General features: G+C 43.1%; 3 protein-coding genes and 1 non-coding gene across 23 annotated transcripts; 2 read left to right on the top strand and 2 right to left on the bottom strand.

Annotated features, from left to right (window-relative positions):
- Window positions 1-6,890: 6,890 nt before the first annotated feature.
- RNF44 (ring finger protein 44) lies at window positions 6,891-22,529 on the top strand. 13 transcript variants are annotated; one of them, XM_047731528.1, is made up of 12 exons: window positions 6,891-7,059; window positions 15,558-15,645; window positions 17,496-17,647; window positions 17,817-18,036; window positions 18,449-18,616; window positions 19,024-19,197; window positions 19,313-19,474; window positions 19,558-19,682; window positions 20,005-20,092; window positions 20,181-20,302; window positions 20,437-20,536; window positions 20,727-22,529. In XM_047731528.1, the coding sequence occupies exons 3-12, from the start codon at window positions 17,541-17,543 to the stop codon at window positions 20,787-20,789; spliced, it is 1,329 nt and encodes a 442-aa protein (XP_047587484.1). In that variant the 5' UTR covers window positions 6,891-7,059; window positions 15,558-15,645; window positions 17,496-17,540; the 3' UTR covers window positions 20,790-22,529. The 13 variants fall into 13 exon arrangements, with proteins under 13 accessions (XP_047587484.1, XP_047587483.1, XP_047587485.1 ...); XM_047731529.1 differs by lacking the exon at window positions 6,891-7,059 and adding an exon at window positions 12,018-12,614 and having other exon boundaries at window positions 15,561-15,645; XM_047731524.1 differs by lacking the exon at window positions 6,891-7,059 and adding an exon at window positions 12,018-12,614.
- Window positions 22,530-23,493: 964 nt separating this feature from the next.
- Window positions 23,494-39,260, bottom strand: LOC125100960 (mitochondrial import receptor subunit TOM7 homolog). Of its 6 annotated transcripts, XM_047731544.1 has the most exons (5): window positions 38,886-39,260; window positions 32,155-32,235; window positions 31,273-31,563; window positions 24,918-26,878; window positions 23,494-24,351 (listed from the first exon to the last, which is right to left on the bottom strand). In XM_047731544.1, exon 4 carries the CDS (start codon window positions 26,854-26,856, stop codon window positions 26,689-26,691), a length of 168 nt encoding a protein of 55 aa, XP_047587500.1. In that variant the 5' UTR covers window positions 26,857-26,878; window positions 31,273-31,563; window positions 32,155-32,235; window positions 38,886-39,260; the 3' UTR covers window positions 23,494-24,351; window positions 24,918-26,688. The 6 variants fall into 6 exon arrangements, with proteins under 6 accessions (XP_047587500.1, XP_047587498.1, XP_047587497.1 ...); XM_047731542.1 differs by lacking the exons at window positions 31,273-31,563; window positions 32,155-32,235; window positions 38,886-39,260 and having other exon boundaries at window positions 23,494-24,197; window positions 24,284-24,351; window positions 24,918-27,151; XM_047731541.1 differs by lacking the exons at window positions 31,273-31,563; window positions 32,155-32,235; window positions 38,886-39,260 and having other exon boundaries at window positions 24,918-24,984; window positions 26,632-27,151.
- On the top strand, window positions 30,077-30,149 carry TRNAQ-UUG (transfer RNA glutamine (anticodon UUG)). The gene has a single exon. It is a non-coding gene; the product is annotated as a tRNA-Gln (tRNA).
- A 3,183-nt stretch (window positions 39,261-42,443) lies between the features above and the next one.
- FAF2 (Fas associated factor family member 2) lies at window positions 42,444-106,217 on the bottom strand. 3 transcript variants are annotated; one of them, XM_047731522.1, is made up of 12 exons: window positions 106,102-106,165; window positions 101,959-102,070; window positions 71,218-71,286; window positions 58,121-58,255; window positions 55,952-56,028; window positions 53,273-53,411; window positions 51,613-51,698; window positions 51,420-51,511; window positions 49,651-49,828; window positions 48,490-48,661; window positions 47,663-47,806; window positions 42,444-42,678 (listed from the first exon to the last, which is right to left on the bottom strand). In XM_047731522.1, the coding sequence occupies exons 2-12, from the start codon at window positions 101,983-101,985 to the stop codon at window positions 42,496-42,498; spliced, it is 1,302 nt and encodes a 433-aa protein (XP_047587478.1). In that variant the 5' UTR covers window positions 101,986-102,070; window positions 106,102-106,165; the 3' UTR covers window positions 42,444-42,495. The 3 variants fall into 3 exon arrangements, with proteins under 3 accessions (XP_047587478.1, XP_047587477.1, XP_047587479.1); XM_047731521.1 differs by lacking the exon at window positions 101,959-102,070 and having other exon boundaries at window positions 106,102-106,217; XM_047731523.1 differs by lacking the exon at window positions 106,102-106,165 and having other exon boundaries at window positions 101,961-102,032.
- Between the last annotated feature and the right edge of the window lie 7,468 nt (window positions 106,218-113,685).

Below are 113,685 nucleotides of genomic sequence, written 5' to 3'. Positions count from 1 at the left end.
TGGATAATGCACTCTCCTGCCTATTGCTAACATTCCCCCTCCCTGAGGCCCTCAGAAGTTATCTCCCTTCTGCCAGGGGTTCATCCACACCCAGGCTGGCTTTATTTTATTTTTTTTAAAGATTTCATTTGTATATTTGACAGAGAGAGAGAGAGACAGCAAGAGAGGGAACACAAGCAGAGGGAGTGGGTGAGGGAGAAGCAGACTTCCCGCTGAGCAGGGAGCCTAATGCGGGGCTCAGTCCCAGGACCCAGGGATTGTGGCCTGAGCAGAAGGCAGAAGCCCAATGACTGAACCACCCAAGCGCCCCCGGGGTTGGCTTTAAATACCATCCAGGTGCTCAGCAGGGTCTGAGCCCCCACATCCCCCTCCAGCCACAGAGGCCCAACATCCCTGCATTGCCACAGGAGAAAGGGGACCCCCGGTACAAGATCACCTGCCTCTTCTATGGTGGCCTCTCTTTATGGGTGGGGACCACTCCAGACTCAATAGAAACGGACCCGATGTTACTATGGGTCAGGTGCTTTCAGGGGGATGTTTGCTCGCCATCCCCACCCCCACGCCCCCAAAATTTAAAGTAGATTATCAAAGTACACATGCTTTGTGTATACTCATGTTCCCAGCCTCCTTATTCTCATCAGCTAAAACGTGGAAACAACCCAGTGACCACTGACAGATGAACGGATAAACAATATGTGGTGTATATACACAACGGAGTTTATTCAGCCTTAAAAAGGAAGGACATTATCACACACGCTCGAACACAGATGAGCTTTGAGAACATTATGCTGAGTGGAATAAACCAGTCACAGAAGGACAAGTGCTATAGGATTGCACTTACATGTGGTATCTAGTCAGATTCATAGGGACAGAAGGTAGAATGGTGGTCACAAGGGGCTGGGGGAGAGGGAAGAAGTTATTTAATGGGGACAGAGTTGCAGTTTTGCAAGATGAAATGAGTTCTGTGATGAGTGCACGGCACCTCTGAACTCTACACTTGAAAATAGGGAATTTTGTGTTATGTGTATTTTAGCCCAACTGAAAAAGTGGAAAGAAAATATATGCTTCCACAAGCTTTAAAAAGGTGAAGAAACCAGGATGAAGGGAAAAGGTATACAAAAAACAAGGAGAATATAGGCCTGAAGGAAGTCCATAAAATATTTAAATATTTGCCTTGGAGTTCTGGTCGCTTGTCAGAGATGGGTCCTGAGTTGCACTCCGAGCTTCTTGGCAGGCAAAGGGAAGAGAAGAATATGATCCATTGATCCATTAAGTCCAGCATCCATCCACTAAATCTCACACACACACACACATACACACACACACACACACACACACACACACACACACACACACGGAGGGGTGCAGGGAGGGGGACAGGGGATGACGGAGAACCTGCAAATGTCAGGATCTGGGAGCCAAGGCGATCTGAGTTCTAATAACTGAGAGGTGCTTCCTTCTGTGTGACTCCTAGGATCGGATGCTGCCAAAGGTGGGTGGCACTTGACACGACTATCACAAGATGGCTGTTGAGGGGGCACAGGGCAGGCCCAGTGCGTAGAGCATGTGACTCTTAATCTTGGGGTTGTGAGTTCAAGCCTCCTGTTGGGTGTGTGGATTACTTAAAAATAATAAAATCTTAACAAGGGGGCACCTGGGTGGCTCGGTCAGTTGGGCATCCGACTTGATTTCGGATCAGATCGTGATCTTGGGATCATGAGACCGAAGCCTGCATGGGGCTCTGAGCTCAGTGCCAAGTCTGCTGGAAATTCTCTCCCTCCACCCCTCCCCACGCCCTCGGGCTCACTCTCTCTCTCTCTCTTTCAAATAAATAAATAAAATCTTTAAAAAACAAAACAAAACAAGGTGGTCATCTAGAGATTTGGCTCAGTGGCCAGAAAGCCAGGTTCAATTGTGGTGGAGCAAGTTCCATCACCTCCATAAGCCTCAGCTCCCCTGCCTGTAAATCATGGATAACGTAGGAGACCCATCTCAGAAGAGGGTGGGGAGGGTGAAATGAAGTCCTACATTTAAAGTCCCGAGCACGGTCGTGGGATTGAGCCTCATGTCAGTCTCTGTGCTCAGTGCAGAATCTGCTGGAGATTCTCTCCCTCTCCCTCTGTCTGCTCCTCCCCACACTCATGCTCTATATAGATAGATAGATTGATAGATAAAATCTTTTAAAAAATAAAGTATCCAACACAGGGTAAAATGTCAATGTTTCTGTTGTGATGTGGTGGGCTTTCTGGTAACCTAACTATTAAGAAGGCCAGGCAGCTCCCTGCAGGGCTCCAGACTCCAGACCTGCCCCAGACCAAGGGAATCAAGGCTCCAGGTAGGGAAGGCCCCAAACCCAAGCCCCTGGTCTCTCTTCCTGCTGTGACACCAGGGGCCAACAGCTCTGAGTCATTGCTCCTGCCCCAAGAGGGCATGTCCTAGGCTGCCAGACCTTTGGACAGCATCTAGATGGGCCAGGTGAGGCCTATTGGTGCCCTGCCCATCTCAAGCAGCATCTGTCTGCCTGCCACAGTGTGGACTGAGAAGTTCACTGAGCTCCGGTCTGTGAAAATCCTGTCTGTGAAAATCTGAGTCCCAGGCCCAGGGTCAGTTTTAGGGAAAGGCAGGCTGCCAGTCAAAGTGGGGCTAAGAGGCCAGGATGTGGATTCAGATGACTTGGGTCCCAACCCCGCCGCCCACTTACCAGCTGGGGACCTTGACTATCTCCCTGAACCTCAACGTCCTCATCTGTAAAATGGGTGTATTGGCAGAACCCAACACAAAGGTTTATTATAAAGGTTAATCAGGTAGGTGCAGCTCTCTTGAGCTTACCCACTCTCATATCTGGAGAGTGTACTTTTTGGTTTCATAGACTTTCCCACTTGTGTTACTCGTCCCCTTTTTGAAAAACAAAACAAAACAAAACAAAAAAAACCCAAAACCCTCAGGGAATACAAGGAAGCCCTTAGCACAATAGCAAGAGATAGAGATGTGCACATGGTATAGTGATTCAGACACACACCAGGGCTCTGTCCTAGCCACTGTTCTAGGTGTGTGGTTTTTTTAAAAAAACTTTTTAAGTTTTTTTAAAAAAAAAACTTTTTTCAGAAAAGCTTCCCATTGCCTGTCTTTGTTGGCAACCTACTGTGTGCACCCACTATGTGCCTGGAAATTGATTGAGTCTAAATCAAGCCCTCACTTGCCTCCAGCTAGCTGGATGACATTGGGCAAGTCACTCCTCTCAGAGCTTCCCCTTGTTCATCTGCATCATGGAGACACCATACGCCTCCCCTTCCCACCCCCCACCCCTGCCACATGGTACAACCTCAGGAGTTGAGCTGGAGAGCCTGAATTGGGAGTGTCCATTTGCTGTGGCTGTGTCCAATCCCTCCTCAACTTCCCAGTCATCCCTCTACGCTGCACATAGCTTTGCAGAGTACAAGATTTCTTCCTTCCTCCGTTCTACAGCCCAAGAACACCCCCTCGGTGTCAGAAACTCACAGCCTCCAACCCTAGAGAGAATTTAGGACCCAAGAAACCAGCTCCTCCCCAACCCCAGACCCCTGAGCCCCTTTCCCAGACACACATTCCCTCTAAAATATCTTTTCCAAGTGGCTGCTCTGTCATGCTTGCATGCCTCCAATGATGGGGAGCTCACCTGCTTACATGGCCTCCACTCCATGACTCCAACCATACATATCTCACTGAGTTGAGAGCTTCCCTGACCACTTCCATCGGGTTCACCTTCTGAGGGTACCAGATCCTGCTTCCTGTCTCTGCTGTGAGGCAGCCCTTCCAGAGCTTTCCCTCAGGCCTCTCCAGCCTCTCCCCACTACCACCATAAGCAGGCGTAGTAGCCATGCAGACCTAGGTTCACGTTCCAGCTCTGTCCCTTTTCTGGCTCTGTGTCCTAAGGAAAGCCACTCTCCTTCTCTGAGCTTTATTTAGCTTCTGCATCAGGAAAATAAGGGAAACGAATCATGTGGCTGTTTCCTTTCAGAAGTTTCCCTAACCTCAGTTAGTGGAGTTCTGAGATGGAACATAATGCCTCTGAGCCCTCTAGAAATGTGACTTGATGCCTCATGGCCCTCCCGGGCCTCCTTGCCACTTCGGTGTTCATTCAACAGACAGGGATTGAACACTCGCTTTATGCCAGACACTGTGCTTAGTGCTGGGCCCTGGCAGGGTTGAAGGGGACCAGGTATTCCTGCCCCACCGAGGGATAATCTGAATGAGAGCAGAGTAGGCCAGGCCAAGAGGAAAAAAGGGAAGCCCAGGCACACAGAATAGGGTGTACAAAATCCCATTCCAGAAAGAGCCTCACCCTTAAGGGGAGAAGAAAGACCAAGGCTGGAGCACAGAGGCCATTTGTTCAGAAGACTGGGTTTCAAAAACAATTGTACATTTATACAGAAGGATACTATTCAGTGACTTAGAAACATCTCTGTGTCCATGGCAGTACTATTCACAGTAGCCAAGACCTGGGAAAAACCTAAGTGTCCATCAACAGATGAATGGATAAAGAAGATGTGGGATATATACACAGTGGAATAGTATTCAGCCATTAAGGGGCGCCTGGGTGGCTCAGTGGGTTAAAGCCTCTGCCTTAAGCTCAGGTCATGATCCCAAGGTCCTGGGATTGAGCCCCGCATCAAGCTCTCTGCTCAACGGGGAGCCTGCTTCCTCCTCTCTCTCTGCCTGTCTCTCTGCCTACCTCTCTGCCTACTTGTGCTCTGTCTGCCAAACAAATAAATAAATAAAATCTTAAAAAAAAAAAAAAGGAAGGAAATCCTGCCATTTGTGACAGCATTGATGGACCTAGATGGCATCATGCTAAGTCAAATAAGCCAGACAGACAAATACTGCATCATGTCATTAATACGTGGAATCATTTTTTTTAACTTTTAATTTTTTTTAAAGCTTTTATTTACTTTAGAGAGAGAGAGAGAGCACAAGCAGGAGATGCAGACAGAGAGGGACGGAGAGAGAGACTCTCAAGCCAACTATGCACCTAGCAGAGCCTGATGCAGAACTCGATCCCAGGACCCCAAGTTCATAAACTAAGCCGAAACCAAGAATCGGATCTTAACCGACTATGCCACCCTGGTGCCCCTATACGTGGAATCTTAAAACAAAACAAAACAAAACTGAATATGTAGAAACAGATTGTAGAATGTGGTTGCCAGGTGCCAGGGGCTGGGGCATCAGGGAAATTGGGTGATGTTGGTCAAAGTGTATAAACTTTCAGTTATAAGATGAGTAAATTCCAGGGATTTAATGTACAACATGGTGACTACAATTAACAACACTGTATCTTATTTTTGAAAGCTGCTTAAGAGAGTAGAGCTTTAATGTTCTCATCTTAACAACAACAAAATGGTAATTATATGAGGTGAAGGATGCATCAACCAATGTTATCGTGGTAACATTTTGCAGTATATACATGTATCAAATCATCAAATTGTACACCTTGAACTTACACAATGTCCTATGTCAGATATATTTCAATAAAGCTGGAGGAGTGATGGGAAGTAACAGACTACTCATACACACAATAGATAGGATCTCAAAAATATGAGGACCACTGAAAGGAGGCAGTATCTACAGAGCCAGCCATTCCATTGATCTAAAGTTCTAAACACATGTAACTAATCTATAGCGACAGGAACCAGAGGAATAGTTATGTCTGGAGGGAAATGACTTGAAGTAGGTAAGAGGGAACTTTCTGGGGTGATGAAAATGTTCTCAATCTTGATTGGAGTTTTAGTTTTACGGAGGTATACATTTATGAAAAATTCACTAAGCTATACACATAAGGACTTGTGCATTTTAGTGTTTATCTGTAAAATATATTCTAAATTACGCCTTACTGTAGATGTAGTTCTGATGAAGGGAAGGGGAAGGAAGAAACAGGTTTGTTGAAGGATGAACCGGAGTAAGGCAGAAAGCAGGCTCCAGGTGTCAGGAGTGAGTAGAAATCTTGGAGCCTGCCACTTCCTAGCAAAATTTCTTCACCTCACTAATGCTTAGGTTTTCAAATCTATAGAACAGGGATAATAATAATTTTCTCTCACTGAGTTGTTAGACTTTAAGGAATAACGAAGTTAATTCGTGTTAAGCACTTAGAACATTGCTTTACACGTGGTAGAAACTCAACAAATGGAAGCTTTAAAAAATAAGACGGCCTCCAAGCAGCTGGCAGTGGAGCCCATTCCCGGAGCGTGGGGCAGCCTCTGCGAGGCGAGGACTGCAGGGACTACAACGGGCTCGAACCGGTGGGCGCGGGGCAGGCTGGGAGTTGTAGTTCTCGCCGGTCTAAACCGCCCACGGACGCGGGGCCACCAGAATCAAGGATCCGCTCTGGGAGTAGGGAATGTGCTGGCCGAGCAGGGGGCGGTCGCTCTGCTCCAGGGTGTCTCTAGCCATGGACATATGCGTCCTATTGTCACTGGAGTCTCCTAACCTCTCGAAAAGGGTATCAACGCTCGCAGTTCGAAGACGAGGAAACAGGCTTAGAGAAGGGACCAAAGCGGGGAACATCTGCGGACGGCAGTCTTTACTCTGTATTACCGACCCTACCCCCCCATTCCGAAGCCTGGTAGGGGGACAAACTCTCCGGGCAGCAAAGGTTCTTTGAATGGGCATGGAGTCGCGTTATGTTCTGCATTTCACAGACGAGACAGAGTCACTCGCTCGCCCAAGATCACGCGCGTAGTAAGTGAGCCGCTGGGACGCCAGGCCCTAGGTGCTTCGCCCTTGCACGCCCTTTGCCGCCTCACTCTGAGGGGCGTGCCTAGAGGCGCCCCGCCTCCTCCACCCTCCGCTCTTGTGCACTTGGTGCAGTCCAGGTAGTTCCACACGCGCACAGGATTGGGGGTGAAGCTGCGCAGCCGCTGTAGGCCGCGCGCCCGGGTGGTGAGGTCTGCGGACGGTTCCACGCACGGGGCCAGAGGGGGGGCCGCGGCAGGCGGCGCTCAGGCCGCAGCGGGACCCGGACCCCGGGCTGCAGCGGGAGCGACTCGCCGGCCGCCCGGTTGGGGTGGAGCCCAGCCGCGGTCCCAGGTAACGCCTGGCCCGGACCCTGCGCCTTGCGCCTCAGGCTCGAGGCCAGCGAGACGGAGCGATAGGGGGCGGCCGCGGGCTGACAGAGTAGCTCAGGGACTTCCAGCGAGGCCTCTGCCTGCGTCTGCAGTGCTGAGCTCGCTGTCCCTGGACCGGGATCCCGAGGTGCTCCGCTCACCAGTGCGTCCGCCCGCCCGCTAGGTCCAAGTGCCCCAGTTTGGGGACAGCCCCCCACGAACTACGAGTCCCAGAGTGCCCTGCGCCCCGCACGTGACCCGACCGACACCCACCCCACCCCCACCCCGCGTGGGTTCCGGCTCCCGCAGGGGCCCTGTTGTCAGGGAACGGGAGCTAAAGTGGCGCCGCAGTCCTCCGGCTTCATAACGTCCTTCCAAACATTTTACCAGCGCTCCTTGTGCCAGCCGCTGGGGAGCCAGAGCTTCCCGAGCCTTGCCCTGGAGCGTCTGCCGGGTGCGAGGAACAGGCCACCACACCCCAGCGCCGTCGATACAGCTTTCAGAATGGCAGAACGCGGGGGCGGGGGGGGGGGGCGGCGGTCCAGAGAGGGTCTGTGTCTTACGCAAGGTCACACAGCTTCCGTTGCCTAAGGATCTCTAGACTCGAACTGAGGGGCTGTCGGGGGTCAGGGCGGTGGTGTGAACAGGACGGGGTAGGAAGCCGGCCCTCAGAAGAGAAATTTACATGGAAAGAAAGTGGGGAATTGAGTTGAACTCATCTCCTTGGGTCTGCCAGACACCGCACTCCTGCAGGCCCCCGGTTTTCATCTCTGGATGATGTGATAGTACCTGCTCCCACCTCTGCAGACCCCGGGAGTTACAGCGGCCAGAGCTGCAGGGGGAAGGGAATCAGAAAAGGGAACCCCTTCCAACACCATGCCCACAGAGCTCACACACTCAGGTGCAGACCCAGACCCAGAAAGTTGGGCAGGTCAGGTCAAAGATGCACACATAGTGGGAGAAACTGTTGACAACACTGAGGTAGGTACTGTCCCCTCCGTTTTACCCCTGGCCAAACTGAGCTGTAAAAAGGTAGTGACTTCCTCAAGATGACATAGCTAATAAGAGGCAGAAAGCCAGGCTCCAAGCCCAGACAGGCTGACCAGAGGCTGTGTATTTAACCGTCAGTGTGTGCCTGTCCTCAGTAGCCTATAGGAGATGAATAATAGTGGTGCACAGTAAGTGCTCAGTGAATACCATGTGTCACTAGTGTTGTCTTGATTTTACAGATAAGACTAAGGTAGAGAGAAGCCAAATAACTGACCCAACTTAGAACTAAAAGTACCCCCGACCTGAGCCCCAGGCCTGTGAACACGTTAATGGACGCCCTGCCCTACCCCCATGTGCACAAACAGCCACTTCTTTTTAGGGGAGCCAAAGCTTGGAGCTCAGATGTGGAGGTGGTGTGATCAGGCATATCCTGAGCACAGAGGACTTGGCAGGGAGCCCATCAACCCCCAATCTGGGGTGTGTGAGGCTCTGGGCTCAGGTCCGCAATGTTCTGTGGTAGCTAGGAGGTCTTTGTCCCAGGCTGGCTCTACCAGGCTGTGCTGTGTGACCCTGGGTGATCCCTCAATCTCTGCTCTACAGGCTACTGGGCCCTGCATCTGTAGAAGTTGAGGAGTCTTAGAAGAAAGGAGTGGGGTGCTTTCTGACCCTGAGGGAAAAATGGAGGCAACCAGCTGTCCAAGTTCTTAGGGAGGGCAGGGCCCCAGCAGGAATTCATGACCACCCCCCTTTCTGCCAAAGTGGAATCCCTCCCATCTGAAGACGAGGCTTGTGGGTGGAAGCTGGACTGTAACATCCAGGGCTTTTCCTTGGAGGGACTGGGATTTGAATCCTCTGCTGCTCATGCACAAGTCCTTGAGCCTCCATGGTCTACTTTTGCCTTGGTGTATCTGTGCTTTTTATTATTGAGCAATACTTGGGGACTCTGTTTTGACATTTGTATTGCATGAACCAAACTTAATGTGAGATTAGAATGTGATCCCAGGTTTGCCCCTTGATGGCTAAGTCATCCCCCTCCTCACCCATTTCTTCATCTGCAAAATCCTGGCACCTAGCTCTTTGGTCATCGGGAGGACCAGTGAGATGATCAGGATGGGAATTCTTTAGACTGTGCAGGAGACCCTAGAATTTCTCCACAGAACCTTATTGCACGTGCTTGATTAAGAATGAGCCGCCCCCACCTGTAGCCACTGGAACCCACTGGGCCACACTTCCGGGATCTGAGGCAAGGAGAGGCACTTCCTGAACCACTTTCCTCATATGTGAGATGAAAACAGAACCTGTCTTCAAGTGGCAGGGGTGGAGTAGGGTGGAGTAGGGTGGATGCGAGTGGGGCATACAGTACGTGTGCAGGCCATATCACCACGTTGGGGTTCCCAAGCAGACCTGTAGGTGAACCTGAGGGGATTTCACAGGAAAGCCCAGACTTTGGCTTCTCTGGAAAATCTGGTAAAATTGAGCCTTCTGCCCACTTGCTCCAGGGTGATTCTGCATGTGTCCAGGAAGGTTTTTCAGATCAGGAGGAGAAGTGTTACTGGCCTCTGGCCCTGGGGGCACCCTGGTGGTCTGTGGGTGCTTGCTTAGGGCCTCCCAGGGGAGTAAGCCAGAAGGTCATGCGTGAGAAAGGACAGAGCAGGGTTTTCCCAGCCCTGTAGCATCAGAGGTGAGAGTCAAACTCAGAGCCCCTTCCTTAAGCATCTGCTGCCCAGTGTGAGCCAGTGCCTGCTGGGGGGTGGGGGAGAGCAGCCCCATGGAGATGGTTTTTCTGCCATCCTGGTGCAGTGTGGTAACAGCTGTGCTGTGCATTAAGGAAGCCAGGGCAGCTGACTGCAGAAGACAGGTCAGGGAGGCCTCGCAAAGGCAGTCTTGGAGCTGAACCCCAAAGGCTGAGCAGGGTTCTGCTGGAGTTACAGGGTGGTGGGAAGGTTTTAATTAGAGTTGTACAGTCAGAGGTTTGGTGGCTTCAAAGTACCTGGCTTGATTGTGGCTGAAGAATTGCATTCTGAGGGTGCAGGAGTGGTAAGGTAGTCTCTCTCCAGCAAGTCACTCTTGGGCAAGTCTCTTCTTTCCTTAGGCCTCATATCCTCACTCATAAACTGAGCCCTTCCGGTGAAGGCTAGATGATAGTGCACTTAAAGATGATGAATTCCCTTAGGCCAGCTGCGGGTTATGGAGTGAGACATGAAGTGAAGTGACCGTGACAGGGCTATGTGCAAATCAGTTGATAAGAAGAGAAGACTGGGGTATGTCTAGCCCTGAGTTCAGAGATGGGGGAGGTTCAGTACATGATGGAGACCCCAGAGCTTCCTATAAGAGGTGAGATGGGAACAGAGCCCTGAAGGACAGAGAAGAGAAATAGATTGGTAGCAAGAAAGAGAGAGGGCATCTGAGGGAGGCAATCCAGCTAAGCACAGGCAGGAAGATAGCAGGCAGGGAAGGCCAGTAGGTGCTCCATCGTGGCTGTGGGAGAACTGGGGAGAGGTGAGCCTGAAAGGCTAGGGGAAGCTGGTTAAGGACAGCACCAGGGGCAGGCAGTAGGGAGCCATTGCAGATTCTGTCCCTACACAGGCAAGCAGGGGGTGGTCTTAACGTGGCACCTTCCAATGAGGGGAGGATTTTCTAGTTGCTTTTACATAATGGGGAGAAAGAAAAGGTCAGAAGGGATATAGTAGAAGGGAGAGTTGATGAAAAGGAGTTGCTTAGAGAAAGGCATCCCCTCTACACCCCCATTCATTCTCATGCATACATAATTAAAAGCATGGTTAGAGTTGGGCAGGTAACATCGACAGTACTGCATCATGAACTTGCTCTCCTGTGCTTAGATATCTGCAAAGTGTCCCTGGGAACCATCTTCGGTCATTGCATTGCTGGCTGCACATCCACCGTGCAATAATAGATTGTTGCTGGTCTAAACAAAACTTGAATAAGTATCTCTGTTCCCCAAACTTCTGGGTTGTTTCCATTGGATAATTTTCCTGAAGGGGGATTTCTGGATTTCTTACTTTAAGGGAACAAAAGTTTTTATGGCTTAGAAGATTTAAAAAAATACTCTTTCACAATAGTTTTTAAGAATTTCTTTAATTTTTTAAAAAAGATTTTATTTATTTGAGAGAGAGAAGGAACAAGCAAGGGACATGGCACTCAATCCCAGAACTCTGGGATCATGACCTGAGCCAGGAGAGAGTCTTAAACTCCATGCTGAGCATGGAGCCCAACACAGGGCTCCGTCTCACCACCCTGAGATCACTACCTGAGCTGAAACCAAGAATTGGAGGTTTAACCGACTGTGCCACCCAGGCATCCCTGTATAGGTTTTTTGTTGTTGTTGTTGTTTTTTAAGAGCAAATGTACATAAGCATATACAATAAAAAAGTCTTATCCTCCGGATCCCATACTCTCTTCCAGTTCTCCCTGAGGACAGTTGCTTCCTGTATCTTCCAGAAGTATTATGTGCAGATATATATCCAGTTTTCAGCAAAATGGATACATAGTAACACCCTGTTCAAGCAAATTGCTTTCCATTTTTATTTTTAAATTTGGGGTTATGAAGTACACCAAAGCAGCATAGAAAATGACACCACCCCACCCTCAGTAGCCCTACACACAGGCTTTAATAAATGTTAACATTTTGCATTGGCTTCTTGTTTAGCGGGTAGCCCTATGTCAGCGCATTCCCACGCGGAGCAGTCCGGTTATTGATCATATGCACATGATTCTTTTCAGCCTATGCCCAGCTCTTAGATATTTAGAGCATTACTGATTTTTTTTCTTAAATAATCGATGTGGAGGTAATACCCCACTTCGTATAATGTTGCCCCTGTATTAAGCAGAGGAGAACGAGCTTGGCTGTGGTTTCGGTTCAAATACCTATTCGGCCACCCTTCATAGCTGTGTGACTTGGGGTGAGTGGGTAACGCCCCCCTTGACCCTCCTGACCCATCTGTAAAATCCTGTAGCAATCCTTCCTTCTCATCGCTGCTGGGAGGAGTACAGTAGGAAACTGAAGACTTTTTTGGGCTTAGTTTTCCAAAACCCTTAAGCAGGGAGCCCTCCATGGAAGAGACCAAGCTCTCCCGGCCACGCGCGGACTGCTACCAGAGCGCCGGACAACTGCAGCTCATGCTTCAAACTGTTCCCCGCCCCTTTCCCGGGCCACGCCGGGGGCGGGGCGGTTAAGAGTCTCTGTGGCGTCGGCGCACGCAGGACCAATCCCCTTGCCCCGCAGGCGTTAGCTCGTTTGTATGGGTCACCCGCTATTGGTCCGTTGGGCAACCCAGGTGTCCCAGCTTTTTAAAGCTGCCGCGTAGTATAAACAAGGAGATGCAGGGCGGCCAGGCCATGATGTCATCGCGGCGCGGTAGCTCTTGGGGCTGACGTCATCTCCGGGGAGGTTGCCGACCCAAGGCTGTTAGAGCCTTCCTAACCCAGTTGGGCTGGCTTAAGAGGCCGCCCCTGCCTCGTCGAAGGTCAGTCCCATTGCACTTCAGTATCCCAGGAGGCGCCCCGTCCCGAAGAGAAGACCATGACACAGTAAGTCTGGGCTGCGGCTCTTCTAGGGGAACCCATTTCTCCGGCAGGGAAACTGAGCCTCAGAGGCGCGAGTGGTTCACGAGTTTGCACAGCAAGTTCGAGTTGCAGCTGGTTGGCGTTGCCCACGCCGGGGTCTCCCATCTTTAGCTCAGGCCATGTGGCCCCGCCCCCTGCTTGTGATGAGGGCGGTCACTTTAAGTGCGAAGGTGGGGGCAAGGAGGAGGTTTTAAGAAAATCTGCCTTTCAAGATGGCGTCCCATTAATCACGTGCCGAGTCGCGGTGAGCGATTGGCTCTCATAGCCCCCGCGGGGCGGAGCTCTTGGCAGGGCTGCCGCGGGCAGCAGCCGGCTACTGTTTGCCGGAACCTCCCGGCGCGCCCCCGCGAGCCCCCCTCCCGCCCGGCGCGCGACCCCGCCGCTTCGAATGTTGTGAATCAAATGTGGGGTTTGTTACATTCCTCTGCCGCCGCGGACAGTTCTTAAAGGGCCAGCCGCCTGCAGCTGCGCAAACCCGGCTGCGTCCTGCGCCGTCTCCCGCTCCCGGAGGGCCTGGGCTGAGAGAGGCAGACCGCGCGTGGGCCTCGCGAGGCAGACGCCGGCGGACCGACAACAAAGAGAGAGCCCCGGAAGGAGCTGGACTGCCCCCGGACCGGGGGGGTGGGGAGGGGAGCACATTGTTCCGCAGGGCGGGGGCTCTCTTAAAGGGTCCAGGCAGCCCCCCCCCTCTGTCCAGCTTGGCCGTCCTAGATCGGGAACAAAGGAGCCAACGTGTGGCCTGGCGGCCCAAGGTGAGTAGGGGCCAGAGCCTCAACTCCCTATTTCCGCATCCCTGGAACTCCTGTCCCTCTCCCCTGGGATTGGGGGCTGTGATCTAGGTGGCTCCGCAGGGGTTAATCACGGGCGGTCCAGAGGGGATAAGGAGAGACCTCTAGAATCAAGGAGGATCCCCAGCCCCCAAGGCCGGGTCGAGCCTCCCTTCTCTGGAGGCTGAGTGCTGCGGAGGCTGAGTGCTGCGGTTGGAAAGGAAGGAGCCGCCCCCTCCCCCTGCCGCCGCCACTTCCTTTGTTGTTGCTTTTGTCTCACGCCGAGCACATGGTCCGGGAACCTCGGCTCTTAAAGTCACAGTGCTCTGGCCCCAACGCCGCAGTCCGGCCTCCCGCCCCCCATGTCCTTCCTAGCGCGGCACAAATGAGTGAGGGGGGACGTTGGGGGTCTCCTCGCCGGGCGGGTGTCTGTACCTTGGCCCCCCATCCCCGGGGAAGGGTGGCTGAGGAAGCTCCCCGGAGCCCCGAAACCTGCGCCTGGCCCGCGTTGAGGAGGGGCAGGTTCTTCAGGAACACTGGTTTCCTCCCCCGCTAATGTGACCACCTGGTTTCTTGCGTCTTGTTTCTTCTGGCTTTATTTGGGCGTTCTAGGAAGGAGAGATTTCCACCCCCATTTCACAGCTGTGACAACTGAGGCTTACAGAAGCAGAGAGATTTCCTTGACCAAGGTCACCTAGGGAACCTGGGCTAGCCAAGGACTCCTAGCTCTGAGGCTGATGGTCCTACTCTCAGCTACCTCCAGGCAGCACACGTTCGGAGAGCTCTGCTTGCCTACCAGCCTGCCCCTTGCGGGGGAGGGGGCTTCTCATCCTGCTTAAATCTACTCCGGCTCTCAGGCAGACATCCCCAGGGCAAATGACTTGGCAGGGGTTCCCTAGACTTGGACTGGATTAGCTGCATGGGGCACTGGAAGTAGGGAGTTGGCTACCTCCTGGGGAAAGAGGTGGCTGCAAAGTGTGGTGCCTGCTTCCAGGCAAGATTGGGTTTAGGGATGGGACCCTGCAGACCCATTTATCCACACCTCATTGAAAGTGCAGCACCAAGGACTATGGAATTACAGAAATTGGGGGTGGTCACCTGGCCACCCTTGCAGTTTGACCTTGAGCAAATTGCTTCCTCCAACTCTGGGTCTCAACTTGCTTCATTCACCACAATAGTCATGAGTGCCTAAAACAGAAAACTCTTGATCCCCTTTAGGGACTGAAATTAGTTGGGATTAGGTGGGTTTGGGGGCTACTGATGCTAATGAGAGTGTCAGGGGTTGGGGGGATCTGGGCCTTGGTGGCCAGCAAGGCAGAACTAGTTCTGTCTCTCTCTGGCTTTGCGGGCTAGAGCAAGTTACTTCCTTTCTCTGGGTCTCAGTTTCCTCAACTGTGAAGTGGGTGTGTCCCTTCCGCACAACCTCTGTTCTTAGTAGGACTTCCAAGAACCAGAGGTCCTTCCCTTGCCAGCTGGGGTTTCCCCTAGGGAGGCATATTTCCCAGTATCTCTTGGAGAGCTTGAAGTGGCACCTGATTTCTGTTTGTGAGTTTGAGAGTGGAGATTAGCCTCTCTTAATTTCTAATAGTGATCACTCACACATGCGCTTTAGAAATCACCTTTCCTTTGTGCAGTCCTTGCCAGTCCACTTGCAGGTGGTTATCTGGCTGTTCCATCTTACAGGTGAAGAAGCGGAGGCTGAGAGGGGAAGTGATGCGCCCAATCCTCAGCCAGAACTGTGGCCAGAGTTGGGGTATCGTGTAGAAGAATGCAAGGGTTGACACTTAAAACTTTGTCACAGTCATCTACAGCGGGAGGCCCTTTGGTCTGCTGGTTTGGTTTCTCAGCTCCTTGCCACTTCCCTTTCCTGAGGAATGGGTGTTTTTGAAGGGGCTGACCAGAGCAGATTCCCATGTGCCTGAGCCCCTATGCCATCCACATCCTACAGACTTCAGCAAGGCAGCCTGGAGCCATTGAAGATGCTGCCTGGGCCATGTCCTAGTGCACTCACAGCTCTGGCTGACAGGCTCTGGACCTCACCTCACTGAGCCTCAGTGTCCTTACATCTGAGGGTTGCTATGAGGACTCAGGATGGCATGTGAGAAGTGCCATAGTCATTACTGTTAATATTCTTTATCAGCAGGACTGTCGGCTCCCAGGATCTCCGAGGTCAGTTAGAGCAGAGGTGCCCAAACCTGGCTGTGCCATAGAAACTGCTGGGGAATTTGGTAAAATATCTTCATGTCTTTGTTCCCCAACCCTCCAAAGATTCTGATCCAGAAGGTCTGGAGTGGCCTAGGAGTCTGTCTTGGCCTTTTTGCTAGGCTGGATTGTCAGCAAGAATCAGGAAGGCTGTGGGTGTACACATGTGTGAAGGATGTACACTCGGCTCACCCCAGGGGTTACAAACCTAGTCACCTATGGTGGGCAGGTAGAGAATGGGCTTTCGGTGGCCTGGAGAGAAAGCTCCCGCTCCAGTGAGAGGAACCAAGCAGAAATGAGGGCCTAGTGGGACCAGATTTTCTGCTTTTTTTTCCTCTCAGGAAGGAACAGATTTTTATGTAATCTCCCAATTTTTAATCATGGGCACCAATTTCCCTCCTGCCAGACTGTGTGATGGGCTCTCGAGTGTACATTTACCACATCATTGCTGGACACAGGCTGGTCACTGGGCTCTGCCCGCCCTTCTGCCAAGTGCCAGAACCCAGGTTAGGCAGGAGAAATGTGAATTCCAGCTCTTAAACGCCTGGCTGTGGCCATGGCCAGGTGCTATCCCTCCCAGCAAGTGAAGAGCTTCCCCTGGACGCTGGCTATGAGAGTTAGGGCCCCGGCTTGTAAAGCTGAGCACAGAGGAGGTGTTCGTGCCGCTGCTGGCAGGAAGGAACCAGGTATTGAGGGTATGATACACTGGCTCCCCAGCTGTGTCAGCAGGGAGGGAACACTGAAAGCTGGGTATCAGAGATGCATAGGAGTTCTGTCAGATGGAGAAGGGGCGGATGGAGGAGGCCTCCCTGTGGCAGGAACAGCAAAGGGCTGGTCCTATTTGATGCACCCTTCAGCTTTGCAGGGCCTGACAGGTTCCAGAGTTTTCTCCGCCAGGGCCTCATCCCAGCCTCTGGAGTTAATAAATGGTCCCCCCAGCTTATCCCACCTGGGATCCCCAACTCCTACCCGAGGGAGACCTGCCCCACCCCATTCCCACTCAACTTCCTCCTCTAGGTTCTTGCTTCCCCTTTTTTCTCAGCAAGCCCCACCACCACTTGGGGGCTGTGTTAGGCCCCCAGAGCAAGGGCTTGGCTGTATGCCAGACGCACCCACCCACCAGTGGCCACTTCCTTCATCACCTCCTGCAGAGCGCTTGGGCTGGACCCCTCTTGCTAGCAGCAGGGTGCCGTGAGAGGCTTGTGGCCAGCTCACTCCCAGCTTTGACACTTGGGCAAGTCTCTTTCAATCCCATTGACCCTCAGTTTTCTATTCTGTGAAATGGACCTTGAAGAGTAGATGAAGTCACTGTGGGTAGGCCTGTGGCTACTGATTATGGAAAGAAAGAAAGCTGACTTGAATTGAGAACCCCTGAGGGCAGGAACTGGGTCAGAACCTTTTACCTGGCAATAGTGGAAAGAGAAAGCCTGATTGGAGTCCCCCTAGAGCCAACACAATGGAATGGAGGAAGCTGGAGTGCCCTCCCAGGGACCCCCTGCTTCCTGAAGGTTGAAGTTATTGATCACCACACCAGAACAGGGATCCCTGGGGACCCCAGCTTGGGGGAACCTTAGTGGAGCCACCTGGCCTGGAAGCATGCTGGCCAGCCCTCTTAACTCACCACAACCCTGAAAGGGAACTTGATTCCATTTCATAGAGCAGGAAACTGAAACCTGGGCTCCCTGTCCCTGATCTGTCATCCTGGATCCCCAGTGCCCAAGAAGAAGGCCAGTCCCAGAGTGCACACTGCGCATTGAGTACAGGGGTGTGGTGGACATCAGTAGCCCTTAGAATCAGACTGCTGAGGTTTGATTCTGTCTCAATTTCTAATGGGACAAGTGACTGGACTTCTGTGTGCCTTCTGTTTGCTTCCTAGGGTTGTGAGCCCTGGCCCAGCCCCTCCACCCCTCTGCCACCCCTGATGCGACCATGGGCTCTGGCAGTGTCTAGGTGGCCACCCTCTGCCCCTGTGGGTCAGCGGCGATTCTCTGTAGGACCTGGCACTACCCCGGGCCAGCTCCGGGGAAGGTAGGAAGGAACCTCCTAGTCCTACAGAGCTTAGAACCCCTGGTACCAGCGCTGTCAGCTTGGGTTGGGGCATAGGGGCCAGGGGTGGCAGGGCACAGGGCCCTGAGCGGTCTTCCTTCCCTAGTGGGTAGTGATCTTGGCTTCTCTCTGAATGAGTGGCTCCCCTCAGTCCTACTGGGGCCTCCTCTCTGTGGTGCAGCCCCAGCCGCGAGGGCCCCCTGGCCAGCCTGCCTGCCCAGGATGAGCGCTTACCCTCCCAGCAGCCACCACCCCGACCACCACACCTCCCTGTAGAGGAGCACCGAGCCTCGGCTCCTGCCGGCAGGAGCCCCCGAATGCTGCACCCAGCCTCCCAACAGAGCCCGTTCATGGTTGATCTCCACGAGCAGGTAGGCAGAATACCCATCACCTCCATTTCCCCACCCTGCTGGCCCCTCCCCACCAGCCTCTGGAGCCTGAGGACCAGAGGTAGCAGAACCCTGATTTCCCCTGCTTTACTCATTGCATGTTCAGTGAGGCGTTACTAGCCCTGTTTTACAGGTTGGTAAATTAAGGCCCAGAGAAGGGAAGGGCCTTCCTTAGGACTACACAGTGGGTGAGTGGTAGAGTTGGAAGTCTCTCCCAGGTTCCCAGAGGGTTCTCTCTACCCTCTAGGGCTTGGGACAAGGAGTATCCGCAAGTGGGTACCTAGGTAGGCCCCAGCTAGAGAAGAGAAGGGAGGTGGCCCAGCAGGGCTCTCATTTGAGGGCAGCAGCATGGCTATTTCCTCCGTACACTTCCCAGGTTTCTCTCTGCCCACAGGTGCACCAGGGACCTGTCCCTCTGTCCTACACAGTCACGACAGTGACGACCCAAGGCTTTCCCTTGCCTACAAGCCAACACATCCCTGGCTGCAGTGCCCAGCAGCTCCCAGCATGCTCCGTGATGTTCAGCGGGCAGCACTACCCCCTCTGCTGCCTCCCACCCCCGGTGAGTGAGTGCCTCCACCTCCTGCCCCATCCCCACTTGAAAGCCCCAGACAAGGCCAGCAGCAAAAGCAAACTGAGCTTATGACACCCATCCACACTATCAGAGCGCCTACCCAGCTCCAGGCTTCCACCCTGCCCAGAAAGGCACGTGTACATTCGCGGATAGTGAGAGCACCTCAGGGTTCAGGGACCTTCCCACCCCAGTGCCTACCTTATGGTTTGGAATTATAACTGTGGACCTTAAAAGAGTGTAGTGTCCTGCCTGGGTGGCCTCTGGCAGGGGTAGGAGGGGTCAGAAGGCTTCAGTGAGGTCACCTCTCAATGGGTGGGATGGCCCTGGCCCAGGCATAGGCGCAACCCAGAGCCTAGAACATTCTGCAGCCCCCTACCCCCTCCCTCTCTTGGCAGCTGATCCAGGCGTGTACCATGCAGCAGCTCCCCGTGCCCTATCAAGCCTACCCTCACCTCATCTCCAGTGACCACTACATCCTGCATCCCCCACCGCCAGCCCCACACCCCCAGCCTGCCCACATGGCACCTCTTGGGCAGTTTGTATCGCTGCAGGCCCAGCACCCGCGGATGGTGAGTCTGGGCAATGGGTTTGATGCTCTAGGGGATGGCATGGGGGCCATGGCTTCCCTTGTTAGTGAGTCTGGCTGCCCACCGCCCCCCCCCCCCCCCCCCCCGCTTCTTCCAGCCTCTGCAGCGGCTTGACAACGATGTGGACCTGCGGGGGGACCAGCACCCCTTGGGGAGCTTCACCTACTCCACCTCTGCCCCAGGCCCAGCCCTGTCCCCATCTGTGCCCCTGCACTACCTGCCACACGATCCACTGCACCAGGAGCTGTCCTTCGGTGTGGTAAGTACCGTCCCCAGCCAGACTCTAGAGTGATCGGGAGACAGGTCCACTGGGCTGACCTGCACCTGGCACCCCTCTCGTAGCCATATTCCCACGTGATGCCACGGAGACTGAGCACTCAGAGATACCGCCTGCAACAGCCGCTGCCCCCGCCACCCCCACCGCCACCCCCGCCACCGTATTACCCCAGCTTCCTGCCCTACTTCCTGTAAGTACCAGCACATCTGCCCCAGAGCCATGGTGCTGTGGTCTCCTGGGGCCTCCAGTGGTTGGACCCAAACAAAGCCCCATGGGGTGCCTGGGGCCTCTAAAGCCATCTTGCATCCTCACCAAACCATATACATTCTCAACACTCACCAACTGGGTTCCTGGCCCTCCTACAATGTCCTGGGACAAACGCTGGAGTCCCTGGTGTGAACGGTGCAGAGCTCTGGGCTTTATTTCACAGAGGGAGTCGGGAGCAGCTCTGCACTCCCTACACCTACTGACCTTGACCCTGGGCCCCCCACACCTGTCTCCCCCTCCCCTAGCTCGATGCTGCCAATGTCACCAACAGCAATGGGGCCCACCATCAGCCTGGATCTCGATGTGGATGACGTGGAGATGGAGAACTATGAGGTCCCGTGGAACACTGTCCTGGGAGGTGGGAGCCTGGGGGACCTCCAGCCCTGAGCATTAATGACCTTCCCTTCCTGCCTGGATACAGGCCCTCCTGAACCTGGCAGAGCGGCTAGGAGATGCCAAGCCCCGAGGCCTCACCAAAGCGGACATCGAGCAGCTCCCATCGTACCGCTTTAACCCAGACAGCCATCAGTCAGAGCAGACACTGTGAGTGCCGTGCCCCTATCTCCTGCCCCTCTGTGAGCACAGGGAGACTACAAGGGGACCCCTTTCTCCAGGGGGTTTTGTACTATGTGATGAGCCTCCCCCTGCCATCAGTGACGCTCTGTGCCCCCTCCCAGGTGTGTTGTCTGCTTCAGTGACTTCGAGGCACGGCAGCTGCTGCGAGTCCTGCCCTGCAACCATGAGTTCCACACCAAGTGTGTTGACAAGTGGTTAAAGGTAATGCGACCCAGGCCAGATTCCAGATGTTCATTATGTGGTAAGGGAGGGGGGTGGACGTTGGAGGGTTTCCCTTGTCATCATCTAGAAGTTCAGGCTCTGTTCAGGGATCAGGTCTCAGAGGCAGAATAGACCCAGCTGGGGTGGGGGACAGGCAAGAGTGGAGCCTGATGTGTGGCTGCTCCCCCAGGCTAACCGGACGTGTCCCATTTGCCGGGCCGATGCCTCCGAGGTGCCCAGGGAGGCTGAGTGAGGCTCACAGCCGTCCAGGATAACCCTGCCCGAAGCTCTGGAAGCTCGGGTTGGGGGGACCTGGGGAGGACGGGGAGGGAGTGGCCCAGGCCTGCCCCGTCACTCCCGCCTGCATCTCCGGAGCTGGTGCCAGGTCAGCCCCGAGAGAAGTCCCTGCAATAAGCCCCTGCATTTGCCAAGCTCCAAAGACTCCCGCCCCATCTGCCTGCCAGTCTGCCCACCACGGAGCGGCCTGAGTTCCCTTCACTCAGTCTCCCTCCTGTTTGCCCTCAAGTCTGTCTCCTTTTCCTGCCAGCCCTGGGAGCCGGGGGTCCATCCCCCCACCCCCCATCCCGAGTGCAGCTGGGGGAGATCCTCAGTCCCAGAATGGGCAAAGGGGGCTCCATCCTGGGTTGCCTGGTCTCTTGCACTGAAATGGTGTGCTGTCTGACTGGGTGACACTGACAGGCGTGCAGACAGAAGGTAGCATGAGGCCATTTCCTGAGCCCCAGGCCTGGGTCCTCCTGCCTTCACCCCAGACAGACTCAGGCAGCCAGCCCTACCCAGGCTGCTGTGAGGGTTGGCTCACCCCAGTCACAACATTCCAGCCCACCCCCAGGCTGGAGGGTATCAGAGCCAGCCTCCTGAGCAGATGGGAGACAAGCCCTGAGCTGGGGTGGCCTGTGACCTGAGGGCGCCTGGGCCATGCAGGGGAGATGTGACCTCCTGTGTTCCTGGCGGCCACCCCTTCCTGGCAGTGATGGCAGCCAGACACACGCCCAATCTCCCCTTTCTGTTGTTTTGCATGAACGTGAGGAGCAGCAGTTTTTGTTTATTCATTTGGCCCAAAATCGCCTGTAGGATTTGGGGGTGTGGATTTTTAAATAATTTGTTTCCTTTTGGTTTAATGGGGGATATAGGGACCAACCAGGACCAAGCGCCCAGGGGGCCGGGAATGGTCTGGTGGTGCCACCTGGTCTGCATGCATGTGTGCAGCTGGGGCTGGGCTGGGCGGCTGGCAGTCAGGGCTGCGGTTGGGGGGTGGTCTGTGCTCAGCTGATAACTGCCATGCACTGTACTGCACACGTCCCCAGAGCCTACCGGGACCGTACGCTTTTCAGGGCATTTCTCCCTCCAGCCAGGGCCCGTCTCCCACCTGACGGGGCAAGTCTCCTCCAAGGAAGTCCCAGGAGGACAGGGACCAGGGAGGGCGTGGACCCCACCTCCAGGGGCCTCCTCCCAGCCTGAGCCCTGCCCTCCAAGGTCTGGAGGAGGTCCCCGGTAGGGTCTGGCTGAGCTCCCATCTTCTCTCTCCCTAGTCCCATTCCTTTCCTGTCCTACCCCCCAGCTGGGGTTGCTGCCCCGAACGAACCGCGTGTGGGGCCGGCACATCCTAGCAGGCAGCCCCTGGCGCCTGCTGCCTCAGGGATGCTCCAACCACCCTCGTTCTTCCTGCAGCGGCCCTGGCTCCCTGCCTCCCCTCAGCCTGCCATGGGGCCCCATCAGCCTGGCCCCACCCCCATGGAGAACCCAAAGTCTTACTGTATATAACTCCAGGTGATGTTTCTATATTTATAGCAGTGTTGAAACCCCATGTGTTTTACAGAGAACCACCCTCTCCAAACCCCCCCCTCCCTTTCCCACCCCGACAAAAGGTTTTCCAGATCCTCAAGGTTCCTGGGGCGGGTGGAAACAGGCTCACGGGTTGTGTGTTGGCTGCAGCAGTCATTCCGACGAGCAGCTCTGGGGGGGGGGAGCACAACATTTTAAAAAAATCATTAAAAAAAAGATTTATAAAACAATTATTTAGGATGTTTGTGATTTGCCGACCTTGCTATAGATGCCATGTTACCAATGATTTCCTGTGGTGGGGGCTTGTCATTGTTTACTCTTTTATTTACCAACTTCTGGCCTAGGCATGACAGTGGGCACCATCCCCCAGCCCTGGCTGGGCCCAGCACCTGTGTTCTGTGTTAGAAAGGTGTTTTATGTATATGTGTGTGTGTGTATATATATATATACATATATATACACATACACACACACACACACATATATATATATAAAATTACATATATATATATATAAAAATACATGTAATTTGGGGGGCCCTGTTCCTTGCACATTTTACAGTTACCTCATTTTTCCCATGTATGTATTTGAGAAAATGCTAATATATAGAGAAAAAAAATGGTTCTTAAAGCTTAAATGTGTGGTTTTTTCCATTCCATTGGATTCACATTGGTTTGTAGCATTTAACATAACTAGTATGTTGTATTATATATATGTGTATACTGATTGAAATTTTTAACAGATTTGTACTTTTTTTAAAATGAAAGTTGCTAGTTCTGCTTGACCAAGTAGTGCAATCATTATTTTTTTTAATATTGTTGCTGATTTCAGAGGGATATTCACTAATAAATGTATGATGTATATCAAGTATTGCCCAAGCTGCCTTTGGCTACCTGTGTTCTTTCTGTGGGAAGTGGGGGTAATGTCAGTCTGAGAGTGGGTAGGGGATAGGGATGAGGTGGGCAGAAAAGACTGTTCTCTGCTGTGGCACCTTGGGGGTACCTCCTGATCAAGAGGGTCTGCCAAGGGTTGGTTGGTTGGTTGGTTGAGCGACTGCCAAGTGTTGGTTGGTTGGTTGGTTGAGCGACTGCCTTCGGCTCAGGTCATGATCCCGGACTTCCAGGATGGAGTCCCGCATCGGGCTCCCAGCTCCTTGGGGAGTCTGCTTCTCCCTCTGACTTTCTCTCTCATGCTCTCTCTCACTCATTCTCTCGCAAATAAATAAATAAAATAAAATAAAATATAAAATAAAATAAAATAAAGAGGGTCTGCCAAGCCAGGTTAGTGATGACATTCTGGGCCATCTGCTTCACACTCAAATTAGGCAGGATTCTGTTGGGAAGTGGCAGGATTCCATGAAACTGGTTTTAGGCAACCGTCACTTGTTGGTCTCTCATTTCAATTCTGGAGGTAGGTTCTGCCTCAGGCGTGACTGGATTGGGCTCGGGCATCTTAAAAACCAAGGTCTCCTGTCTCCATTTTACAATTTTGTTTTGAAGGAGCTGCTTCTGTGTGGTGGTTCTTGGCAGCTCTAGTTCAGTTTCTTCTAGTTTAGCATCATTCCATGGGAAAACCATTTTTCCCCTGGAATTCTAATGATGTTTCTGGGATGGAGTCTTGTTAGATGTGGTTTGGATTGTGGGTGCATCCCTGAGCCATTCATTACCATATGGGAGCTACACCAGCGTGATCAGCCTAACTTGCATTACATACCCTTCCACACCCCGGCACTACTAAGACTACCTGGACTTGAGTCCCTCATCTCCAGGCTCAGTGGGGACTAAGGGCCTGAGAACATCCCAGGGGACCAGGTTGGTGACACGGTTACATAACTCTTAACCCATGATGGTGTACGGTGCTGCAAGAATATCAGCTGATTGTTAGCATGTCAAAGCAACATGGTCTGGAGCAGGAGCAGTGGGCTGGGGTCAGGAAACCCAGGACCTGGTGTCTGTGTGATGCCACTATCTGTAGCCTTGATCAGGTCACTTCTCTTTCAGCCTCTGGATCAACTGCAAAAAGGGACAATTAGTTGAGTAGAGTTCCCTGTGTCTCAGAGACAGGGCTATGAGAGCATAAGGGGGGGTTAAGAAGGGCTCTGTTAAACAAGTTAGGGAAATTCCACACTAAAGGTAATAGGAGCCTATGCCACAGGGCTTCTCTGAGCCTTGGTTATGCTGATGAGTGTTATAAGAAATGGATATCTAGAAATGGATACTGTGAGCAGCACTTGCCATATTGGGCTTGTCTGGCTAAATGTAGTGCTCAAATTGCATTCTCTGGGGGCACACTGGGAAGTGCTGGACTAGACCAGTGATAGGGATGGAGTTCCAGGGCCCTAGTCTGAAGTCTAGGGAAGTCTCTAAGCTTTTTCCAGTATTAAAAAAAAAAACTTATAGGAAAGCTGATGATCTTATCAGTTGATTTAAAAAAAAGAAACTTGGCAAAATTGAACATTTATTCATGATAGTAACTCTCAGCAAGCTAGAAATAAGATAACTTCCTCAACCTGGTAAGCAACATCTACAAAAAACTCAACAGCTAACAATGTAATGGTGTGAAAGACTAGGTGCCTCACCCTTGAGATCAGGACAAGGTAAGAATATCCACTCTCACCACTCCTTTTCAATATCCTATTGGAAGTCCTAGCGAGCACAATAAGATAAGGCCAAAAAAAGAAAATAAAATTAAACATAAGATACTGAAAAGAAAATTGTCCCTATTTATAAATTTAATGACCTATAAATTATCAAAATCCCATGGAGATTTTGAAAATCCCAAGGAATCTAGAAAAATGGAACTAAATGAGTTCATCAGGTCATAGGTCACAAGATGAATATACAAAAATTAATTATAGTCTATATAGTAGCAATGAACACATGAAAATCAAAATTTAAAACTAGAGTCACTCAAAAGGTGAAACCTAACTCTAACAAAATGAGATTTGTGTGTTGAAAATTAATAAATACTGGATAAAAGAAACCAAAGACCTATATAAATGGAGAAACATGTCATGTTCTAGAATTAGAAGACTCAGCAATAGGTTAAGATGTGATTTCTTCCCATACTGATCTATAGATTTAATGCGATTCCTATCAAAATTCTGGCAGGTTTTTGTGTGTGTGTGTGTGTGTGAGATGACATTCTTCAAAATTCATATGAAAAGGCAAAGAAACAAGCAGCTAAGATAACTTTGAAAAACAAGAAGAAAGTGAGAATAATCACGATACCTGATTTTAAGAGTTACTGTAGATCTGCATTAAGACAACATGGCAGAGGGACAAACAAGTAGATCAGCGGAACAGAAAAAAGATTCCAGAAAGAGACCCGCACAAGTAAGGCCAGCTAATTTTTGAGCATTCAATGAAAGATAAGCTTTTCAATAAATAATACTGGAGTAGCTGAACATCCACTAGAAAAATTAAAAAGAAACTTAAGTCACAATACAAAAATGAACTCAAAACAGATCAAAGATTTAAAGGTAAAACATAGGGGCACCTGGGTGGCTCATTCAGTTAAGCATCTGCCTTCAGCTCGGGTCATGATCTCAGAGTCCTGGGATCGAGTCCCTCAGCGGGGAGCCTGCTTCTCCCTCTCCCTCTCCCTGTTACTCCCCTTGCTTGTGTGCGCTCTCTCTCTAATAAATAAAGTCTTAAAAAAAAAAAAAAAGGTAAAACATAAAAGTGGAAAACATTTAGAAGAAAACAAGTGAAAATCTTCATTAGGACCTACAGTGAAGTGAAGAGCTCTTAGACATGACACTGAAAGCAATCCATAAAAGAGAAAAGTAATAAACTAGTCTAGTCTTCACCAGAAATTAAATGCTTAATTTGCAAGTCACATATATGAGAAATGACTCATGTCAGATAAATAAAGAACTCTCAAAACTCAAGAAAAGACAGTCCAATGAGAATATGGGCAAAAGACATGAACACATTAAACAAAGAGGATATTTCATTTGTTCACCACCATAAGCTATTAGGGAAATGCAAATTCAACCACAATAAGATTATTACACACCTGTAAAAACAACGAAAATAATAGTGTCAATATCAAATTCTAGTGAGGATGCATTGCATCCTCCTCCATCGATTTCTCCTACATCACAGATGGGAATACTAAATAGTACAGCCACTCTGGAATATAGTCTGGCAAGTGTTTGATACAATCTATGATAAATAAGCCACTAGAGGTTCCACTCTGCCACTGAAGCATCTGTGAAGAGCCCTGTACCATTCAACTAATGAGCATCTAAAGGATGTCCCATCTTTTATCCCAGCCACCACACACACCTTCCATGTTGTTCCTGTCCATTAACTGCTTCCAAATCCAGATGACCAAATGGTTCTTTATCCCCTGAGTAAACTAAAAAGGGTTGGCTTAGACATTCCAGGATCTGCACCCCTTCTAAATCCCAGGCAAATCATGAGAGGAATAAGGTTCCAGAGGCTGGCAAACTGGCCTCCCTTGAAGGGTTGCTGCAGCCTCTGCTTGGCCTCTCTGCTCAGCTTCACCATGGCGACAGCCTGGCAGTTTCCTCTAAAACTAAACATATACTTATTACATGACCCAGCGCTCCTGGGCATTTATCCCAGAAAAATGAAAACATGTCCACACTAAAACACATACATAAATGTTCATAGCTGCTTTACTCATAATCACCCCAAAGAGAGAACAATGTACACATCCTTCAGTGAGCAAATGGTTGAATTGTGATCCATCCAGATCACAGAATACTACTTAGCAATAAAAAGGAACAAACTAGGGGTGCCTGGCTGGCACGCTCACTCAGTGAGCGTGCAACTCTTGAGGTCATGAGTTCAAACCCCACATTTGGTGTAGAGTTCACTTAAAAAAAAGGAACTATTGGGGCACCTGGGTGGCTCAGTGGGTTAAAGCCTCTGCCTTCGGCTCAGGTCGGGATCCCGGGGTCCTGGGGTCGAGCCCCGCATCGGGCTCTCTGCTCGGCAGGGAGCCTGCTTCCTCCTCTCTCTCTGCCTGACTCTCTGCCTACTTGTGATCTTTGTCTGTCAAATAAATAAATAAAAATCTTAAAAAAAAAAAAGAACTATTGATACATGCAACAACTTGGATGGATCTCAAGGCAATTATGGTGAGTGAAAAAAGCCAATCACAAAGGAGATATATATATATATATATATATAAATAAAATCAATATTAGGAGAGATGGAGAATAGATTAGTGGTTGCTAGGGTTGGGGATGGTGGAACAAGGGTGTGTGTATGTGTGACTATAAAGGGGTAGCAGGGATAAGATCTTTGTGGCAATGCAGTGGTTTTGTATCTTGATTATAGTGTGGTTACATGAATTTATATAAGTAATGAAACTGACAACTACAAATACACACAAATGGGTGGATGTAAAACTGGTGAAAACTGGATTATATCAATGTCAATTTTCTGGTTTTATGCAAAATGTTATTATTGGTGGGGCGCCTGGGTGGCTCAGTCAGTTAAACGTCTCCCTTCGGCTCAGGTCATGATCTCGGGGTCCTGGGATTGAGCCCCGCATTGGGCTTTCTGCTCAGCAGGGAGCCTGCTTCCCCCTCTCTCTATGCTTGCCTCTCTGCCTACCTGTGATCTCTGTCAAATAAATTAATAAAATCTTTAAAAATAAAAATACATACATACATACATACATAAAAAGATGTACTCATTGGGTTACATAAGACATTTTTGTAATATTTTTACAAGTTCCTATAAATTTATATTTATTTCAAGTAAAAAATTTTTTAAAAAGTCTTTGGGAAATTGGGAAAAGGCTGACATTATGAATCAGATTAAAATCCTATTATTTTTATACTATACACAGAAAATCCTAATGACTCCACCAAAAACTATTAAAAGTAATAAAAGAATCAAGTGGCAGGACACAAAATTAATACCCAGAAATTGGTGGTGTTTCCATACACTAATAATGAAGTGGCTGAAAGAGAAATTAAAAAAAAAATCCTATTTACAGTTGTACCAAAAAGAATACCTAGGAATAATTAACCAAAGAGGTGAAAGAACTATACTCTGAAAACTATAAAACACTAATGAAAAAAACTGATGACACAAACAAATGGAAAGATGTTCCATGATAATTGTTTGGAAGAATTAATATTGTTAGACTCTTTTTTTTTTTAATTTTATTTATTTATTTGACAGATAGAAATCACAAGTAGGCACAGAGGCAGGCAGAGAGAGGAGGAAGCAGACTCCCCGCAGAGCAGAGAAGAATTAATATTGTTAAAATTTCCATATAACCCAAAGCAAGCTACAGATTCAGTGCAATCCCATCAAAATACCAACAGCATTTTTCAATGAACTAGAACAAAAAATACTAAAATTTGTATGGAAACTACAGAAGACCTACAGAAAACTTGATTAAGAACAAAAAAGCTGGAAGTATCCCAATACCAGATTTCAAGACATACTACAAAGCTGCAGTAATGAAAACAGTATGGCACTGGCACAAAAATAGACACATAGATCCATGAAACAGAGCAAAGACCCCAAACATAAACTGACAATTATACGGTCAGTTAATCTATGACAAAGAAGGCAAGAATACACAATAGGAAAAAGACACTCTAATAAATTGGTGTTGGGAAAACTGGACAGCTACATGTAAAAGGACGGAACTAGATCACTAACACTATGTACAAAAATAAACCTGAAATGGATTCAAGGCCTAAATATGAGACCTAAAACCATAAAAATCCTAGAAGAGAGTACAGACAGTAATTTCTCTGACATCAGCTATAGCAACACTTTTCTAGATGTGTCTCCTGAAGCAAGGGAAACAAAAGCAAAAATAAACTATTGAGACTACATAAAAATAAAAAGCTTTAGCACTGCAGAAGAAACCCTCAACAAAACAAAAAGACAACCTACGGAATGGGAGAAGATACCTGCAAATGATATATCTGATAAGGGGTTAATTTCCAAAATATATAAAGAACTTATACAACTCATCACCAAAAAACCCAATCTGATTAAAAAATGGGCAAAGGACCTAAATACACATTTTCCAAAGATGACATAGAGATAGACACAAACACATGAAAAGATGCTCAACTCAACTAATCATCAAAGAAACATCACTAATCATCAAGGAAAGGCAGAGTAAATCTACAATGAGGTAGCACCTTACACCTGTCAGAATGGCCAAAATCAAAATGACAAGAAACAACAGTATTGGCAAGGGTGTGGAGAAAAAGCAACTATTGGTGGGAATGTAATATAGTGTACAGCCAACTGTGGGAAACCTAGAAGGTATTATACTAAGTGAAATAAGTCAGACTGAGAAAGACAAATACCAAATGTTTCCACTCATAAGTGAAATCTAAAAAAAAAAAAAAAAAAAAAAAAAAATATTAAACAAAAAGCAGAATCAGACCTATAAATACAGAGGACAAATTGATGGTTGCCATAGGGGATGTGCGTGGGAGGATGAGCAAAATGGGTGCAGGGGAGTGGGAGATACAGGCTTCTAGTTATAGAATGAGTAAGTCATGGGAACAGAAGGCACAGCATAGGGAATATAGTCAATGATATTTGTAATGGTGTCGTCTGGTGACACCAGCTACACTTGTAGTGAACATAGCATAATGGATAACTTGTTAAATCACTAAGCTGTACACCTGAAACTAATGTAATATGGCATGTCAACTGTACTCAAATAAAAAATAAGTTTAAAAATTTTTTTTTCTAAATCCTATCATCTTGGGACTCTTGGATGGCTCAGTTGGTAGAGCATGCAACTTTGGATCTCAGGGTCGTGAGTTCAAGCCTCACTTTGGGCATAGAACTTACTTAAAAAAAATAAATATTTTTAAAAATCCTATCATCTTTGGGCTGTAGTTCTGTTACTTAAAGGTGTGGCAGTGTTGCGGGATTGGGGGTGGGTAGAAGTTCATTCTGGTTACCGCACTGTTCTATCAGAAGCTCTGCCTGCCAGTAACTACAACTATGCCATGGTAACCATTTCTTGAAGAATGAATGAAGTGGCAGTCAAGTGTGTCTTTACTTTAATAACGGTTGGTAGAATTGGTAACATCTCACCAAGGGCCGCACACCACAGGTCCTCGGAGGGAGGAAGGTGGAGCTCCAGGAACAGATACTTTCTCACCCCTTTGGCCGTGGTGCCTCAGCACCCTTTGAACTCAGCCTGTATGCTCATGGGAAAGACTTTCACGGTTCTTCTCTCGGCACAGGTATAAAAGCCTACTCTATAAGGGCAGTTTAACTGCCACTGAGTCCTCAGCACCTTGTAGGTTGCTTTGCATGTTGTTTGTGCTAAATAAAGTCATTCAACAGAACTGGCTGAGTGTTTCTGCAGTGTTCTAGGCAGTGGGGGAACTCCAGTGAATGAGACAAAGTTCCTGCCTCCAGGAAGCTGGTATTCCAGGACAGACAGACAATATATAAGTAAAGAATAACTTCAGATTATCACAAGGGTCATGAAAATGGGGCGGTCTCCCAGAGGTGACATTGAGATCAGTGAGGCCTGAATGATGAAAAGGAGCTACCTAGTCAGGAGAAAAGCATTCCAGGAGGAGGGAACAGAACATGCAGAGGCCCAGAGGCAAGAAAGAGTTCGGGCAAGAGCACAGGGTAAAGTTGAAGAGATGAAGTTGAAGAGGTGGTCAGGGGCCAGGACCCAGGGACCCTTATAAACCATAGTGTTTCATTTGCTCTTCAGCTCCCTGAATTGAGGCATTATCATCTTTGGTTTCCTGCTGGAGGAGCTGCAGCTCAGAGAGGCCCCAGGCTAACTCTAGGCCCACGTAGAAAATGGCGAGAATCAGGATAATCTGGTAGTCTTTCCACTTCTGCATTCTCCAAGTCAGAAAACCCACTTTTGAAAAACCCTAACAGAGGTCTTCAGTCCGTTTCCCCCCAGCCCCCTCCATGCTCCACTGCTACCTTACAGCCTCCTGGGATGCAACAGAAAATGGAAGTCCTTTGTCCCTTACAGCGTTCTTGGGGATGACAGCCACAGAAGGAATGCTGTCTCCTCTTTTCCTTTTTTTATGAATGGGGAAACTGATTGCAGCCCTGAAGATAAACCCCCTTTGTCATTTCACTGGAAGATGGGTGATGTCAAAGAAATGGGGTTCCATGGAAGTCAGGATGGCCGTGCGGTCTAAGGCGCTGCATTCAGAAATGGGGTTCCATACTTGTATTTTCCTCCTTTCCCCTGCCTCTCCAGCTTCCCTGTGGGAGGGAATGGAGGCAGTAGAACTATTATCACAATCTCGTCTCACTCTTGTCAGCCCCTGCGTCTCCCCTCCTTCCTTCAAGCCTTCCTTCAAGTCAGACCAGGTTCTCATGGTTTCCCCAACATGCTATTTTTACCCATGTTGTGCATGCTGGTCCCCCTGCTTGGAAGACCATTCACATTTCGTGAATGCTTACCATACTGCTGAGTTATCCCTCACGGAGTCCTTCTGTTTTCTTTACTGTAAAACTGTTACTACCTCCCTCATACTTCCTGCTGAGGAAAGGGAGGCCCAGGAATGGAAGAGGACTTGGCAAAGATCCCAGAGCCAATACACAGCAGAGCTGGGATCAAGGGCTTAAGCCCAGGTCGGTCTACCCACTCCTGCAGCCTTTGCCATTGAACCACACTGTGTAGCCTCAAATGCCTTAACTTTTTCTGGTAAGCATGCTCCTTTCCCAAAGTCCAGTTTGAATGCCTCTCCTCACGTGAGCTTCCCCAGATCCCTCCCTCAAGCCAGAGCAGACCACACTTCTACTCTGCTTCCACAGTCCACCATGCAGACAGCTTTCCCCCACACATCTCACCTGTTATGATCAATCCAGCTGGCTGCCCATGTCTCTGCTTCACTAGACCAAGGGCCATCACAGTCACCATGTTCCCAGATCCTAGCAAAAGGGCATGGACACAGTAGGCATCAGTGAGGGTTTTCTCAACAGGTGATTGAATAAGTGAACAAATAAGCTGCTGGGAGGGAAAGCATGTGGGAAGTTGACCCCAGCCCCAGGGCCCAGGTGTTTGCCCAGGCCCTACCCGCTTGTTCTTTCCATCATCCCAGCATAGTAAATTAACTGTTATCTGTCCGATGATGATTCCTCGAACCATCCGCTCCCTGGCCTCCATAGTTCTGACAAGCTGAGGCAAACTCATTGGCCTCTGCTGTTATTTCAACCTCAGATCAAGTCTCTGACAGAGAATTGGACACTAGGAAAGGCCTCTGAAAAACAGAGGGCTCACTGCTGGTCAGTGCGCTACACAATGGTCAGTTGCTGAGTCAGAAATTAGCCACATCTGCTGAGCATGAAGGGATTTATTTTAGCAAATGTATAAAGATTTGATGCGATTTTAACCAAAGTATATCCAGGAAAAAAAAAAAAGCTTGAAGCAAATATGCCGAAATATTAATAATTTGGGGTACTAGGAATGTGAATCAGGGTTATTTTCTTTTTTATACTTTTCTGCAATTTTTAAAAAAGGCCCGGCCATATATGGGGTGCAACTAAGCACAGAAACCCCAATCTACTTGCCAATTATGTTCCTCCCTCCCAAAGGTGGGAGTCCTGACTTCCCAAGGGTATCTTCTACCTCTGACAACACCCTCCCACCAACCCACCGCTTCTGAAACCTGGACCTCACCCTTTCCGTGATCTGACTTTCAGTTCTGGGACCTACCCCATGGTCTTTCAACACATCAGTTTTTTCCCTTAAATTAGCTACAGTGGGTTTCCTGTTTGTTACTTGCAACTAAAGATCTCTAATAGAGGCACCGAAAGGTAAGAGCTACCTGAAAAGATCCAGATGTATACAAATACTGTGTTCCTAAATTGTTATACCATGCTAATTATGATTTATATCTACTCTCCTTGCTAGTACCTGTGTTATAGTAAGCCAGAGTCTTATAAACAGGATTCTGGAAGACCAGAATCATGTGGTCTAGGTACTGCCTGCTGGCCACCAGAAGAGTTTGAGGAACTGACAGCCTGTCTTTTAAACCATTTCTCTCGGGGCGCCTGGGTGGCTCAGTGGGTTAAGCCTCTGCCTTCAGCTTTGGTCATGATCTCAGGATCCTGGGATTGAGCCCCACTTCAGGCTCTCTGCTCAGCAGGGAGCCTGCTTCCCCCTCTCTCTCTGCCTACCTCTGCCTACTTGTGATCTCTGTCAAATAAATAAAAGAAATCTTAAAAAATAATAATAAACCATTTCTCCTGAGTGCCAGTTGTGTTAGTTTATCTTTAGGCAGGAAATGCACGGTATACTTAGGGAACAACCAAGAGATCCATAACGGTTAGTTAGTGTGGCCATGAGGAAGAACAGAAAAAACAAAGCTATGAAGTTCTGCAAGGGCCCAGAGTTGAAGTCTCCAGCTCCAGGCTGAGGAGCTGGACTTTGACCTGGGACAAAGGAGGTGCTGAAAACTGAATAGCCGCATGTGACCCATTTTCAGACAGAAAATTGGCAGCAGGAAGGAAATAGACTGGTGAAAGGGCCTGGCTTCTCGTGTCTTTCCCTACTATGTATTCTGGTCTGAGTCTCACCTGGGCTCTGTTTTTCCAGAAAGCCACCTAAGTCTTCCTATACTTGGGCCTGCTCTCTAAAATGGCTATTTCAAATCTTCTTCAGTCTTCTTAGACATCTGACCTCATCAACCCCCACAACCTGACAGAACAGAGGCCATCACATGCACACACTCTCAACTTTTTGCCTTCAAATCTACAAATACCTTGACTTCTGTTCCCATCCTTCCTCCTAAGGCCAACCCTTCCACCACCCCAGGGGCATCTTTCTGTTATCCTCACTCTGTGGATCTTCAACCTTTTCCTCTAAAATCTCATTGCTTTTAACATTTACACATAATGAAGTCTCTCCCAACTTGAAACAAATGACCTTTTCTCATTCACAGCTCCTCTCTGGCCTGTTCTATTTCCTCCAATACCTTCCACTGACAAATTTCCCAAGAGCTGCCTACACTTCATCTCCCATTCATTATTTCTACCTTCCAATACTGTACTCCCCTGAAATAGCACCTGTGAAAATCACCAGTGACTGTCTGTTCCTAAATGCAGTTGTCAGATCCTGGATATCACCCTCAATTTCTCACTCCATCATCCTCCATATCTTATCAGCCTCCATGTCCTCCCTGGTCATTGTGCTTCCTAAATAGTTCTCATTTCCATCATTAACACCCCCACCATTCCCAAATCATTCCTGATTCAGGACTCTATCATATCACTTCTTAGTCCTGCCTCCTTCCCATTCAGTCTCCCCAGTGACAGAATCAGCTTTCTAACACCCAAATCTGATGTATCTCCCTTGCTTAAAGCTCCTCAATGGCCCTCAGGATAAAGTGTGATTCCCTTACCTAGTTCACATAATCTGACCCCCAATCTGTGGGCCAGAAACAAGGGGACACTTGAGTCTGTATCAGGTACCAACTGGGGAACTTTTACATTTACAGAGATCTTGTAAGAGATCAATTAGGAGGCTATAGCTGACCGTAAGAGATGGTTAGTGGGGATGGAAGTTCAATCAAAAGGAGGTTAAGAAAGAAGTAGAGGCTGGTTGTGCAAGCCATCTTGGCAGGAAAGGAGGTAGGATGGTAACTTGTGGGTAAGTTTAAGGTTTTGCAAGGGAGGAGATGCCAAACATTTTTAAATGGAACATGAAAGGAGACTCAAGTGACTGAAAAGGGGATAGTTGTCAGTAAAGGTTCTGGCAATGATGACACAAATGGGAGACTGAGCACACACTGCTGGCAGAAATATAACTTTTCTGCACTACAATTTGGAAATCAATCATTTAAAAAAGCAAAATTCCATCCTTTTGTGACTCAGTAATTTCGCTTCGATTTCTTTTTTCCCCTGAGAAAACAAACATGGATGTGAACATTTATCACTACATGGATGTTTATTAAGTTGTACATAGAAAAGCAAAAAAAAAAAAAAAAAAAAAGGTTGAACAACCTAAAATTGAGATAATACAGTATTTACAATGCCATCCCATCTTTGTAGAAGAAAAAGTTTTTAATAGGTAAAGTCTGGGAAGACATACACTGGAATATTAACGATAGATATCTCTGGACAATGTGGTATTATAAAGTTTTTTTTTTTTTAAAGATTTTATTTATTTATTTGACAGAGAGAGATCACAAATAGGCAGAGAAGCAGGCAGAGAGAGAGCGCGGGAAGCAGGCTCCCTGCCGAGCAGAGAGCCCGATGCGGGACTCAATCCCAGGACCCTGAGATCATGACCTGAGCCGAAGGCAGCGGCTTAACCCACTGAGCCACCCAGGAGCCCTAAAGTTTTTTTTTTTTATTGTTCCTTTGCACTTCCTAAAGTTTCCTATCATGAATAGGAATACTTGAATAAAGAAAACAATTGATGGGGCATCTGGCTGGCTCAGTCAGCTCAGTGATTCGATCTCAGGGTTGTGAGTTCAAGCCCCATGTTGGGTGTGAAGATTAATTAATTTAAAGAAAAAAAAACCCCACACACACAACAGGAGCACCTGACTCTAAAGCATCTGACTCTTCATTTCAGCTCAGTTCATGACCTCAGGATCATGAGATCAAGCCCTGTATTGGGCTCCGTGCTGGGTGTGAAGCCTGCTTACGATTCTCTTTCTCCTTCTTCCCTCCCCTCCTCTCCCCTACCCCAATTCATGCGCTCTAAAAAAAACAAAAAACAATTTATAAAATCACACACACACAGAGTGAGTCCATTCATATGAAGTTTAAGAACAAGCAAAACTTCTATGGTAAAAGAAGCCAGAATAGTGGTTGTCTCTGAGGAGCTATAGACATACAAGGTAACTTTCTAGAGTGATTAAATATATTGCACCTTGATTTTGGTATACACATAAAGATAAAATATAATCAAGTTGTGGATTTAAGATTCGGGGATTTTATTGTGTGTTTTATCTCCTTCAGGAGAAAACAGACCTACAAGACAGAAAAGAGAGAAAACAGGTAACAACACAGAACCATTTGGAAGTGAAAAAGAGGATGAAGTTCTGTGACAAGAACTTGAAATTGTCAGGAAGTAGGTTGCTTAGCAGTGGACTTAGAGTGAAAAGGATGCAGCAGGGCTTGGATTTGAGAAAGGGGACACAGTAGAGCAATGCTTGTGAGGCAGAAACACATGGGGAGTTTCCCAGAGCTGGAGCACAGAAGTGGGCACCAACACCAAGGCTCCTCAGTTTACTGTGATATATAAGCTAGGACTTTGCAACTTAAGGAACAAGAGGAGAGAAATAAAATGGTTCATTTAATTCGGGGAATTGTGACGCACTGGATTGTAGTGGAGAGGGGCATGAAGCCAACAGAATTCTGGTAGGGAGAATTAAGAGGTGTAGAGAGGGACAGAAAGGCCTATGGGCAATGTTGGGACAATGGAGCTAGAGCACTAAAGGCTGTGGTCAGTAGGGGTTTGGTTCTGAGGTCTTGAGGGTGAAGCAGTTCACACTGAAGGCTAACCTCAAAGCACAGCACTGCTGGGACAGGAGCGAAGAAAGCAAACATTTACTAAGCATTCTTCTTCCACCTACCACCAGGCACTTCACAGCAGTCCATTTAAAGAGCACCTAAACTTTGCAAGGATGCACTGCCTTGATGTTTATAGATGAGGAAACGCCCTAGATTACTCAGCAAGGGGTAGTTTCAAATTCAGATTTGACTCAAAGCCTCTTTCTACTACATTCAGCAGCTATATAAGTCAAATCAAGAGAAGGACCAAAATTTTAGGAAATTCACGTATATAAGATGTAAGAGTCACCTAGGTTGCTGGTGGAGAAGAAAGTATCAGTTGCCAGTATCTGGGGGAATGTCCAGTAGCAACCAGAACAGTATAAAGTAGTCCAAGGAGATGGCATGTGCTTCAGGAACACTGTCCTGGACGACAGTGGATCAAAGCAGCAGAAGAGAAATGCAGACCCATTTTCTGGTTTCTAGATTTGAAGGAAAACGAACAGTCCCTGATTATGGGTTTTTCTGAAGTGGTATCTTCAAGAGAAAACCAGGTTTCAGCTTACCAGGGTTAAAAACCTGGGAGTTTGGGGCATCATTCTCAGAGTTCCCAAGAAGGGCAGACAGAAAAGGGGAGAGTTAGAGCCATGAGAAGGAGGAGAGGCTCAGCACAGAGCTCACGGTCAGGAGGAAGAGACTTTGGGGTTGGTGGCTCCATCAGGGTAAAAATACATGGCGTTACAACACCGGAGGCATGGCAAGTAAAAAAGTGTTGGACATTATCCGCCCATAAGCAAAGCATCAACTTAACCTCCCGTTTTTACTCTCCTTCCTTTATCTGCATCTAGGATGGACTGTTAGCAGTGGGCAAGCTACAGACTGTGCTGCAAACTATTCCTTAGCAAACACCTATTGTGTGCCAGGTCACTGCGGCAATTCACTTCATCCTGTCTGCAAGGCTACAACCGGCCCCATATTACCGATGATGAAACTGAAACCTAGAGAGCTGAGGTCATTTGGCCAAAACCATGGCCACAGCCAGGATTTGAAACCAAGTATATCTGGCATCAGAGTTCAAATCATCCTTTAATCTGTCAATCGATGGCAAAAATTTTACACATAACCTTCACAATCAATTGCGAAGTGTTCATTTTTATTTATTTTTTAAAATTCATCTTTAAAAGATTTTTATTGACAGACAAGTAGGCAGAGAGGCAGGCAGAGAGAGGAGGTGGCAGGCTCCCCGCTGAGCAGAGAGCCTAATGTGGGGCTCGATCCCAGGACCCCGGGATCATGACCTGAGCTGAAGGCTGAGGCCTTAACCCACTGAGCCACCCAGGAGCCCCTATTTTTTATTTTTTAAAGTTTTTATTTATTTATTTGAGAGAGAGGAGAGAGAGCATGAGAGGGGAGAAGGTCAGAGGCAGAAGCAGACACCCCGTGGAACTGGGAGCCCAACATGGGACTTGATCCTGAGACTCCCAGATCATCACCTGAGCCAACAGCAGTTGCTCAACCAACTGAGCCACCCAGGCGCCCGCAAAGTGTTCATTTTTAAAAGTGGATTCTGACCCAAGGTGAACCAATGTTTCTTGCAGACTTACGAGACTGAGCAGAAGACATTCTAGTTTACACTTAAGATCTACATTTTTAAAAAAATGAACAAGCAGTGTCTGGGTGGCTCAGTCATTAGGCATCTGCCTTCAGCTCAGGTCATGGACCCAGAGTCCTGTGACTGAGCCTTGCATCAGGCTCCCTGCTCAGCAGGAAACCTGCTTCTTCTCCCTCTCCCCTGGCTTGTGTTCCCTTTCTTGCTGTCAAATAAATAAAATCTTAAAATAAAATAAAACACACACACACACACACACACACACACACACACACACACACACACACACAAACACCAACAAAAAGGAAGCCCACATCTTCATATAAGCAACAGGGTAGACTATGAAGATGACAAGAATTCGTAGCTCACAGGAGTGAGTTCTTTGAGCAAAGTCAGAGAGTGGGGAAGAGAAAGGCAAAGAACCAAGGCTTGCATTTCTTCTCAGAAATTAAAAAACAAGCAAAAATACCTTAGGAGGGGAGTTCCAACAGTCCAGACTTCGTTAGATCAAAGGTGACTCTTCTTTAGGCACTCATTCATTCACAAGGACATGGGTGTATTCTAGCAGGAGACATGGCATCCCTTTTGAAACTGACAGTTACAACTGCAAGAAAATATTCCTTCAGAACACACTCCCATGGAGAAAGGGAACAATGACACCTGTGTTGGGCACTTCATATACATTTGATTAACCTACAAACCCATCTTGACACAGATGGTGTTAACTTCATATATTGTTAGGGGAAACGAAAGAACTTGTCTGAGGTCAGAAAAGCCCACTCAAACCTGGATCTGTCTGCTTCTTCTGCTCTACCACACTGTGTTGCCTCCTTTCACTGGAATACAGTATTTTAACTCCATGGTCTTCTTTGATTCTCTCTTGCTTTTCGGCAATGCAGTACCCTATTCCCACCCCCATGGTCTCCCAAACTTTCCTTCACACGTAGGAAAATACCTACCACATCTCTCCTGGACAGAAAGACCCACAACTTGTTTGGAGATTTTTGTTATAAAACATTTAATGTTAACCTACAATACAATGTAAACTTTTATGAAAAAAATTTAAAGTACACTAGATTTCTTCAGTAAATTATCACATAACTATTCAGGTGCAGTACAAGTTAGGGCACTGCATCCTTTGTGGATGGATTTCCTGTTGCTGCATTCCTCACAAGTCCTAAAAAAACCAGTTGTAAAGTGGAGCTCCTTGTTCAAGCACCAGATAATACTCCCCTGATTTTGCATTCTGGGGGTTATCACTTCTTCCCACAGTCATTTTCTGAAACTCTTTCCTTGGCCTTGGCACCATTAGCAATTTTCATAATGACTGCTCAGTTGAAGATTCTAGGTTCTTTTTTTTTTTTTTTTTTTTAAGAGACAAATATCCTTTGCTCATTTTTTATCCAAACATCATAGTGGAGGAAAGCAAGGACAAAGAAGTATTTGCTGCAGGAAATTCTGTAGAAGTGGATGAAAAGACCAGAAAGGCCCCACTGAGGCTGCAGAAATTCAACTGACTCCAACAGGTGTCTTGGTCATTTCCCATGGCTTTTCAGCTGAATCTACAAATTCAGTTTTGGGACTGCAGAACACAACTTGAAACAAGTGTTTTTGTTAGGTTGATGACTTGCTGTTTGATAAACAGCTGAAATAACCCAGAGATGATCTGGAAATGAGCAAATCCTTGCAGAGCAGATACTTCTCAGTTATTTTCTCCCTTACAGGTCCCATTGAGTTCCCAGAGGTCCTTGGGAGTAACATACAGATTGTACTGGCTTTAAGTGACAAAACGTGCATCCTTCACGGAGGAGGGAGATGGCACCTAGGCAGCAGCCCTAGGGTCAGCAAGGAGACAGGAATGGGGTCTGAGCAAAGCAGGCCTGTTTCAACATGGACTAGGAAGGAACATGTGCTTCAGATAAAACCTCCTGAAACCTCAAGTAATGGGCAGGCCATTCCAAGAACTGTACCGACATAGACTATTTTTTTTAATATTCTGGCATCTGACCTTCACTGAACAAGTTTTAAAAGGGCAAGAGACATAAAGTGCACAGTGTAGAATAAGATGCAGACTGAATTAAGGAAAAAGTGTTACAACTTCCTAAAGAGGTGTGGGCAAGACACTTGGTACCCCACCTAACGAAGGCCCTTAACATCTTCCCCTCCTGTTTGCTGCCAGGGAAACAGCTGCGAGATCGACAGGTAAGGAGGCTCTGAGTTAAGTGGAAAAATTCCTCTTTGCCTGGTTGTTAGCAGGAAGCAGAATTCACATAAGGTTGGATGGAGAACACGCTTTATCCTGGTACTCACTCCAGATTCCTTTAAGGCCAACACATCAGTCAGACAGTGATTTCCCACTCACCTGGGCTTGAGGAAGCAGGAAACAATGGAATAATAGGCAGTCAGGAGCAGAATTAAATTTTCCTAGAAACAGTGTTCTAGAAACCTGTGCTGAGGCTACTGGGAAATTCCTAGGCTTCCCAGGTGCTTTGTGTGAAGTTCCTTACTCTGTTCCTTATGTTTACCCCAACCCCTGAGGGCTGCAGAGAGTAGAAGACGCATCACTGCTACCTAAAAGAGTGGCCCTTAGATTTTAGGTAAGCAAGAGAGAAAGCCTTTGGAGGCTGGAAATCTACCATGTTTTATCTTGATGTGAACCCCTGGCCTCATAGCATGCTAAGAACTAGTTACTTCAGTAGGTTGCAGTGTTACGTGCTTGCACCAGTCTAGCTGTAGAACACTTTGGAGGATTTGCCAGCTCATGCTGGCATCTGTTAATACATGGCCTGACCCATGCACCCATTACCATAAACTCAGAGAACAGATATCCAGAGGTTAAAAAACCCTATTACTTCAACATAGCAATAGAGAGGATTAAAAACTGCATCTAGCAGATGGCTACATCAGAAACTAAATGTGCCTTCCAACAGTTTACACAGGCTGAGAGTTGGCTTGGCTCCTTTCAAGGTCTCTAGTTCTATCCTTAAACCAGCACCACTACCACCACACTCCCACTGAGATAGGCAGGGAACTCTCATGGGGTTCCTTCTGGCTCTGCCATAGGTCCTGCTAGTCCTTTGGGAAAGCACCAAACTTGGCAATTCAGAAAAGCTCAAGGCTGGGCAGGAAGAGCATGCACATGTCAGAAGAGGAATGAAGAGCCGCTATCCTTTGGTTCAGATCCCATAACCACTTGGTACAGATTCCAAGGGAAAGCTGCAGTCATGTGTATACTAAGTATACACGGAGTTCACGCCATGTATACGGGTCTATCTGTATAGACTTTGTGGGGCAATGAACCCAGATTTCCTCCCAATACTCCCTAGTGGGGCACACAGATGGCAAGAAAGGACAGCAAGAGTTGGACCAAAAAGAACCACCTCTCTGGGAATGTGAGAGGGAAAATGGCAGAAATAAGCATAAACCAGCCCAGGCCACCTTTATTACACTCTTGTAGGCTAAGGAGCCCAGGGCATGAACTCATGGGCTTAAGAATTGGCTCTCATCAAATAAAGTTGAGGGAAAAAAAACGCCTATGTCAGCCTCATTCCTTTGGTCATTACAAAGCAACAGAAAACATTTAGAAGTTATTCATAAATTGTGGGAAGTTCAAGAACATCTCTGTTCTGTGCCTTTTCTTCCCTCTCTTCTCCGGTGGTGGGAGAAGCAAGTCCTCAGGAGATGCTGCAGTAGCTGGTTGATGGAGGTCTTTTTCACTTTTATTTTCCATAAAAGCAAGAATGAATGAGAACTAGTGGGAATGTCCACCCTTCCCCAGTAGGGACAATGACTGGGTTGGAGGTGAAGAGTCTCCTTTTGTTGGAAGGTGCGTGGTGCAGAGGCAGTAGGGAAGGGTGGCCTTGCCAGCGGGAACGTTCATTGCTGACCTCGCACGCACACACAGGTGGTGACTCTTTTAGGCAGCATGGTTTCTGATCCTTCCTCAGGATGCAGCAGTCTTTTAAAAAAAATATCGTATTATAATAATAATAATATGAATTTCTCTCTTGTTTTTTTTTGTTTTTGTTTTTCCATTTCTTTTAGGGATTAGGGTAGGAGGGGGGGAGGAAGAAAAAATGTCATTCATCTGTTAGGTCCTGAACAAAGAGAACTTCTGTGTGGCTGAGTCCGGCCTCCTGCAGCGTTGGGGGATTGGGCCACTCCTCTGAAGGGATGCAGGGTAGCACCCGCCGGGGAAAGTTGGCTTCAATCTGAAACTTTTCCGGGCTTTCTTTCAAGGAAAATAAGAAGTCATGGATTACCTGCAGATCATACAGAAAAAGGACAGTTAGAGAAAGACACAGACAGACAACACAACTATGAAATCAAATATCCCCTTGCCAGCTCTCTCCAGGATGACTCGGAATATGAAGTCATCACATGACACTGGAATTCTATTATGAGGTCCTTCCTTTTCACAGAGCAAATACATAGGGAAGCTCTTAATTTTAAGAGATTACATTGCCCAATGCTAGTCCTACTTCTGAAGTAATTCATCTGCTTTTTTCTTGACAACCTGATATAGAGCTAAAAATTCTTCACTTAGAAATAATCAGAGTTATAGAACAGTGGGAAGTACAGAACATAGAATTTTTTTTCTTTGAACCAGTTGAGAATGAGCTGCCAGCCTGATGGCCTATCATCCCTAAAATACTTGTGTATGTCTTATAAACAGGACAATCTCCTACATAACCATGATACAGCTCTCAAAACACAGGAAATTTAACTGGCACATTAATGCTGTAACAATACATATTAAACTATTATTAAAGTTTTCAGGTTTTGCTAGCTTCCTTTCATAGCAAAAGCATCTAGTTTAGGATTATGTGTTTCATTTCAGTGTCACATCTTTTTTTTTTTTTTTTTAAAGATTTTATTTATTTATTTGACAGACAGAGATCACAAGTAGGTCGAGAGGCAGGCAGAGAGAGAGGAAGGGAAGCAGGCTCCCTGCTGAGCAGAGAGCCCGATGTGGGACTCGATCCCAGGACCCTGAGATCATGACCTGAGGTGAAGGCAGCGGCTTAACCCACTGAGCCACCCAGGCGCCCCACAGTGTCACATCTTCTAAGTCTCCTCCTTTAGTCTGGAACAAACCCTCAGTCTTTCATTGACTTTCATGACCCTGACACTTCTAAAGATTACTGGTCAGTTATTTCGCAGAATGTCTTTCAATTTTTGTCTAATATGTACTCATGATTAGATTCCAGGTATGTTCTTTGGCAGGAGTGTTATGGAAATGATGCTGCATTCTACTAAATCCATCCTATCCAGCTGGAGCACAATTCCCATTTGCCCCACTACCTATAATGTGCACTTATTAAGGTGGTGCCTGCCAGGCCTCTCCACTGTCACGGCCATTCCTTTCTTCTCCTTTGTAATTAAAGAGATTTTGTGGGGAGGTACTTTGAAACTACAGAGACAACTATTCCTTAAACTTTTGACTTATTGATTTTTTAAGATTTTATTTATTTGACAGAGAGAGAGATCACAAGTAGACAGAAAGGCAGGCAGAGAGAGAGGGGAAAGCAGGCTCCTTTCTGAGCAGAGAGCCCAATGTGGGGCTCGATCCCAGGACCCTGAGATCCTGACCTGAGCCAAAGGCAGTGGCTTAACCCACTGACCCACCCAGGCACCCCTTATTTATTTATATTAACATAGAGTCATGATTCCCTATTTTATTCAGTAGGTTATAATGTTATAGTATTTATTTCAATATTCAAATGTTCCAGATGGAGTTAGAAGAGTCCATCCAAGATGGCTTCTGTGTCTTTGTGGCAAGTCTCCATCATTTTTTCAATAATTCCTTGCTATTCTGGGCAGGTCTTGTATTTTCCTGCCCACGCTCTGGAATCAGTCATTTCTCCAAGGAGTCCTGGTTCTTCTTAATGGACAATGGTTATTTAAAAGCCACGATCTAGGTGCTAGGTATGTTCATTGCTATTGGGGTGTTGCTGCTCCCAAGCACTCTCTATGGAGAAAAACTAGAGAATATGTGTAAGTACATACACACATCTGTATCTGAACTTCCTTATATATATGTACAAAGAAAAACCATGAGTTCATTCCCCCCTCCTTACCCAGTTCTGGCTTTAACACCCCACACCACACCAGAGGCCACTTGGGCTCTGACTCTGTGCACTAGGCAGTCCTCACATCTAGACACTCTCCTTAATTTGGTCAAGCTCTGACATTCTTCATGCAGACCTCTCTTCTATGAGAATGCCCTTCCCACCCTGCTCTGGCTCTGACAGAATAAAGGTAAATTCTTTTTTTTTTTTTTTTTTTTTTAAAGATTTTATTTATTTATTTGACAGAGAGATCACAAGCAGGCAGAGAGGCAGGCAGAGAGAGAGGAGGAAGCAGGCTCCCTGCCGAGCAGAGAGCCCGATGCGGGGCTCGATCCCAGGACTCTGAGATCACGACCCGAGCCGAAGGCAGCGGCTTAACCCACTGAGCCACCCAGGCGCCCCTAAAGGTAAATTCTTAATGAGAAGTAAGGTGACATCAAGAAAACTCCCAGTACTATGAATAGGCCACCTTTACCGCTCTCTGTCTCTTGACACCACACTTTAAGTACTGGCATACTGGATCTACTCTATGGCCCTCTTCATCCGGCATGCTACTTCTACCAAAGAGTCTGAAGGATGTGTTGTGAAGGGCAGTGCTCTTCTCTTTCAGGTCAATCCCGAAGATCAGGAGCGTAACACTCAAGTTACCCTATTTGGAGGGAATCTATTTTCTTTTTGTTCTACCTCTCGTAAGTTTAGTCCCCTTTGTGTGAAGCAGTCCTTTTTTCATTTGTCTTAAATTTACCTCTTTAGAGCTTTTAAGAGGCTACATATGACTCCAGAATTTAAGGAGTAAATCCACGCTCTTCTTCCCTAAATCCATTCATGATTTTATAAATTCATATACTTTAATCTATCAACCTCAATCATTTACAGTTCCTGTCTCTCTGTGCAATTTCCATTAATATTTTTTCCTTATGTTGAGATGCATCAATCAGACTTGCAACAAATACTATTGGTATGAACCCAACACAGACCTTAAACAATATTTTGTTTCCTTTTTAATCTTGTTGAAAATATTCAACCCTGGTATAAAACTGGCATCTTCTGTTTACCACTGACAATGCACATCACCTCCAGAGGTCACTTTTGGTTCCTAACAGATAGAAAAATGATTTGGAGTCTCTCTAACATGCATTCATTTAACAGAAAGTCAGCTGCCACTTTTCTGCCCACTCATGAGACCTGGAGATTTTTTTCTACAGTTTATTCCTTTTTATCTTAGCATTTTACTACTACCAAGAGCTGAGCTTTGTGCAAATTGAGTTATTTCACTGCACATTCACTTTTTGGGATTATTTACAAAGAAGATCTCATAGGAAAGTCTGCAAGAATATGAAAAACTGAATTTTTACTCAGTTATATGTATAAACTCCATGGATGTTAAAGGCCCACAGCATCACTACACTTTACATTTCTTTCCCCTCTCTGAGCTTTGTCCCCACTTATGATCAAGTATTTCAGTCAGAGGTTTGTTTTTTTAAAAACTGAGAACCTATTTAAGAGTCTTAAAGAACTGGGGAGGTCTGGGTGGCTCAGTTAATTAAGCAGTTGCCTTTGGCTTAGGTCATAATCTCAGGATCCTGGGATGGAGCCCCACATTGGGCTCCCTGCTAAGTGGGGAATCTGCTTCTCTCTCTCCCTTTGCCCCCTCCAACTTGCACACTCTCTCTCAAATGAATAAATAAAATCTTAAAAACAAACAAACAAAAAAAGTCTTTAAGGATTAAATAGCTAACAAATGGGTTGGTTCCCCTTAAGCCAGAAGCCTATTCTGTTCCACAATTCTAATAGATTTTTCTTCTGAAACTCTCAAGAGAGTTAGTTTTTGTTAGGTTTTTCACATACACAATTAGAGTTTAGGGAGTAGAAGCTCCATAAAGCTCAGATATACTATGATGTGAAACTGTTAGTGAACATGGTTGCAAGCTAAAATCCAATGCAAACCTCCGTAGTTAGGAAACACCAGGGGGAAGGGAATGAACATTTAGTAACCACCTACTACACGGTATATACTATGTGAGGCTCATTCATGTTATCCCAATTTAAGAATCCAAAGTTAGGAATGTGAACATTTCACTCAAAAGAAATAAATGCATAAATGGGAGACAAATAAAATGAGAAAGCTACTCACTTTTCTCTCCCCAGGATGCCTCACAACTTTTTACTTTGTATTAACTGAGTCTTACATTCCCTACTGGCCTTAAGTTCCATGAATGCCAGATCCATGTCTCACTCATCTGTATAACCCCTAGGTGCAATGTTGAATACTTTGTCTGAACTTAATCCTGACAACAATCCTATCAGAGAGTACCTATTATGATATCCATTTTACAGATGAAGAAACTTGAGTCAAAAAGTACACTGATCAAGAAAACGAATCCATTAATCTTAGAATGAAAATTTGATCCCCAGTTTTTAAAAGATTTATTTATTTGAGAGAGAGAGACAGAAAGAATGTGCACAAGTGGGGGAGAGGCAGAGGGAGAGGAAGAAACAGATTCCCCGCTGAGCAAGAGGCCCAACACAGAGCCCCGATCCCAGGACTCAGGGATCATGACCTGAGCCAAAGGCAGAGGCTTAACCAACTGAGCCACCCAGGAGCCTCATCATTCTGGGGGACTCTAAGAGACTCTGCTTTTAACTATTTCCCTACGGAATGACAAATATTATTTAGTTCTAGATACCAAATACAAAAGGTAGCCCCACAAAGTGGGGATTATTCTTATGGGCTAAATAGATAGAAACAAAGAGTGAGAACTACATGCAAACTGTACATGCATTTATATTTGGATGTGTAATTCTGATGCTTTTAGGTCAGTGGAGACAGAGTGTGCTGTGGAGACAGAGCAAGGGGTTCTGCTGGGATTCTGAAGCCAATGTGAGCTGAGCAGCATGGAAGAGCCTCCCACTTTAAATACCCAAGTCTTCTGTGGAGCTTCCTGGTGAGGAACACTTCAGAACTCAAACACGATGAAAGAAAACCTTAGCAGCTCCTTTGAGTTGGCAGCTAGAACTGAAGGAACCTCATGGTTCATTGCACTCCTCTCTCTGCCCACCCCTTCCTGTTCATCAGAGCAACAGTTACACCAACAACACTTTCAAGAGTCCTTAAAAGCTTCAAATCTATAGCCCAGACCCTACATACACTTCACACAACTTAGGGGGTCCTTACTGTTAGAGACTGTGAAAAGTGGAATCGTCTCTCTACTCGAGAATCATTGGGTAATTTGAAAATGATCTTGACACTTTCAGGGTCATCAGGGGAAGGCTCCGGGGGCAGGCACTCCAACTTCCTTTCCTTTTCCTCTTGTAAATTCTGTACAGACACAAAACAAAGTTGAGACTATGGTTCCAACAGGGAAACAGGACTACTATCATCACGTAGGTTTACTGTGCAGCCAGAAGGAAAATGAATGACAGCTATCATAAGGAAAATTTCTTGGCAAGAATCAGAAACACCCTAATTCAAAGTGCTACTGCATTACATGTATTATTTATTGACGATGTTATGGTATTTACCTGTCAGGAAAAAAGGGAAGGGCTAAAAGACACCGGCTATAATCAAGTAGCAATACGTGATGAAAGATCATGAATGAAATGCAAAATTAGCTAACACTGACTAGTGCTAAGAAATAAAAAATATTGCTATGAATTCTGAACTGCTTGTTACCCATTTACACTTGCTTTTCATGGAACAGAGTTGTTTTGTCTGACTTTTGCTCAGTGATGTATTTGTTCTTAATAAAAAATTTTAAAAAATGTTTAAATTACTTTTTGTAGTAAATATAAAAATGGCAAGGAGGGGGCAGCTGGCTGCCTCAGTCAGTAGGGTATACAACTCTTGATCATGAGTTCAAGTCCCACACTGGACACAAAACTTTCTTTGAAAAAAAAATGGCAAGGAATTAAAACACCCACAAATCCCATCATTTTCAAGTTTTTTCCTTTCACACTTAAGATCAGTTTGGGAATCACAAGGAGGAAAGATGGGCTCATTACCCGCCGACGTCTCTCCTCTGCTAACTTTTGCTGCTGCACCTCCTCTTCCTTCCGCCGCTTCCGTTCCCGCTCCTCCCGTTTCTTCCTTTCTTTCTCCTGGTCAGCCCTGAGAGAGGCCAGATAGGCCTCATCCTGCTGTTGTCTCAACACTTGGGTCTGGTTTCGTTCTTCCCTGTGGCCAGACCAAAAAGGAGAGAAGGAAAAGAACAATCTCTTTTTTTCTCATACTGAAACTTCTGGGGAGGTAAAAAGGTTGACAATCTTGACAGATGAGTATTTCATACTACCATGAAGGATTCCAAAGCAAAGCATGGCAGAATTTGAATGAGCTTTTTTCCCAGTTTAATCTGGCAGAAAAATAAATGGCAAGCCTCTCCTTTACCTTTTAACTTTACAAACAGAACTATCCTTTTCTCAATTCTAACAAAAGTAACAATATTACTGCCCAAAAGTGATCATCAAGATCACGTTTTACATTTAAATACCCTTTTGGGTTATTGCATTTTTGTATATATTGCTTTCATAAAACTAAAACCACATACATGCCTTTTAGAAGATTTGGAAAATGGAAAAATATCTTGTTCAGAATCCTACTAACCAAAGAGAAAATACTGTAACATTCTGGTGTACTTCCAATTCTCTCCCCCCCACCCAAAAAAAAAAAAAAAAAAAAAAAAAAAGTGTGTATGTATACGTAGGAGTGAGTGAATGAGAGAGACTGTGTATCTATAAAATAAAATACACCAGAATATCAAAAGTTGTTGTAGGCCTGTGGGTGATTTTAAGTTTCTTTTTTGTGCTTTTCTGTGTTTTCAACATTTTCTACAATTAATGTACACCACTTATGTAATGGGGGAAGAGTTCTAACGATTCCACATTTTTTACATTTAAGCTCCTTAGATCATGGTTCAAGTATTCTAAATGACATGACATATACATTCTTGAGCACAGAGCCTTGTCTTTATTTTGATTCACATCTCCAAGAACAGATGACCTGAAGAGAGAATTATTTCAGTCAACGTACATAAATATTTTAACACTAAATGCGTAAGGTTTTCAAAGTTGCCCAAGACAGAGAATAAGTCAGGATCTGTGAAGCCCTGGGTCAGCCACTCAAATCTGTAGCTGGTCTCGCTGTTCCAGAAAGGAACTCTCCTGTACCTTTCAAGGCGTTCTGACACCAGGTAAGTCTGGTTTGCATCCATGATAAATGTAAGCTGGTTAATGAGGTCATCGGGTTGAATGAGGCCTTCTAGCCGTCCCACCACAGTCATTCTCCGATCCTTCAGCATAATCATGGCCAGGAATGGGTAGGTGTTCTCTCGTAAAGCCTGCGAGACTGACAGAAAGAAGAGCCAACAGGTGAAGTGCAGCCCTAGGGATGAATCAGATCAGCTCTTAGACTTTCCACAATGAGCAAGAGAGAAAGGTTTTAATCCCACTTGGGAAAGAAAGGAGGTCTCACTTATTCTCTAAGTACCTTTTTTTTCGTCCTAGTTTCTTAATCTTTGCTGTTGTTGTTTTATTTTTGTGTCTTTATTCCCAGGTAATTTGATTAGAATGGAACAGGCTTTTCTGGTGGAAGGTGGCTGTCATAACGATGCTATGGAAGACTGTAGGGATCAAGGACAATGTCTTTTTGATAAGAAAGGATCTATTAAAAAAAATCTAAGCATGATTTTTTCCCTATGTTGGGTGTCAAGCCTAAAGGAAATAAGGCTGCAAATCTCAGCCTTATATCACTGATGATGAGCTCCACCACTGTCTTCTGCCTTTTCTTCCTCTTATTCAGTCCCTTCCTTACCACCCCCCTTTTTTTAAAAAGATTTTATTTATTTATTTATTTTTGACAGACAGAGATTACAAGTAGGCAGAAAGACAGGCAGAGAGAGAGGAAGGGAAGCAGGCTGCCTGCTGAGCAGAGAGCCCGATGCGGGGCTCGATCCCAGGACCCTGGGACCATGACCTGAGCCGAAGGCAGAGGCTTTAACCCACTGAGCCACCCAGGCGCCCCACCCCCCTTTTTTAAGTCTCCCCCACATCACCCTCAAACAAAAGAACTAGTTTTTCTGTTCTAAAGGAGTTTTAGAAAGTTGGTTTTCCGAATAACCAAGGTTTTACCATAACGGAGTTTTACTTGTTTTCCTTATGGTTTGAAAGAAGAGATTTTATAAGCTTCTATAAAAAATACCCTTAGTCTCTTTCTATCCACTACCCTCCAACCCCAAAGCCATATTTGAATGGCAAAATGCACACTGTACAAACTTATCAGATGCTTAAAAACCAATTAGAAGTAAAGATTCAGATTTTAAGATGTAGGCAAAACATCTTGATTCTTAGGATCTAGCATAGTGCCTAGTATGCTAGTATATACTCAAGTTGCTGAACAGAAGTAGCTGCAAAGTAACTATATTTTTCTTCACTGGTTACCTTTATATGTTATACTGAGTTCTAACAATACTTATCTCCAGTGAAGAGTTATTGTCAGCAAATATTTGAACTTTCTGAATCCCTATCAGCACTCAAGGTACTCAAACAATGATCTGTTAAAATTGCTGATGACAAGAGTAAACTCCTCTGTAAAAAGCCATTTAGATTAAAAGTAAGTTGCTGGACAGGACTGGGTGTTTTAAAACTCAAACAGGTCCTGGCAATGGTTACCTGTAAAGAACAGACTGAGTCTAAAGGACCTGAGCTTGCTAACTGTATGATCTTGGGCCAGTCTCTTAAATTCTGAGCCTGTTTCCTAAACCATAAAGTGGAGATGATACAACCCCCATCTCAGGACTACTGAGAGGATTAAATAAGATAATGTATAGTCACTAGCACTGTGTCTAACACGGAAAAATCATGCACTAAATGGCACATTTTCCCAGACTATTTCAAGGATATCTCACCAATCTCAATGAGGAAAAAGAACTACAACTCACCCCTATAGCCCTCAGGTTTATTTGTGGAACACGCCCAGAACAGCATCCTAGTGTTAATCAGGGAAATAACTTCAGGTGCACAGAGTGTGTTGCTGTGGAAAGGGATGAAAAGGACATGAGCAGAACTTGATTACTACAGAATATCAGCAGATTAAAAAAATTAAATAACTAAACAAATGATTAATCTACTCACCGACAGAACTCATCAGAGTCCTGGTGATCATCTCCATGAAGATAAACCAAAAGGAAGCGAAGCTCCCGCTTGGCATCATTAAGTGCCTGTGGAAAACAGAAGATCACTAATTATTATGATGACTGTGCCTTGAGTTTTTAATTAGGCTAAAGGAACAAAAGGAGAAATGAGGAAAAAAGGTGAACAAGAAATCGGATTCTGGGCTCCTACCTTCACATCCCTGGCATTTTTCTCCCTATAAAAAGTCCACGCTAACAAGCTTTAATGAAAAGGTTTTAGTGTTGTTAGGATTTAAACTGTATTAGGCACATGAGAGTAGACAGGCTGACAAAGAAAGGTCCCCAACAAATCACAGAAAAATCAGCTGTTCCCACAGTTTAAAGGAAGATAAAAACAGGAGAATCTGGACCAGGTGAAAGGGAGGTGAGAATTTTGCCTCTTCACAGCTACACCATCTTTGTCCATTAAAAAAATACTGCAAACATGAGCCTGACCCCAGGGATGAAAGACTGGGGGACCCAAATGCATTCCAAAGAGCAAAGGGTTTAAAAGATCTTTCAAGACAAAGCCAGTGTCCAAGATTCCTATGTACACTTTTTCATTTCCAAAATCCTTAGCACATTACAATTCAATTAAGATTTCCTGAATGACCAATGGCGGTCTACCCTCAGGATCATAGCAAGGAGGGTGCATGAAAGGTAACCATTTTATTCACGTCTGCATCTCCAGCATTGAGCACACCATCCAGCATACAGTGGGAGCTTAATGCTTGTTGAGTAAGGTGGCAGCAGAGCCACTGAGACCAACTATGAGAAAAAACTGATATGGGAGAATCAAAGCAGGAAGCAAGAGTAAGCATTTTTCCTTTTTACCAGATAGATTTAGGAATACAAAAACCTGAAACGAAACCATCCTTTGGACTATGTTCACAGTGTTATTTCTACATTTTTCTCTGGCAAACTAGAGATATGCCTAACACCCACAAAACTCTTGATTTTCACCCCGAGAGTTAACAGTTCAAAGGCCTTTGTGGCTTGGGTTGAATAAGATGTGCTGCCTTGAGTCTATGGTCTATGCCCTTATTCAATTCTGTGAGGGATCAAAGATAACTTGGGCTTTGCCTTCAAGGGGATTATTGTCTGATATAGGAGATAAAATATGAACACAATCAACCATAATATAAGGAAGAATGTGAAAGTGCTGTAAGTTTTCAAAAAAAAGCTATGAAAGCACAAAAGGAAAGACTACTATTTTAGATTGCAAGCTAGGCCAGGTAGGGCACATCAATCAGAAAGGGTATAGGGAAGGGAGTGATATGACCTAGTTGAAGGATGGGCAAGGTTCCATTTAGCAAAAATGTGAGGAAGGCATTCCAGGTAGAGGGAAAAGCAAAAGCAAAGGCACAGAGGTGAAAAAAGTAGAGTATGTTCAGGAAATGGTTTAGCTGGAACCTAGGGTATAGAGAAACAACTTATATAGGAAAAACCTCAAAAGGAGGCTGGGATTAGATTAAGTAGGGCTGGCTTTCTTTTTCTGTAAGCAGTGAAGAGTATTTAAGGTTCCTGAGTAAAAGAATGACATGATCAGTGCTGGGCTATGCTTTCCTTTGTGGGTAGAACCATATCAATAAATTGGCATCTATATGGTTTGTGGCACTGACCTGGCTGTACGTTCCCTGGTAGAAGACAGGGTGTGCCCTCCCATATTTCTCTTCAAAAGAGTGCATAAATGAAACAATGTCCCCAACGGGGTCAGTGACCCGGCTGCGAGGGTCAGGCCGTATAAAACGAAGAGCAAACCTGGGGAGGAAGGAATAAATATCACATGAATCGGCTTATTGTAGTGCATATGGAGTGGGCCAGTTTGTAAAGATTCCTACAACAGAGCCAGAGGCATGGCAGCAAAAGGAGGTGAATGGTCTATGAATGGACCATCAAATCTGAGAGTAGAGTCTGGCTCAAAAGTAGCAAGTGTTTTTCCATTGCCTCTTCAAGACAAATGTAAACTACTAGGATTATAAGTTCCAACAATGGCCTAAACAAATCCTGAGTGTTTTTTTGCAGAAAAATTCAGGACTAGAAAAATTGTGAAAGGAAGACACAGTCCAAAAAGATCATAGGTCAGACTGTGCCCCCAGACTCCCTAGAATGGCACTGTCTAATAAGGCAGCCACTAGACACATGGGGCTAAGTTTAAATTAACTAAATAAAATACAAAATGAAATTCAGTTCCTCAGTTGCTCTCACCACATTAAGTACTCAATAGTCACATGAGGTTAGTGGCTTCCACACTGGACAGCGAAGATACAGAATGTTTCCATTATCACAGAAAATTCTATTGGACAGCATTGCTCTAGAATAGAGCTCTGTCTCTTTTTGGTTGTCCTACTTGCCTCTCCCTCTCCTTTCTATTGTCCTGGGATTTTGAATTTCCAGTGCATACTCCCAAGTTATTCAAATTGTGGACAGGCTTCAAACCCTAACTTGTGGTCATGATTTACTTGCTTTTCAAGGAGGCAAGTAAAATTCTGCTAAATGATTGACGGTAATGGCATCCATGAAGGAAGTTATAAAACTGACCTAGAGTACACTGGTAGATTTGGAGACCTGGCAGCTTTGTCAAGTTAAGGATGATACCACACATCTGTTTCTTAAAAGCTTATCTTCTATTTGTATAGCACAACTTATTTACCCTTTGGGTTTCCACAGAAGGCAATGGACAGAGTTTTGACAAGTCAATGTGCTACATAACATTAAATAAGTTGTCTGGATGATACAGTTGCATTAAGATTAGTCGGACATGCCATGCATACTCTTTTTCCAAGGAAAGCACACAATACTCACATACTTGAGGCATTTTCAGCACAGAAAAGTTGACTAAACTATGACACTTTCCTTTCCAAATACTGAGCCGATTCCTTAGCCTCTCAAATTCCCCATGTGTATACAACTTCACTTAGAAATTCTCCTAAGTAATCAAATCAAATTCACTGACACAAACATTGCAGAAGAAATTAAAAACAAATGTAAGAAGTTGTATATGTGGGGGAGTGGTTAGAAATCATTTAGAAGATTGATATTTTGGTAACTTTTTTGGAAATTAAGGATTTAAGACTATTTTATTATTCTCTTAAGTTTTCAAATTTTGGTGAACAAATGGATAAAGGCTGTAACTTTTCTTTCTAATTACAATACATTCCCATGGCTTACATAATTCAGGACAATCAGCTTTTTTTTTTTTTTTTTAAAGATCTCAATTCAGTCTTTGTTATGATTTTACCAGTTTATATGTGCCCATTTTAAAATAAAACAGGATGGAAAACGTACCAATTGATTAACTGGTAACCAATAAGAACTTTGCTAAAGCTAATAAGTCATTAAGCAGGCAACTCCTAAAACACCCAAGTAGTCAAGGTAAAAAGTATTACCTGATCCTTGCACTTTTACACCTGCTGGGTCCTCACCTTCAAAGCCTCTGCTCTTTAGAGCAAGGCAAAGCTTTTCCATATATGGCAGGGAATATAGGTTGCCCTGTATACAAGGCCCAGACCACATATTCTAGCTCCCATCTGTTGGCCTGGATGCCCATACAATATGTTAGTTCCCCATAAAGCCTAAGTGTGGGTTCATTTACTACTCAGCTCTAGACCAGATGCCCCAAGACCGATATGACAGAAACTTGGTCCCCTTTGACACTTTCTAGCCCAGGCCCGTCTTTGTCTTCCAGTGCTGAGCTCTCTGAATGGTACATGAAGGAAGCAAGAAGAAAAGTGAAAGTATGAATCAAGAGGGTAGACATAAGGAAGGATGCCAGTGTCAGCAACCTATGGGTTGCCAGTACAAAGGAGAATGTACAGCAGTGTCTGAGAGGTAAAACTGTTGTGGGAGGGAGAAATATGGGTAATCTCAGAGCAAGATAGTTTGTTGGGATTATGAGTAGTCAGATGAAGTTAGATGGTTTAGGGTAAAAGTTATAAGGAGTGTATGAGATAATGGTGGTTAGAAAGAAAAGGGTGTGAAGATTAACTAGGGAATGTAGAGGTGACAAACAAGGTGGGCAGAGGGAGGATAATGATAAATGTAGGTAGACTGACCTTCAGAACAACAGGCAAGATTACTTTACAGGGTCAATTTAAAACAGTTCCACTTCACAACATCTGTTATGTTTGATCAATTTAAAATCCTGTCATACTACGTTAAAAGATTGTTCAGGAAGACTATTCAATGTGATGACAAACTGGCAAGTCAAAACCGACAGCAAAAACCTTATTATTTTGGTCTATGTTTCAGCTCCAAAGTCTGCCCTATTGCTACTGACGCATAAATACAAATGTACATACCTAAATATATCAAGTATTGTGTAATAGGTAAACCGGAATGGAAGCATTATCAAGTAATAACCCCATCCAAGCAGCCCCTGAAATTCCAAAAACAAAGTTAGACACCGTTCTCTCAATCCCTAATACCCTGCAAAATGACTAGTTCAGATTTTCACTCTCCTTTTGTTCTTTCATATGATTCCTCCCTCTACAATATGGTTCCCTCTTCCCTGGCCGCTCATCCTTCCTAAGCCCTACTGCCTTTCATCTCATTTCATCTGATACTATCATATTTTTCTCTTATCACATAATTACTGTATTAAATCTGCTCTAACACTTTCTGCAGCTACTCACACTAGTAGTCAAATTTAATTAGAAGTATGCCTCCCAACATCGTAAATATTCATTCTTTCCTTTTCAGATTTCACATTACACATTAAAATATGGTATACAGAAGTAACAAGAAAGATAACCACCTTGGGACATTCGGTTATAAATCTGTATATAAATGACAGATAATTCTATTAACCACAATTATAAATCCCCAAATAGCTGCCAATATTAATAATAATAATAATTATTATTTTAGCAATGCTAATTACTGCTGCTGTTATTATTAACTAGAATATATAAGGGGCTCTATAGTTTACAAAGCATTTCTTCTATGTCACATCGCGTTAACGTGATACCTTCCCTGTGTCTATGGCCAGGGGGCTCTGAAGCCCCATGGCTGACATTAGGGTCCCAAACACTGAATCAAGCCCAAAACAAATTGAGGAAAATATTAGGCATATACAGAATTTCTGGAGTCATATAATTGCTCTAGGAATCTGTTTTCTTCTACTTCAGAATACCCTGCAACACCTAGCTAGAAACAGTTTTTAAAACATTGTCAAGTACTCCATAAACAAAAGTATGATAATGGAGTAAATTCTAACTGCTGAAAGGTTAAAGAGAGGGCTTTCTTGGAATTTTAAGTCCAAGTTTATGAGGTAAGTGTAACTCCAAGAATAAGAGGAACTCCAAGAAGTCCTTTGGAGGGGAGCCTGGGTGGTTCAGTTGGTAAGCATCTGTGTCTGGCTCAGGTCATCATCCTGGGGTCCTGGGTTCAAGACCCACACTGGGCTCCTTGCTGAGCAGAAAGCTTGCTTCTCCTTCTCCTTCTGCCTGCAGCAACCCCTCCTTGTGTTCTCTATGTGTCAAATAAATAAAAAATCTTAAAAAAAAAAAAAAGTCCTCTGGAGTTCATTTATTAGTTTACATTATCTGACTTTCCTAATTAGACTAAAAGAGCAATTTGAAGGGGGAGAACTGGCTCTTTATTAATATCTGGATCACCAACAGCAAAATACCAGGTGCAATAGAGCACCCTTAAATGCCTGCTGAATTTAAAGGAACCACCATCACCTCCCTGCTACTAGCTGTTCAAGATGAATTTCAAACATATGGCCAAAAACTCCACAAAGATTCCAAGTACTTCCCCAGAAGTAGCTTAAAATTAAGTAAAATGAAGTAACCAAGAACCAAGTAAACATTCTAACTTAAAAGTGAAAGTGAAAGACCTAGGGGTGCCTGGCTCAAGTGGCAGAACATGTACTCTTGATCTCATGATTGTGAGTCTGAGCCCCACGCTGGGTGCAGAGATTACATAAAAAAATAAAATCTTAGGGCGCCTGGGTGACTCAGTGGGTTAAAGCCTCTGCCTTCAGCTCAGGTCATGATCTCAGGGTTCTGGGATCAAGCCCCACATCGGGCTCTCTGCTCAGCAGGGAGCCTGCTTCTGCCTCTTTCTCTGCCTGCCTCTCTGCCTACTTGTGATCTCTCTGTGTCAAATAAATAAAATCTTAAAAAAATAAAATAAATAAAATAAAATCTTGGGGAAAAAAGTGGAAGATCTATTTAATATGTAGCAAACATTTTTAGACATGTAAATAAAACTGTGTACTCAAAACAAGGTACACAAAACTCCTAAAAAAACTAGCAAAAGGGGGGAAAAAAAGATAGTTATCAATTCATTGAGGAATCAAGGGATAATGATAAACCCAATAAATCAACCAGATCAACCAGGGAGCCAGGTCTAGCTAAGGTTCCCATTCTGATTATTTCCTTACTCCTGTCATACAGAGATCAATACAACCTAGTGAATGGACTTATAAAATAAGGGGGAAATTCCAGCTACAAATAACTTGCCCTTGGTTGTGGTCTTGAGACAACATAGCTGTAGATCCTGTGGTCAGCTGTATTAACTTGCAGAGGTCGGGATGGAGGTGGGTTGAAAACACTTGGTACACCTTCTTGCTCATTCAATCGGTCCTGTACAGCAGCCTGAGAAGGAAAAAAGAGCATTAAGAGTTTCAGTGATACTCAAATCAACCCAAAAGAAAAGATGAGGCAACCACTGCTTGGTGTTTCAAAAAGGATTACCTGAGGAATATACCTTTATAGACATTTAACGTGCTATGCTGGGAGGCAGTGTGTGGTGATGGCTCCAGAATTCACAGGAGTCCAAGAAGCTTATCTGGAAGCTCCATTTATGCAACAAACACAACTGCTTTTATCCAAATGGTATGTGTTATTAAGGGTGGCTGGGATCCAAGGTGCTTCACTGTAGGAAGGAAAGCCATCCACAGAGAATACAATGTAGAAAGTGCCCCATAGCCATGCAATGGAGCAGTCATGATGAGCAGTGTTTGATGGAGGGCTTGGCTTTGGAACAGAGAAACTTAGGTCTGAATCTTAGCTCTATCACTCAGAAGTCGCTTGGCTTATGAGCCTCAGTTTCCTCACGTGTAAAACGAAAGAACAGTATTTTCAGGGTTAATTTGAAAATTTAATGGAATGTCTATATGTAAAGATCCTAATATAATTTTTTAAAGATTTTACTTTTTTAAAGATTTTATTTATTTGAGATAAAGAGAGTGAGTGAGACAGCCAAGCAGGGGGAGTGGCAGGCAGAGGGAGAGGGAGAAGCAGACTCACCGCTGAGCAAGCAGTCTGATGCAGGACTCGATCCCAGGACCCTGGGACCATGACCTGAGCCGAAGGTAGGTGCTTAACCAACTGAGCCACCCAGGTGCCTCAAGATCCTAATATAATTCTTGATAGAATATTCAGTAAAAAACCTTATTCTCTCCTTTTTAAAATAAAGATTATTTATTTATTAGAGAGACAGCAAGTGCGTGTGAGTGGGGGGAGGGGCAGAGGGAGAGAATCTTAAGCAGACTCCCCACTGAGTGTGGAGCCCCATACAGGACTCAATCTCACGACCCCAAGATCATGACCTGAGCCAAAACCAAGAGTTGGACGTTTAACCAACTGAGCCAGTTTTTGGGTGTCCCCCAAAACTTTACTCTCTTCTTAACTCTGCCCCAGAAAATGAATATTTGTCACTGTCGTAAAAAATCTGGCCCTACCCAAAGAGAGATCTGGGTTTTTGGTTTTGGATTCTGGGAGATAATCTCTAACTGATAGGAGTATCTTTGTTACCAGATCTCAGGGCAAAAATGGCCATCCCGGGAAGACCAACCATATGTTTTAGGGTGGGGACTTTGTGTAATGAGTATCAGTTGATCTGGAGACTGAGCTCAATAGTAGGCAACCAGTCAATTCAATCATGACCGTGTAATGAAGCCCCAGTGAAAACTCTGGACACAGAAGCTGAGATGAGCTTCCCTGGTTGGCAATACTTCATGCATCATGTCATAAATCTTTGATTCCATTAAAGAGGAATATGGAAGCTTTGTGTTTAGAAGTCAAGATTCTGCCCTATATGTCTCTTCCTTTAGCTGATTTTAGTCTATGTTCTTTCCGTGTAATAAATTGTCACCCAAGTGTAATAGCTTTTAGAGAACTCTTCTAGTGAATTATCAAACTGGAGGGTGGTTTTGGGAAATTCCCAAACCTGCAGTTACTGTCAGAAGTCAAGGTGGTGGGGCGCCTGGGTGGCTCAGTGGGTTAAAGCCTCTGCCTTCGGCTCGGGTCATGGTCCCAGGGTCCTGGGATCGAGCCCTGCATCGGGCTCTCTGCTCAGCAGGGAGCCTGCTTCCCTTCCTCTCTCTCTCTCTGCCTGCCTCTCTGCCTACTTGTGATCTCTGTCTGTCAAATAAATAAATAAAATCTTAAAAAAAAAAAAAAGAAGTGAAGGTGGTCTTTTACGAACTTGTGTGTGCTCTCTAACCATGATAGTTGGCTTTAAACTTTGTGAGTTGGCTAACATCAGGTAGTTCTCTAAATTTTCATATTTTTGAGTATTAGGGCACAACTTGATGTGGAAAGAGCAGTCTTCAACAAATGATGCTGGAACAACTTACTGACATGCAAAAGAATGAACTTGAACTCCTAAATCACATTATATGCAAAAATTAACTCAAAATACATCAAAGACCTAAAGAGCTGAAATTATACAACTCGTAAAAGAAAAATTAAAATCTTCATGACCTTGTATTAGGCAACTGTCCCTTAGATATGACACTGAAAGCACAAACAACAAAAAGAAAAAAATTAGATAAACTGGACTTTCATCAAAACTGAAAACTTCTGTGCATCAAAGGGACACTACCAACAGAATCAAAGACAACCACAGAATCAAAGAAAAGATGTACATGTATCTTTAAGAGTGTGGTATCAAGAAAACATTAAAAACCCTTAGAACTCATCATCAAAAACATAATAACCCAATTTAAAAGTGGACAAAAGACTTAAATAGACATTTCTTCACTGATATATAAATAACCAACAAGCACATAAAAATATGCTCTATATAGTTAGCCATCAGAAAAATGCAAATCAAAATCACAAGAAAATATTTCACATCCACAAGAAGACTATAAAAGATATTAACAAATTGTTGGTAAGGATGTGAAGAAATCGGAACCTTCATACACTACTGCTGGGAATGTAAAATAGTGTAGCCTCTTTGGAAACAGTCTAGCAGTTCTTCAAAAGATTAAACACAGAGTTGCCACAGGACTCAGCAACTCCACTCCTAGATATACACCCAAGAGAAATGAAATCATCTCCACAAAAACTTGCATACTACCGTTTACTGCAACATTACTGATAATGGAAAAAGTGGAAACACCCAAGCATTTATCAACTGTGGCATATTCATACAAGGGAATGGGATTTGACAATAAAAAGGAATGAAGTATTGATACATATTATGACATACATAAATCTTGAAAACAACATGCTAAGTGAAGTAAGCCAGACACAAATAGACAAATACTGTGTGATGCCACTTATATGAGGCACTTAGAATAGCTAAATTCTAGAGAGACAGAAAATGCAATTATGGTTACCAGAGGCAGGGGAAGAGGTTAATGGGAAATAATTGTTCAAATTTAATAGGTACAGAGTTTCAAGTGTGGAACTATGAAAAAGTTCTGAAGATGGACAGTATTACCACTATCACAACAATGTAATTGTACTTAATGCAACAAAATTGTAAACTTAAAAACGGTTAAAATGGTAAGCTTTTATGTTATGTTTATTTTACCACAACACAAAAAAAGGAATGCAGTGCTGATACATGCTAACACGGATGGACCTTGAAAATATTGAGTGAAAGAAGCCAGTCACAAAAGACCATATACTATAATTCCACTCATATGGCAGTCCAGAAAAGGAAAATCTATAAACAGAAAGTAGGTTAGTAGTTGCTTAGGAACAGGGAGGGACAGAAGTAGGTGGGTAATAGCTAAAGGGTATGGGGTTTTTGGTGTGGGGGGGTAAGGATCTCAATACTCTAAAACATTTTTGGGAACATGTTTTAAAACTGATGGTGGTGGGCGCCTGGGTGGCTGGCTCGGTGGGTTGAGCCGCTGCCTTCGGCTCAGGTCATGGTCTCAGGGTCCTGGGATCGAGTCCCGCATCGGGCTCTCTGCTCAGCAAGAAGCCTGCTTCCCTCTCTCTCTCTGCCTGCTGCTCTGCCTACTTGTGATCTCTGTCTGTCAAATAAATAAATAAAATCTTAAAAAAAAAAAAACTGATGGTGGTAATGGCTGCACAACTTTGTGAATATACTAAAATCTGCTGAATTTCACATTTTAAATGGGTGAACCGTTTGGTATGTGAATTACGTATCAATAATAAAGCCGTCATTTAAAACCCACAACTGAAAGCAATTACTGTCAATGATAAATTAGAGCTTCTAGGCAAAAATTAGAATTTTAGAAAACTTGTATTTGCCATTGTAAACTTGGTGATTTCCTAATGCCTTTTAAAAGCTTTTCTGATGAGTATGGTGGTGCTATTAACACATGAAATTATATAGTAAAATGCAACAACATTCGGAAGATCTGTACTAATTCAGTGAACACTATTTTCTCCAAATAACCAATGTTTGAAGTTATGAAATCATGCAATGGTCAAAGATTCTTATGAAGTGCAATGTCAATCTTTACAAAGTGCAACGTCAATCACTTTTCAGTGGGTCCTTCATGACAAGGGAAGCACGAAGCTCAGGATGGTGAAGGAGAGACCAGAGCAGTCTTAACACAGAGTCAAGTTAGACATGAAGTCAACTGCCATGCTGGGAGAATACTCAAGCAGTGCTACAGAGCATTTCACATGGCAGGGAACTGAAAGCCTCCTGCCAACCACTGGCACTACCTTGTTAGATGTGCTTGGGTTTCTTCTTTAAACTGGAGTTCATGGTTTGGCTTTTTACAGACGACAATAACCAGAGAAGTAATGGGGAGAGAAAGCAGGTAGCAGACGCCAGATAGCTTATCTGATAGCCGGTGCTGCTGCCAATTCCACTTCTGACTCATGAAAGCTTTTAAGGAACAGTTCATTCTTGGGAAACAGGTATGGGGGAAGTTCAACACAGGAAAGAAGGACTAGAGGTATAACTTAAGAAGATGATTGGATCCAGCATCCTGAAGCCACCTACTCCAAATATCCTCTCCATAGGCAAGATCAAGGCACGAAGCAAAAGGGGCTTGGGCCAGTGGGCTTCAAGGATGATGGGAGGTAATGAACTGAAGAAAAGCAGATCTTAAAAGTTTCGTAACAAGGGGCGCCTGGGTGGCTCAGTGGGTTAGGCCGCTGCCTTCGGCTCAGGTCATGATCTCAGGGTCCTGGGATCGAGTCCCACAACAGGCTCTCTGCTCAGCAAGAAGCCTGCTTCCCTCTCTCTCTCTCTCTCTGCCTGCCTCTCCGTCTACTTGTGATCTCTCTCTCTGTCGAATAAATAAATAAAATCTTTAAAAAAAAAAAAAAGTTTCGTAACAAGAAAAAAGAATCTGTAACTATGTATGCTGACAGACACGAACCAGACTTATTGTAGTAATCATTTTGTAATATATACAATACCGAGTCATTATGTTGTATACCTGAAATGAATATAATGTTATATATTAATTACACCTCAATAAAAAAATATTCTTAAAGTAAAACAAATACAAATTAAGGCTAGACCTCAAAAAAAAAAAAAAAAAAAAAAAGAACTGAAGAAAAGTGATGCCCCTCAGAAAACTGTGTGTCAAACTACTACTTTAAAAAGGACATTCATGGGGCACCTGGGTGGCTCAGTCAGTTGAGCATCCAAATGTTGATTTCAATTGGGTTCATGATCTCAGGGTTGTGGGATCAAGCTCCAAGAGAGGTCGAGGCTCAGTGTGGAGTCTTCTTGTTCCTCCCCCTCTGCTCCTTACCATAGCTCACATATGCACTCTCGCTCTAAAATAAATAAATAAACCTTAAAAAAAAAATCATTCATAAGAACTAAACAAAAACAACAAGTCCGAGAAAGATCAATAGATTTCAATGTAAAAGAGAGTGAAAAGTTCCTTCATATGGTTTCAAATTCCGTATCACAGCTAACCTTAAGAAACTGCCCTGTATCAGAGAACAACCATGGTTATATGGAAAGGTTATTGAAGTACTTTTCTCATTTTCAACTATAATTGGGTGAAACTGGACTTTCTTCACATACTTCAACTAAAGTGACGTATCACAACAGATTAAAGGTAACGCAGATATGAAAATACAGATTTTTTTCTCTATTAAGCCAGACATTAAAGGGATTTGCAAAAATTTATGTTAATATGTAATGAGTTTATTTTTAAGATGAGCTAAAATTTTTTTCGGTTTTAATTTGTAATATGGTAATAAATATCAATTGATAAAAGCCAGTATAAACAAGCTCTATGGAGGTTCTCAAATTCTTAAGTGTAAACAGTGGCATGAAAAAGTTCAAGAACCTCTGGATTATTTGGGGGAAATATATACATATATTTTTAGACAGGCATAAAAATATCTGGAAACAAATTAAAAAATGTTAATATTATTATATTAGGGGTTTAGGATTAAGAGATTGTAATAATGTAATAAAAATGTAATAAAAAATATGAAAAAAATCCCATTTTTTTCATATTTCAATGGAAATATGAATGGGACTTTTTTTCATATTTCATCTTAGGCTTTAAACTTTTTAAAGCCAGGATTATTTTAATGTATTTCATGTGTTATTTTTATGAGTTACTAAAATAGACTAAGGTGAAAAAAACTGTAAAGATGGCATAATCCCACTAGTGTAGCAAGAAAATTATACTTCAATCTAGTCATATAAATAAATATAAAAAGTCCAAAAGGATATACACTAAAACTTAATACTAGTAGTGGAATTAAGGGAGAGGATTTTCTTCTTTATGCTTTTCGGTATTCTTTATCTGTGTGGGTATGCACATGTGCACAGGTATTTTGCAACAAGCTTTTAATATTATAATAAGTCATTTCCTATTAAAGGATGGTCAACATTATACCAGGTAACTGAAAGTCAATAAAGAAAAGCAGGCGCAACAATATTAATATATCAAGGTAGAATTTAAAGCAAAAAGTATCATCTGATACTAAGAGATATTACAAGAAAGCTCTAACAGGCACTTGTCTTTCTGTGTCAAAAATTCAAACAGTGTAAAATTAGAAAGTGTCTCCCTAAGAATAAAACATAGTATTTTTTTTAAAGATTTTATTTATTTATTGGACACACAGAGAGAGATCACAAGTAGGAGAGAGGCAGGCAGACAGAGAGGAGGAAGCAGCCTCCCCACTGAGCAGAGAGCCAGATGCGGGCCTCGACCCTGGACCCTGAGACCATGACCTGAGCTGAAGGCAGAGGCTTAACCCACTGAGCCACCCAGGAGCCCTAAAACATAAAATTTATTAATATAGTTTATCTGCACCATGGCCTGCCTTTCCACAGCATGTACTAAAGATTAGAATTTCTTTGACATATTTGTTATTAACACTGGAAAAGTATATACATATATTATCAGTACACTAAGCAGAATTACATATATATGAAGGTCTGGAAGAACATATACTAAAACATCAAACATGGTTATCTTAAGTGTGATTACCAAGAACTTTTATTTATTTATTTTTAAGATTTTATTAATTTGAGAGAGAGAAAGCACCAGAGGGGAGGAACAGAGGGAGAGGGAAAAGCAGACTCCCTGATGAGCAGGGAGCCTGGCATGGGGCTCAATCCCAGACCCTGAGATCATAACCTGAGCTGAAAGCAGATGCTTAACCAAATGAGCCACCCAGGGCCCCTTAGCCCATAGTCTTAAATTGCAATAGTTAAATTAGATGTCATTGGACACTGCCTACTTTTTTTAAAAAAAATCTTTTTTAGAGAGCGTGAACACATGACTGGGAGCAGCAGGCAGAGGTAGAGTCTCAAGCAGGCTCCAGGCCCAGGGTGGGGCTCGATCCCACACCCCAAGATAATGACCTGAGCTGAAATCACAGCCTGATGCTCTACCGACTGAGCCACTCAGGCACCCCAAGAACTTTCACTTTAAACTTTATCAACTCTGTGTCTTAAATTTGGGGTAGACATGTACTGTTTTTGTAATTAGAAAAAAAGACATCACCAGTGAGAAATAAATCCAACGTGGAGCTCGATCCCACAACCCCAAGATCACGACCTGAGCCAAAACTAAGAGCTGGATGCTAAACCGACTGCACCACTCAGGCGCCCCAGGAAATAGATTTTAATTATACAGTTAAATAAGCTTGATTGAATACAGACACCAAATCTTTATCCAACAAAAAACACATTCCTTGATAACCACCTAGTTGTCAACAGCGATTACTTCTTAAAAAAGAAGGAAAAGAAAGGAGGTGCGGGTGTTGGAGAGGAATGACATGCAAGCAACTTACATGGGGTATGATTTTACCCATATGTGTTTATTTTGCTAATTTTTTATTTGTATTTTTATATACATATTTTTTTCTTTTCAATTTTTTATTTTAATTCCAGTTAGTTAAAATACAGTGCAATATTAGTTTCAGGAATAGAATTCAGTGATTCAGCACTTATGTGCTCACCACAAATGCCCTCCTTAATGCCCTTCACCCATCTAGATCATCCCCCACCCACCTCCCTCCAGCAACCCTCAGTTTGTTCTCAGTCATTAAGAGTCTCTTATGGTTTGTTTCCCTCTCTCTAATTTTCCCCCTTCCACATGTTCATATGGTTTTTTCCTTAAATTCCACATGTGGGTGAAATCATATGGTATCTATCATTCTCTGACTTACTTTGCTTAACGTAATATATTCTAGTTTCATCCACATCATTGCTAATGCAAGATTTCATTCTTTTGGTTGGCTGAGCAATATTCCACTCTGTGTGTGTGTGTGTGCGCGCACACACAGACATCTTCTTTATCCATTCATCAGTTGATGGCCATTTGGGCTACTGTTGATAATTCTGCCATATATATACAATGCTGCTATAAACACTGGGGTGCATGTACTCCATGGAATCTGTATTTTTGTATCCTTTGGGTAAATACCTAATAGTGTAATTGCTAAATTGCAGGGTAGTTCTACTTTTAACTTTATGAGGACTCTCCATGATTTTCCACAGTGGCTGCACCATTTGCATTCCCATCCAACAGTGCAACAGGGTTCCCCTTTCTCTGCAAGCTCACCAACACCTCTTCTTTCTGTGTTGTTCATTTTAGCCATTCTGACAGGTGTGAGGTGGTATCTCATCGGGGTTTTGACTTGTATTTCCCCTATGATGAATGATGTTGAGCATCTTTTCATGTGTCTGTTAGCCATCTGGAAGTCTTCTGCCCATTTCTTAAGTGGATTATTTGGTTTCTGAGTGCTAAGTTTGACAAATTCTTTATAGATTTTGGGTACTGACCATTTACCAGATACATCGTTTGCAAATATCTTCTCCTATTCCTTTTAGTTTTGTTGATCGTTTTATCCATATTTGTTTAATGGAAGGTTAAAACAAGGATTGCAAAATGCCTGGCTATCAGGAGCTGGATGGTAGGTACATGGCTTTTCACCTTATCTCTACATTTTTCTCTAAATTTAAAGTATTAATTAAAAAATATATCTTGGGGCACCTGGGTGGCTCAGTTGGTTAAATGTCTGCCTTTGGCTCAGGTCATGATCTCAGGGTCCTGGGATCAAGTCCCATGTTCCCATGTTGGGCTCCCTGGTCAGCAGGGAGTCTGCTTCTCCCTCTCCCTCTGCCCCTCCCTTTTCCCCTCTCCCTCTGCTCTTCCTCTGTCTCTGGCTTTCTCTTTCCCAAATAAATAAAATCTTAAAAAAATTTTTTTAAAAACTTAAAAAAAAATACATCTCATAATGTTAATGGAATATTATTAAGCCACAAGGACCTCAATACATGCCTATATGAAATAAAATGAAAGATTAATATGAAAAGGATAAACAAAAAACAAAAAAACAAGCTACTAAAAATTCCAAATATGTTCCTAAATAACTTCTGGGTCGAAGAAGAAAATCTAAACTTTATTTTTTTTTTTTAAAGATTTTATTTATTTGACAGACAGAGATCACAAGTAGGCAGAGAGAGAGAGGAAGGGAAGCAGGCTCCCCGCTGAGCAGAGAGCCCGATATGGGGCTCGATCCCAGGACCCTGGGATCATGACCTGAGCCGAAGGCAGCGGCTTTAACCCACTGAGCCACCCAGGCGCCCCGAAAATCTAAACTTTAAAAGGATATTTTCAGAAGAAAATTCATAGCCTTAAATGCAAGTAAGAACATAAATAAACCAAGCTATAAAAATCAAGATGCTAAGTAAAAGAATATAAATATACAAAAGCGTGTAGATTTTTTTTTCTTTTTTAAAAAAGATTTTATTATTTGAGAAAGAGAGCGCGAACAGCTAGGGAGAGTGGCAGAGAGAGAGGGAGAAGCAGGCTCCCCACCGAGCAGGGAGCCAGATCTGGGGCTCGATCCCAGGACCCTGGAATCAGGATCTGAGCAGAAGGCAGACACGTAACTGACTGAGCCACATAGGCACTCCAGATTTTTCTTAAATAAAAAAACAAAACAAAACAAAACCAGAAAGAACTGATAAATACAAGAGCTTTTTATAAACCAAACAAATAATAAAATAAACCAATCTCCACCAAGTCTCATTTTTTAAAAAGGAAAACAATAAAAACAATGAGGGCTGCCTGGGTGGCTCAGGTCTCTGCCTTCTGCTCAGATCATGATATCGGTGTCCTGGGATCAAGCCGAGCACTGGGCTCCCTGCTCAGTGGGGAGTTTGCTTCACCCTCTCCTTTTGCCCACCCATTTGTGCTCACGAACTCTCTCTCTCAAATAAATAAATATAAATAAATAAAATCTTAAAAAACAATGAGGGGGCGCCTGGGTGGCTCAGTCGGTTAACAGTCTGCCTTCAGCTCAGGTCATGATCCCAGGGTCAAGTCCTGCATCACGCTCCTTGCTCAGAGGGGAGTCTGCTCCTCCTTCTCCCTCTCCCTCTGTCTGCCACTCTCTCTGCTTGTGCGTGCACGCACACGCTCTCTGTCTCTCTCGCTCTCTGACAAAAAGAAAAAAAAAAAAAAAAGAACCAACAATGAGGAAAGGGGTAAACAGAACAAAGAGAGAAAAAAGAAGATATACTACTTTGTATAGCCTATGCTAAAAAAAAAATTTGAAAATCTCTAAGAAAAAAGCATCTCCTAAGTAAGCTTATGAAGAAAGATGTAGCAACCTCACACCAGTCAGAATGGCTAAAATTAACAAATCAGGAAATGACAGATGTTGGCGAGAGGACATGCAGAGAAAGGGGAATCCTCTTATACTGTTGTGGGAATGCAAGCTGGTGCAGCTACTCTGGAAAATAGTATGGAGTTGAAAGTTGAAAATAGAGCTGCCCTATGATCCTATAACTGCACTACTGGGTATTTACCCCAAAGACACAAATGTAGTAATCTGAAGGGGTACCTGCACCCCAATGTTTATAGCAACAATGTCCACAATAGCTGAACTATGAAAAGAGGCCAGATATCCATCGACAGATGAATAGATAAGGAAGTAGTATGTGTGTGTGTAAGTGTATATATAATATATATATTTCATATATATATATATATATATATATATATATATATATAAAATGGAATACTATTTAGCCATCAAAAAATACCAAATCTTGCCTTTTGTAATAATGAGGATGGAAGTAGAGGGTATTATGCTAAGCAAAATAAGTCAATCAGAGAACTATGATTTCACTCATATGTGGAATTTACGAAACAAAACAGAGGATTACAGGGGGAGAGGAAAAAATAAAAAGACGAAATCAGAGAGGGAGACAAACCATAAGAGACTCAATCATAGGAAACAAACTGAGGATTGCTGGACGGGAGGAAGGCAGGAGGATGGCGTAACTGTAGGATGGACAGTAAGGAGGGCGCATGACGTCATGAGCCCTGGTATTACATAAGGCTGATAAATCACTGATCTCTAGCTCTGAAATCAATAATACCTTATACGTTAATTAACTGAATTTAAATAAACTAAAAAAAAAAAAGAAAGATGTAGCAAAGAAATTATGGATGGGGAAAACATGAAAAAGTTAATAGGGAACTGACAGAAACAAATCTTGAAGTGCTTTCTTTCAAATCTATGCTATGTACCCTTCTTGATTCATCTTATCAAGACAGTCATCTTACTGTCAGCACATACTTGAAATAAAAATTTTAACAAGGAAATAGCACAAAATTATCGTACAGAGCAACATCATTTCTTCAGCCTAAAATGCATTCTCTGCCCCAAATGTTCACATTCACCATCCCTTTTCATCATTCAGGTGTCAGCTCAAATACAGCCTCCTCAGAAAGGCCTTACTTCACCACCCTATTTCAAAAAACTCAGAGTTCCTGTGACATTTCCTATACTCATTCACAGCATTTATTACGAATTAAAATTATCTAGAATTAAGCTCCCTGAGAGAGGATTTTAGTTTTGTTCTCTGGTATAGTAACAGAGCCTAGAACTTCATTGCTCAAAAATGTGCTGAATAACTAAATATCATTTAGGAATATATTTTCAGAAATCTAGCACCCTATTCAAATAACATACTATAATTAAAACGTAGTAATCTCAACAGAGGTCTTCTGAATAGACTAAGATTGGAAGATAGTAGGCAGATATTTATTGACAGCCTATGACATGCTATAATTTTTTTTTAAGATTTTATTTATTTGACAGAGAGAGAGAGACAGTGAGAGCAGGAACACAAGCAGGGGGAGTGGGAGAGGGAGAAGGAGGTTTCCAGCCGAGCAGGGAGCCTGATGTGGGGCTCGATCCCAGGATCCTTGGATCATAACCTAAGCCAAAGGCAGACACTTAATGACTGTACCACCAGGTGCCCCTCTAGAATGTTTTAGATGCTAGAAGACAGCAGTTAGCAAAACCAAAAAATATCTGCTCTCATGGAGCTTAATTTCTAGTGATTTAGGTCAAAACAACATCACACTCGATAATAAAACATTAGAGGCATTATAGTGAGGACAATGTTTACTATTACCATTATTAAGTGACACTGTTTATGAAGTTCTAGAAATTCAATGATCAAGTAGAAGAAACAGAAGATCTATATATGGAAAAAAAAAAAATCACTGAGTTGCAGATGACACAGCTACCTAGAAAATCCAAAAGAATAAACTATAAAATATGTAATAAGAAAGTTCACATTAAGGTATTTGGTTACAAACCAAATATATAAAAATCGAGTTTTCCTGAAGAGCCACTGAAAAAAATTGAGAGGGGCACTATACAGAGGGATCTCATCATCATCTTTTATAAAAAATTGTAATAGACTTTGATCATAATTTTTCCTTTCCCACACATTTATTTTTAAAGACTAAAGAATTGTAAATTAAAACAAAACAAAACTATGAGGAAAAAGGACTCCTGCTGTGAAAAAATACATGTCTTTGGTTCATTATCAAACCAGGAGAAAAGAAATAAGCTCAGAATGAATCTTACTATACCTCTATGTTCCAGTTATGCTGTTCCAAGGTATGGCGACATTGATCCATAGATTCTATGCCAGTCAGATCCTGAAATGAAGGAAAAACCAAAATGTTACTTAGGGAGAAACCAAAAGTAAATATGTATATATTTTTACCCTTTAACTTAATGAATGCTGCTGGGAAACTACACTGAAAAGTATTGAAGACAGATGTTCAAGTATGGTAAAAATGTCACTATTCAGAATTTATCTAGGGGGCACTGGGTGGCTCAGTGGGTTAAAGCCTCTGCCTTTGGCTCAGGTCATGATTCCAGGGTCCTGGGATTGAGCACCACATGGGGCTCTCTGCTCAGCAGGGAGCCTGCTTCCCCCCACCCCTGCCCTCTGCCTGCCTCTCTGCCTACTTGTGATCTCTGTCAAATAAATAAATAAAAATCTTAAAAAAAAAAAAAAGAATTTATCTAGTCATTTATAGCAGGTGTTACTCCCATAGGAAAATAAAAAAAGGAAAGTTTCTTACCCTTTAAAACTTCAGGGCTTTCAATTAAATGACTACTGATTAAAATCAGTTTCTCCTCTCAAACTGAAGTTTAAAAAATTAAAGATTCCTTCAACCACTGGGTCCAGCAAAATATTCTTTAATGTTCAACAACAGTTCTGTTTGTAATACATAATAAAAAAATAACATAGGTTTCCTGCAAAATGTAATGCCTTACAATAACTTAAATCATTTTACCTACTGGCATATAACCTAGCTTATAATATGAACTGTGTAAAACTGAATCTGTTATTCATAGGTTTCCCTATGATAAGTATTTTCCCCTCTCCTTGGACTATTCTCAGATTTCACTTTGTTCCTTCTCTGGCTCCTCTTCTGCCACCCCTCTAAATGGCATTTCCCTAAAGATGTGTCCCCGGTTTTCATCTCTCTATACCTACCCGACCCTGGCAATCTCATTTAAAGATTTTATTTTATTTTATCTTATTTTACTTTATGTTTGTTTGTTTATTTTACTTACTTACAGAGGGGTAACAGGGGAGGAAAAGGGAGAGAGAATCTGAAGCAGACCCCATGCTGAGCACAGAGCCCGCCTACATGGGGCTCAATCTCATGACCCTGAAATCATGACCTAAACCCAAACCACAAGTGAGACACTTAACCAACTAAGCCACCCAGGTGTTCCACTGGCAATCTCATTTGATCCTCAGTCTTCAACCACACTTTCTACTTAGATGACTCCTAATTTATTTATTTATTTTTTTAAAGATTTTATTTGACAGAGATCAGAAGCAGGCAGAGAGGCAGGCAGAGAGGCAGGCAGAGAGAGAGGGGGAAGCAGGTTCCCTGCTGAGCAGAGAGTCCAATGTGGGGCTCAATCCCAGGACCCTGGGATCATGACCTGAGCTCAAGGCAGAGGCTTTAACCCACTGAGCCACCCAGGCGCCCCAGATGTCTCCTAATTTAATCTCTGGGCCTGCCATCTCTTCTGAAGTTCAGCAGCATACTTCCAATAGCCTATTCAACACATCCACCAAGCTGTGGCATCAGTATCTCACATGCATCATTTAAAACCACTACATGGTAGGGGCGCCTGGGTGGCTCAGTGGGGTAAAGCCTCTGCCTTCAGCTCAGGTCATGATCCCAGGGTCCTGGGATCGAAGCCCCCATCGGGCTCTCTGCTCAACAGGGAGCCTGCTTCCCTCTCTCTGCCTGCCTCTCTGCCTACTTGTGATCGCGGTCAAATAAAAATAAAAATAAAAAATAAAACCACTACATGTGTTAATGACATTACCCTCCAAAATATACAGGTGGGGTGCCTGGGTCAGTTAAGCATCTGCCTTCAGCTCAAGGTCATGATCCTAAGATTGAGCCCCACATCAGGATCCATGCTCAGTGGGGAGTCTGCTTTTCTTTCTCCCTCTGCCCCTTCCCCTGCTCCTTCTCTCTCTCAATTTCTCTCTCAGATAAATAAAACTTTAAAAACAAAACAAAACATATATATATATATATATATATATATATATATATATATGTGTGTGTGTGTGTGTATATATATACACACACACACCCATACATACATACAGGCAAAGATGACCTTGGGAACCTCAGCCTCATTTTTGAGTATTCTATGCCTTAACTCCACACTTCATCAGCAATCAAGTTCTAACCATTTTCTATATTACATCTATAACCACATTTCTATTCTCACATCCAGCATCTTTTTTTTTTTAAGATTTTATTTATTTATTTGATAGAGATCACAAGTAGGCAGAGAGGCAGGCAGAGAAAGGGGGGGAAGCAGGCTCCCCGTCGAGCAGAGAGCCCGATGCGGGGCTCGATCCCAGGACCCTGGGATCATGACCTGAGCCGAAGGCAGAGGCCTTAACCCACTGAGCCACCCAGGCGCCCCATATCCAGCATCTTTAATCAAATCATCAAATCATCATTTTCTCTCTCCTCCTAACTCTGCGTGTATGCACATGTACATGCATGTATGTGTATTACTCCTCTGCTCAAAACTTTTCAGTTGATTGCATAGTAAATTCCAAAACGCTAAGCCTGTCATTTAAGTGTTCGTATAACACGGCCCCAACCTAGCTTTCTAGGTTATTTTCTATTTCCCTTTAGACGTCCAATACTTAATAAATCTAACAGTTCGTATGTACATCTAATGACCAGAATTTCCAGCGGGCTAAATCCTAGACCTCCTTTGAGGTCTAATACAAAAGCCAAATCCATCTATCCATCCATCCTTTCACATAACCAATGCCCATTGTTATTATCTATTCTCTGTACTACTTACTATGCTCAAGAGATACAGAGTCTCTATTCTAAAGAAATTTCTCTTAACAACCAGCAAGCAGCAGGACAAAGACACTGATCTCAACCTCACAATAATGTGGTAATATGGACTCCTGAAGGAGCCTGAGGTTCTTGCCTTGATGCTGTACCCTGTAAAAATGGACCAGACACATTTTAACTCTTTAGGATTTAATTCTAAAAGATTTTAGCTTCTTTTATGCGCACCATAAGGGGCTTAATTTGGACTGGTTGTCCTTTCTAGACCTTAAAAACAAAACAAAACAAAAAAAAACCTTGGACACCTGGGTGGCTCAGTCATTAAGCATCTGCCTTTGGCTCAGGTCATGATCTCAGGGTCCTGGGACTGAGCCCCGCATTATACTCCCTGCTCAGTAGGAAACCTGCTTCTCCCTCTTCCACTCCCCCTGCTTGTGTTCCCTCGCTTGCTGTCTCTGTCAAATAAATAAATCTTATAAAAACCAAATAAATAAAAAACCTGAAGTCTGAATTATTTAGTTATGCAGCTGTTTAAAAAAAAAAACCCACTAGTATATATATTTTGATAAGAAAAAATGTTTATGTTTAATACTATACAAGTTTCAGGGGCGCCTGGGTGGCTTAAAGTGGGTTAAAGCCTCTGCCTTTGGCTCGGGTTGTGGTTCCAGGTCCTGGGATCAAGCCCTGCATCGGGCTCTCCGCTCAGCCAAGAGCCTGCTTCCTCCTCTCTCTCTGCCTGCCTCTCTGCCTACTTGTGATCTCTGTCAAAAAAATAAAATAAAATACTATACAAGTTTCAAAATTAAAATTGTTAAGTTCTGTTAATTACTCTAAAGCTCTATTAATTAGATCCACCGGCTGTGGGATGCCTGGGTGGCTCAGTTGCTTTAGAGTCCAACTCAGATCATAAGATTGAGTCCCACCATCAAACTCCGCCCTGGGTGTGGAGTGTACTTAATATTCTCTCTCCCTCTGCCCCTCCGTGCCCTCTTTAAAAACAAACAAAGAAACACTGACTTTGACAGCTCTAATGGTCTAGCCTTTAGTTTCTGACCATTCTAGGCCTTTCATCAATTTGGCTACTGCCTTCTTTAAAAAAAAAAAAAAAAAAAAAAAAAAAAAATATATATATATATATATATATATATATATATATATATATATATTTATTTCAGAGAGAGAGAGAGAGAGAATGAGCAAGGGAAGGGGCAGAGGGAGAAGTGGGCTGCCTGCTGAGTAGGAAGCCTGATGCACGACTCATCGATCCCAGGACCCTGAGATCATTACCTGAGCTGAAGGCAGACGACCAACCAACTGAGCCACCCAGGTGTCCCTGCCTACTGACTTTTAATAGGCTCCCCCTTAACTTCCAATTTCCTCACAGCCTTCTGCAGCAGACTGGGATATCCAGGGTCTCCCCTCCTCTGTATACACTGTCATTAAAAATTAAACTCCAGGGGCGCCTGGGTGGCTCAGTGGGTTAAAACCTCTGCCTTCAGCTCAGGTCATGATCCCGGAGTCCCGGGATCAAGCCCCACATCGGGCTATCTGCTCAGCAGGGAGCCTGCTTCCCTTCCTCTCTCTCTGCCTGCCTCTCTGCCTACTTGTGATCTCTCTCTCTGTCAAATAAAAAAAAAAAAAAAAAATTAAACTCCACTTTTCACCTTCTTCTCTGGGTGAATGGCCAAAGCTGCCTTTATTTAAAGAAGATTTTATTTATTTATTTGAGAGGCAGAATAAGAGAGGGAGTGAGAGAGCATGAGGGGGGGCGGGGTCAGAGGGAGAAGCAGATTTCCCACTGAGTCTGGAGACTGATGTAGGACTCTATCCTGGGACTCTAGGATCATGACCTGAGCCGAAGGCAGACGCTTAACCAACTGAGCCACCCAGGTGCCCCAGTCACTGCTTTAAATTGTTTTCTATCTCTCTTATCTACGTATTATTTTCTGCCTTCTACTGTGATTATTTATACTCACTCTATTGCCTTATCAGAATATACAGATGCCTTGAGAGCAGTGTCTGGGATGTATCTATAGCACACAGTAAGAACTTAAAAAGTTACAGAAGTAGTTACTTAGTACACAGTAAGGACCTAAAAAGTTACAGAAAAAGTTAGTCTAAATTAAAAAGACCGGGATGCCTGGGTGGCTCAGTGGGTTAAGCCTCTGCCTTGGGCTCAGGTCATGATCTCAGATCTCAGGGTCCTGGGATCCAGTCTCACATTAGGCTCTCTGTTCAGCAGGGAGCCTGCTCCCCCCACCCCTGCCCCGCCTGCCTCTCTGCCTACTTGTGATCTCTGTCAGTCAAATAAATAAATAAAATCTTTAAAAATAAATAAATTAATTAAAAAGACCTTTTTGTATACACTTTGATGACTATAGCTATAAACCGAAATCCTCCAGACAGTCTCACCAGATCTCATTGTATATTAATACCCTGGGGCTTTAAAATCCCCAAAACTTCTGACTAGATGCTAAGCTGGGTGTTATAAACATAAATTTGCAGAATTTTCCTGAAGGTAGGTCAGATGTGAAGCCTGGGAATCTTTTTTTTTTTTTTTTTTTTTAAAGCTCCTTAATGAATTCTAATATACACTGGGCTGGGCAATTCATGGTACTGTACAGTGCTACAAACAACAAGAGATTATACTGTATGTCACTTACTAACTTTAAAAAACAAGTTATAGGAGAGAAAAATCAGAGTAAATGCACATCTTCGATATACTGAAACACTTAACCTAATTTGCAAGCAAAACTCTTTCATAAGTAGTGAATCAGGGTGAACTGGAAGCCCAACTGAATAAGCCTGCTTTTCCATCACTACTAATGAGTACTAAAGCCATGCACTAGGAACAAGCAATGGGGACACACCTAGGACAGGACTACTTGTTCATCTATCAATAAATGTTCACCACCCCAGTATTGTAGATATCCAGTATACAAATATAGTTCAAATACAGTTCCTGTTTTCATTAAGTTTATATCCTACCAGAGGCAGACTGAACAAAACAAACCACACACATAGAGCAAATAAAATGAACACTTTTCTAGGTTAGGAGATTCCTTTGGATTGAGTGTTCAAGGAAAGCCTCCACAAGCGCTAACATTTCAGCAGAAAACTGATGAAAGATAAGGGTCCAGTCATGGAAAAACATGCAGGAAGAGTATTCTAGGCAGGACAACAAATGTAAAAACTCTGACAAATGGATATGTGACACTATGCATTTGTCAAAACCCATGGAACTTCATAGCAGAGTGAATCTTAATGCATGAAGTTAAAAAGATCATTTAAAAAGGTCAGAGGATCCTAGGATGGAACACCAATTATGACAAAAGAATCTAATCGTATTATAAATATATGAAACGACCTCACTGAAGGGGAAGAAAGAGAAAGGTGTGGACCTAAGTAGCTGTGGAAATGAGTGGAGTCTCTAAGACTAAAGGCAAAAGAAACTGCACATAAGTGCTGTTCTCCAGGTGATAAAGGTGTTTGCCATAGGGTGTTAATTCTGAAGCCACTAAATCTATTGACATAGAACAGTAACTGAACAACTAAGTAAACAGATGAGGGGAAGTCAGTTTTCTCAGTGTTTGAAGCAGGAAGTTACAGGTAACCAAGGGGGAGAAGGCTAGAATGATCCATGTGGTAATGGATTAGAGTTGGGAGACATCTGAATCAACTCATGTTTAGCTTAATATAGAATGGTTAGCAAGAGAAACTCTTTGTATATACACATGTATACCCCTGCTCCATCAACTGAGAGGACCTAGAAGCAACAACATACAACCCAGTAGCAAGCACCCATTAACGCCCAGATTTTGGTTGCTAACATCATTCTCCAAAAAAAGGAACCACGTTCCTTGGAAAAATGGGTGATCCTAGGACTAGGGCAGGAAATATACAAGGTAAGCCTAGAGAATCTCCTAGTGCCAGAAAGTAAGGATGTGCCCCAAAGAACCCCACAATGATGAGGGTATATCAAGAGGAGTCAACTCAAAGAGCTACCAGTAACCAAAGATGGTACAATTTGAGTAACAAAATAGTCATGGATTATACTACAAAATAAACATCCATGAGTCCACATAAATAAATAAATGAATAAATAAATGGGGGAGAACAGACAAACATCCTGTGCAAAACACCACCAAATAATTGTGTAGATAACTATGCCTTCAAGGAGATAGAACATAACTCTGTACTACTTAAGTGTGAGCTGTGCACAGTGACTTTCTTCCAAAGAGTACAGTATGGAAAAGGAGGGGAAAAGATTAATTATATAGCTGGGAAACCCAACACTACCACAACCAGGTAATCAAGTCAATGTCAATGGTGATAAATTGTGTTCACATTATTACATCTTATCAAGGGTACATAAACAAAGCACTTTACCTCTGTGATCTTCCTTCCAAAAACCTGTAACTCTTGTCTAATCATGAAAAAACCATCAGACAAATCCTAGCTGAGGGACATTCTACAAAATACCTGACTAATACTCCCCAAACTGTCAAGATCATACAAAACAAGGAAAGTCTGAGAAACAGTGACAGCCAAGAGGAGCCCAAGGAACTCGGCTACTAAGTGTAATGTGGTATCCCAGATGGGATCCTGAAACAGAAAAAAGAACATTAGGTAAAAACTAAGGAAATCTGATTAAAGTATGAACTTTAGTTAATAATAATATACCAATACCGATTCATTAATTGTAACAAAAGTACCAAATTAATAATGTAACATGTTAATAAGGAACACTGAGTGCAAGGGACACGGAAAGTTCGTGTACTATTTTTCCAACTTCTCCGTAAATCTAATTCTGAAGTAGAAAGTTTACTCGAAAGTGAAAAAACAAAAGTAGGGGGGGAACTTATAAGGCAGAACAAATCTGGCAAGTTGGCAGATAAGGTCTGAGAAGAAGGCAGGGGAGAGAACATTCATCTAGGGTAGTATTTCTCAGAATGAGGAAAACAGCTGAAATAATTTTTGCAAAACTGTGAGAAAAATTTATCTCTGGTAAAAAAGCAAGTGTTTTTTTTAAAGACTATTTATTTTAGAGAGAGAGAGAGAGAGAAAGCACACGCGAGTGACGGGGAGGGACAGAGGGAGAGAGAGGAAGAAAAGCAGACTCCCCACTAAGTACAGAGTCTGACAGAGGGTGTAGACCCTGACTGAGATCATGACCTGAGCCAAAATCGAGAGTCAGATGCTTAACTGAGTCACCCAGGCGCTCCTGAGTTTGGGGTTTTGATTCAATCTCCATCCAAACTTTTAATTATAGAGGGAACTGGTTAAAGGGCTTTGCTTCTCTTTCCCAGACTACAAGCATCTTGAGAAGAATCCATCCACTTTTGCTTTCTGATCTTTCTAAGACTCTTCTGGTATTTTCTCGCCTAGCTTGGGAACCAATCCCTCTCTACCACTCCTCCCTTTCCACTAACCAGCACCCCCGCCTCCCACATCACTGCTTACAGTCACCAGGTGAGGAGCTTTCTGTAGTTTCTCTCCCCTGTGAGACTCCTCTTTCCTTGATACATTTTTGTATCATAATTGATACAACTATCAATTGTATCAATTGCTTGATAATTTTGAGCACTCTTACTTAATACATTAAGTAACCATTAGTTATATAATATTCCAATTGGCCTAAACAATTTACATATAGATGTTACAATTGCTTCTGATTTTCTACTATTAAAATAGCACTTTGATGAACATTTTTGCTTGTAAAGTTTCTTTGTATTTAGAATTTCCCCCTTTAGGCTTCAATTAAAATTATAAGTCAAGGAATACACCTAATTTTTAAAGTTCTTGATACTTATTGCCAAAATGCACTTTGAAAGGACTATTTCAATTTACACTAAACAGGGTTGGTTTCAATGTGAGTCAAAAGCTAAATATGTCTCAAGCCAGTATTCATTTTCATTTTGGTGCCAAAGGGAGTTCTGCAACACTAGCTTTGTTCGAACAAAAAATATAGCAGTTTTGGCTAGAGACATTACATTAGCTTGCAACCAATTCTTTCCTTATCAAGAACATAATGTGTGGCTACTGACACTTAAGGAAGACAGGTAAAACAGAGAACTTAGAAAATGCTGGGCTTAATAACCTTAGTCACTGGTTTCCAGCTTCTCCCAAATTAATTTATTTTAATTAAAAGGAACTTTTAATTTAAAATTAAAAACTTTTTAACTTGAAAAGGAACTTTTAGGGCGCCTGGGTGGCTCAGTGGGTTGAGCCGCTGCCTTCGGCTCGGGTCATGATCTCGGAGTCCTGGGATCGAGTCCCGCATCGGGCTCTCTGCTCAGTGGGGAGCCTGCTTCCCTCTCTCTCTGCCTGCCTCTCTGCCTACTTGTGATCTCTGTCTGTCAAAGAAATAAATAAAATCTTAAAAAAAAAAAAAAAGAAAAGAAAAGGAACTTTTAAAAGGAACTTTTAAAAAAATATATGCTCTATGCCCAATGAGGGGCTTGAACTCATGACCCCCAGATCAAGAGTCACACTCTCTATCCACTGAGCCAGCCAGGTGTCCCTCTCCCCCGCCCCCCGCCTGCACTCAAAGGAACTTTCTTTTTAATATAACACCATATATTAACTATACTGGAATTTAAAATTTTAAAAAGGGGGGGCCTGGATGGCTCAGTCAGTCAAGCATCTGCCTTCAGCTGGGGTCATAATCCCAGGGTCGGCTTTTGCTCTCCCTCTGAGTCAAATAAAATCTTTAAAAACAATAAAAATAAAATTTTAAAAAGGGAACATTCTTTTGTAGAGAAAACCACAACCAGGTAATCAAGTCAATGTCATTTATTTATATTATTTATTTATTTATATTATCTTCAAGATGCAGTGAAGTGCCTCAGCAAATAGCAGAAAATATTTGAACAAGGGTGCCTGGGTGGCTCAGTAGGTTTAGCATCTGCTTCAGCTCAAGTCATGATCTCACAGCCCTGGAATCAAGCTCCACATTGGGGTGTCTGCTTAATGGCGAGTCTGCTTCTCCCCCTCGCCCCGCCACTGCCACAGTGATCTCTCTTGTTTTCACTCTCTCAAATAAATAAAATCTTAAAGAAGAAGAAGGAGAAGAAGAAGAAAAGAAAATGTTTGAACAAATGAATCCTGTTCCTTTGCCAATAATTGATTTTATCCCTCTGTTTTTTTTTTTTCTTTAAATATTTATTCATTTGAGAGACAGCGAGCCAGAGAGAGCAGGGGGAGGGGCTGAGGGAGAAGCAGATTCTGCACTAAGTGTGCAGCTCGACTTGGGGCTTGATTTCACAACCCCAAGATCATGACCCAAGAAGAAACCATGAGTAGGTGGCTCACCCAACTGAGCCACCCAGGTGCCCCTAAAGATTTTTATTTTCAAGCAATCGCTACATGATGTGGGACTTGAACTCACAATTCCAAAGTGAAGAGTTGTAGACTCCACTGACTGAGCCAGCCAAGCATCCCATCTCTCTAGTTTTTAAGTATTTTAAAAATATTTAATTTTAAATATTGTTCTTCTCATTATCACATACTCCTACTTTGCGTCAGGCTACTAGCCATCTTTACTACATTTCCCCCAACAATCCTATGAGACAGATATTACCATCATACCCATCAGCAGTTGAGAATACTAAGACTCTAAAAAGAATTATGTGCATGTACTCCACACCAAGTCAGGTAGCACTGTAAGTGCTCAAAAAAGTTCAGCTAAATCTGCTGACCTTTATCTCCTACCTGGCTTGCTTTTCAGAACTCTGGTTTACATTTAGATCTACTGACATCTGAGGTGACTTGAGACGGCACTGGATAAAACAGCTGCCATGGATATAAAAGTTAATTTTAGCACCTGTACATTAAAACTGGGACCTCTTTCTCCCTCTAATCTCCCAGGGCCAGCAACTAATGTCAACTGCTACTATAAATCCCCTACCGGGAAGGAGCATCAGGTCTGTCTTACTGAGAAATATCCCTTGCTCCAAGATGATCTTTCCTTCCTTTCTCCTCCTCTCAGAGATAACTCCTCTTCCATTAATTGCTCTCCTAAGGGTTTAGGATACTACTGCATTAATTACAGCAATTTACACAAAAGTGTAATTGATTTATAGCATTAGTAGGAGAAAGGTATATATCTTTAGAGCAAAAAATACCCTGAACCCCAACCAATCTCTAATTAGCAAAATGCACTGGGGAAACTGGAGGGAAGTGTGTGGACTATTCTATATCCTTCTCCTATTCCATCCTTGGTCTAACTTCCTCCTCTCCCAAGAGGAGGAAAGCGTATGGACTGTTCTATATCCTTCTGGATATAGAACACAGAACTAGAGGATATAGAATACAGATACAGAATATAGAACTGGAGGAACGTGTGTGGACTATTCTGTATCTTTCTCCTATTCCATCCTTTGTCTAACTTCCTCCTCTCAGAAGACAAGAGCACAGCAACACCACTTGGCAACCCACTTCCAAAATACTGAAATCCTTGACCTATCTCAAGTATAATTCAAGGAAGGTATTATAAACAATAAATGGTGTAATGTTTTACCTAGATGTCTCATTCAACTATTTGGATAGGGCTTAGGTAACACTCTAGATTATCCAAGTGTAATCACTAGAGTGCTTTCCTAAGAAGTGTTTCTCTTCCCACACCTCATCTGTTTAATCTAACAGACACTGTAGGAAGGAGGCTGATGTGAAATCTCAGTTGAAATTTAAGTACTCTCTAAATTCCAATTGGAGTGTTGGCTCTAAGTTGCTGGGGATGGATATAACTTATTTTCAGTTATTCCCAGAGAGAAATTTGACAAAAACCAGTGATTTTTGTTCCCTCCTTCCTACTACACAGATATCTTTGCTTTATGCAGTAAGCAATATGCCCTCTCTTGTAGTAGCAAGAGAAATGGAATTTGAGGTCCTTTCAGGAAGCAATCACATACAGCCTCTATCTATTACTAAAACTCCTATATTCAGATCTTTGTTATTTGTAGTTACTGGGCTCCCCTAAATTAAACAGCAGCAGATGGGGTGCCTGGGTGGCTCAGTCAGTTGAGGGCCTGCCTTCAGCTCGGGTCATGGTCCCAGTGTCCTGGGATGGAGCCCCATGTTGGGCTCTCTGCTCAGCAAGGAGCCTGCTTCTCCTTCTCCGTCTGCCTGCCACTCCTCCTGCTTGTGCTCTCTCTCTTTCTGTCAAATAAATTAATTAAATCTTTAAAAAAAAATTAAATACCAGCAGCTTCCATTTCCTAAGCACCTATTACTATGTAATAGGCATTATAAGTAATAAAGCCTTCATTTTCACCACTGAGAAAGCCAAAGGATTCAAGAGGTTAGGTAACTTGTCTAAGAATATCCTTGTCTAGGAATAACAAGAAGTGGTAGAGCTGAGACTGAAATCTAGAATAACTACATCCAAAGTCCAGGTTCCTTCCTATGCCATACTGCTTACCAATATCATTTAATTCATATTAGAAGACAAGTTTTCAAAAATTCTCAATTCAGAAAAATTAAAAAAAATTTTTTTTTGTTTGAGAATACCTGGAATGTTTCTAATTTTCCCATTAAGGATTAAAGATAAGTCGAAGAGAGCAGGGACGCCTGAGTGGTTCAGTCCGTTAAACATCTTGCCTTCAGCTTGGGTCATGATCCCAGAGTCCTGAAGAGAGTAAATCAACCCCTCATTTAGCACAAAAGGAAACAGGCTTAGTGATGTGAAAAAGCTTTCCCAAGTTACAGAGCGTCTGGGTGGCAGAACTGTCTGGTCTTTGTATTCCTGGTTACTGCTTTCTTCCTTCCCTTCTCTCTCTCTCTCTCTCTCTCTTTTTTTTTTAAGATTTTATTTTTTAAGTAACCTCTACACCCAACTTGGGCCTCAAACCCACAAGCCTGAAATCAAGAGTCACAGGTTCTACCAACTCAGCCAGCCAGACACCCAAGGTTCCTTCCTCCTTACCTACACTTACTGGTAGCTAACTATCAGCTCACAGATGTATACAAAATTGTTCTCCTTTATGCCTAGATTCAACAATTTATTGGTATAGTTTTGCTCTATGAACAAAAGGTTTGGTGTTAAATAAGCCTAGAAAATGCTGCATATAAAAATCCCTTTAGGGGGCGCCTGGGTGGCTCAGTGGGTTAAGCCGCTGCCTTCGGCTCAGGTCATGATCTCAGAGTCCTGGGATCGAGCCCCGCAGGGAGCCTGCTTCCTCCTCTCTCTCTGCCTGCCTCTCTGCCTGCTTGTGATCTCTCTGTCAAATAAATAAATAAAATCTTTAAAAAAAAAAAATCCCTTTAGGATATTCCCAATACACCTTTTAAATGTCTTCCTTTTAGGTAAAAAGAAAAGAAAATTAACTTCACAACTGCAAAAAGGAAAAAGTCTATTTTAAAAGAATACTATTAATATCCATAGAGGAGCTTTCCCATAGAACTGGCCTTGGAACCACAGATTAGAGACCATCACTGGATGTTATAAACCAAATGGTCCGTGTGAATCAAGAGATAATCCTACCCACCTGTGTAGATTCTTAAATATTTGAAAAGTGACTGGACACAACAATAGTATATAGGATATTTTATATGCAAATATTTGAATCTACATTATTTTTTTTAAGATTTTATTTATTTATTTGACAGACAGAGATCACAAGTAGGTAGAGAGGCAGGCAGAGAAAGAGGGGAAAGAAGGCTCCCTGGTGAGCAGAGAGCCCGATGTGGGGCTCGAGATCATGACCTGTACCAAAGGCAGAGGTTTAACCCACTGAGAATTTACCAGTGAAGCCATCAGGCCCAAGGCTTTTCTTTGTCAGGAGTTTTTTTTATTATTGACTCACTCTCCTTACTGGTGATAGGTCTATTCAGATTTTGTATTTCTTGGTGATTTAGTCCTGGTAGATTTTTTTTTTTTTTTTTAAAGTCCTGGTAGATCTTATGTTTCCATGAATCTGTCCATCTCATCCAGGTTACCCAATTTGCTGGCATTCAACTAACTGTTCATAATACTTTCATATCAATTTAATTTCTATAGAATTGGTAATTATGTGTCCGTTTTCATTTCTGATTTTAGTAACTTGAATCTTCTTTTTTTTCTTAGTCCACTGAACTAAAGGCTTGTAAGTTCTGTTGATCTTTTCAAAAGAACCAACTTTTGGTTTTTCTGATTTTTCCCTACTGTTTTTCTAGTCTCCATTTCATTTATCTAGGCTCTAGTCATTATTTCCTTTCTTCTGATAGCTCTGGGTATAGTCTTCCTTTTTCTAGTTTCTTAAGTTATAAAGTTAGGCTGCTGGTTTAAGAGCTTTCTTGTTTTTTAGTGTTTTTTATAGTGTATAGTTGAAAATTTACTTCTTGTTGTATCCCTTAAATTTTGACATGTTTTGTTTTCATTTTCATTTGCCTCTACATATTTTCTAATTCCCCTGTGATTACATCTTCAAGCCACTGGTTGTGTAAAAGTATGTTGTTTAAGGTCACCCAGGTGGCACAGTCAGTTAAAGCATTCGACTCTTGGTTTCGGCCCAAGTCGATCTCAGGGTCATGAGATCAAGTCCTGCATGGGCTCCCTGCTCAGCATGAAGTGGACTTGAGTTTCACTCTCCCTCCCCATCTGCCCCTCCCCTACTCACTCTAATAAATTAAATCTTTTTAAAAAGTGTGTTGTTTACACAAATTTGTGAATTTTCCAGTTTTACTTGTTATTCATTCTAATTCACCCAGTTGTGGTTGAAGATACCGTGTTATCTATGATATCTATGATACACACACACACACACACACACACACACACACACTTATATGATATCTATGTTTTAAAGTCTATTAGGATAAATTTTTTACATGTAGAAAACCCTTGGGGCACCTCGTTGGCTCAGTCCGTCAGATGTCTGCTTTTGGCTCAGGTCATGATCCCGGGGTCCTGGGACTGAGCCCCACATTAGGCTCCCTGCTCAGCGGGAAGCCTGCTTTTCTCTCTTCCACTCCCCCTATTTGTGTTCCCTCTTTCACTGTGTCTCTCTCTGTCAAATAAAGAAAGAAAAAAAAAAAAAACAACAACAACAACAAAAAACAAAAAACAAAAACCCAAAGACCCCACCAAAAATACTCAAACGAAAAAACCCTGTTAGAACCATTAAATAAATTCAAGAAGTAGCAAGATACAAAGTCAACACAATTTCAGTTGTATTTCTTTACACTAATGATAAAGAATCTAAAAAGGAAATTAAGAGGTGCCTGGGTGGCTCCGCCAGCTAAGCAACCAACTCTTGATTTCGACTCACACATAATCTCAGGATTGTAAGATCCAGCCCCATGTCAGGCTCTGAACTGAGCATGAAGTCTCCTTAAGATTCTCTCTCCTGGGGTGCCTAGGTAGCTCAGTTGGGTAAGCATCTGCCTTTAGCTCAGGTCATGATGCCACGGTACTGGGATCGAGCCCCATATTGGGCTCCCTGTTTAGCGGAGAGCCTGCTTCTCCCTCTCCGTCTCTGCCTGCCCCTTTGCCTGCTTGTGCACTATTCCTCTCTCTCTCTCTCTGACAAATAAACAACATCTTAAAAAAAAAAAAAAAGATTCTTCATTTCCCTGTTCCTCTCCCACCTCCCCCTGCTTACAAATAAGTAAATAAAAAAGAAATAAACAATTCCATTTACGATAATATCAAAAAGAAAAACTAGAAAAAAAGAATAAAATATTAGGAATTAACTAAGGAGTTGAAAGAAAACTACAAAACATTGGTGAAAGAAATTTAAAAAGATCTACACGAATGAAAAGAAATTCAGTTTTCATGGACTGGGAAACAATTGTGTTAAAATGTCAATACCACCCAAAATGATCTACAGATTCATAGCAACACCTATCAGAATTCCAATGGCTTTTTTGTAGAAATAGAAAAAAACAATCCTAAAATTTATATGGAATCTCAAGGGATCCTAAATAGCCAAATAAAAGATCAAAACTAGAGGACTCCCATCTCCTGATTTCAAAACTTAGTACAAAGCTACAGTAATCAGAACAGTGTGGTACTGGCACAAAGACAGACATAGAGACAAATGGGAGAACAGAAAACCCAGAAGTAAAACAATGCATATAAGGTCAAATGATTTTTGACAAGGGTGCCAAGATCATTCGGTGAAGAAAGAACAGGCTTTTCAACAAATGGTGCAGGAACAGTGGATATCTACATGCAAAAGAATGAAGTTGGACACTTACTGTGAAGTTATATATATATATCTATCTGCCCCCAGTTTCTGACAGGGAGCTCCTAAAATCCCTGTGATTTCCTAAGTGAAAAGAGCACTAGGAACATTGTTTGTTCTGGTATTTGGTCTCTGACCTTGGTTCCTGGCAGAGAGATCCTAGACCCCTTGGAATTTCCTGGATAGTAGCAGCATCTTTCATTTTAATGAGGTGATCTCAGGGAGCTCCTGGATATGGACTGCTCACCAGACAGACCAAGCCATGATCAGAAGCTTGAAATTTTCAGCCCCACCCCCCCCATTCTCTAAGAGAAGGAAGAGAAGCTGGAAATGGCAAAAATAATCAATCATACCCACAAGATGAAGCCTCCATAAAAACCCCAACAGAGGGACACCTGGGTGGCTCAGTTGGTTGGACGACTGCCTTCGGCTCAGGTCATGATCCCGGAGTCCCGGGATCGAGTCCCGCATCGGGCTCCCAGCTCCATGGGGAGTCTGCTTCTCCCTCTGACCTTCTCCTCACTCATGCTCTCTCTCACTGTCTCTCTCAAATAAATAAATAAAATCTTAAAAAAAAAAAAAAAAACAACAGAATGAGGTTCAGAGAGCTTCTGAGTTAATGAACACATTAACATGCGGGGAGGACGATGCACCCCAACTCCATAGAGACAGAGCTCCTGAATTTAGGACCCTTCCAGACTGTCCTATGTATCTCTTCTTCTGGCTATTCTTCTGTATCCTTTCTTATATCCTCTCTAAGAAACCAGTAAACAAAAGTGTCTCCCTAAGTTCTGTGTACCATTCTAACAAATTATCAACCCCAAAGAGGAGGTCATGGGAACCCCCAATTATAGCTGGTCAGTCTGGGAGACCTGTGATTGGCATCTTAGAAGTCGCAGACTTTAAGCCATTAACTTGTGGGATCTGTTGCTAATTTCAGGTAGCTTCAGAACTGAATTAAACTGAATCTAGCATTGCTTGATCTAGCATTGCTCATGTATCTGGTGTGAGAAGTATGGTTGAATGTGGTTAACAGTCTGAGAATAAAAGAGAAACACGAGAGTGTGGTCTTCCAACTCATTTACCCAACACTATATACAAAAATGAACTCAAAATAGATCCATGACCTAAAATAAGACCTAAAGCAAAATTCTTAGAAGAAAACAGGAAAAAAGCTTCCCAACACTGGATTTAGCAATGATTTCTTGGATATTAACACCACAGGCAGAGGCTACAAAAAGCAAACAGGACTTCAAGAAAATCTTAAAAATATGGGCTCCTGGATGGTTCAGTTGGCTAAGCGTCTGCCTTTGGCTCAGGTCATGATCCTGGGGTCCTGGGATCAAGCCCCACATCAGGCTCCCTGCTCAGTGGGGAGCCTGCTTCTCCCTCTCCCCCCTGCTCATGTTCTATTAGATAAAATCTTGAAAAATAATTTTAAAAATTTGTGCATTAAAAGATACTATGGAGGGTCGCCTGGGTGGCTCAGTGGGTTGAGCCTCGGCTTTCGGCTCAGGTCATGATCTTAGTGTCCTGGGATCAAGCCCCGCTTTGGGCTCTCTGCTCAGCAGGGAGCCTGCTTCCCTTTCTCTCTCTCTGCCTACTTGTGATCACTGTCTGTCAAATAAATAAATCTTTAAAAAAAAAAAAAGTCTAAAAAAAAAAAAGATACTATAGACAGAATAAAAAGACAATACACACAATGGGAAGAAATATTTACAAATCATTATTATTTTACAAGATTATTTATGTGTGAGAGAGAGCACCCACAAGCAGGGTGAAGGATTAGAGAGAGAAGCAGGCTCCCCGCTGAGCAAGGAGACCAATGCAGAGCCCGGTCCCAGGACCGGGAGATCATGACCTGAGCCAAAGACACATGTCCACTGACTAAGCCACCCAGGTGCCCCTGCAAATGATGTATTTGAAAAGGGATTAATATCCAGACTATATAAAGAATTCTTAAAACTCAACAACAGAAAACCACCAACCTGATTCAAAAATGGGCAAAGGACTTGAACAGACATTTCTGCAAAGATATACAAATGACCAATAAATACACAGACAGATGTTCAACATAATTAGGGAAATGTGAATCAGAACTATGAGCTACCACTTCACACCTAACAGGATGGCTCCTATTAAAAAAAAACAAAATAGGGAACAGGGGCACGTGGGTGACTCAGTTGGTTAAGCATCTGCCTTTAGCTCAGGTCATGACCCCAGGGTCCTGGGATCAATGCTCATGGGGAGCTTGCTTCTCTCTCTCTCTGCCTATTGATCCCCCTACTTGTGCTCTCTAATAAATAAATAAATAAATAAAATCTTAAAAAAACAAAACAAAACAGGAAACAAAAAGTATTGGCAATGATGTGCAGAAATTAGAATCCTTGTGCTCTGTTGGTGGTAATGTAAAATGTTAAAAACCACTGTGGAAAATAGCATGTGTTCCTCAAAAAATTTAAAGAATTACCATACGATACAGCAATTTCATTTCTGGGTATATACCCAAAATAATGGAAAACACAGTCTCAAAGAGATACTTGTACACTCATGTTCACACCAGCATTATTCACAGTAGCTAAAATGTGGGGGACGCCTGGGTGGCTCAGTTGGTTGAGCAGCTGCCTTCGGCTCAGGTCATGATCCCAGCATCCTGGGATCGAGTCCCGCATCGGGCTCATTGCTCGTCAGGGAGCCTGCTTCTTCCTCTGCCTCTGTCTGCCATTCTGTCTGCCTGTGCTCGCTCTCTCTCCCTCTCTCTCTCTGACAAATAAATAAATAAAATCTTTAAAAAAAATAAATAAATAAATAAATAAAATGTGGAAACACCCCAAATGTCTATTGACAGATGAGCAGATAAACAAAATGTGGTGTATATATATACACAATGGACTATTACTGAACCTTTAAAAGAAAGAAATCCTATAATATGCTACAACATGGATGAACTCTGAGTACACTACACTAAGGGAGACAACCCAGTCACAAAAAGACAAACAGAGGGGCGCCTGGATGACACAGCCATTTAAGCATCCGACTCTTAGTTTCAGCTCAGGTCATGATCTCAGGGTTGTGAGATCGAGCCCTGCACTGGGCTCCTCACTCAGTGCTGAATCTGCTTGAAATACTCTCTCTCCCTCTGCCCCTCCCACTCATGTCTATGTGCACATGCATGTGCTCTGTCTCTCTAAAATAAATAAAATCTAAAATAAATAAATCTTAAAAAAAAAGACAAATACTGTATGATTCTACTTATAACAGGTATCTAGAGCAAACTCATACAGATAAAATAGCGGATGCCAGAAGCTACAGGAAGGGGAAAAGAGGGAGTTATTGTTTAATGGGTACAGGAGTTCTCCTCAATCTGAGATTTTCAGTTACCCACAGTCAACTGCCATCTGGAAGCAGATGATCCTCCTTCCGATGTGTCATCAGAAGGTTATTAGTAGCCTAATGCAACATCACAATGCCTACATCACTGACTTCATCTTATCATGTACACATTTTATCATCTCACATCATCATAAGTACAGTACAATAAGGTATTTTGAGAGAGATCATACTCACAAAACTTTTATTATAACAGTTATAATTATTCTATTTTATTATTGTTGTTAATCTCTTAGGTGCCTAATTTGTAAATTAAACTTTATCACAGGTATGTACATGTAAGAAAAACATAGTATATGTAGGGTTTGGCACTACCTGTAGTTTCAGGCATCCACTGGGGGTCTTGCAATGTATCCCGGGGGGACTACTGTATAGTTTTAGTTTTATAAGATGAAAAAACTTACAGCCGTTTTCAACCTTTCCTAATGTGACTGCACTACTCAGGATCAAGCAGAAAAGTTGGTTAGGGAGATATGAAGATATTATTTTCCTCTTCACAAGAAACATTACAAGGCATCAAACTTTACCAATTTTCCAAAAGTCATCTGAGAGTCTGGCCTTCCCTGTTTCCTCCCCACTCTCCAGTAACAATTCTGCCACTATTTATATGTTTCAAAAATAGCTTGAAATCACATTTCTAGAACTTGCCATGCATAAGGTATGTTTGTGTATATAAACATAATCTAATGTCAAGTCTCACAAAATGTTAATAATTTATCACTTTTCAATTTCAAAACACAGAATGTTCTAGGATTTAGATTCAACTCCTAAGAATCTATGAGCCAAGGCACTGTAATATGTGTTTTGTTTTGTTTTTTGTTTTTTGTTTTTTTAGATTTTTATGTATTTATTTGGCAGAGAGAGCACGATCACAAGTAGGCAGAGCAGCAGGCAGAGGGAAGGGAGAAGCAGGCTCCCTGCTGAGCAGAGAGCCTGATGTGGGACTTGATCCCAGGACCGAGACTATGATCTGAGCCGAAAGCAGATGCTTAACCGACTAAGCCACCCAGGCTACCCAGCTTTCTTACTGATTCTTAAAACAACCTTGTAAAGTTAGAAATATCAGTCACTTTGCAGATGTGGAAACTAAGGCCTAAGATTAACTGCCATACAGATCTCAAATGGCCAAGTCCTAACATGAAGCTCTTTCCCCTTTACCATGCTGCAAAGATGAGAATATGACTAACTGGATTTGTTTTCCCCTTTCTCCTAAAAATGGAATACCTAATACTGTTGGAAATACTTCAATAAAAGGGAGGGAGAAAGAAAAAAATATCAAGAACAATTGGAACAAAACCCCTCTGGTTAAATGAAATTTCTGGTGAATTACTCAACTCATTCAAAAAATATTAATTCAGCAACTGTCCTGCAGTAAGTACATCAAAGAAAGCAAAGTCCCAATCCCCAGTAATTCTGTGGAGTAAAATGACATATACATGACTGTATTGACAACACACCAGTGGTAAAATAATCCTGAAGTCTTTCAGAGGACTAGGGGAAAATGCAAAGGAAGACACAAAGTTCCAAACTGAAAATTAGCAGAAGATAGTGTTTCAGAGCAAGGGAGGATTAAGTATGGAGGCACAGAGGCATGAAAAAGAATGTTACATTAGGGGAACTAGAAAGTCTACAAAGTATCATTGGAAAAGAAAGGGAAAGGATATGGGGCAGCTTAGTTGGCTCAATGGGTAAAGCATGCAACTCTTGATCTCAGGGTTGTAAATTCAAGTCCTGCATTCAGTGTAGAGATTACTTAAAATCTTTTAGGGGTGCCTGGGTGGCTCAGTGGGTTAAGCCTCTGCCTTCAGCTCAGGTCATGGTCTCTCTGTGATCTCTCTCTATCAAAAAAAGATTTTATTTTATTTATTTATTTATTTATTATTTTTTAAGATTTTATTTATTTGACAGAGAGAGATCACAAGTAGGCAGGCAGAGAGAGAGGAGGGGAAGTGGGCTACCTGCTGAGCAGAGAGCCTGATGCGGGACTCGATCCTAGGACCCTGAGATCATGACCTGAGCTGAAGGCAGAGGATTAACCCACTGAGTCACCCAGATGCCCCAATAAATAAAATCTTTTAAAAAGGAGGGGGGAAGGGTAGAATTATTGGGTTGGACAGTAAAGTATGGGTCAGCTCAGGAGATTTAAAGATTTATGCAGGGCGCCTGGGTGGCTCAGTCGTTGGGCGTCCGCCTTTGGCTCACACCCAGGGTCCTGGGATGGAGACCCACGTCAGGCTCCCTGCTCAGTGGGAAACCTGCTTCTCCCATCCTAGTGTTCCCTCTCTGTGTTGCTCTTTATCAAATAAATAGAATCTTAAAAAAAAATGACTTATGCAGTTCTGATCAATGCAAAGCAAATAAAAAAGTCTTAAGAGAGTGACTGAAATGTTTGTTAAAAAATTGTTCTGGAAAAAGTAGGAAAGCTGAAGTTGAAAAGGAGATCTGAAACTAAGGGCACCAATATAAGGTTACTGAAATATCCAAAGGAAAAATGAAGTGTAAACTAGGGTAGAGGCAATGCATTTAGATTAGAGGGTTAACTGAGGATAATGGATTTTTTTGTTTGACTTCTCTTGTAACTTTTTTTTTAGTACTTCATTCCCTTTATTTATTTATTCTGGAGAATAGCTGACACACAATGTAACATTAGTTTCAGGTACATAGCATAGTGATTCAACAAGTCTATACATTCTCCTATGCTCACCACAAGTGTAGCTACCATCCATCACCATACTACCATACAAGAGTACAATTCTAATGACTATATTCCCTATGCTGTAGTTTTGATCTCTGTGATATTTCTTTAATTTCAATAGGTCAAACCCTTACAACTATTAATTCAAAATAGATCAGACTTTATATGTAAGACAAAGGTACAAATATGACACCAAGTGCACAAGCAACAAAAGTTAAATAAATTAGGTTTCATCAAAATTTAAAACTTCAATAAACACCATCAAGAGAGTGAAGACAACCCACAGAATGGGAGAGTATTTTTGCCAATGATATATCTGATAAAGGACTTGTATCAGAATATATAAAGAACTCTTACAATCCAATAAGACATGTAACCTAATTTAAAAAATGGGCAAAGAACTTGGAATAGATGTTTCTCCAAAGAAGACTGACAAATGGCTAATAAACATATGGAAAACACTTAACATCATTTTAGTCATTAGGGAAATGTAAATCAAAATGAGATACCACTTCACTCTTAACAGGATGGCTACAAAGATGGATGATAAATGTTAGTGAGCGTGCTCGCTTTGGCAGAACAGATAATAAAACAAATGTTAATGGGGATATGAAGAAACTGGAACACTCACATACTACTGGTGGGGAAAATGATGTAGTTGCTTAGGAAAAACAATTTGGCAATTTCTCAAAAAGTTTTAAACAGAGTTACCTTTTATTTTTTGGGGTTTTTTTTTAAGATTTTATTTATTTATTTGACAGAGAGAGAGAGATCACAAGTAGGCAGAGAGGCAGGCAGAGAGAGGAAAAGGCAGAGAGAGAAAGATAGGCTCCCCGCTGAGCAGAGAGCCTGATGTGGGGCTCGATCCCAGGACCCTGAAACCGTGACCTGAGCCAAAGGCAGAGGCTTAACCCACTGAGCCACCCAGGTGCCCCCAGAGTTACCTTTTATTTTTTTTTTTAAGATTTTATTTATTTATTTGACAGACAGAGATCACAAGTAGGCAGAGAGGCAGGCAGAGAGAGAGAGGAAGGGAAGCAGGCTCCCTGTTGAGCAGAGAGCCCGATGCAGGGCTTGATCCCAGGACCCTGGGATCATGACCTGAGCTGAAGGCAGAGGCTTTAACCCACTAGCCACCCAGGTGCCCCCAGAGTTACCTTTTAAACAGATATTCTACTACTAGGAGAAATGAAAACATGTCCACACAAAATTCTGTATACAAATACTCATAGAAGCATTAATAATAATAGCTTTAAAGTGGAAGCAATCCAAAAGCCCAATGAATCGATAAAACAAAATGTGGTTTACTCACACAATGGAATATTATTCGGCCATAAAAAGGAATGAAGGACTGATAAAAGCTACAACATGAGATGCCTGGGTGGCTCAGTCGGTTAAGCTACTGCCTTTGGCTCAGGTCATGATCCCAGGGTTCTGGGATCGAGTCCCACATCAGGCTCCTTGCTCGGCAGGGAGCCGGCTTCTCTCTCCGCCTCTGCCTGCCACTCTGCCTGTTTGTGCACTTGCTCGCTCTCTCTCTCTCTCTCCCTCTGACAAATAAATAAATAAATAAAATCTTAAAAAAAAAAAAAGCTACAACATGGATGAATCTCGTGACTGTTAATAGGCACAGTTTTCTGGCGGGTATGATAAAAATGATTGAGAAGTAAATACTGGTAATGGTTGCACAACTCTGTAAATATACTAAAAATCACTGAACTGTGTATTTTAAAAGGGTTAATTTATGGTATGTGAATTATTGCTCAATAAAATTGTTATTAAAAAAAAAAGAGCCCAAGAGACCAAATTAGAAAACTATTAGTAATGATCAGAAAACACAAGAAATTAGATAAAAGAACCAAAAACTTAAGATAAATGTGCAAAATTCAACAGCATTTCTATTAGTAACCATTTAGAATAAAGAAATGTTCTATTCACAAGGATGACCAAAACTATAAAATACCTATGAATAAATTTAATAAGGAACATACAAAATCTAGATGAAGAAATTTACAAAAAACATTTTAAAGGATATGTGACACATCTGAATAAAGAGATGTACCCGTTCCTGAATGTCAACCAGTTCCAAATTAATATACACATTTTAGGCCATTCCAATAATCCGGCAACAGCACAAAATGACTCTTAAATGCATATAAAGGGGAACCTGGGTGGCACAGTCAGTTAAGCATCCAGACTCCTGATTTTGGCTCAGGTCCTGATCTCAGGGTCATGAGATCGAGTCCCATGTCTGGCTCCACGTTTAGCCCAGAGTCTACTTAAGACTCTCTCTATCCCTCCCCCTTTGCCCCCTCCATGTGCTCTCTCTAAAAATAAGTAAATCTTAAAAAAAAAAAAAAAGTATATAAAAAACCTTGTAAGAATTACCAATAATTTGTCAAAAAATAAATAAATAGGAAGGAATCCTATCCTATCAGATATTAAAACTTACTGTAAAGCCCACTGTTATTAATCCAGTAATGGTACCAGCAGACAAATTAGTGAAACAGAATACAGTATAATAAAGAAGACTTCTCACAGTGGGGGAAGGGATGGATTATTCAGCTAACCTATAATCTCTAGTGGAAGAAAGTGAAGTTAGGTTCTTATATATACAAAAAATAAAGTTCCACATGGATTAAAGATCTGATTTTAAAAAGAAAACCATGAAACATTTTGAAGAAAGCAAAAGAGAACATTTGTATAACTTCATTAAGTGCAAGCATTCTTAAAAAGAACTGAAAACCCAAAAGCCATAAGGAAAAGAAACGTCAACTTGATAACAATTTAAACAAATGTAAAGATAACAAAATAAAAGATGAAAGAGATCATGAAAAATATTTGCAGTATGTGACCAATATCCCTTTTTATATAAAGAACTACAAACTGATAATAAAATGTCAAATAATCCAACAGTAAATGAACAAAGGATAGGCAGGCAATTTACACAATAACTGTAAATAGCCAGAAGAAGCTCAATCTAGGGGTGCCTGTGTGGCTCAGTGGGTTAAAGCCTCTGCCTTCGGCTCAGGTCATGATCCCAGAGTCCTGGGATCAAGCCCCGCATCAGGCTCTCTGCTCAGCAGGAAGCCTGCTTCCCCCTCTCTCTCTGCCTGGCTCTCTGCCTACTTGTGATCTCTGCCTGTCAAATAAATAAATAAATAAATAAATAAATAATCTTTACAAAATTAAAAAAAAAAAAAGCTCAATCTATCAATAATCAGAAGTTTATGGAATGGGATTCAATCTTCAAATAAGCATTTTTACTCTACAAACCTCCCATACACCCAGGGACACTGACATTATCTCTTAAAAAATAGAGACTGGAGGACACCTGGGTGGCTCAGGCCGTTAAGTGTCAGCCTTCGGCTCAGGTCATGATCTTAGGTCCTAGGATTGAGTCCTATATCAGGCTCCTTTCTCAGTGGGGAGCCTGCTTCTCCCTCTGCCTGCTGCTTCCCCTGCTTCTGCTCTGACAAATAAATAAAATCTTTAAAAAAAAAAAAAAAAAAGGAGGCCAAAAAAGCCAATCCCTGTCCCTGAAGTTCCTTATTCTCTCCTACTTTTCCTATTAGAAATAGCTTAAAACAAGTGTTTGCATTAGTCATTTAAACTTGACTGAAAACCAAAACCAAACTACCAACCAACGCTGGCAAGGGTATGGGGAAACAGGTCCTCTCAACTCTCTGGAAAACAGTCTGACAGGAGCTATCAAAATGTACAAAGTACATTTGTTTTGAACCAGTAGCACCAGGATTCTGTTCTACAGAAATAAAAGGTCTGCTTATACCACCAATATCCCCTATATCCATAACTATGTCTCCGAACATTTCCTTCACTTTCATTGTCTAACTGAAACCTGGCTTTTCTCTGAAGATACTTCTTCCTCTGAAGTCTTCTATTATTTTCTCTCAGATCTGTAAGTATGGAAGTGAGAGAACTGTCCTCTTTATTCATTTCCACTTTTGAGATTCTTCTTTCTTTCTGCTTAACAAGTCCACTTTTATCCTGAGTGATGATATCCAGAATTAGAACCATACTTTTGACTTGCTTTGCTGTGTTTGCTTTCTTAAAACTACCACAGAGCAAGGGTTAAGTGGCTGACTCTTGATATCAGCTCATGATCTCAGGGTGATGGGATCGAGCCCCACGTCCGGCCCTGCACTCAGTTTGGAGTCTGCCTGAGCTTCTCTCTCCATCTCCCTCTACCCCTCCCACCACTGCACAAAAACTCTCTCTCAGATAAAGAAATCTTAAGAAAAACAAAAACGGGGCGCCTGGGTGGCTCAGTGGGTTAAAGCCTCTGCCTTCGGCTCAGGTCATGATCTCAGGGTCCTGGGGTCAAGCCCCGCATCGGGCTCTCTGCTCAGCGGGGAGCCTGCTTCCTCCTCTCTCTCTTCCTGCCTCTCTGCCTATTTGTGATCTCTGTCTGTCAAATAAATAAATAAAATCTTAAAAAAACAAAAAAACAAAAACAAAAACAAAAAAAACCCCTACCACATATAGCTATTGTTATTGGTCCTAGTCACTTACCTGTAGTTAAAAATAAATCAATACCTAATGCTGGAGAGGCAGTGCTAGGAAAGAGGAGGAAAGAATCCAGAGTTCTGGATTCAAATCTAAGCTTGTTGCTACAAATCTTAGGTAAATTAAGTACTGATCATAGTTTACTCACCAATATCAGAACCTACACCATTTATTTTTTGAGAGTAATCAATAACACAATGAATCTACAGCACTGTGGACAGAATACAGTAAACACCTGAACAACATGGAAGTGAGGAGCACTGAGCTCCATAAAGTTGAAAATCAAGTATGACTTTTGACTCCCCAAACTTATCTACTAATAGCTTACTGTTGAACAGAAGCCTTATTGATAACACAGTTGGTTAACATGTTTTCTGTATGTCTGTATTATATACTGTATTCTTACAATAAAGTAAGCTAGCGGAGGCAAATGTTATTAAGAAAATGGTAAGAGAAAATATATTTACAGTGCTGTATTTATTGGGGAAAAAAACCACTTACAAGTTCAAACCCATGTTGTTCAAGGGTCAACTGTAAATGCTCAATAAATGTTTAAGTGACCTCATAATATCAAAAATACCTTCAAATCTTCAATATTTCTTTATGTATTCTTTCTCTACAGATGACTTCAAACAGTTTCAGGGCTTTAAATATTATCTACATACAGATGATTTCCAAATTTATATAGCTAGCCTAGATTATTCTCCTGCCCTCAGTATTAGTATATACGTTAGACATCTTCACTTGGATGTCTAACAGAAACCTCAAACTTTACATGACCAAAACTGAGTTACTCATCTCACCCCCACACCCAAACGTGGTCCTCCCATAGCCCTCCTTATCCCAGTTAATGACTCTTCCATTTCTAGTTACTTAGGTCAAAAAGCTGAGATATCCTTACTTTCTTCCTTTCTCTCTCCATTCACATACAACCCCTTAGGAAAATCCCATCTACTTTATCTTCAAAATATATTCAGAATCCAACTACTCCTCATGATTACTTTCCTACTTCATCCTGGTTCAAGCAGTCTTGCATCACTGCAAAGATCTCCTAACTGGTCTCCCTACTCCTCCCTTACCTTCCTTGAGGGTATCCTCAAGAAAACAGCCAGAGTGACCCTAATAAATCATAACAGTCATCACTCAAAATCCACCTTGCTTCAGAGTTAAAGCCAAAATCCTTACAATAGCCTACAAGGCCATTTGTGAATTAGCACTGCCTTTAACTCTCTAACCTGTCTCCTACTACTTTCTTCCTTCCTCCCTCCCTCCCTTGGTACTAGCCACACTGTCCTCCTTGCCATTCCTGGACAAGGTCCCTTGATGCCATGCTTTAGGACTCTTAAATGCTTTATTCCCTCTATCTGGAATCCTCTTCTCCTAAGCACTCACATGATTTCTTTAGTACTTAACCTTTAGGTTTTCACATAACTGATACACTCTCATTGAGGCCTTTCCTTGATAATCCTATTTAAAATTAAACACTCCACTACCCCACTCCCCAGGCCCTTGGGTGGCTCAATTGATTAAGTTGATTAAGTGGCCAGCTCTTGATTTCAGCTCAGGTCATGATCTCAGGGTCCTGGGATGGAGCCCCAACTCTGGCTCCAGGTTCAGCAGGGAGTCAATGCTTAAGTTTCTCTCTCTCTCTCCCTCTATCCCTCCCCTGCTCAGGCAGCGTGATCTCTACCTCTCTCCCTCCCTCTTTCTAAAATAAATAAATCTTTTTTAAAAAAGATTTTATTTATTTAAGAGATAGTGAGAGATATCACAGAAGGAGAGAGAGAAGCAGACTCACCTTGAGCTAGGAGCCTGATGCGGGGCTCGATCCCAGAACCCTGAGATCATGACCTAAGCCCAAAGCAGACGCTTAAATGACTGAGCCTCCAAGGTGCCCAATAAATAAATCTTTAAAAAAAAAAAGTTAGGGGCGCCTGGGTGGCTCAGTGGGTTGGGCCACTGCCTTCAGCTCGGGCCATGATCTCAGGGTCCTGGGATCGAGTCCCGCGTCGGGCTCTCTGCTCAGCAGGGAGCCTGCTTCTCTCTCTCTCTCTCTCTCTCTCTCTCTCTCTCTCTGCCTGCCTCTCTGTCTACTTGTGATCTCTCTCTGTCAAATAAACAAATAAAATCTTTAAAAAAAAAAGTTAAACACCCCCCCATAGCATTTATCGCCATCTAACATAGCCTATATTCATTCCATTTATTTAGACTCTTTGTCTCTCCCACTAGAATGTTAGCTCCACAAGGGTAGGAACTATATTTAATATTCCCTTATATCCTCTGCCTAAAACTATACTAGCACATAACAGGTCCTAAAAAAAAGTTTATTGAGAATGGGATAAATGTTTGTGGACAAGGATATTCACTGTGACATTAGCTATATGAAACCAAAAAATGAAAACAACCCGATTGTCCCTCAATTTTTTAAAAACCAAAAAGTAATAACTACAATAATGTTTAACATTCAAGCACTTAATATTTGCCAGGGCTTTATATATATTAACATTAATTACTGAAACAACACCTTGTAGTAGGTAATACAGTAACTGCACACATGAAGAAACTAAAGTAGAAAGGCTAAGTAACTTGCCCAAGGTGACAAAGTTATTAACTGGAGAAGCTTGGATTCAAAACTAGGCTGTCTTACTTCACAACCAGTCTTCATGACAACTTACTATGCTATGCTAACTTTAATAATTATACAATCCTACCTCTATTAAGACAGAGACAGCAGAAGCTCTTATCCAATGAAAATAAGATTTACTAGTTAATTAATTTAAAAAGTCACTTAAAGTGAGGAATAAAAACATTTCATATACATATGTTTCATTTAAAACATAAAGCATACACATTATGCAGCAATTTTTTGATGAAAGCCTACCCTTTTCTTAAGGGCATGGGTCCACCAGCATTCTATGGAGTCTTTCTAGCATAAACCATATCCATAAGACACTGATTTAATTTCTTGGGAGTGGAAGAACTCCAAACACTTGACAAGAATTAAGTGCACAATACTGAATCTCAATGATTTTTTTCCAAAGTTATCTATATACCTATCTTGCCCACACCTAACTGAACAATATTCTAGCAACTTGACCCTATAGATCTTTCCCAAAGCATTTACTTTAGCTTTCAGATAAAAAAAAAAAAAAACAACCTCTTACACTGATGCTTAAATTGTTTATGAATTATATTTTTATGACAAATATAACCAGCACACAATGATTTGGGAGCAAATACTGACTTTTGCGGTGCCTGGATGGTTCAGTTGGCTAAGCATCTGCCTTCGGCTCAGGTCATGATCCTGGGGTCCCGGGATTGAGCCCCATGTGGGGCTCCCTGCTCAGTAGGGAGCCTGCTTCTCCCTCTCCCTCTGTTGCTCCCCCTGCCTGCATGTGCTCGCACGCTCTTTCTCTCTCTCTCTCATAAATAAATAAATAAAATCTTGAAAAATTTTTAAAAAATAAAACTGACTTTTGTCAAGAGTACAACTCCACTAGTGAAAGCAAAACTACTTGGACATATTACAGAGTAGATCTTAGGAAATAGAAGCATCTGCTCCAACTAATCAGTCAAGTGAAGGGTAAGAGGGCTTATACATTAAGTATGTGTATCTGTATATGCAGAAGAAAAAAGTATACAAAGACACACAACAAACTGGGAATGAGGAAAGGAGAATAAGATTAAATTTAATTACACTTTTATGATTTTATGTTACTGACTTCCATAAAGTATGCATTACTTGGCAGTTTTTGGGGTTTTTTTTTTTTACGTAAAAAAACACAAAAAACACTGTGAATTAAGTAATAGTATCCCCATTTTATAGGGGAGGATTCAAGAAAGTGGGAACATGCCCAAGGTCACAGGACTCAAGAGAAGCTAAGCTGAAAGGCTAATTCAGGTTTGCCCCAAGTTTCAAAGCTCATGGTTTTCCTACAGTACGAAGTTCTTGGTCAAAAACTTCACACAGATCACTCTGATTTTTTTGTAAATACATGAACAAAGAGCATTGTGTTATTCTTTCTCTTTTAGGTAATAAAAGAGTCAGATGAAGCAAAGAGATTTTCCAAGTGAATTATAAGCTTGATTCTACAGGCCAGAGTTCAGGCTTAACTTTCTATAATTTAAAAGAACAAAGATCATACACCCTAAAATTCATTTAAAAGAAAAGAAATTTCTTACACCTGTACAAAAGTAGAAAGGGATCATTTCTTCCTCCACTGGCCATGCATATAGCTCCTTTAGCCCCTTCTCTCTGTCCTTGTCATCTTTCTCCAGGGGTTCAAACAGCAACCTAGAAGCAGTAAACCAAGGCACTAGGGGAGTCTGTTATATTTGGAAATTTGAGAAAATGGATTTCTGTAAAAGTAACCTTACCCATATCTGCATTAATTCTTTCTTTTTTAAAGATTTTATTTATTTACTTGAGTGAGAAAGAAAGAGTGAGAGAGAAAGCATGAGTGGGGGAGAGGGGCCAAAGGAGAGAGAGAAGCAGACTTCCTGCTGAGCAAGAAGCTTGATGTGGGGCTCAATCCAAGGACCCTGGGACCATGACTTGAGCTGAAGGCAGACACAACCAACTGAGCCACCTAGGCATCCCCCTGCATTAACTTTTTTTCCTTAAAGATTTTACCTACTTATTTGTCAGAGAGGGAGCACATTCGCGCACAAGCAGGGGGAACGTCACGCAGAGGGAGAAGCAAGCTCCCCACTGAGCAAGGAGCTCAAAGCAGGACTCCATCCCAGGACCTTGGGATCATAACCTGAGCTGAAGGCAGACACTTAAGCGACTGAGCCACCAAGGCGTCCCTGCATTAACTCTTAAGACCTATTCTCCCCCATTTGAAACAGCTTAAAACAAATGTGTGCATTTGCTATTCATACTCAATTGGTTCCAAAACAAACAGGAGAAAAGGATAACTAAAAAAAATCTTAGAAAACAGCAAATGGACTGGTAAGCGTGATAAATCTACTCTAGGGAGTTCCAGTCAAATCACATATCACAAAAAATGGGACAGAGGAAACCTAAGATTTCTAAACTATTTCACTTTTGCTAGTTTCAATGTATCAAATGAAGCAACATACTGAGAACTAGTTCCTAGCAGTATCGCCCAGTTCTGTCCCAACTCCTAGGGATATTCCAAGCACAGTATCGCCCAGTTCTGTCCCAACTCCTAGGGATATTCCAAGCACACACTCCATACAGTTAGTGAAGAAACCTGAAACCTAGTGTTATGTTACTCTCTAGTGGGAAAAAAACTCTGATGGCTCCCTACGTGTACAGATTAAAATTTAAACCATTCTGCACAGCTTTGAAAGGCCTCCAAAATCTGGCTCTAATTTACCTATCCAATCTTACTTTCCACTTCCAATTCTCTAAATCCATCACAACACTCCATACTATTCCATCTTCATACATTGCTCAGGCCATTTCCTCAGCTTTGAGCATCCTTCTGCCTACCACCTGCTGAAATTCTATTCCTCCTTCAAAACTAGCGAAGTACAGTGGGAAGAGCCGAGCCTTAAAGCCTGACCCAGACCCACACCCACCAGGTTTCTAAATATAATTCCATTCTCACTATTTAATAACTTAATGAACTTAGGCAAATACTTCAACAGATCTGTTTCACCACTTAAGAGTAGCTATATCATCTACGGCACTTTACAAGTCTACTGGGAGAATTAAGCGTAACAGTTACCAACCACCTATCAAGCACCATGCCTAAGGTATAGTAGATACTTAATAAATGGTTAACTCCTAGGTCATCCTTCTCTCTTCTCTCCTCTTCCCACTTCCATGGATACTCCTGTTTCTCCCTAAATTCCCACAGCACTTTGTTTACACCTTGAGCACTAATATACTGCAGGATACTCATTATTCACGTATGTATGTATCTTGCTTCTCCAATAGGTTATAGCTAAGATGGTTATGGTTATGGATTTCTAAATCTCTGCCACTTAACTAGTGTGAATTATTTGACCTCTCAGAACCTGTTTCATTAACAAAATGAATGAGAGTTAATTCCTTACAATGTTATTAAGAGGTTTAAAGGAGTTAAGGTACATTAAATACCTGGTATAATGCTTGACACCTAGTAAGTTTCAAAGAATTTTCAATGGCAACTGAATGGTGAACCTCATCCAGCAACTGCTTAAGGAACACATAAATGCAAAATGCATTTGCCTTGGTAAATCCAGTTTCATAAAGCAATCTGCTTTTTTGGTTTTTTTTTTTAAGTTCTACACCCAGTGTGGGGCCTGAACTCACAACCCTAAGATCAGGAGTCACATGCTCTACTGACTCAGTAGGCCAAGCATCCCTCACAAAGAAATCTTAACACAACTTTAACCTACCACTCACCCCTTACTGATAAAAATGTCCAATGAAGATAAAAGGAAGGTACCCATGACCTTTACCTCAGAAATACTACCACATATTCATGCCTTCCCAGTATCAGACTAAGTACATCATAACATATAACTCACATCACCTTGTAACACTTACTCTGGGAGCTTACCTTAAAGAGCTGTGTAAGGGGTAAAAAGGCCTGTCAAATTAAACAAACTCTGAAATAAGGGGTCTACCAGGGAGAGAAGGCTGGTTGTCTGATATTTATTCACTCTGATCCTAATTTGCTGTCTTCAATTTCTCTACTCACAACTCCAAACAAATGTCAACTGTTTCTATGATAGCACTTTTCCATTAATACACTTCCAACCCACTGCTCAATTTAAAGAAAAATTAACCTCAAATTATAGTGAAATCTAATCAAGGAAAGTGCAGAAAAGTGATAATTTGTTTAAAAAAAAAAAAAAAGACAGTACCACAACATTTGCATTCCACTCTCAGCTGTACACTGATATTTACACAGGTGGTACAGCACACAAGAGCTCAGGAAAAGTTCTGGAAAGATGGACCTGGCTTTAAATCTGCTACCACCACTTACTGGGTGTGTAACCTAAATATGTTACTTCTTAAGCTTCATATTCCTCATCTGTAAAATGGGGATTGTAACAGCATGAGTCTCATAGGGTTGTTGTATTAAATGCGATCATGTGGGGCACCTGGATGGCTCAGTGGATTAAGCCTCTGCCTTCGGCTCAGGTCATGATCTCAGGGTCCTGGGATCCAGCCCCACATTGGGCTCTCTGCTCCGCTGGGAGCCTGCTCCCCCCCCCCCCCCACCTACTTGTGATCTCTCTGTCAAATAAATAAATAAAATCTTTTAAAAAAAATTAAAAAATTAAAGCGATCATGTACACTATGTGTTTAGCCAAGTACTTACAACATTGTAAGTACTCAATAAATGGCATCCGAACTAGCAGTGCCTGAGCACTAAAGTTCTTAATAACGCTGAATTAATGAATGTTCTGTACACTTTATATTAGGAAATAAGTGTACCACTAACTTTAATTCTATCCTAAGTTAATGATTAATGGTAGCGATACTGCTTGGGAACAAACATTTCAGTTTACAAGCCCTTCATACATCCAAAAACTCATTTGATCTCCACAATATCCTTAGGGGGTAGACATTTTTAAAGAGAAGTATTTTAGAAATAAGGAAACTGGTATCCATTAGAGTAATAAACAGCCAAGGTTACCCACCCTAGTGGTCTCCTCCAACCATATTCTCCAACTCGGAAATAAGTGCTTAGTGCCAAAGTTCTTAACATGACAACCACCACCAAAAGGAGGCAGATTTCTGCAAGTTACCACCCACCTCAACAACTGTCAAGAACGTGAGTCCAGGAATAAGCCCAGGGTAAAAAAAAACCGTCAGACGCCACTAATGACACTTATAATTGTTGCATTGTTTCCTTATGTGGTGTCCTCCCACACCTTTAGGGTGGGGGCCAAGTCTGCCCCCTCCCCCACCACAGCGCCCAATACAGAACACCAGGCACCCAAGAGGCCATCAATAAATATTTGTAGAAATAGCATGGGATGCTGGTAGATTTTCCAGACACCCGAAACAAGGCCAGCTACGCGGTAGGGATTAAGCATCTCGGTAGGTCTAGAGTCGAAAGGCGGAGAGGGTCCGACGGGTAACCGGATTGGGAAGAATGGTTGAGGACGGGTGCCGCTAAAGGAAACCAGGGAAGCTGACCCGCTGAGGGGAGAGGAGAGGGCCGCAACCCTGACTAGGGGACCAACAGAGGCTCGGGGGCCGGGAGCAGCAGGGCAGTTGGCGTCTGGGGGGGGAGGGGGCTGCCGCTGGTCTGAGAAGAATCTCGGGCCCAATCTGAGGAGGGTTCTGGGCTCCTCCAGGGGCCCACTCCCCAGCCCGTGGAGGCATTTGCTGCACCGAGTACTCGCTGCTACCTGAAACTGCAGCAGCTTCTCTGTCTGCTCCTGGGTTAGATCCCGCTCCTCAGGCGCCGCCATTTTGCCGCCGCCTCTACGCTTCTGACCCGTCCGCACCGTCACCCGCCGGAAGTGACCTCAGCAGCAACCACGTCCGGTCTGAACGGCCGCCAGCGCGCAACTGCGTCTGCGCATGCTGGTGCACCCGGGCCCTGCTGGTGGTGACAGTTCCCGCCGTCAGAGGGCGCCACCCTCGGGCCAATCCCGAACACTTCCGGAAATTGCCGAGGGACTGTTGGCATCATCAGTCGCCCTCAGGGTTTAGGCGACAAATGGGTCTGCAGGGACCCAAGACTCCTGAATAGATCCTAAAGAGGCGAGAGCTCCCGTGTGCTCCTCGAGAAGCTCCGGAAATTTTCGAATGCCAATTCGCAGATTTAGCCTGCTTCCTAACCGTTTTCCCATAGTCTCCAATATTTCAGAATATTTCTTAGGACACTGTGGCCCTTCCAAAATATCGGCCATTTGATGTTTGATTCCTTCCATGACGTTTCCGAAAGCGCCTGATCATCTCTCAGGAGATTCCGAAAGTCCCTGAATAGCGGTCGGGCATTTCTGATGCTTCCATGAGCTAGAAGTTGTGAAGGGCCTCACAATGTGAAAATCGGGGCTTCAAAGTCGTTTGCTAGGATTGTTTGGACTTGGCTACTTGAGTCTTTGATGGTTAATGGCGCTGCCAGCCTTGGGCAGAGTTTCCATCCACTCAGGTGGCAACTCTGCTCCTATCTGCCTCAGGCCCATTGACTCGTTGACCCTGTGATAGACCGAAGGAAGTTCCTGGACTGGGAACGGGATTCTTGGGCTCAGGGTCTAGTGCCCACCTGGCAAAGTGCTGGACGTCCTTGGGCAAACCACCCCCTCTCTGGGCTCCATTTTGCCATTGGTGGAATGAGATTCCTGCAAAGCCACTGACACACCACCTCAGCTCATTCTCCTTGGAGGGAGGCTCTTACCCTTTCCACTGTCTAATTTCCACCCTTGGCTGTCTGACTTCCTTCGCACTTTGTCCCTTCAAACTGCCACCTCTGTTTAGAACTCTCTTTCTCAATTTCACTTTTGTTCTCCTGCCATCACCCTCCAGAAAGCCTCGAGAAGACAAAGGAGTCTGGGTCTGCTGTATGCTTTTACCATACTACTTGTGTACCTTGGAAATCACTCTGCCTCCCCAACCTGTGGAATTCCACTCATTTTCACAGGATTGATCAGGCAAGACAGGACTGGTGCTTTGAAAGCTGAAGTTCTGTGAGGACTACATTAAAGGATGGAAAGGCACTACTTGCAGGCTGTATCATGTAGGTCTTAACCAGGTCTGCACAAAAAGCATAACAATACCTTGGAACTTTTCTTAGATCTTTAAGATAAATCTGGAAGCAAACAGATGTGACTTTACATCAACTCAAACCTCAAAGGAGACTTGGTACTATTCAATATCTTGGATAATGTTGGAACCAGACAAACTAGATGAGAGATTGCAAAATCATACACCTTCTGGAGTTATTGCATAATTCTGAGTTAAGATCTATTCCTTCAACAGACAAACTCTGTAGCTGTATTACACACCATAAAACGTTCTTCACATAAAGAAATATACAACTTCTTGGTCTACTTTTCTGTTTTATTTGAATTAAGACATGGTTACAAGAAATATTTTGCTTTTCTTTTTTAAAACTCTACCGGTAAGAATTTGTCTCAGTGTAGATAATACGGTATGGCAAACTGGAGAGTCTATTCTCTGTCCAAAGGTGGTTTCTGATTTTTAGCTGTAGCTGATGGCTTCCATATAAGACCAATATTGCTAGAACTTCCCATTTCTTTTTATAGGTAATACCTTTATTTTATTTTTTAAGTAAGCCCTTCACCCACCTTGGGGCTCGAGCTCATGACCCTGAGATCAAGAGTCACATGCTCTACTGATGGAGCCAACCCGTCAACTAGAACTTCTTATTTTTGTTTTTTTTTTTAATTTTTGAAAAGATGTATTTATTTATTTGAGAGAGACAGTGGGGAGGGTCAGAGAGAGAGGGAGAGAGAAACTCCAAGCCGACTCTGCACTGCGTGGAGCTTCATCTCACAACCCTGGGATTGCGACCTGAGCTGAAACCAAAAGTTGGACACTTAACAGACTATACCACCCAGGTGCCCCAAGAAGTTCCCATTTTTAAAAGAATAGCTACAAATCCATCAACTGATGAATAGATAAAGAAGATGTGGTGTATGCATGTGTATACATATATGTACAGATATATGTGTGTGCATATATGTGTACATATGTGTGCATATATGTGTACATATGTGTACACATGTGTACATATATGTATACACACATACACAGTGGAATATCATTCAGCCACCAAAAAAATGAAATCTTGAAATTTGCAACGATGTGGATTGAGCTAGAATGTATTATGCTAAGTGAAGCAAGTCAGAGAAAAGACAAATGCCATATGATCTTAGTCATATGTAGAATTTAAGAAAGAAAACAGAGGAACATATGGGAAGGGGGAAAAGAAAAGAGAGAGGGAAACAAGCCATAAGAGACTCTTAACGACAGGGGCACCTGGGTAGCGCCGTCAATTAAGTGTCTGACTTCAGCTCAGGTCAAGATCCCAGCATCCTGGGATTCCACCCCCCCACCCCGCATTGGACTCCCTGCTCGGCAGGGAGCTTGCTTCTCCCTCTCCCACTCCCCCTGCTTGTGTTCCCTCTCTTGTTGTGTCTCTCTCTGTCAAATAAATAAATAAAATCTTAAAAAAAAAATCGAGAGAAACTCTTAACGACAGAGAACAAACTGAGGGTTGATAGAGGTGGGTGGGGGATGGGCTAGATGGGTGATGGGTATTAAAGAGAGCACTTGAGATGAGCCCTAGGTGTTGTATGTAAGTGATGAATCACTGAACTCTACTCCAGAAGCCAATATTGCACCGTATGCTAAAATTTAAATTAAAAAAAAGAAAGAGCACCTACAAATTTGGAGCTGTGTATGAAATTTCCCCATTTTAAAATGATAACTTATTCAGTTTTTAAGAAAATTACTCTGTCAACCATAATTGCAGCCACATTCTACCCTCTGAGCTGTCAGTCAGCCCCTCTGACCTAGATAGAATCCTGATGTGCTCTGTTTGCCATGGAAGAAAGTGGCCTTGGAAAAAAACCTTTGATCTCTTGATATAGTCAAGGTGAAACCTATAGAAAGTGTAATTAATTAATTAATGGCTTGCCCTCTCCTTTAAGAACAATTTTTCTGCCTGAAATTTATTCTGCCTTTTGTAGCAGTGCTGTCCAATCAAAATACAATGTAAGCCACATGTATAATTCTAAATACTCTAGCAGCCACAGTTAACACAGGTGAACTTACATTTAGTCGTTTATTTTATTTAACACAATATATCCAAAATATTCTTTTTTAAAATGTTTTTTTTTTAAGATTTTTATTTATTTGACAGACAGATCACAAGTAGGCAGAGAGGCAGGAAGAGAGAGAGAGGAGGAGGAGGCAGGCTCCCTGCTGAGCAGAGAGCCAGATGTGAGGCTCGATCCGAGGACCCTGGGATCATGACCTGAGCCGAAGGCAGAGGCTTTAAACACTGAGCCACCCAGGCGCCCCTTTTTTTTTTTTTTAAGATTTTATTTATTTATTTGACAGAGAGAAATCACAAGTAAGCAGAGAGGCAGGCAGAGAGAGAGGAGGAAGCAGGCTCCCTGCTGAGCAGAAAGCCTGATGCGGGGCTCGAACCCAGGACCTGGGATCATGACCTGAGCCGAAGGCAGCGGCCAGGCGCCCCTTTTTAAAAATGTTTTAAGTCTTTAAAATCTGATGTGTATTTTACATCAGATTTACATCAATTATCCCACATCTTTATTTGGACTAGTCACTTTTCAAGTATTCAATTGTCACATGTGGATAATGGCTACTGTATTGGATAGTGAAGCTCTAGAACATTCTAAAGATCTTTTTAATAGATTCACTAATTATAGTAGTCTTTAGATTTTAGGAATTCACTCAGCAAATATTTATTGAGTGCTTATGCTGGGCCAGACTCTGGACAACATATTACACACAGTTTAATGGTCAATTAAATGGATTTCATCACTCTCTGGAAGGATTTTGTGTGTGTGTGTGTGTGTGTGTGTGTGTGTGTGTGTGAGGGAGAGAGAGAGAGAGATAGGTTCTTGAGTCCTAGTATTATGCCACATACTAGGATTTGTAACTGAGAGCTACTTTAGAGAATCTAATGAATACATTAGTTTCTCTAATCACAGTAATAGGCCTTTGTTGATGCATTACCATTTTGTTCCTGATAAAGGACAAATTCTGTCCCGCCAAGTCATGGAAATCCTAGAACAAGCCCTCAATTTCTGAGTGGCTGGAACATAAGATATTTTCTACCAGTTGGGGACACAGTATCTTTATTGCTGAGTAAAGCAGACCATTGAGATGCCAGCAACAGTTTTTGTTTGTTTGGCCTCCTGCCCCATCAAATTAATGAGAAAGGTAATACCTGCACCCCCTAGTATATTATAGATCCTCAGGCTTCTGCTGGGGTTATTTGGACTGATGAAACAAATTAGGCTTGGAGGCAAAATTTTGCCTTACATAAGTCACAAGTACATCCATCTCATGCTCTCCAGGGAGGTCTGAGTACAAACTGACACCACCATCAATTGACTGTGTAACCTTGGCAGTTTGCTCATCTCTCAGCTCTAAACAAACTAATAGTCCCTATCTTACAAGGTCATGGCAAGTATTAAAGAGCACGTAAAGTCCATGGCCTAATTATAGCTACCTTGCAGACTTGAGAAAAGAATGGAATGAAATAATGGATTAAGAAAAGGCTTTGTCAGAGCACCTGAGTGGCTCAGTCGGTTAAGCATCAGACTCTTTTTACATTTGCAAAATGTTTTTGGCTCAGCTCATGGTCTCAGGGTCATGAGATAGAACCCTGTGTCGAGCCGTGCTCTCAGTGTGGAGAGTCTACTTCTCTCTGCCTTTCTACCGCTTGCATACGCATGTGTACTCCCTCCCTCCCTCTCTCTCTCTGTAAAATAAATCTTAAAAAGAAAAAGAAGTGCTTTGTCAGTGCTAAAGTCCTTTGCAGAAATTACCACTGTAGATTGATTCAACACACATTTGTTACTGTCTTACAGTTACTTAGTTCTCAGGATGACCTGGTATTAGGTAGGAATCTCCTAGTCTAGCAGGAAGTTAACTGCAGTATCAGGCAGGAAGTGATAAGAGACCCAGAAGTATATGATAGTGGACTGTATCAGTAACATAGGCCCTATTAGCTCCCGTCTCATCTCTCACCTGGATCACTGTAGGTACCTATTAACCTACTGGTCTCCTTGATTTTACTCTCACCGCTCTCTAATTCAGTCTCATCACAGTTGCCAGAGAATTTTTTTCTTCTCTTCCCTTCTCTTCTCTTCTCTTCTCTCTCCTTTTTCTCTTTCCTTCTCTTCTCTTTTCTTCTCTTCTTTTTCTCTTCCCTTCCCTTCTTTTCTCCTCTCCTCTTCTCTCTCCTTTTCTTTTCCCTTCCCTTCTCTCCTTTCCTTCCTTTCCTTCTCTTAGGAGGCTCCATGCCCAGCATGGAGCCCAAAGCAGGGCTTGAATTCATAATGATGAGATCAAGACCTGAGCTGAGATAAAAAGCTGGATGTTGGACGTTCATGTTGGACGTTCAACCAACTGGGCCACCCAGGTGCCCCAGGAATCTTTTTACAAATGTAAGATCCTATTGTTCCCTGACTCAAAACCCTCTATTGGCTTCCCATTGTCCTTGGAATGGAATCAAGCTCCTTAATGTGGCCTACAAGGCCCTTTGTGATCTGGCTCCTACTGGTTCTCTGACCTCATTACTGGGAACTTATTACTTTCAAACTTCCACCTCATTATTCTCATGTATACCTCAGGGATTTTTCATTTGCAGTGCCTGCTGCCTGGAACACTCTCCTTGAGTCCTCACATGGCTGGCCCCTTTTGACATTCCAATCTCAGTACATGCGTGCTGTATCCTCAATGAAGACCTAAATATATTGTGTTTCCTCTGAAGCACTTATCACTAGATGCTCTTATCTTGTTTACCTCTTTATTTTTTTATTTCCCAGCTCTGCATTCCATGAGGGTGACAGAGGCCAGGTTGACTTGAGCCACCACTAAGTCTGTAGTGCTGAGAATTGCGGTTGGCATGGAGTACAAGATCTGTAAATATTTGACACAGGCTAGATCCTTAGAGCAGGGCCTCATGGATGGTGGGGGGGCACGCTTATGGGATTAAAGTCATGGGAACTAAATGTGAAAATTAAGTGACTGTCTGTAGGATATAGAGGGATGGTCTTTAATTAGAGCATCTTAAATCAAAAGACAAAAGAGGGACCACATCAATTTTGGGCGATGGGGGAAAAGAGTGCCGATAGCAGGTGACCTTTAAAATAGAGATATTTATTGCTCATTTAAAACCCCCATGCCCATAAAAAATTACATGATTTGTGAACTGGGAACAAGTTCAAATAACACCTCAGCCGGCAGAATGGAAAACGGAGGGAAGCAGGAGACCTATTTACAGATGATTTAAATAACCCAGATGCATTTAAATTGTCCCTACAATCAGACTCTGATTCAGAGAGGAGGAGCATGTTTCTCAGGGGACAGAGTGTGGTTTTCACTGAACTGGGTACTCCAATTACCATCTGGACACCTTGGGGTCCTTGTGCCTGTGAACCTGGAGATGGTGGAGCTACCACACCGGCCAGCTAATGCCCCTGATTATATTGAGGAGCCAGTGTTTCTGATATGCACAATGGAGTTAGGAAGAATATGCCTGAAGTCCAGGGGATTCACTGGAACATCTCTGGGTACTCCCATACCCAATGATAACAGAAGATAAGCAATTGTAACAACTACAATTTGACAAGGGAAAGGCAACTAAAGGCTCAGACCCTTCAGAAATGAAAGCCTGGCTTAGTACACTGGAAAGCAATCAGGCCAACTGAAGTATTAAGACAATAATGAGGGAATCTAGAATAAGTAATGGAGGAAAGAGATGTTATGATTATCACTTACAGCCTTGGAGCCAGCTGTAGCCTCAGAGAACTGTAGTTTATTTCCTTAACTTACTTGCCTTATGTCTTCACAGAGATTGTGGCTGGTTACTACATTAAAGGGACTTCTGTAAGTGATTGGACTTGCACAGTTCCTCTTGGGAGGAGTGAAGGCATTTTGTCCCCATTATGGGAGAGAACCCATATTGTAGTATGGGACTGGACATATGAGGGGAAGGAGCAAAACTGAATAGTACAAGGAGGGTGACTGTATCTAACACCTCTTAGATTTACCTCCGATCTTTGCACTCACCTGTCTCCGGGGCTCTTGGCCACTTGTTTTACCTCAGCCACTTCTATGGTGACCAGCTCTACATAGATTCTGTCTGGCCACCACCCTGGTGACCAGCTTACCCAGACACAGTCCATCAGCACCTCACCGCATGCACGTACCACAAGCCACCTGCCTTCTACCCTACGGCTTGCCTATTGCGACTGAAGCAC

The sequence above is a fragment of the Lutra lutra genome, chromosome 5, assembly GCF_902655055.1.
Source record: "Lutra lutra chromosome 5, mLutLut1.2, whole genome shotgun sequence".
Lineage (NCBI taxonomy): Eukaryota > Metazoa > Chordata > Mammalia > Carnivora > Mustelidae > Lutra > Lutra lutra.
This window is presented reverse-complemented; position numbering and strand designations above follow the sequence as displayed.

Coding starts and splice junctions, on each gene's coding strand:
- RNF44 (XM_047731527.1), top strand. CDS start 17,541: ATGCGACCATGGGCTCTGGCAGTGTCTAGGTGGCCACCCTCTGCCCCT. Junction 18,037..18,448: donor TGGTTGATCTCCACGAGCAG/GTAGGCAGAATA, acceptor CTCTGCCCACAG/GTGCACCAGGGACCTGTCCC. Junction 20,303..20,436: donor CATCAGTCAGAGCAGACACT/GTGAGTGCCGTG, acceptor GCCCCCTCCCAG/GTGTGTTGTCTGCTTCAGTG.
- LOC125100960 (XM_047731538.1), bottom strand. CDS start 26,925: ATGCCCAGGAGCGCTGGGTCATGTAATAAGTATATGTTTAGTTTTAGA.
- FAF2 (XM_047731521.1), bottom strand. CDS start 106,164: ATGGCGGCGCCTGAGGAGCGGGATCTAACCCAGGAGCAGACAGAGAAG. Junction 56,029..58,120: donor TCTCAAGACCACAACCAAGG/GCAAGTTATTTG, acceptor TTGGAATTTCAG/GGGCTGCTTGGATGGGGTTA. Junction 47,807..48,489: donor CAGAGGAGAGACGTCGGCGG/GTAATGAGCCCA, acceptor GTGTCTGTACAG/AATTTACAAGAGGAAAAGGA.